The sequence below is a fragment of the Sminthopsis crassicaudata genome, chromosome 1, assembly GCF_048593235.1.
Source record: "Sminthopsis crassicaudata isolate SCR6 chromosome 1, ASM4859323v1, whole genome shotgun sequence".
NCBI lineage: Eukaryota > Metazoa > Chordata > Mammalia > Dasyuromorphia > Dasyuridae > Sminthopsis > Sminthopsis crassicaudata.
Genome location: NC_133617.1, coordinates 234,241,495 through 234,385,673, shown reverse-complemented (window position 1 = coordinate 234,385,673; position 144,179 = coordinate 234,241,495). Strand labels below are relative to the sequence as shown.

The 144,179-nt window shown below is 35.1% G+C and overlaps 3 long non-coding RNA genes across 3 annotated transcripts; 1 reads left to right on the top strand and 2 right to left on the bottom strand.

Annotated features, from left to right (window-relative positions):
• Positions 1-27,043: 27,043 nt before the first annotated feature.
• LOC141547866 (uncharacterized) lies at positions 27,044-111,210 on the bottom strand. Its single transcript, XR_012483652.1, has 3 exons — positions 110,756-111,210; positions 68,299-68,399; positions 27,044-27,354 (listed from the first exon to the last, which is right to left on the bottom strand). It is a non-coding gene; the product is annotated as an uncharacterized LOC141547866 (long non-coding RNA).
• On the top strand, positions 108,302-135,378 carry LOC141547858 (uncharacterized). Its single transcript, XR_012483650.1, has 3 exons — positions 108,302-108,495; positions 108,904-109,030; positions 134,884-135,378. It is a non-coding gene; the product is annotated as an uncharacterized LOC141547858 (long non-coding RNA).
• LOC141547850 (uncharacterized) lies at positions 120,868-140,453 on the bottom strand. The gene is made up of 5 exons (XR_012483646.1): positions 139,902-140,453; positions 139,258-139,432; positions 130,191-130,243; positions 129,347-129,437; positions 120,868-121,618 (listed from the first exon to the last, which is right to left on the bottom strand). It is a non-coding gene; the product is annotated as an uncharacterized LOC141547850 (long non-coding RNA).
• Positions 140,454-144,179: the final 3,726 nt, after the last annotated feature.

Below are 144,179 nucleotides of genomic sequence, written 5' to 3'. Positions count from 1 at the left end.
CCAATGAAAATAACCGCCCCCCAAAAAAATTAAGTTAAAAATAAAGAGAGAGGGAGAGAGAGAGAGAGAGAGAGAGAGAGAGAGAGAGAGAGAGAGAGAGAGAGAGAGAAATTGTTTCAATTTGTATTTAGACACAATCAGTTCCTTTTTTAGGTATGGATAAGATTTTTCATCAAATGTCCTTCAGAGTAATTGTAGATGATTGTATTACTAAGAATAACAAAGTCATTAATAGCTAGTCATCACAGAACATTGCTATTACTCTAGATATAGTATATTTCACTTTGCTCATGGAGGACTTTCCAGGATTTTTTTTTTCTGAGAGCATCCTGCTCATCATTTCTTAGAGAACAATAATATTCCATCAGAGAAACTTGCTTTGAAATTTTTTTTATAATTACTATTGCTAATTGTATTTCTCCCGATTTATTCTCTTTCCTTTCTCCCTGTCCCTCCTTAAAAGCGTTTTGCTACTGATACTCCCTCCTCCAATATGCCCTCTCTTTTATCACCCTATCCCCCTTCTCATATCCCATCTCCATCCTATTTTCCTGCAGGGTAAATAAATTTCTATATCCCTATTGAATATGTATATTATTTTCTATTTGAGCCAGTTTTGATGAAAGTTAAAGCTTATCTTCTTACCCTTTCCTCCCGCTCTTGCCCTCAACTGTAAAAGCTTTTTCTTGCCTCTTTTTTATGGCAAATAATGGGCACCATTCCACTTCTCCCTTTCCTTTTCTCCTAGTACATTTCCCTCTTACTCCTTAATCTCATCATAAAAAAAAAAAGAGAGAGACTATCCCTTTATATTCAACACATACACATGCCCTCTGTCTATATATATTCCTCCTAACTTCCATAATGAAGAGGACATTCTAAGGAGTTATAAATATCATCCTCCCATGTAGGAATGTAAACAGATAAACTTTATTAAGTCCCTTTTGATATCACTTTTCTGTTTGCCTTCTAAAGCTTCTCCAGAGTCTGCATTTGAAAATCATATTTTCTATTCAGCTCTGGATATTTTCATCATGAATGCTTGAAAATCTTCTGTTTCATTGAATGACTACCTTTTCCTCTGAATGATTATACTCAGTTTTGCTGAGTAGTTTTGCTTCGTTGCAATCCTAACTCCATTGCTCTCTAGAATATCATATTTCAAGCCCTCTGGTTCTTTAATGTAGAAGCTTCTAATAATTTATCTTTTTCTAATGACTTAGGGTCATGTCATTACCTTAAACCTCATCATCTTTTCTCTAGTCATTTGCTGCCAATACCTAGAAACTAGCCTGGAGGACTTAGTCTTTTCAACTTGCTTGCAGTACTCTACAGTAACTTTTGCTGTAGAAGTTGGGACGTCATGATCATTGAGTGTCGGTGATGTCGGTGACCTATTCTATCACACCTGCTTCAGCCATGCCTCTCTTTACTCCCTTCCATTCCCATCTTCTCACCAGATACCTTGCCACCCAGCAAAAACATGCTGCCCCTTCTCTGGTTCTGTCAATAGACAAATCAATATTGGAACTTGTATTTGAAAAGTCCTGTTTTTGTCCTGATATGTCCTGAACTTCATTCACCAGCCCTATAACTGGAAAACAAAGTGCCCCACTCTGTACTCCTATTAGAAAATAACAAAGAACTATCTCCAATTTTGTTTTTGTATTCTTAATGCTGATCAAAATATTTAGTACACAGTCATCTTTGAATAATGCTTTTGTTCATTTATTGGTGCTCTGCATAGGTTAGCAGGCACATAAGACTATTTGTCCATATTCTAAATGGACATCAAATTTGTGATTTTAGAATTCTTTTGTTTGCATTTTACAAGTTCCTCCCCCTGTTCCCTCCTCTATTGTTGGCAGGGTTTTTAGTTATTACCAATTGCTACTCTGTGTATCTATCTCAGCAGTGATTCTCCACACTTCTGATTGACTGCTTATTTGGAGAACTACTTATAAAGATTGTTTTAGAAGAATTCAAGCATGTGGAAGTAGATGAGATAAAATGACTTTTCAGGTACGTTCTGACTGGAAGAGTCTATGATTTCTATGGCTCTGTGTTTATATTCTTCAAATATTTGTAAAGCAATGGTCATATCTGAGATAAATCTTATTATCTATTTAATTACATGAATCTTCCAACTGGATTTATAAATCACTGGGAATCCAGAAGACCTAAACACTCAGAGAAGTTACTCGACCTCTGCTTGCCTCAGTTTCCTCAGTTGTAAAAATAAATACAGTAATGTTATCTAATGTGAGAATCAAGTGAATTAATATTTGCAAAGAGCTTAGCACAGTGCCAGACACATTGTAGGAATTATATAAATGTTATTCCCTTCCCCTAGTGTTTAGCACAGTGTCTAGAACATAGCAAGCATTTAATAAAAGGTTATTGGCTGACTGAGTGACCCAGGATTGTGTGTCTGAAGCTGGAAGGGACAGGTATCCATGAATGATAGAATCAACATTTATAAAAATCTTGACAGGCTAAAATATTGAAAATAAGATGAAATACAATAGAGATGAATATAAGTTGTATCAATCCATGAAGGTTGTTTTGAGGTCATTTTAGTCACGTCTGACTTTTTGTGACCTTATTAAGAGTCTTCTTGGCAGAGATACTAATGTGGTTTGCCATTTCCTTCCTGAAGCTAGATTTGATCTCATAAAAGTAAGTCTTCCTGATTTACAACCTAGTGCTACAACCGCTGTGCTGTCTACCATGTGCTAAAAGAATACAGGAAAAAAAGGATTGACAGACAGACGGGTAGAATGTAGCTAGAAGTCCTGAGTTCAAATCCAACCACACACATATCTATCTATACACATGCACACACACAACTCTCAAATATCAGATTTGAACTCAGTCTTCCTAACTCTAGGTCTGACTTTCTTTCCACTGCATCCCCCAGCTGCCCCATTGTACCACCCCGCTGCCCCACTGTACCATCTATCTCCAAAAGAAAGAAAAGATGAACTGAACAATTTCCTTGCAAAGGCTCCTCTGTGTGTGTGTGTGTGTGTGTGTGTGTGTGTGACTCACTTTCTATCCATTGCACCACCCAGCTGCTCCACTGTACCACCTAACTATCTCCAAAAGAAAGCTTTGGGTCTACAATAACCAGCTCCAGGTTCAATCTTGGGGGTATTTCCTAATACATATACATATGGCTAGTTTTGACTCTAAACAGAGGTTCCTCTGGTAATCTCAGACTCAAACTCATGTTTGGATCCCCAAATGTACAAAGGTGCAAGTGCATCCTAACTCCTACACAAGCTCTCAAGATAACAATGTTTATTGATACAAGACAAAAGCTTATTTTTTATGTCAACTGCCTTTAGGACAGAAAGACTTGGAGAAGAGGTAACTGAATAGAATGACCTTGGCTCCCAAAGTGCCTCCCCCTTCCACCTTTAGGATGTATAAAAGAGATATAAGAAGACATCAAAGACATGAAAGAAGAAAAAAGGAACTGAATAGTTGCTGAAAGACAAGCCCAAAGAAATATTTTTAAATATATATTGATCCTGTCTTGCCATACTTTAGGAGCAACAAAATAGGAAATCAGAGACTGGAGGGCATTGATTCAAAACAATGAGGTAGATCTAGGGATTCTCCCTATGTCCAATTAGCTGGATATACAAGCTTGTTAGTTCCTCTTCAGCTGTTTTTCATTTAGATCTCATTTACCTTCTTGAGGTGTTCAAGGACGAGCACTTCTGATATGAGGGCTGCTGAGTCCACCATTAATGTTTATCTGTCATCCAATGCTCTTTGTGGCTTCAAGAAGCTGTAATATGTTACAGGGATCACACCCCAATTAAACAAGGCTGATGGTAGCTAACAGGCCTCAAACTCATTGATGAGTTAGGGGAATGGCTACCCCAAGCATGTGAAAACTTCCCCTGGTGGAATGGGCAAATGAGAACAATTTGTTCCAATGGCCATGAAAATGACTGAAGGAGGAACTGTGGAAGGCTGAGAGCTTGGTCAGACATCAAAGATACCAAAGTCATTCATTGCCTAATAACTCATTGACTGTTGCCTTGAATTTTGTCTTGTCCCTGGACTTTGATGACTCTGGAAGAGAGAGTAAAAGGATGACTTTGTGCAACTCTGTCTCACTAAAAGCCAGTTCACTCATAAATCAAGATATCGCTTTGTGATATTACTGGTTCTCTTCAAAAATGAAGAATACAGATCTGTTGGGATAAACAGGTAGGTCATGCAGTGGATAGTCCTGAGCATGGAGTCAGGAAGATCTGAGGTCTAATATAATGTCAAATGCTTATTATCTATGGGAAATGGGCAAGTCACTGTTTGCCTCAGTTTCCTCAATTGTAAAATGGAGTAATACCAGCCTTTAACTTGAAGGTTTGTTGTGAGGAACAAATGAGATAATATTTACAAAGCACTTAGCATAGTGCCTGGCACTAGTGTCATAAATTTGCTTATTCCTTTCCCTTGTTGGCCAGAAAGAATGCTTAGTCACATGTATGTTTATTTAAAGCAGACAAATAGCATGAGCGTGCACTCCCTTTTCTACAACAGGGTTTCTTAACCTTTCTATTGTATTAAAAATATGTTCTGTATTACCACTAACCTGTGACTGCCTTTGGACTTTTCAAAATAATATTTATATAAAATAAAATATGGGAATAGCATTTATTAGAGAAAAGGAGGGCTAGTTATCCTTGATCTCAAAGTCAAACTTAAAGATTCAATCAACAGAGAAATCTATATTATATGTTAGCCATATTAACATTATTTTACATGCATGTCTATGGTGTGTAAAGATGAATTACATATGTGTGTACACATATGTGCATATAGGTGTGTGTATAAATAATATATTTATTCATTTAGCATGGGTGTGGGTGTGAATATATATAATACATATGTATATATAAAGATACCCATGCTTAATTGTAGTCTGCTTGAGGAAGGGGGAGAGAAAAAGGGGGAAAAGAATAAAATTAAAAAGTGTGCTACAGAGAACAAAAAAAAATAACTTAACAAGGAAGCAAAGAAAAGATGACAGTCATGAATATATAATCTATTCTATTATTATATATGCTTTCCTGAAATGGACATTTATTATTGCATATTTTGTATCTTCTCTGATGTTCTGCTGAGGACATGACAATATTTTGTTTTGTTTTATTTTCCTTTTCTTTCTTTCCTTCTCTTTTTTATTTTGTATTTAATGTTAAATAAATAAAAATTAAATATGTATATAATTATAAAAGAAATCATTTTATTGGAATCATTATTAATATCTTGAAAAAAGCAATCAGCTTTGAATATTCCTGATTAAGATCCCCTGTTTTAAAAAGATTAAAGGCTTGATCAGACACATAGAACTGATCCATCAGCTTGAAACAGTTAGGACAAATTGGAAAAGAATGATAGATTGTACAAGGATAACATATAAATTTGGAATTCAGATACTTTTAGAAATAAATCACCAGCATCTGAGACCAGTAGTATGTTAGTTAGTCAATAAATATTTATTAAAGTTCTAGTATGTGCCGAATATCATACCAAGTGCTGAGGGTACAAAGAAAGGAGAGAGTGGGGTTCCAAAAACCTGGGAGAAAGAGAGTGATAGCTTTAAAAAAAGGCTGCAGAGAAGTCAAAAAGGATGAATATCAAAAAAAAAATCATTACATTTGGCAATTAAGAAGTCACTGGTTGCTGTTTCAGGAAGGGGGGAAAGGAGGGAGGGATAGAATTTGAAACTCAAAATTTTAAAGAGAAGAAAGAAAAATAGAAGAGGAAGAAGAAGGAGGAGGAGGAGAAAAAGAAGAAGAAGGAGAAGGAGATAGAGGAGAGGTCATTGCTAAATTTGGAGAAAGAAAATTTTTGATTGAATGATGAGAAGTGAGTGAGAGTGTAAACAAAGACAGTTGAGGCATATATTGTTTAGGTTTAACCTCAAGTTTAGCTACAAAAGCAGAAGAGAAGGGGGCTAATAATTAGGAATGTCAGTTTGGGATTTTTTGAGAATGGAAGAAATATGAACAAATTTTCAGGCAGGAAGGATACATTGAAAATAGGTGAGATGGTATCATTGTGTGGATGCATTTACCTTGAAAAAAGAAAAGTCATCTCTCCATGTGAGATAGGAGTGGGGGATAGTAGCTGAAGACATGTGAGTGATGTGCAATAAGGAAGAGGGGAGAAAGGAGAGAAAGAGGGAGGAAGGAAGGAAGGAAGGGAAGGAGAGAAGAAAGAAAGAAGAAAAAGAAAAGAAAAGGAAGAAAGAAAATAAACATTTAAAAAGCATTTATAGAAAGAATGAGGAATTGAAGATGATACATAGGCTGTAAGCATAAGCCACTGGGAGGAGAATGTGTCCTTAATCGTAATAAAAAAAAATTTGGAAGAGAAAAAAGCTTGAAAGGAATGATAATGAGTTCAATTTGGAGCCATGTTGAATTTAAGATGTCACCAAGTCATCCAGTTTAAGATGACTTGATCAACTTTTAGGCAGTTGAAGATATGAGATTATAGGTCAGCCAAAAAGTTAGATTTGAGATTGAATTTATCTTATGGATGTCCAAGATTGTGTAACATAAATTTGCAGTGGACTCAAGTCAACTAAATTTGAAGATTTTCTCCAAGTTCATTCAATAGTATATAAATTGGATCAAATCTGTACCTAGGAGTTAATCTAGGGCTAAGGCTTGGCCAGGTAGAATCTGTAATAGGATAAGGAAGCAAAGAAAGAACTTGAAAGGAGAGAATGATGGAGATCAGACCTGGTTTGCCAAGGGTTCAAAATGAGAAAGAGAGGAGATGTAACCAGTATAAGGAGAAAGGCTTAGAAAAGAACTGAAGGCTGAAGGAAATAGTGGCTCCAGGGATTGCAAAGCAGATGGAGAAATGGAATGACAACAGATTGTGCTCAAATAAGATAATTTCAGAGTTCTCGAATATGGAAGTGGAACACGTGGGTTATGGTAATATCAAAGGTCATTTCTGAAGATGAGAGGGGAATATAAGTTGTGAGTGCTCTTAATGAACTGAAAAGTTTTAGTTATAGATGTGGCAATGTCCTATTTGTTGTCTGAGTATATGACAAACTTAGTTTGGAGAAGCTTATCATCACAGACTACCAAGTCACTGTTTTTTAACCAGAGCAGCTCATTTGACTGCCTGCTGTTGAATGGAGTAGCATTGCAAACGAAATCACAAATGCTTGAAATATCAACACATTTTTTTTGGAAAAAAAATTGAATTGAGTAGAAGCATACATGTGACAGGGGGCAGCTTAGTGGCACAATGTATAGAATGCCAGACCTGAAGTCAGGAAGACTCCTTTTCCTGAGTTCAATTTGGTCTCAGTTATTAGCTGAGCAAGTCACTAACTTTGTTTGCCTTGGTTTCCTCACCTGTAAAATGAGCTGGAGAGGGAAATAACAAACCATTCCAGGATCTTTGCCAGGAAAACCCCAAATGGGGTCACAGAGAATCAGACACAATTGAAACAACTCCACAACAATAAATATATGTGATGCAGTTAACTATACCCATGGGAAATTTAGCTGGTTGGAGCATACCACCATAGTTCAGGTACTTATTAGTGACTATTTAAATTTCATGCCAACTTTTAGAGAAAATATACACCTCCAATAGAGTGATATTCTTACAAAACCAGAGCTGAAATCTCCCTGGATCATTATGTAACAAACATAGCATTTGGAGGAAGGTCTTTGGACTTCTAAGTTGAGATTTGACTGTGATTAATACTGAAGCAATGATAAGAATATCATTAACACCATCTGGGGTTATGGACCAGATAATTAGCCAATATCTTGGCTTGATAAAAGCTGATGTTGTATGAAGAAGTGGCAGGTAGAGGAGACAAAACTATCTGGAAAAGATTTTAATTGTTTTCTTTAATTTTTTTTAAAAAATTTATTTTAATAATATATAATTTTTCCAATTACATGTAGAGATGAATTCATTTTTGTAAGATTTTGGGTTCCAAATTTTTTTTCTCTTCCCTAAGACAGCAAACAATCTGATATAGATTATACATGTACAATCATTTTTAACGTATTTTTGTATGAGTCATGTTGGGAAAGAAAAATCAGAACAAAAGGAGAAAACCATCAGAAAGCCAAAAAAAAAATGAAAACAATAAATCAGGCAGCCTTTAGGAGTCCTAGAAACAGACATTTTTATATTCTTCATCATTGTATCTCTAGCCCTCTAACAGAGGAGAAACTTAGGGCTATCAAATTTAAGTGATTTCCCCAATTTCTCAAGTACTAAGAGGAAAACTCAAATTATAGAATCATAGACTGTAAGGGATCACAGAGAGCAAATAGTCATTGAACTCAATGAAAATAAGTTGGAAGGAAATTTAGAGGTTGCCATGTTCAAATTCCTCATTTTACAATTCATTATTTCATTTTATTTCATTCGACAGCTCAAATAAGGTAATATTTTGATGCCCTTAGCATAGTGCCTGGCATGTAACAGATACATAATCAATGCTTATTCCCCTCTGTTTTCTAAATAGGGAAACTGAGGCACAGAAAGATTGACTTATTCATGGCCATACTAAATAGCAAGTAGAAGAGATAAGATTTGAGCCCAAGTTCTCTCACCTCAAACTCAGTACTCTCTTCCATTTTTTCTACTATATCAATGAAGATCTTGAGTCCTCTGACTCTAAGTCTTATCTACAATTTTTTGGGTCAAGATCAAATGTAAACCTGAACTTTAGTTTTTAAAAGTATTGGGGGAAGAGAGAGGAGGGAAGTCAGTTTGAATGAGTAAAAGAAAGTCAGATGGAGCTTTCTCAATCACTGGCGGAGAGGACATGTTTCCATTCTCCAAGTTCTACATGGGGTTTTACAAGTAGACTGACAAGTTCTTACCCTTTCCTTTTTTTATAAACTGCCTCTCTATTATTCTTGTTAAAGATGATATTTTAAAAATAGTTTAATGCCTCAATCATTCCTGAGTTGGTCATTTCCTTCCTTTCCTCATTTATTAATGGGCTTACTTTCTTTTTTACTCCCAAGTATTTCTCTGAGACACTTGTGAAAGCCCTGTTTATTGCCTTTGGCTGACATTAACTCTCTACTTTTTTTCTAATCTTATCTTTTCCCTGCAAGCTGTACCTAACCTTTATACTGTTGTTTCTTTCTGTTTCCCTTTTCCAATCTCCATTTTCATTAGCAGAGTCTTTCAGTTCTGAATTCTCTAAGCCAATGGATAGTTCTTATTCCTGGCAGGATTAGTAGTCAAAGGAAATGCTGACTGTTGCTTCTTGATTGGAATGCCTTCCAAGACCCTCCAACTTTTCATCTACACTCAGGATTTTACACATTCATGCTCTGTCTTAAAGATCCCCCTTGCTCACTAGGACCTTAGATTGGAGCCTTCAAGAGGAAGGGCAGGAATTATGTTACCATGAAGTCAGCATGTCTTCTGTGGTTCAATTTTTGAGGCAGGTGGTTCTTAAACATTTGTTTGTGTCATATGCTTCTGGAAACCTTATTAAATCTATGGACTACTTCTCAGAATAATATTTTAAATGCAGGATTACAAAGGAAGCAAATTATAGCAAAAAGAAAGATGTATATATTTTTCCCCATTCAAGGTCACAGACCTTTCAACATCCATTTACTGAGATGTGTGGACTCCAGGTTAAGAACTCAAACTCAAAACTCAGGTTTTGATATGATCAATCAATCAATCAAACAAACATTTACTAAGTATTTCCTATGTTCAAGGCACTATGGGAAGTAGCAGTGATTTAATTCCCTCATCTTTTGGAGAATTGACTTTATCATCCATAAAATGAAGATAAACATCTTCCTCAGTAGATTGTTTTATTATTGCTGCTTTTGCTGTACTTTCATTTGTGTAGAGAGGGCTCCAAGCAAGGATTTTTATCTATCAATGAAAATCATCTTTTCTGTAATAAATAAATAGATAGAGATGGATGGATGGATAGATAGATAGATAGATAGATAGATAGATAGATAGATAGATAGATAAGCAAGTGGATGTGGCAGTAAGGTAGTGCTGTGGATAGTGTGCTAGGCCTGGAGACAGAATAACTAAGACCTGGTCTCAGGTTGTTTGACTCTGGGCAAGTCACTTGACCCTGTTTGCTGCCTCAGTTACCTCATCTGTAAAATGAACTTGAGAAAGAAATGGCAAACCACTTCAATATCTTTGACAAGAAAACCAAAGTGGAATCATGAAGAGCTGGATGTGACTGATTGACTGAGATTAAGTAAATAGGTCAGGCAGATCAGATAGACACAAAAGATAGCTAGATGGATAGATCAGATAGATAAGTAGATAGAATAGACAGGCTGTTGACACTTTTCCCTTAATTTTCTCACATTTACCATTATCTATACACTGACAACAAAATAAATAAATAAATACTAATATATTTAAAGAATCTAGGTTTTTGTGGCTCTGGACATCAAAACAGTAAATGAGCTGTTCTCTGGTTGCTTAGTCTTAAAAAAAACCAAACAAATAAACAAAAAAAAAACCACAACAGGAATATGGGAAACACATAAAGGGAAGATTTTCAAATGTCAATAATGATCAATTGATAAATCACAGATTAAGTGCTTACTGTGTACTCCAAAAAATGGTAGGTACAAGGGTTAGATACAAAAGCATAAATGTAGCAGTCATTACCCTCAAAGAGTTTACATTCAATTAGAGGAGATAACATATATCTATATATTTATATATACTATATATACAATATCAATATAAGTTTATTATATAGGAGAGGGTGTGGAGCTGAGCTTTAAAGGAAAATGGGGGTTCCAAAGGTTGAAAATGAGCAAGTAGTGCACTCCAGGTGGAGGAGAGCTACACAGGAGAAAAAGCAAGGAAGTTAGTTTGGCCAGGCCATATGATGCACAAATTAGAGTAAGATACAATAATGTGGAGAGGTAGGCAAGAGCCAGATTATAAAGATTTTAAAATGTTAAACAGAAGGATTTATATTAAATCCTAGATATAACAAAGAGTCATTGGAATTTAGTAAGAATAGTAATGACATGGTTAAATCTGTTTTAGAATTGTCAAAGTGGCAGCTCACGAGAGATAAATTAAAAAGGGAATAGATTTGAGTCAAGGAGACCAATTGGAACATTATTGCAATAGTCTAGACTAGAGATTGATTGAATCCCAAGACTGAGTTTATTTACAACTTCCAGACCTTCAGAAGGAAAGTGACTGATCCAAGATGACTAAGAAATTGGAAACCTGAGTTATGACAAGGATGATGATCTTAACAGAAAAAGGATTTGGGAAGAGGAGTAGTTTGGAGGAAAAGACAGTGAGTTCAAGAGTTACAATATAGTGGATATATAATCATCCTGCCTCTTAAACACAACAGCTATGTAACCAGAGATGAATTATTTAATTTTGCAGTGCTTTGAGGTACTTGCTAAAAATCTAAATTGAAGAATAGGTCATAAGATCATAGATCTAATAATTATGAAAGCTAACAATTATAATTAAGGTTATACTTATTTAAATTATTAAATGTCCTGTTTGATCCACACAGCAATTCTGAGGGGTAGGTACTATTAATATTATTCCTACTAATACTAAGATAGAGAGATGGTTAATAATTTGCCCATGATCACAGAGCTAGTATCTGAAATCATATTTGAACTCATATCTTATTGACTCTAGGCTCTATCTGCTGTGTCCTCCAGTTGTAGAGAGGGTAATCTCAATTATGTCTTTTATCCTAATAACTAAGATGCCCACAAAAACCAATTAATACTTTAGAAACAGGGCACATATGCATCAGACAGGCCAGAATTAAGACAAAATGAAAAATTTTTTAAATGAAATAAAAACTTGGCCTTCTGGAAAATACTATAAACCTTTTCACAATTTAAAATATTCATAGAATAAAAAGATTTATGAAAATAAAAATATTAGTATTTTTCTTCAAGATTTTTAATTAGAACAGATATTTCTTTGGGATAATTATAGATAAAGCAAAGACTACAATTTTGCCTGAAATTTTTAGTTTAGAAAACAATTGGTATAATCAGTCATAATATAATTTTGACACACCTATTGTGTACCAGGCCTCAGACTGGGTTGCTTGCATTGGTTCTTCCCAAGGACAATAGTAAACTAATCAGCAGAAAGATCCAATCAGAATGGAAAGCAGGTTATAAAACACTACACATAAACAGATGATAATAGAGCTCATATTCAACTCTAGGGTGGGATTCAGAATTTATGTATGAGTCATAAACAACACAACAGTTTTAGGTCAGGAAGAATTATATACAGTTGATTGAGTCAAAGAAATAAGGGAAACTGAATTACCTCAACTGGATCTGACAGGAACAGGAATAAATATCCCTCTTCTTACAAAGGGAAAAAAGAAAGGCCCCAAGATCTTTGTAAACTACATAATTAGACAGAACCTCTGTTTAATAATTCACATGAAATACTATGGCTGCTGCCAACTCATTCACACCCACTTAGTAACAATTTCAGTTATTGGAGCTACTTGCAGCCAATTACCCTTTTAAGATCTTTCATTCCCAGAAGCTTCTTGGGTTTGCCAACTCAAGATTTGGTTCAGCCACTGATGAAAACTTTTGCAAACTATCTATGTCATTATATAATCATTTCAGTCATGTCCGACTCTTCATGACCCCATTTGGTGTTTTTTCGGCAGATACTAAAGTTGTTTGTTATTTTCTTCTCCAACTCATTTAACAGATGAGGAAATTGAGACAAAAAGGATTAAGTGACTTGCCCATCATCCCACAGCTTGTAAGTGTCTGGAGCCAGATTTGAACTTGGGAAGATGAATGTTCCTGACTCCAGGCCTGGTGCTCTATCCACTAAGCCATCTAAGCTGCCCCCACAAACTATCTATGCTTACTATATTGTTCTTTTCAGTGAACATTATATGTTACTCTCAGAGTTGTTAGATTTAGCCATCTAAAACCTGCCTTTTATAATTATCCACAACACCTCTATTCTGTAGCATAGATTGTGACTGCCTCAATTGATGTGGACATTATAATCAGTGTTCTCTCCCACCTGGTATTTGTAGGTTAATATATATCTTCTCAACAACAACAATCATTAGAGGGAACTTAAAGCTGTTCCTTTGCCTCCATAGTTACCCACAAGGGATTTCAAAATAAAACCTTTTGCATTTGTGTTTTGTATTTCACATTTGTGGGAAGAATGTACAATGGAGACAGTGCTGATCCTAAGGTCACAAGGCTAAGTTAGAATCTCACTTATTATTGGTGGAATTTGGGGCAAATCATTTAACCTTTCTGGGCTTCAGTTTCCCTATTTGTGAAATAGGAGTTTGGATGTGCCCAGGTCTAGATTTATGATGTTATGATCCCAAAATGATACTAATTAGCCCTCAAGCTAATAGTTTTAGACATCTGCAATAGTTTTTATTATTAATTATTATTAACCTAATGCCACGACCTGCCTGGAGGCCACTGCCAGCTGCCATTCATTTTAAGTGACTAAGTAATAGTAAAAACCCTCAGGTACAGTACCAGGTCCCAGTGAGGACAGAAGCCTAAGTTAATAGCTTTTTCATGCTCTCCCTACTAGCACACAAGGACAAGAACAATCACTCATTTGATTTGCTGTATCCCTAGAAGGGAACCCTGTCGGGCTCACTGTCCCACTGGGAGAACCATTCAGGGGCCACAACGGTCTCCTGGTTTGGGGAGGGCTCCTCGCCAGGCTTTCTCAAAAATATGTGTCACTCTGTGGTATCCCTGTTTTCCTCCCCAATAAAATAATAATTTGGCAGGGCTAGGGATGAAGATATTAAATCAATACCAGATTGCAGAAGTTGCAGAAATGTTCAACCTATTCATCATGGCTGTCCAATGGCCGTAAACTACAGGGGCTACCCGGGGAAAGGAGTCTTCCTAGACTCCAAACCTTTTAGTTTAGGAAATCACCCAAGATTTCTGACTTCTTTTGTAGGTAATAACAAACCCCACCCCCAACCCCCACCCCAGGAATGAGATGCAGATATTGTAGAAACAAGAATAAAATGGTCCATAAGAAGATGCTTTCCTAATCATTTTTGGTTAACTAGCAATAAATACAGTATAAGGAGATGAGTGTCTGTGTTTTTGAGCTCTATTCAAGAAAACTGGAGGGACTAGAATATTTTTACCCTATTAAATCCATTGAGTTCTTAGAAAACACATCACAAGAATTAGTTTGAACTAGCCATATTAATGAGCTTGATCCCCTATACCACATGTTGGTGCTGAATCAAAAAATTAAATGTTAATCATTAACGGAATTTGGTAAATGATGGCAGTTGAATAAAAGCCATGGTTATCCTCATGACTTGGTGGGTCCTGGTGACTATTATACTATTATATAGTTTATAACTATATATTATATGACACCAGGACATTATATAACTAACAATTATGTGGAAAAGAATACTATCATGAAGCCCCATATTCTTGATCATCAAGCATAGGTTGATGGGAATGAGACAATATGAAGTAAATATCATTTTGTCCAGGAGAAGCTACAAGGGAATGATATCTGGATGTTCTTAGTAATGGAAAGAGCATTAGATCTGGTTATATCTGGAAATAGCAAACTACTCTAGTACCTTTGCCAAGAAAATTCCAAATGAGGTCACAAAGAGTGACTTAAAAAACAATTGAACAATAACAGCAATTTAGGATCGGGGGCAAAGGACCACCTCTGATACTGACTACTTGTGTGATCTTTGGAAAGTCTATTAACCACTTTAGACCTCAGTTTGCTCACCTGTAAAATGGGAAGAGGGTGAGACAACTTCCAAGGTCTACTCCAGCACCATGATTCTATGATCCTATTTGAAAGAATGAATTTATTTTTTCCCCTCACTAAGCCTGGTGAGCTTCCCTTACCTTGGCAGCTAGCTGGCAAAGTTATAAGAACACTGAGCTTGGAGTCAGGAAAGAGTGAACCTTGCCTCAGATACTTACTTAGCTGAGTGACTCCAGGCAATTCATTTAACACCTTTCAGCTTTAATTTCCTCCTCTGTAAAATGGGGATGATAATAGCACCTACTTCTCATGTGAGAATCTAGTGAAATAAAATGCCCAGCACTTTGTAAGCCTTAAACTCCTATAAAACACTAATAATTACCAAGCTTCTTACTAAGGTGGGCCAGCATCATATTGGGCCACTTCAACAGATGAGCACATTTCTGTTTTTCAGGTGCAATAACCCTTTGGTGAGAAATAGTTGAGATATATTTAATTCTTTATGGTAAAGCAAGTAGTGTAAGTGATTATAAATTAAGTGGTCCTCAAGGAGTTCACATTGTAAAGAGAGAGAGAATTCAAGCAACTCAATGTGTACAAGATACATAGGAGCAAATGGGAAATGGGAAGGATGGGAAAACACTTTTTGCAGAAGATGGGATGAAGTAGAGTAGCTTGAGTGAGGGGAATAATATGCTGAGGAGGCCATTGGTGCAGATTTGCATAAGAAGCAATAATTTATTTCTATTTTTGCTCCCTGAGAAATGGTACTAAAATTTTCAAACAAAAATCTTGTTCCATAAGGATGTCCTTGAAACCTCAATGAAAGAAAACACTTTGAAAAGTACTGTATCTTATGCCTTCCAGCTGGGGAATGACTGAATAGGTTATGGTATATGAATGTAATGGAATACCATTGTTCTATAAGAAATGATCAGTTGGATGATTTCAGAAAAACCTGGAAAGACTTACATGAACTGATGCTGAATGAAGTGAGCAGAATCAAGAGAACATTGTACACAGAAACAAGATTTTGTGATGATCAACTGTGATGGACTTGGTTCTTGTCAAAAATAAGTGGACTCAAGGCAATTCCAATAGACCTGGGAGGAAAGTGCCATCTGCAATCAAAGAATTATAGACTAGATGTGGATCACAGCCTAGTATTTTTTGTTGTTGTATGTTTGTTTCTTTTCTTTCCCAAGTTTTTTTCCCTTTTGATCTAATTTTTCTTGCACATCATGACAAATATGATAATATGTTTAGAATATTTGCCTATGTTGGCTTGCTGACTAGGGGAGAGGGGAGAGAGGAGAGGAAAAAAATTTGGGATGCAAGATTTTGCAAAGGTGAATGTTGAAAACTATCTTTACATGTATTTGGAAAAATAAAATAGTACAGACATTTAATACTTCCTAGCTGTGTGACCCTGGGCAAGTCACTTAATCCTAATTGCCTCAGCCAAAAAAAAAATTAAAATAAAATAAATATTTTTAAAAAGAAAGAAACATACTGTCTTTCATACACACAGGTGATACCTCTACCCATCATCTGTCTCAGTTGTTTTCCTAGTAGTGGTGATAGGTTATTCTGAATCCAATATACTTAGTGATGACTAACTTATTGTTCACTTGTTCCAATCATGTCCAACTTTTTTGTGACACCATTTGGAGTTTTCTTGGCAAAGATACTGGAGTGGTTTGCCATTTCCTTCTTCAACTCAATTGACAAATGAGGAAACTGAGGCAAACAGCACTAAGTGACTTATCCAGGGCACACAGTTACTGTCAGAAAAAAGATTTGAACTCAAAACTTTTGTATTCTAGGCCTGCTACTTTATCTGTTGAACTACTTAGCTGCCAATTGGTGATTAAGAGCTTGTATCTATAAGACAATTGGCTGCTATGGTGGGGAGGGGGGAGAAATGGACAGATAGCAATTGTCACAGAATAGTTTTTCTCTATGTGAAATCCAGTTTATATTCAAGAAACTTAAAAAAAACTAATGGGGAAGCATAAAATTATTTTAGGGACACATAAAGTACACATATAGTAGTAATATAAAAAACAATGATGACAACAATAATCACCACAACAATTGATAACAGCATATAATTGACTTTAGATCTTACTTTTAGATTTGAAAAAAGAGATAAGATAAGTATAATAGATAGTTCAATGACCTCAGAGCAAGTTAACTCTGATTCAAATCCTGTCTCTGACACGTTGACTAAGCACCCCCATGTAATCTTTAATATGATAAGTGGCAGAGTAAATGGAAATTTGCCTTAGTAGTAATTTTCTCAGTGGAAGCTCCCTTTAACAAATGTAATCTCCATCCTAATGAATTTTTTAAAAATTTTGCAGTGAACTTTTTCTATATTTTCTCATTTGGCATCTATAACAACAAACATATGAAATGCATGCTGCTAATAATGTTAATTTTACAGATAAAGAAATTGAGGGCTGAGGGGTTAAGTGACTTGTATATATGGCCATAATAATGGAATTTTACTTCAGATCTTTCTTTACTCTTGGACTGTGCTTTTTTTCCTGCTAAATACCATATGATAATCTAGGACATCTTAAAATTTTCCAAAATGTGTACATAGAATATATTCCAAAATGCACATATACTGAAAAACAATATTTTTAAATTTTTCACATGCATCATATGTAAGCTACTCAACAGACCAGTCTTACATTTCACACTCATTCTTCATTACTTTACCAATCCATATCAATTCCACTGGGATCAGAATTTCTTCTGTTTTCATGCATCATATCATAATCTGTCTTTTGGAGAAAGATGGGATGGCAATATTTGCTTAATTAAAAACTAATTCTAGAACTGATACCAATAACCAAATGGTTGACTAAGTTTCCATTTCCTCTCAACACCATTCTTTACCAGATTGCTTAACAAAGCTCTGACAAGTCATGAATGAATTAAGTGACCTGAACTTTCAGGCTTGAGATTCATTTTGTGAGGAGTCCAGAAAATCAGGCCTATGAAATGATTCAACTCCATGGATTAAGTTAGAAAAAAGAATCCAGAGTGACTTCTTGTAAAAAAAAAAAATGCTGTCTTTAAAGGCATTCATATTCTCCAAAGCTAAAAGGTAAAATTCAAGGAGAATTCAATTCAAAAGCTAGTTATTAAGAATTTACTATGGGGGCAGTTACTTGGCACAGTGGATAGAACACCAACCCTGAAATCAAGAGGATCTGAGTTCAAATTTGGCCTCACACACTTAACACTCACTAGCTGTGTGACCCTGGGCAAGTCACTTAACCCCAATTTCCTTACCCCCCCCAAATTACAAGTTATTATATTTAAATAAATTATTCTCAAAATTTGGTGGAATCTTTTTTATGAGACATAGCCCTCATACCTAACCTAAGTAAGGACAAGACACAGAAGGAAAATTATAGGCAATATAATGAATGAATATTAAATAAAAAATTTTAAATAAAATCCAGACCATAGTGGTTTATTCAAGAAATCACTCATTATGATCAAGTGGAATACAAGGGATAAAAGAGTCCTTCAGCATTAGGAAAACAACATAATCATATAAAAAACCAGAACACGCAAAACAACAAATTCAAGAAAAGCATTTGACAAAGTACAAGCATCATTTTTGTTTTAAAAAAAAACTTAGACATTTAAAATAATAGGCATAGAGGGAATTTCTGAAATATCAAAAATCAGCATTATATGAAATGGCAATAGATTAAAGCCTTTTTTTCAAAAAATACAGGAGTAAAATAAGAATGCCTACTTTCCCCACTATTACTTATTTAGCTCCAAAAATACTAGCAATAGCAATAAATTAAAATGAAAGCATAAAAAACGTAAATAGGAAATAGGACATTATTCCCATATACTGATGAAATGATAACATACTTGAGAAATCTTAGAGAATCAACAAGTTTCTAATTGAGATAATTAATAACATTAGAAAAGTTGTAGGCTACAGAATAAATTCTCAAATCTCAGCTGCATTTCTATATGATAATTACAAAACCTAAGAAACAATAATAGAGAAATCCTATTCTATATCACTACCAAATGTCACACAGGTAATAAATTACAAAAGTAGGTTTTGAACCTTTCTAAAGACTTCCTTGAAGTCTTCTGAAGACTTTATCAAGTACTCCAATCACCTTATAGGCTTGTTTATGGTGATTATCTGTGGACATCATGTATTCAATGTACAATGTAAACCATAAAAAATCCTATGAATTTTAGCTATTATTTGAAAAATAGAAATTATGAAACTAGGGTCAAGGCTCATCCTACTGGACCATACTGGAATGGACTGAAACTCCTGAAAGGACTCTACATCAGGGCCAAAGTAAGCACATGCCTCACTTACTTTAGTGGCAGAAATCCATGATGGCTATTGTTGGACATCACTGTCTTGCCTCCCAGGGCCCCCGACTAACAACAGGGGATTCCCAACCACTTTGGGATATGATTAGTACATGCTGTCCTTTCCTCATCTAATCTTTCAACCTGTGTTCTAGGGAACTGGTGGAATCTGTAGATAGCTGCCAAGATTTAAATATCTTTTTTCCCTCCCTGTATCCTGCCCTCCCTACACTGCACTCCCCACTCCCACTCCCATACATATATACACACAAGAACTATAGAATTTTATAGCCAGAAAGGACTTTATACAGGGTAATTATGAATGTTTCCATTTTAATGACCTTTCATTCTTTTTAACTATTTTTCTTTCCAATGTGATCATGAAGTGACAAAACCCATTTAAAAATGGAGAGTGCTCTCCCAATTTATTTAAGCTTTTGATTTTATCAGACTTTGAACTGCTAATTTCATTTGCTTCTGATTCTTCCTCATTTAGTTAGTTCCACCGATCTATTTTTCTATTATTTTTATTGTTATTTAGTTGTTTCACTTGTGCACAACTCTCCATGACCTCATTAGGGGGTCTTCTCGGCAAGGATGTTGATTTGGTTTGTCATTTTCTTCTCCAGCTCACCTTACAGATGAGGAATTTGAGGTAAACAACATTAAGTGACTTGCCCAGGGTTACATAGCTAGTAAGTACTTGGAACTCTGGAAAAAGAATCTTCCTGAGTGTAAGCCCAGCACTCTCTACTGTGTTACCCAGCTGTTTTATTGTTTACCTTCAAAAAATTATTATGATTATTGTTTTATAATATGATGCAGAAGTTTGAAAGTACTCATTCCTTTATTCCTCATTTTCTCATCATGTCTCTTGTCCCTCTAAATGGATATTAAGCTCATTAAAAGATTCTCTTGTAATTTGCTTAATATATGCATTAATTCTGTAAATTAAGGAGTATAGTGTTTTTATTTTGTTTTAAGATATATTTATATATATGTGTAATATACATGTTTATATATAGATAGATTTAATTACAATAAAAATTCTCTTTCTGTGCTTGTGTTTTATAGTGGTTGTGTCATAAAGAAATATTTTATTTTGTCAAAAGCATTCTCTGCATCTATTGATATATGGTAATTGTTTTGTTCTTAATATACTTAATATTAATTATTTTATTCATGTTAAACTATCCCTGTATTCCTAGCATATATCCAACTTTGTCAAAGTAAATTATTTTTGATGGATTTCTATTATTATTTTTTCATGATTTTATTTAAAATATTTTCATCAATATTCAATAATTGTATCATCCAATACTCCTTTTTCTTTTCTTTATCTTTTTTTGGTTTAGGTATAAGAATGTTTTTCTCATAATGGAAATCTAGTAGAGTGCTTTCTTTCTCAATTTCTAAAGACAATTGAAATAGTATAGATTTTAATTGTTCTTAAACTTTTGATAAAATTTACCTATAAATCATCTTAACTTACCAAGGATTTTTTTCCCCCATTCTCCGTTTTTGGATTATTCAATTTCATTTCCTGACATTGGATTAATATCTATTTCATGTTCTATTAATTAATTTAATTACTTTGTTGATTTTGTTCATAATTCTTCATTTCTTTTAAATTCTCAACTTTATTGGCATAGAATTGTGTATAGTGGCTATTGGTAAATAATTGTATTTCTTTCTTTTATGACTGTAATGTTACTTATTTTGATCCTTTTCTCCTTTTTCATATTAAGTAAAAGGTAGTCAATTTAGTTAATTTTTCCCCAAAGAATTAGCTTTTAAATTTAATTCATTACTGTACCCTTTTTGTTTTTCTTCTTTTTATTCATCTAATTTTCAAATTTTCCTCTTTTGTGCCTTTTTGGGGCCAATTTTAAAATTATTAAAATTGCATGTTCAATTAAGTAATCCTCTTTTCCTATATATATTTTTCCAGAGATATAATTTTTCCTTTCAGGCTCACATTAATAGCACCTAAGGAATTTCAGGTTCATTTCACTGTTAGCATTTGCTTTCAAAAAACTATTCATTGTTTCTGTGGTTTGTTCTTTGATCAAATCATTATACTGGATATCATTATTAAGCTTCATTTATTTCTATAATCTTTTGCTTGTGTTTCCTTCATTAACTACTATTTCTATTGCCCTTTGGTCTACAAAGTATGTTTTTAGCATTTCCCCTTTTTGCATTAATTTGTTAAACTACTATGTTCAAATATACAGTTTATTTTTGTAAAAGTGCTTCATGGTGCTAAGAAAAAATATATACACATATATAATATACATATATAACCTATATTGTTTAATATTCTCATTAAAAACTTAAGTCTTTCAGCCCTACATTTTCCAGTAATTCATTCAATTCCATATTTACCTTTCTGTTAAATCTATCAAATTCTTTAAGTGGAATTAAAGCCTCTTGCAACAATTATATTTTTTCTCTGTCTTTTTTGGTAATCCAGCTATTTTTTAATAAATCAAAATTCTATGCTTTTTAGTGCACATATATATATATATATATATGTTTAGTTTTAATGTTTACTGATGATAATTTCTTAAGCATAACATGGCTTTTCTATTTGTTTCTGTTAACACTGAGAATTTTTATTTTTGCTTTTTCTGGTAGCATAAGTGTAACTCCTACTTTAAAAAAATATAATTTGATATGTTGTAAATTGTATTCCAGCCTCTCATTTTTATTCTTCATGTTTCTGTATTTTAGATATATTTCTTGTATGTATGACATTATTGGTTTTAACTTTATCATCTGTCTTTTTACTTTCATTGGATCAAATTGTTTAATCAATTCACATTTAAAGTGATTATTGTTAGGGTTGTGTTTTTCTCCCCTTAAAGTAATTATCTCCTTGCTTTGAGTCAGGATATTCATCTTATGATTACTTTGCCTGCCCTGTTTTGATGCTTACATTCTGATGGTTTCCCTACTTCCTCCCCATTCTCACTTGACTGTTTTTTGCCAAGCTCTTTACATTTACTTACACTGTTTAATATTCTTTCTTCTACAACTTGGGATTTGTCTCTGGGTCAACAGTCCAAGGGCCAGGTCTGTTCCATCTTATTGTCCCTTGCTCCCAATGTCTCTGTTACCCAGAAGAGGTTAGGCAAATTCTTCTGCTATCAGGATCAGCCCCAACTGATTGTGTTCTCATTTTAGAGGGCCAGAGACTAGTCCCCAGTTCCATTTAACAATTTAAGATCATGTTCCCTTTTACAAAGGACTATTTATTTTTAAAATATAGTAAAAAACAAATGGGTGAGCTCCTTCTATATATCTTCAAAACATAATCTCTACTTATGCCACCTCAGTTTCTGAGGAGAGGAAAGAATAATTACCTTTACAACTTAATTCCCATGTAGAACTCATCCTAACATATTCAAATCTACTGGTCTAAGATCCTTGCTTATCAAAACTTCCCTAAAGTCATAGTGCAAGATTCACCATGGATTCTTGGATTCCCAAGTCCTAAATAGCTCAAGCCAGTGGGTCAAAGATTTTTCTTCCTTCAAGTAAAACTTAAAAGAAAAAAGAAAATATGACAAAATCTCAAGTTTTATTTCTTGAGACCACATGGCCCAAGAATAGAGGAGAGGAAGGTCCTCTCCCCTTCACACAAGGTGTTGTTACTTGCCATGAATGAAAAGATACTTTGTCCTTAGACTCAAATACAGAAAAAAAAGGCAGATAATGCTTAATCGTGTAGTTTTAAAGAGGCAGACTATTCTAACAATGTAGCCAATATAAAGGGATTGCTTTTCCAACTACACAGTAGGCCAACAAAGGATGTCCACACATGCCAGTTTTCCTTTCAACTAGAAGCAGGTTCCCCATTATCTTTCCCAAGTACAACTCTGTCTTAGTTGATTTGGGCACTTGCCCATATCCATTATGCTTCCTTCCTCCTCCTTTTTCTTCTTCTTCTTCCTCTTACCTCTCTATTTCAATTCATCTGTCTATTTCTTCTAGGGTTTTTGCATTTTCTCTTTATATATTTAAGCAAATGACTGAAATTTTCTCCTGCTCTCCAAACCATATTTATAGTCATTTTATTTTTCTAAATCATTTCCCAAGAAGTCTTCTGTTGTATTCTTTTTATTATTTCTCTTCCTTTCCAGTCCAGACTACATTTTCTTTTCTGATTCTTTGGCAAAGGGATTTTTTTTATTCTCATGGTGACTATTAGAGACATAAAGCTTTTGAGTTTTGAGTTTTGCTTGGGTTTTGTCTCTTTTTTTCTGTCTAATGTCCATTTTTTTTTTTACCTTGCTAGACTTTAGCTTGCCTTCCCTTTTTTCTACTATGTTTTGCTCTTAGAAATATTGGATCAGGAGGTATGCAATGTCATGATGGAGCAGTATTGTGAGATAGAAGTCCCTTCGTTTTCCAAATTCTGAAAACCATTCCTTTTTCTCTAGCCCATGATCAGTCTCCAATACTAAGGCCAGATTATCAGCCAATGAGTCAATCAATAAGCATTTATTAAGCACCTACTGTGTTTCAGGTACTATATTAAATGCTAGGAATACAGAGACAAAAGCTAAATAGTTTCTTCCATCAAGAAGCTTAAAGATGTTCTCGGAGCAGATACAAACCTTTCTCAGAGAAAGTGGTTTCCTAATGTGTCAATTCTCCTAGACCCAATGCACTAAAAGGTCTTTGTCTACTCTTCTTTCCTCTCCCTGTTTACATTTCTACATTTCTACATGTCTACATTTCTCTCTGCATCTATGTCTTTGTCTCTTTTCCTATCTCTCTTTTCTCCATCCACCCCCCCATTTCTCTTCCTCCTTTCTGTCTATGTTTATCTCTGTCACATTTTGGGAGTTTCTTTCTATTGTTCCACAATCTCTCAACAGTCTAGGATTTTCTCTTTCATTAGGTAACACTGATTCGTTTTGCTTCATATAACAATGTTTGCTCAAAGTCATTTCCTTTTTGAAGTTTACATGTTCTTTCTATCATTATGATTCTCCCTCATGCTTTATCGACTTGTTAGCTATTGTTTTTTGATGGTGGAGGGGGAGAGTTTCCAGGTTCTCTCTCATCTTTGGGATCCTCTTCATTCTTAGGCCCCTCTCCTTTGCAGCAGTACTTTCCACTGCTGCATAGAATCCTAGGACTGGGCAATTGAGTGGGCCCAATTTCCTCATATTGGGGAATATGAAGGAGCCTGACGTGGCTAGTCAGGGTCCCTGCCTGGTTAAACTTGCTAAGAATAGAGGACTAAGCCTAACTGGTTTTTCAGTCTTCTTTCTCTCAGATCCAGTTCACATTCTTCACTAGCCTGTGGCTCTGAATATTCTACCTCTTTTTCCACCCTGACAGAAACTTTTCTTCTTTTTCCCTTCCAATTTCTATTCCTTTTCTTTTTTCCTTCATGTGTCAGGGTAGAATCAATATCTACCAACTCCCATAGGAATGGAAATAGAGCCTGGTTTGTTGTTGTTGTTTATTCAATAAGTCGTGTCCTATTCTTCATGACCCCATTTAAGATTTTCCTGGCAAAGAGGTTGGTTAATTGGGGTCATTGCCATGGGAGATGAATCCTTATAGCCAGACTTTCAGTCAGAAGTGTTAGCTTGCTTGTACTCACAGCCAAAACAGGAATGGTAATTGTGGGTAAGGATGCATAATAAGAGTTCTAAGTTCTCTCATTCTTGACATTTTTACTTCATAAGGGCATTTTGCCTTTTTATCTTGAGGATTCAGCTGTAATTACTCTATGTTTGGTACATAATTCCTTATCTTCCCCCAAGATTGTGGGGAGAGCCTCTTTTTTAGCCATCATGCTGGCCATGTTGCCATAAACTTTTGTGTTATAGTACAATTTTCCTGAATATGAATTCTTTTTCATTACATGGGCTGTAGATTTCTCATGGGAATAAATCACTTATAACTTCTTAAAATGGATGGTGCTTTTTAAAAATTCCCCACATCTTGGTGCTGGCCATACAATAGGTATTCACCAAGTGCTTGCTTTGCTAAATTAAATTAAACTGGCTGTTTGGCATCATATAGACAAAGCTCTTAATAACTAAGTAAACTAACCAGATGTTTTGGCATCTATCACATAGCTACAACCTTAGATAAATCCACCAAATTTTGACCTGATAAAGAACAGAAGCCTTTTCTGATCTGTAGCTTAATGAAAACTAGAGACAAGCTGAAAAACTGGAAAAATGAAACTCCAAACACGGCATAATTCTATCTGTATGACTAGTGAACTCCATTCAATATTTTCTCTTCTCAACTCAATAAAGTCACAATATTTATGTTAACACTAGTGTGTGATAAGTGTTTAGATATACCTAGAGAGTAATAAACCATGAGCTTAATATCTAAGCCAGATCTCAACAAGACCTGTTCATCAACATAATCATACATTAGCACATCTGAGGAAAGCTGTTGATATAATGCCATGACATAAATCATAATAATTATGGCTAATGCTGGGAATATAACATACATATTGTACCACATAGGTATTAAATGAATAATTAATAGAGTATAATACCAGAGTTGTTCAGTAGTGTCTCATTCTTCATGATTCCATTTGGGGTTTTCTTGGCCAAGATATTGGAGTGGTTTGCCATTTCCTTCTCCAGCTCATTTGACAGATGAGGAAACTGAGGCAAATGGAATTAAGTGTCTTGCTCAAGGCCACAGACCTAGAAAGTGTTTGAGGTTGGATTGGAACCAGACTCCAGGTCTGGCATGCTAATCACTGCACAACCCAGCTGCCCAGGTACTACCACACTTTACTGTAGTATAGCTTTAGGGGTAAAAGAACATATCTGGGACTGTTCACTGGACATGAAATCTGTAGTCTCCACCCTCACTGAGGTCTCATTAGAGAAAAGAGTATAGTTTATCACAATCCATGCTACAGTCAGTACCATTATTTATGTGTCAAGATGATCTACCTTTTGTGAGATTTAAGGAGCATTAGGAAAACTCCAGAGAGTTTTCAACAGCTCCACTGTGGGGATCTGGTATTCCATACCCTTTACCAGAAGTAGCCGGTGATAAGACCTTGAACCTGAAATCAGGAAAACCCAAATTCAAATTTGTCCTCAAACACTTACTAGCTATATGATCTTGGGCAGGTCACTTAGTCCCTGTTTATCTCTATTATTTTCCCAAGAATGCCTCCATAGGATTCTATGGTTAGGTTCTGTGCTCTTGGCAACTTAACCTTAAAGTAGATTAAAGAGGGGACTCTAAATGGTGATAATATATTCTGACCAATTGACCTAGAGCTGTATACATGATTTTCAATAATGAATATCCATTATCCCATCTCTCATCTTCAAGAAGAGGGTGTTATTTGGAGAGATATAGGTAAAGAGGTGTTTGGATTTATGATTTCATCAATGTGGCAAACTCTCAGTGTAGGAATTATTTTCATCATTACAAATCACCAACTATCTGTAATTTGCATTCCTAGGGAGCAGCCAGGGGGCACTATGAAGAACTGATCTCTGGTCATCCACCTATTATATAGTAGGTCTTTCTAGCTTCAAAATTAGACTTTTATCCATTAAAATTATCTTATGTTGCCTCTCATTCATATTCTGATAATATGAGTGAAAGAGGCCAGCTGCATATATACAGGCATATCTCAGAAATATTGCAATAAAGAAAATATGTCTAAACAAAGTCACATGAACTTTTTGGTTTCTCACTGCATGTAAAAGTTACTTTTATGCTACTCATAATCTATGAAGTGTGCAAACGTATTATATCTTAAAAAACAACAACATGTATTTTAATTTAAAATTATTTTATTGCTAAAAATGCTAACCAATATTTGAGGCTTCCGTGAATCATAATCTTTTTACTGGTGAAGGGTCTTGCCTCAGTGTTGATGGCTATTGACTGATCAGGGTGATAGTTACTGAAAATTGGGCTGTGGCAATTTCTTAAAATAAGATACAGTGAAATTTGCCATGCCAATTGACTTTCTTTTATGAAAGATTTTTTCTGTAGCGTATGACACTGTCTGATGACATTGTATCCATGGTAGAACTTCTTTTAAAATTGGAATCAATCCTCTCGAACCCTGCCACGGCTTTATCAACTAAGTTAATGTAAAGTTCTTCAATATAGTTGTAAATGAAGGAATAGGGAGGCCTGAGGAGAAGGAGAAAGATAAGGAACAGCTGGTCAGTCTGAGTAGTCAGAGAACATACCATTCATTAAGTTCATTCTATTATATAGGTGAGATTCATGGAATTGCAAACCAATTATAATAGTAACATCAAACAATAACTGATCACAGATCACTATAAAAAATATAATAATATTAATTAATGAAAAAGTTTCAAATATTGTGAGAATTATTAAACTATGACAGAGAGACAAGATGTGATCATGTACTGTTGAAAAAATAGCTCTGTCAAGCCCTGTCAACAAAGGGTTGCCATAAACCTTCAATTAAAAAAAAATATAAGAAAGAAAATGCAGTATCTGTGAAGCTCAATAAAACAAAGCACAACAAAACAAGATATACCTTTATCTGATTGAAACATGATAGAAATACACACTTTTAGCATATCATACCATTTAAGGACATTCATTACAAAACAGACTATGATAAGATGGCTAATGTTTAGTCAACATATAGCATTAATGTTACTTTATCCAAACTTTTTTGTGTGTGTGAAAAGTCCTTTACTTTCTATAGGTTTAGAACAGGAATTCTTAAACTTTTCCCCTTTTCATCCAAGAAATGTTTATATGACTCTGGGCAAATAGGTATACAAATCAAACATATCCTGATGTTTGCTTGTTTCATACACAGGTCCAAATTATTTTGATTACTGCAGTTTTCTCAGAAGTGTCCACAAATAGAAAAATAGTAAGGTTAATGGATATATTGACTAATCCATATGTAATATCTCTTTTCTACCATTACTCAACCCTTTCCCAGATAACTTTAGTCAGCTACCTAGGGAGGACCCTGGCATTGACATCTACCACACATTCTTAGAGACCTATTCTCTCCCTAATACATATGTATAATTCCCACTAACTTCATTAGTTATTCGGGTATCAATAAGAGTCTAGGCAGGCAAGATAGCAATGAATATGTGTTATTGTGCATGAGTAGTTCTTTCCATAATCGCTTCGGTCGTTATTTTCTTGATGAATTAATGCTGTGTCTTACTCATCTTTGGTTACTTCCAAAACAACTGTCAGAGACATGTGCTGACTAGTACCCATTTTTTGAGTTTAAAGAAATCTTCTCTCAGGAAGTGATTAGAAGAAGTCTTTCACTATCTACAAATAGGCACATTCAGCCAGGAGCATTTTTAAAATGCAAAAGGTGTCCTCAAGTTGCCAGAAAAACTCAAGTGAGTTAGTTTCCTCTGAGGAACAAAGCTTCTGGAACCATGAATCACTTCTGTTTTCTTGGCCAGAGGAATAGACTAGGCTCTATTTAGAACTCTACCCTGCCCCACCCTATTGCCCATCTACCCAGACCTCAGTGGAAATCAAAAGAAAAAGAAATGGACTTTTGTATGCCTGTTTTGTAGAAGCATCTTATCCACTATTGATTTATATTAATTGAGTTATTTCTAATAAAGATCTGTAACCACACTAGAACATTTGGAGGATTGGAGAAATTTTTGTTCCTCACTAAAAGTATTGCTAATCACTAATAAAAGTGCTGTATATAATCATTTATTCATAGAGAAATTTACTGAGGTAATTTTTACTAAGACCAGAGTAGAGAATTCAAAATAGAGTTTAAATGCTTCCTAGAAATGAAGGAGCACCAAATTTGGACATCAGAGAACTTGGCCTTAATATCCAGTATTATCAGGGCAGTTAGGTGGTACAGTAGATAGAATACAAGGCTTAGAATCACAAAGACCCAAGTTCAAATACTGTCTCAGTCACTTAACTAGCTGTGTGATCCTGAGCAAGTCATATAATCTTATTTGTCTCAGTTTCCTCATCTATAAAATGAGTTAGAGAAGGAAATGGCAAACCATTTCAGGATCTCTGCCAAGAAAATCAAAAATGGGGTCATTGAAATGAATGAACAACAGAATCTGCTCTATACTTCCTTTGTGACCTGAGGTAAATAATTAATCCTTTTGGGCTTTCATTTCCTCTTTTGTAAAATGAGAGATAAGACTATACAATCTCTAACATTCCTCCTGAGTCTAACTTTATAATCCTATGAATTCCAGTGGAGGAAAAAAAAAAAAAGATTTGTACCTTTATTTGAATCTCTTCAAGTATCAAAATAATCTTTTTTTTAAAAAAAGCTTTTTTAAAGCTTTTTATTTTCAAAACATATGTATGGATAATTTTTCAACACTGACCCTTGCAAAGCCTTGTGCCCCTAATTTTCCCCTCCTTCACTCTCACTCCTTCCCCTAGATGGCAAGTAATCCAATATGTGTTAAACATGTTAAAATATATGTTAAATCCAATGTATGTACGCATGTTTATACAATTATCTTGCTGTACAAGAAAAATCAGATCAAAAAGGAAACAAAATGAGAAAGAAAACAAAATGCAAGGAAACAACAACAAAAAGAGTGCAAATGCTACATTGTGATCCACACTCTGTTCCCAAAGTCTTCTCTCTGGGTATAGATGGCTCTCTTTATCATAAGGTCTTTGGAACTGGCCTCAATCATCTCATTGTTGGAAAGAGTCACATCCATCAGAATTGATCATCTTATGTTCACCATGTATAATGATCTCCTGGTTCTGCTTATTTCACTTAGCATCAGTTCATGTAAGTCTCTAAAGGCCTCTCTAAAATCATCCTGCTGATCATTTCTTATAAAACAATAATATTCCATAACATTCATATACCAAAACTTATTTTCCAACTGATGGGCATCCCTTCAGTTTCCAGTTTCAGAATAATCTTAATATTCACAAATAATTTAATATAATTGTCAAGATCACAAATCAGGGACATGCTGGTAAAAGTTTAACAAGTGGCTTTTTGAAAGACTAGAAGAATACATCTCAGTTTATTATTATTATTAATAATTTATCACTTTCTTAAGTCTAGACAGCCAACAAAATAAAAATAATAAATCACATCTTGATTTGTAGCTTTGGTCAGTTCTAGATTTATGCTGTCACTGAAATTTTAACAATCAGCTCTTACAAATGGTATGAGCCAGTTCCAGCACACAACTGCCACCAACCTTGCTCCCATTTTCTAACATTATGGAGATGAGGTTTCAAATAAGCAATCTAATGAATCTGGTAGATTGTATTTTCTCTGTATTTATATTCCCAAAATGGAGCCCAGTGCTGGGAATATTTTGTTGTTGTCCAAAATCACAAAGATGATTCTTCCTAACTCTAGACCTAGCACTCTATCCACTGTGCCACTTAGCTGCCCCATATCTGTAGCATTTGAAGATTAGCAAAAATATCTGCCTACAACAAATAACCCAATGAGGTAAAAAGAATGCCTTGTAAACAAAAAGGCTCTGTGAAAAATACTAAGAAAAAGAAGATAAATTTCCAACTCTGGAGTTTATAGATATTGAGTACTCCAAATTCTAGGTCTTTATCTGTCCTTAGATTTCCAGGACATGAGAAGCCATGCAGATGTTATTTTTGCCCTTAGGACCTCTAAGTGCTACATAGAAATACTCCTAGACTTAGTCTCCCAATTCCATGCTTGCAGGAGGCCATAAATATTCACTAGAGAGAAGGGGAATCGAGGAAACAAATTAGAATTCTGGTCCTCTGGCCAACTGGTGCTCCAGAGGGAAATTTTGCACCACACCCTAAAAACTCATCAGTGGGAAAGGAAATAAATGGATTCCTGGGTTCTCTAAAGCTTTGTCTTGGGTTCTTCAAAATCCAAAAGTGATTTTCACTGAAAAGAGCAGTGAGTATTGGGCACATGTCATAATGTCTGATGTTGGACAAATCCCTTTTCTTTCTTGCTGAAGCACTGCTAAAATATAACTGATGAATGGGGAGGAGATGGAGAAAGAGCTGCTCCATTGTTTTCTTCCTTAAGACTTGGCCAAAGGATTGTTTGTATTGCTCATTTATCTCTCCCTTTGGCCCACACAGAGCTCTGTCTAGCCTCCTAAGTTTCCTAAGTTCCTAGTGAAGCATTTAGCAGGGCCCATGCAGGAAGTGAGGCCATGCTTTTTTTGGCAATTGAGGTCAACGTTTCTCCTGGGGTAGCAGCCGAAGTTTATCAGTAGGTTTAGCCTTTGCTCTCTGAGACCAACCATTATCTCAACTCCTCTTTAAAAAATAATAAAAATGATTATGCTTGGAAAACGTGCTGGCAAGTAAGGATGGAAAACCGTGGTATGCCCTCCATTGCATGTGGGTTCACTCCTCAATCTGACAGCATAAACAGAAAGCCAGTGGTCGTAGTACGTCATAACATGCACTTTCCCTTCCTTCTGTGCATGAAACCCAAATGATTTCTTGGAGTAAATGAAGATGGCCGTAAGGGAAGAAGTTATATTTTACTAATGGAAGCTAACAAAATAAACTATTGGGACAAGAAATTCTTGAACTCTATTGACTTATACTGTACTGAAAATGCAAAAGCTCCATACTAGAACATAGGTCACACCTGGACAGAGCTATAAGTATTAGTCTTTAATCTAAAATCTTAGCATTCTATCCATTTTGGTGCTTGCTCTCTGGCACCAAGGAAACATGTCTATTCCTTATAAAGGGAATATGTAAAGACCATATCATTGCTAATTCTAATGCTTCCCTTTCCTAAGCTCTGCTTATCAAAGTTCTACCATAGATAGAGAGCTGAGAATTGGTCCAGATATTCTGGAAAATAAGTTGAAACTCTGCCCCCAAATTTACTAATCTCTACATATCATTGACTCAATTACAACACTAGGACTATTCTCCAAAGAAATCAAAGAAAAGAAATGGACCCACAGATACACATATTTATAGAGGCTCTTTTCTTAGTACCTTAAAACTAGACACTAAAGGGGTGCCTAACTTATTGGAGAATGATTGAACAAATTGTGACTAAGAAATGTAATGGAATATTATCATACCATAGAAAATTATGAAACGGCTAGTTTCACAGGAAACCAGGAAGATATCTGTGAACTGATGCTAAGTAAAGTGAACAAAATTAAAATACTATATGTAAGGATAACATTATAGACAAAAACAATTTTGAAAAAAGTTTAGAGATATGATTAATGCAATCATAGACCAGTCAGAAAAATTAAGTTGAATCAAGCCACCCACTTCCTAACAGAGAGGTAATGGACATACAGAATGAGATATGTATTTTAGACAAGATCAAATTTGTTTTGCTGGACCATGTTTGTTGTTCAGGTTTTTTAAAAATGTGCATTAGAGAAGGGGCAGGGAGAGATAAATATTTGTTTAAAAAGAAGGAGAAGAAAGAAAGAAAAGATACCTGTGCTACTGAAATCTGGAAAGTCAGAAGCAGCTGCACATGACTGAAAACAGCTGAACATCATCATCATTTATGTTGGGGCCCCTAATGGGGGTATGTTGTGGGTATATCTCACAGCTCAATCCTGGGTCCACTTTTCAACTCTTTCTGTACTTTCTCAAGAAGTTGATTTAACAAGAAGGAGAAGGAACAAGTATCTCCTATTTGCCAGATGCTCTATTTAGTGCTTTACAAATATTATTTTGATTCTCTCTACAATCTTGGGACATAGATGCAATTATTATCTTCATTTTATAGTTCAAAAAACTAGGCATACAGAAGTTAAATAACTAGCCATGGTCACAAAACTAGCAAATGTTTGAGGCAGAATTTGAATTTTCTGGTTCCAGGACTCATGCTCTATATGCTGTGTTGGCTATATCATCTCTATGTAGATGACTCTTAACCTCTGTGGGAAAAGAGACTCATAACTTCAGCCATTTTCAATGTCAACTACAGCACTGAGATAGGCAAGGCACCTTGAAAGCTGGCCTAGAGGTGGAATTTATCAAACTACCACCTCCACCTTGCCCATTGCCTCCCCTTGATCTCCAGTGGAGAAATCTAAGACTTTGCACAAAGATTAACAGTGACACCAATGACTCCAAGAACACTGGCCCTATCTAATGTGTATAGTTATTAGCATGGAAAATAACCCTTGAGAAATGTATGCTGGCACCTGCCTCCTCAGCAGCCACAGCTACTTGAAGAAAGCTTTTGCCAGTAAAATCATGGATGCTATAAAATGGATTAACATCAAAACCAGAGATGATGGTTTAATAAATGGAAACAATATTTTTAAAAAATGTTTAAAATATCATCTTATATATTTTAAATGTTTAAAAATATAATCTTATATGTCACTTACATTGTAAGGACCATGAGCCCTTTTCATCTAACTTGTAATTGAAACTTCCTATATGTTGTCTCCCTCTATTCAAATGTGAGTTCCTTGAGAGCAGGGTCTGTCTTGTTTTTTATTTGTAGCTACAGATTTAGCACTTGCTTTATATCCATCATGTGCTTAATAAATTGTTTTTTAACTCATTCATTTAGCTCTACTCTCTTCCTCAAGATTCAGTTACATATCACTAATCATATATTGAACATTTCAAACTAACCCTTGAGAAATGTATGCTGGCACCTGCCTCCTCAGCAGCCACAGCTACTTGAAGAAAGCTCTTGCCAGTAAAATCATGGATGCTATAAAATGGATTAACATCAAAACCAGAGATGATGGTTTAATAAATGGAAACAATATTTTTAAAAAATGTTTAAAATATCATCTTATATATTTTAAATGTTTAAAAATATAATCTTATATGTCACTTACATTGTAAGGACCATGAGCCCTTTTCATCTAACTTGTAATTGAAACTTCCTATATGTTGTCTCCCTCTGTTCAAATGTGAGTTCCTTGAGAGCAGGGTTTATCTTGTTTTTTATTTGTAGCTACAGATTTAGCACTTGCTTTATATCCATCATGTGCTTAATAAATTGTTTTTTTAACTCATTCATTTAGCTCTACTCTCTTCCTCAAGATTCAGTTACATATCACTAATCATATATTGAACATTTCAAACTATATGCTCCTCAAACTCAACATGTTGAAAAGAACATTCATTATCTCATCTTCAAACCAAATTTTCATTCAAACTTCCCTATTTTTGTCAAGAGCTTCATTCATTCAAAGGATATGAACAGACAATTTTCAGATGAAGAAATTAAAACCATTTCTAATCATGTGAAAAGGTGCTCTAAATCACTATTGATCAGAGAAATGCAAATTAAGACAATTCTGAGATACTTCTACACACCTGTCAGATTGACTAAGTTGACAGAAAAATATAAGACGAATGTTGGAAGGGACATGGGAAAACTGGGGCACTAATAATACATTGGTGGTGGAGTTGTGAATGGATCCCGCCATTCTGGAGAGCAATTTGGAACTATGCTCAAAAAGTTATCAAACTGTCCATACCCTTTGATCCAGCAGTGTCACTACTGGGCTTATATCCCAAAGAAATATTGAAGAAGGGAAAAGGACCCGTATGTGCAAAAATGTTTGTGGCAGCCCTTTTTTTAGTGGCTAGAAACTGGAAGCTGAATGGATGTACATCAATTGGAGAATGGCTGAATACATTATGGTACATGAATGTTATGAAATATTATTGTTCTGTAAGAAATGACCAGCAGGATGATTTTAGAAAGGCCTGGAGAGACATGCATGAACTGATGCTGAGTGAAATGAGCAGAACCAGGAGATCATTGTACACAGCAACATCAATATAATAGTCAATTCTGATGAATGTGACTCTTTCTAACAATTAGATGACTAATGCCAGTTCCAATGATCTTGTGATGACGAGAGCCATCTACATCCAGAGAGAGGACTATGGGAACTGAATGTGGATCACAACATAACATTCTCACTCTTTTTGTTGTTGTTCACTTACATTTTGCTTTCTTACTCATTTTCTTTCCTTTTTGAGATGATTTTTCTTGTGCAGCAAGAGAATTGTATACATATGTTTACATGTATTGGATTTAACACATATTTTAATGTGTATAACATATTGGATTGTTTGCTATCTAGGGGAGGAGGGGGAAGGAGGGAAAATCTAAACACAAGGCTATGCAAGGATCAATATAGAAAAAGTATCCATGCATATGTTTTGAAAATAAAAAGCTTTTAAAAAAACAGTACCATTCATCTTATCAGTCTACCCAAGTTTTTAACCTCAGTATGTTCTCCCCCCTACCAACTTCTTACTCTCATTCATCCTATATATCCGTAAGTTGTCATATCTTGTCATTTACTTCTACAACATCTCTTAAAACCATGCCCTTTTCTCCACTCACATAGTAGATCAGGTCCTCATCACCCTTTGCCTGAATAATTCAAATTGTTTCCTTATTGGTCTCCCTAGTTTAAATCTTTCCTCTCTCTACTCCATCTTCCAATATATTTCAAAATAATTTTCCTTTAAAATGAATCACCATATCAATTCCTTACTCAGTAAGATTCACTAGTTCCAAATTATCTTTAAGATAAAATAAAAATACATCTGGTTGAAATGTAAATCTCTTCATAACCTGCTCCTAACCTATCTTTCTAACTTTATTATATTTACTCCCTTTCATGTGTACTTGTATGTGTGTGTGCGCACGCACACATACACACACACACACACACACACACACAGAGCTAGCTAATTCATTTTATTATGTTCTTTACACAAAGCACACAATTAACAAAAGCAACATTGTTACTGTTTTGTATAACAATAAACCCAGAGGAGTCTTGTCCTCTCCCACTAAGAGACCCTTAGCTCAGAATTGGTACAAATATTACTTTCAGCATTGGGGGACCTGCTCTTCTGAAAAAAAAAAAAAGATACTGAACACATTTCTCATTGTCTGACTCTTTATAGTTTCATTCATAGGAGAAAATCACTTAAACAAAATTTAGGTTTGGTTCAGATTTAGGATCTATGCAAAGAAGAGCAGAAATACATTCAATTTACAATATAAATCAAATATAAGCAAGGTAATTTTTCCTTACAAATTAAATGCTTAAAACACAGAAGTCTCATAAACCCACTGAGGCAGTTAGCTGGCTTGTGAATAGAGTATCAGGCCTGCAGTCAGAAAAACTAGTCTTCCTGAGTTCAGATCTAGACTTAGATACTTACTAGCTATACAACTCTGGGCAAGACACTTAACCCTTTTTGCCTCCGTTTCCTCATCTATAAAATGAGCTAAAGAAAGAAATGGCAAACCACTCCAGTATTTCTGCTTAAAAAAATGGGATTTCACAAAGAGTTGAACATCATAGAACATAAAAATAAATTGACAAAGATTAAATACATGATATTGTATATATAATATATGATACAATAGTATCTACTATATATCCACTACTACAAATTGGGGGCATGAATATTTGTATCCACTTTATAGAGTTAGTGTAAGGAAATTACATTGTATATGTTTTAAAATACAATGTTTGGGGCAGCTAGATGGTGCAATAGAGAAAGCACTAGGCATAAAGCACCTGAGTTCAAATCCAGCCCTGGACAAATCACTTAACTTCAATTGCCTAAAAAAAGAGAGAGAGAGAAATGAATGCTGAAAGCTATCTTTACATGTAATTGAAAAAATAAAATATTTTTTAAAATACGTTAATGAAGAGTAGAGAGAAACTGACATTTTATAAAAAGCACAGATTTAATTCAATTCAGTGAGCTTTTATTAAGTACCTAAAATGTGGAAGGCTTTCTGTCAATGCTGGGGACAAAAAGAAACAATCCCTACCCTCAAAGAACAACTTGCACCCTGCCCTCTGCGAGCCATTTCACCCATGATGCCTGCCATCTCATTTACACTATGGCTTTTGTCTGCCTTTAAGGCAGTAAGCACACTGCTTTGATGTTACTTCCTGCTGACCTGTGTACCTGATACTCTGTTATACTCTGGCTGTCTCCTTCCTTATTGATGTATTACAAAGTAGTGATTGTGTGCCTGTTTCAGTTTTCAATATATGTGATCACTGTACCACCGAGTTATTTAAAGAGCCTGCAATGCAGAAAGAAGAAAGAAATATTAAGAGAGAGCAAGGCCATTCCCTTTTGCCAACTCCTTTTGTCCTTTGCCTCATTCCATGAGCTATGTGTACAATCTATACCAAATACAGAAAGACTCACCTTTTTTCCGTGGTTGAATGAAAAAGAAATAGGGCTAGAGACAAACCTGGTGGTCAAAATATCAAAGTGATGTAATATAACTTCTAGAGAAGACAGTGATGTAATGTGATTTTGGGGTCCCCTGAACTTGGGGCTTCTGTTCTAATGAGTCCTTGGCTTTGGAATCTGTCTCAAGAAACTGAAAAACCAATCTATCTGAAGACCACCGTTAATTCATCTGGAAATTACTTCGTAGCCTTACCCTTGGGTCATAGAATTAACATATCTCTGATTGAAAGCTGTATCTCCCTGCTGCAGTCTCTTTATTGGATTCTCTTAGAATTCAGTCCACTTGGTTATGGCATCACATTGCTTTTAATAAACTTGGCCCTTTGACTAGGAGATGAATTTAAGCCTGAAAATTCTTTTGAGACACCTCGAGGAACCTCTAAACACTGATCTGTGATTCCAAACTTTTGGGGTCCCTTTCCCAACCTCAATTAAAACTCATATCTCTCCCACTAGCATCCCACACCAAAGAACAGTGCCTGAACCAAGATGGTGTAATCAGGATTTAGTCTGTGAATTCTGAAATTAGAGGCCAACCATAGTTTTTGCCATCTTTAAGCAGCATTAAAAGCAGCAGAACTCAAACTACTTACTACCAGGTAGTGAATTAAATTCCTCTTATTCTATTTCCACATTACACTATCATATGAGCAGAGGGGCCTCCCCAGTAATTATCTGAAGATGATATATTGGGGTCTCCATTTCACACACACAAACACACACACTCAAATGACACTTTGTGTCATTTGCTCTAAGCATAATTTGTGATTTTTGTCCTGGATACAAAAAGTCCTACTTTCAGCTCTAGTAAATACCTTCTTACACTGGAACCAAACTTCATTCTTCCAGTAAGTCTTTATAGGGATCTGCAAGTTTAATGTACAGTAGCTTTTTTTTTTTTTTTTTTATCAATTATCCTGATGCCTCTATAGATCTTTATTTGCTTTCTGGGGCATCCAGAGCATCTGGTTAAAAATGGAATGTAATTCAAATAATGATCTCCTTGTTGGGTACTTGAATCATGGAGTTTTTTTTTTCCTTTCAGAAATATAGCAGGAACCACTGGGAAGCCCCCTGGTGTCCTGGTGGTTTGTGCCTTCAGTCCAAGTTCCCTTTATCATTACACGTGACTGTATTTATATATAATCCATTTCCACCATGTTACTGGAAAGGCATTTAACCAGCTGCCAACAAAACAGATTTCCCACCCTGCTCCATTACAATCCATGAAGTCAGTTGGCAGGGATTATACCTCAACCCAAAGAGCTGATCCCCATTGTACTCCCTCTGGCTCTTTCCTAAGTGACCCATTATTCACTATGTGTTAATTTGATGTTCTATGTTGAATCCCCTGTCTTATAGAATTATCATGATGCAGTCTTCACCTCTTCCCCACTCAAAAGCAAAGCCAGCCAAAACTTTCCAAATTAAAAATCACTATGATCCCCTCATTCAGGAAAAGGAAGGGACTGTGGGGATATGAATAAACATTCTCTGAATGCTTCACCAGGAACTCTGTTTGACTCTGAAAACAACATCATGATGCCATAGAGAAAAGCAGTCCAACCCAGAAGGAAAATCAATTTTCACTAATGATTTTGGATGTGTGATTAGCCTTGGGTTAATTATTCATTTTCATGAGAGTTTGGCTTTATCACACTGATATGTAGATATTGGACAGGGTCTTAGCACCTTTAACCTATATTCCACAAATATACTTAATGACAGTTTTCACTGCACATGCAAGACTTATCTATCCATTTCTTAATTGATCATTCAATAGCATTGAGTTTAACGAGAATCTGTTAACCAACTCCTACTTGCCAGGCATTGTGCTAAGCAAGGGAGATACAAAGACAAAAATAAAATAATCCTGTTTTCAAAAAGCTTTCACTTTACTGGGGATATACAACATGTTCATGAAAAAATAAATATAAAATATGTCTGATTTGCAGGGTGCTAATGAGGAATCAAGATAGGTAGTTTTTCTAAAATAGCTATTTGAAGGAAGTTAGACATTCTAAGACATGGTTGTAGTTTTATTGAAAAGAATCCATATTGAAATCCATAAAAGTCTATGCTAGAATCTTCTATGATGAGAGCTCTCAATGGTAGTAAAACAGAATCCATTCTAGTGCAGCTGAAAGGTCTTATCTGAATTTTATATTACCTCCAGCACATAGCACCATATTCTGTAAACAACTTTGTCCCACTGCCATCGATATCCAGCTCTTTGGGGTTTTCTTAGCAAAGATATTAGAGGGGGTTGTCATTTCCTTCTCCAGCTCATTTTGCAAATGAAGAACTAAGGCAAACAGAGTTAAATTACTTGCTCAGAATTGGAAGAAGAATCTTCCTGACTCCAGACCCAACATTCAATCAATCCACTGAGCTACCTAGCTATACACAATAAATATTTAGTAAATAATGAATGAATGAAGAAGAGAATGAAAGTTCTGGTTCTAACAAATGAACTCCATAAGCTTAATTTCTCTTCTTAATTTTAACCTCAAGATATCAATATCTTCCATGATTGCCTTATTTTGAGACTCAAGGAAAATAATGTATGAAAGAGAGCTCTGAAAACACTGTGATTTTTATGTTTATTCATTTAAATGGGAAGATGTTAAAGTTTCATCCCAGAACTATACTTGAAGGCCTGTATTATCTTAAAAGGGAGGAAATAAGGACTTTATTTGTATGGGATTCTTAACAGGAACAGAATAATGTTTGATCAGTGAAGGTGAATTAAGTGAACTTGTGTTTATCAATAAAATCTACGCCTATTCATTTCCAAAATATGTAGAGAATTGACTCTATAAGAAATCAAGCCATTCTCCAGTTGATAAATGGTGAAAGGATATGAACAGACAATTTTCAGATGATGAAATTGAAACTATTTCCAGTCATATGAAAGAGTGTTCCAAATCACTATTGATCAAAGAAATGGAAATTAAGACAACTCTAAGATATCACTACACAGCTGTCAGATTGGCTAAGATGACAGGAAAAAAATAATGATGAATGTTGGAGGGGATGCAGGAAAAGTGGGATACTGATGCATTGTTGGTTGAGTTGTGAAAGAATCCAACCATTCTGGAGATCAATTTGGAATTATGCCCAAAAAGTTATCAAACTGTGCATACCATTTGATCCAGCAGTGTTACTACTGAGCTTATATCCCAAAGAGATACTAAAGAAGGGAAAGGGACCTTCATGTGCTAAAATGTTTGTGGCAGCCCTTTTTGTAATGGCTAGAAACTGGAAAATGAATGGATGCCCATCAATTGGGTAAATTGTGGTATATGAATGTTATGGAATATTATTGTTCTGTAAGAAATGACCAATACAGGGACAGCTAGGTGGTGCAGTGGTTAGAGCACCAGCCTTGAAAGTCAAGAGGACCTGAGTTCAAATCTCATCTCAGACACTTAACACTTCCTAGCTGTGTGACCCTGGGCAAGTCACTTAATCCCAATTGCCTCAGCAAAAAAAAAAAAAAAAGAAAAAAGAAAAAGAAAGAAAGAAAGAAAGAAAGAAAGAAAGAAAGAAAGAAAGAAAGAAAGAAAGAAAGAAAGAAAGAAAGAAAGAAAGAAAGAAAGAAAGAAAGAAAGAAAGAAAGAAAGAAAGAAAGAAAGAAAGAAAGAAAGAAAGAAAGAAAGAAAGAAAGAAAGAAAGAAAGAAAGAAAGAAAGAAAAGAAATGACCAGATGCTCAGTAGGATGAATACAGATGATGAACTGATGCTGAGTGAAATGAGAAGAAAAGGAGATCTTTATATACTTCAACAAAAATACTGTATGAAGATGTATTCTGATGGAAGTAGATATCTTTGATAAAGAGAAGATCTAATTCAGTTCCAGTTAATCAATGATGGACAAAATCAGCTACCCAGAGAAGGAACACTGGGAAATGAGAGTAAACTGTTTGCATTTTTGTTTTTCTTCCCAGGTTATTTTTACCTTCTGAATCCAATTCTTCCTGTGCAACAAAAGAACTGTTCAGTTCTGCACACATATATTGTATCTAGGTTATACTATAACATATTTAACTGCCTGCCATCTAGGAGAGGGGATGGAGGGAGGAAAGAGAAAAGTCAGAACAGAAGTGAGTGCAAGGGATAATGCTGTAAAAAATTACCCATGCATATATACTGTAGATAAAAAAGTTATAATAAAAAATAAAAATAAAATCTAGGCCTAGAAAAAGTAGAATGTGCCACCTACTTCATTCTCTTGTTTTCAGTAAAGATCACACTTTCTGCCTATTAATAAATAGTAACTACATGGTGTAGTGGTTAGAAATCAGGGCCTGGAGTTAGGAATACTCACCTTCCTGTGTTGAAATTGAACATCAGACACTAACTAACAGTGTGATCTTGGACAAATAAATCACTTAACTCTGCTTGCCTCAGTTTCCTCATCTGTAAAATGAATTGGAGAAGGAAAAGGCAAACTCCTCCAGTATCTTTGCCAAGTAAACCCCAAATGGGGTCATGAAAAATATGACATGATTGAACAATTATTGAAAGAAGAAAGTCTACATGGCTGAAATCATAAGTGTCCCACTATCTGATCTGAATTCGTTCTGGTTTCTCAATTTAGCAGTGAGTGAGCCAATCATGATAACAATGGGCATTTATGCAGAAGTTGGTATTTATGTGATCCTGACCAAGTCATTTAACCTGACTCGGTTTCTTCAACTGTAAAATGGGAATCACAATAGTATTTACCACTCAAGATTGTTGTAAGCCTCAAATAAAGCAATAATTTTCTACTATTTTATTGTTTTCTTTTTCTGGTTATACATGTACATTAGTTTTTTTAAAAATATACATGTCTATATGTATCATATTGGGAAAGAAAAAACAGAACAAAAGTAAAAACCATGAGAGAAAAAAAAACAGAAGGGGGGAAAGTGAACATAGCATGTATTGATTTACATTCAGTCTCCATAGTTCTCACTCTGGATGCAAATGGCATTTTCTATCCAAAGTTTACTAGGATTGTCTTGGATCACTAAATCACCGAGAAGAATCAAGTCTTTCATAATTGATCATTGCCCAAACTTGTTATTATTGTGAATATTGTATTTCTAGTTCTACTTATTTTGCTCAATATCAGTTTGTGTAAATATTTTCAGCCTTTTAAAAATCAGCTAGTTCATCATTTTTATAGAATAATATTCTGTTACTTTCATATGCCATAACTTATTCAGCCATTCCCCAATTGATGGGCATCTTTGCCACCACAAAAAGAGCTACTACAAACATTTTTGCACATGTGGGTCCTTTTCCTTCTTTTATGATTTCCTTGTAGTAGCACTGCTGCATCAAAGGGTATGCACAGTTTTACAACCCTTTGGGCATAGTTCCAAATTGCTCTCCTGAATGGTTAGATCATTCCACAACCCCACCAATAATGCATTAATATCTCAGTTTTCTCACATCCCCTCCAACATTTATCATTACATTTTCTTGATTTCTTAGCCCATATGAAAGGTGTGAGATGGTACGTCAGAGTTGTTTTAATATGCATTTTCTAATCAATAGGATTTAGAGCATTTTTCCATATGACTATAGATGGCTTTAATTTCCTCTTCTGAAAATTTCTGTTCATATCCTTTCATCATTTATCAATTGGGGAATAACTTGTATTTTATAAATTTGATACAGTTCTTTATGTATTTTAGAAATGAGTCTTTACTGGAAATTGAGTGGATGCCCATCAGTTGGAGAATGGCTGAATAAGTTATGGTATATGAATGTTATGTAATATTATGGTTCTGTAAGAATTGATCAGCAAGATGATTTCAGAGAGGTCTGGAGAAATTTACATGAACTGATGCTAAGTGAAATGAGTGGAAACAGGAGATAATTATACATGGCATAAGCAAGATTAGATGATGATTAATTCTGATGGACTTGGCTCTTTTCAACAATGAGATGATTAGGACATTTCCAATTGTCTTGAGAGCCATCTGCACCCAGAGAGAGAGGACAGTGGGAACTGAATGTAAATCACAACATAGTTTTTTCACATTTTTGTTGTTGTTTGCTTGCATTTTGTTTTCTTCCTAATTTTTCCCTTTTTGATCTTATTTTTCTTGATAATTTCATCATGTTTTCATGACATTTGTGAAAATATGTATAGAGGAATTGAGCATGTTTAACATATATTGGATTACTTGTCATTTAAGGGAGGGGATGGGAAAAGGGAAGGCAAAAATTTGGGACATAAGGTTTTGTAAGGGTGCATGTTGAAAATTACCCATGTGTATATTTTGAAAATTAAAAAGCTTTAATTTAAAAATAAAGCAAAACCAAAAAATGAAAAAAAAAAGAAATTAAGTCTTTATCAGAAACATTGGCTACAAAATTTTTCCCAGCTTTGTATTTCCTTTTAATATTGTTTGTGTTGGCTTTGTGTGTGCAAAACCTTTTTAATTTTATATAATCAAAGTTGTCCATTTTGCATTTCATAAAGTTTTCTAGTTTTTTCTTTGGTCATAAATTCTTCCCTTCTCCAAATATCTTGCTTCCTTGCAAATTTTTTACTTTCCAAATCTGACAAAAGAGATTCATTACCTCTTCTTCATGACAACATTTCAAATACTTGAAGATAACCACTATATAACCACCTTCCAAGTTTTCTCCAATCCTAAATCATGATCTTCACAGGACTCGAATTTGAGGTCCTACAAAATCTGGGCTGACCTCCTCTGAAATACCTCCAGCTTATCAATCCCTTTCTAAAATGTAGACTTTGGAATTGAACTCACTATTCCAGATATAAAGTATGCCAATAAATGTTTGACAACCAGCTCTCTGAGAGGAAAAAAAAGTAAGTTTAATTTGCATTATCAACATTTTTACTATCACTTTCTTAAGTCTGAACAATCAGAAAAACAATAAATCAAGCCTTGATTTGCAAGTTTGTCATTTGCCAATTTAGATATATAAATGTTCACACTGAAAATTTCACAATGAGTTCTAACAAACTAGATCAAACTGGCTCCAGCATACTCCTGGCATCAACCATTTTAGCTGTTACACAACTTGAATTTCACTACACACCCTCTGCCCAGATATTTTTTAAAAGAGATGCTGTCTAACCATGTTTCATCCATCTTCTACTTTGGGGGTTGATTTTTTGCACTCCATGTAAAAGACTTTTCATTTATTTCATTTTTTAAAAAATCTGATTCAGTGTTCTAGCCAGTCAAGTGATCTTCCTGAATTCTAATTCAACAATAAGATATTCTTTTGCCTCCACTTAAAGCACCACTCCACAGTCAGAGATACACAGATTAGTTTAGTCTGTGATAAGTTTATCAGTTCTTTGTCGTTATCCTCTCATCAGTGATAAACTTAAGTTTTTCAATTCTTTTTCTGAAAGCAAGTTTTCATGAAGCAAAATTGAGCAGCTGAGAGGCAACTAGGCAAGAGTTATACGAGAGGCAAGAAAAAATTATTAAGTTTAATTGTGAAAAATAACAAACTTTGTCTTCTTCACAATTTTTAATTGGATTTATCCTAAAATTTCAAAGAAATAAGGGTTTAAAATTCTAATATTGGCTGAAAGTACCAGGAATTACTCAATGTACCAGCACTAATCAAGTTATATAAGAGGTAGGGATTTGTGGAGAAGTTTGCCATCTAAAGAAATCAGGTTGTGTCTCATTTTTCCCATCTGTAAAAGAGAGGAAAATAGTGATTACCAAAATGTAATATTTGTTGGGTACCAGTTTGAACTGATACTTTATTTAAAAAAAAAATAGTTAAAGCACTATGCAAGCCAATTCAGGTCCACTCCCAAGCTACTATAATAGCTTTCTAATTGCTCTATAATCTTTCTCTTACTCCCAGCCATTCTGCACACTGCTACTGGAATAACTCTGATCATGTTGCACCTCTGTTCCAAAACTTTCAATAACTAGAGAATAAATTTCAAATACTAATCTGACATTCATTGCTTTCTCTAATCTACCTCCAACTCATTTTTCAAGCTTTAACTATATCACTCACTTCCCTATTCAATATTTTGTAGCCAAACCAGACTAATCACTGCAGTCTGAATTCTTCCTGCCATTTCCTAACTCCATGCCTTTGCCCAAAGTCCCCATTCCCCCCTTACTCCCCATATTCTACCCCAAACCTTAGCCATTTATTGAAATCTTACCATTTTCCAATATTTTTCAGATGTTAACTCTTTCTCTCATCCCCACCATCAGAAGTGATTCCTCCATCTTTGGACCCCTAAATATACATTATTTGTAACACTCCTTGGTTACTCACCCTACTTTTAAGTTCTTCTGTGCTATACTCATGTCTCATAACTTTCACTACAGTGCGAGTTCCATGAATACAAATACTGTACCTCATTCATCCTTGTCTCCATAGAACTTAGTAGAGTGTCTTACACATGGCAGGCAATATTTGCTCAATTTGTTGTTGAAATTTGCAGAAAAAGAATACAAAGCTATTTTTCTTTAAGAACTAGGACTTTTCAGACAGCTCAGAGATAGCAAAAAAATAAAATAATAATAAATTTATGTAGCATTTTATAATTTGTAACATTTTCATATGATATCTCACTTGATCCTCACAACAATCCTGGGAAAGGAGTGACATTATTATCCCCATTTTATATTTGGTTAAACTGAAGTGGACAGAGGTTAATTAACTTGATCAAAGTCACATAGCTAGCAATTGTCTGAGGCAGGTTTTCCTGACTCTTAAGTCAGGAGTTCTATCCACTGTGCCACTTAGTTTCCTAGATTTTGATTAATTATTACTGATGATTTCTGTTTAACCATACATGATGAAGATGTCAAAATTACCATCTCTATAATCTAGCTTTGGATTTTTAGCTTCTTTTTTCTGAAATTTATACATTATAATTTTATTTAGGGAAAACTCATTCAGAGTAGATCTTCATTTACACCACACAGAATCTTTTCCAAGAGTCATTCACTGCCAACAGTTCAAATGAGAGAACTTGCCACTTTTAGTTAAGTCCATTGCCAAAAATCAATATGATAGAGCTATATTTTGTTCAGAGTACATTTTCAATTTTGCCTCCAGTCCACCATATGTGAACTAGGGAATATATTCACCTACTCTGCCAGGGTATTGAAAATTAATTGGTGAATGTTCAAAGGTGCCTTGAGTATGAACATGTTGTGTAAAGGTGTCATATTAGGGTTATTCCATTCTCCACTCACTTCCAATTATACTCCTTGTGTGTGGTATGGCCAAGACACCAGATCCCTTTGATTTCTAAAGGCCTTTGACTGCAAAACTAAGCTTGACATCATAACATACTGTATCATTAGGAGTCATTAAAGTGTCAACACCTTTCTAGGGATTTTACACATTATAATGACTATATAATAGAGCTCTGGCCCAGTCACTCTGAAGTCCACATTCCAGACTAAAACAGCAGAGCAAAATGGAGTCACCAGAGAGTAGCAGAAGTGCCCAGGAAGCCAAAGAGTTGCAAATCAGCATGGAGAGAGAAGGCAGGGAGCTCTTGGAGAAGTTTGGTTTTACTGACACTTCTTCCCCCATCATAGTAGTAGATCAATTGGACACTTCCCGGTTCTTATTTACTTCCATCTCTTTTTTATTTCACAGTATTTCTAATCATGTGGCTGCCAGGAAATCAAGCAATGGCATTCCCATATAGAAAAGGCTAGGCTACTTTGTTTAGGACTATACATTTCAGAAAAGAGAGCCATTGGGTCAGATCTTCTGCTGGCTTTGGAGCCGCCTGCAAAATAAAGGAGCAGGGGTCAGGCAACTCAAGCTGCCTTCCTGGCTTGACTCAAAATCCCTGGTTGCACCATTTCTCACTCTCCTGGGGTGATCCTATAGAATGTGCCCTTCTACTTGGTAAATGATGGTAAATGCTTACTGAAGAGCATTCATTATTAATGATGAGTAAGGGAACTCCTGCCTCCTGTGGCAGAAGTAGATACATTTGCTCTGTATAATTGCCCTGTAGAGTTAGCTATGTGGTCATTCAGAGAAAATAAATTGCCCCTCTTCCCATAAGAGTCTCTCTAAGTGTCATGGGAGAGCCAGAGAGAGGTTAGTTGCTGAAAGGAATCTCTTAAAGAAGCTGTCCGAGAAAGAAGTAGAGGAAGCCAGATGGCAGCAAGTTTGCAAGGAATACTGAGGCTTCAGGGTGCTTTGTGAATGTGTGTGTTTAATAGCTTAAAACTTTTCTGCTGGCAGACAGCTTTGCTGAATGAGTGTATGGCATGTTTTATTTATCAGCTGCTATCAATGTTAGTTCTTCAGAGAAAGTTTCTCCTTTTCACTTATAAAAAGGAAAAGGAAAATAAAAAACAAAAGTTTAAAGGATCAGAGCGAGATTTTGAAAGGTTATTGAATCCAAACTTCCCCATTTTACTGATAAGGAAACTGAGGCTCAGAAATTTTAAGTGTTTTGCACAACAGGATACAAATGAAGCTAGGTTTCCTTACATCTAAGATAGCATTGTTTCCACTGTACATACTGCCTCCTAATTAAATCTGCTGTATAAATACTATCTAGAAAAGTGTATCAATAAACATTTATTAAGCACCTACTATGTACTTGGTACTATGCTAAGTACTGGGGATGTAAAAGGAGGCAAAAAACTGTCTTTACCTTCAATGAATTTATAATTTAATAGGATCTAAATGTCTGAACAGGCAAGGAGCAAGGGAATCCAAAGGAAAATATCTACCAAAAAAAAAATAAATAAAATGGCATGTATTTTTTTTCCCAAGGGCAGTCATTTCACTTCACTCACTTAACCTTTAAGAAAGTAAATCATCTAAGTAAGGATTGAAATGACAAAAATTGAACAATGGGTTCCCAAATAGAGAAAACCCAAAGAGCTGAAGTAAAAGAGGAAAGCTTTGAATTTTTAGCTTCTTTTTTCTGAGATTTATGCATTATAATTTTATTTAGGGAAAACTCATTCAGACTAGATCTTCTTTTACACCACACAAAATCTTTTCCAAGAGTCAGCACTTGTATCAGCATTGCCAGCACTTCAAATGAGAGAACTCAAATGAGAGAATAAAAGATATTCCATGACAGGGCAATAACTAGTCATAAGTGAGATTGATGATTTATAAAAGAAGTGTCTCATGCAGCTCACAATGCTCCAAAAGCATTAAAATGTATACTGGGAAATATTTTTTAAAATAAATAAAAATACAACATAGATGATGTTAATTTGTGGTTTTCTAAGTCAACATGTGGCCCACAAGACTGGAATCTATTTCTATTTTGGTTGACAGTACTGGTTTAAAGAATACCTTCCAAGAAATAACCCTTCTAGCAGTATGAGTTAAAGACAAAATTACAATATTATATTCTATAAGGAAATAGACAATATAAAATGCAAACAATGTCTAAAGCATATTTTAATTACTTTTTTGTGAGGCAGTTGAAGTTAAGTGGCCTACCCAGGGTCATATAGCTAGTAAATGATAAGTATGTGAGACAAGATTTGAACTTAGATCCTTCTAACTTTAGGATGATTACTCTATAACTTGCACCATCTAGCTGTCTCCTTTAATAACTTTACTTTTCAAACATGTTTTTAAATTTTTAAAAGAAAATAGCACTATTCTGGAGAGCAATTTGGAACTATGCCCAAAAAGTTATCAAACTGTGCATACCCTTTGACCCAGCATTGCTGTTATTGGGATTATATCCCAAAGAAATACTAAAGAGGGGAAAGGGACCTGTATGTGCCAAAATGTTTGTGGCAGCTCTTTTTGTTGTAGCTAGAAACTGGAAGTTGAATGGATGTCCATCAATTGGAGAATGGTTGGGTAAATTGTGGTATATGAAGGTTATGGAATATTATTGTTCTTTAAGAAATGACCAGCAGGAGGAATACAGAGAGGCTTGGAGAGACTTAAATCAACTGTTGCTGAGTGAAATGAGCAGAACCAGAAGATCACTATACACTTCAACAACAATACTGTATGAGGATGTATTCTGATGGAAGTGGAAATCTTCAGCATAAAGAAGATCCAACTCACTTCCAGTTGATCAATGATGGACAGAAATAACTACACCCAGAGAAGGAACACTGGGAAGTGAATGTAAATTGTTAGCACTACTGTCTATCTACCCAGGTTACTTATACCTTCGGAAGCTAATAATTAATGTGCAACAAGAAAATGGTATTTACACACATATATTGTATCTAGGTTATATTGTAACACATGTAAAATGTATGGGATTGCCTGTCATCTAGGGGAGGGAGTGGAGGGAGGGAGGGGATAATTTGGAAAAATGAATAAAAAAAAGAAAATAGCACTGAAAAGAAGCAAATTTGGCCTTGTCAAGAATCTACTAGGATAGTTTCATTTATTCAAGAATTATTGAACACTTTCCATGCTGGACACTAAGATGAGATATAAAGATTAAAAAAGAAATAAGAATACCAACATGATCTAATTATAAGATTTCAGAGGAAGAAACAATTATTTCAACTTGGGATGAGCAAGAGAAAGGATCATTAACATTCTTTGCAAAATAAATTTTTACATTGATGCTGATTTTAAAATGTTGGTAGAATTGTGAACTGATCCAACCATTTTGGAGAGCAATCTGGAATTATGCCCAAATTATTAAACTAACTATACCCTTTGACCCAGCAATAACATTACTTAGTATATTTCAAAGAAGATTAATGGAAAAGAAAGAAGAACTTATATGTTCTAAAATATTAATAGTAGTAGCTCTCTTTGTTGCTAGAAGAGAACTGGAAACTGCAAGGATATCCATAAACTGGGGAATGGCTGAAAAAGTTATGGTATTGGATTGTAATAGAATATTATTGTGTTATAAGAAATTAACTCAATGGTTTCAGAAAAACATGGAAAGACTTGCATGAAATAATGAAGAATGAAATAGCAAGAGATTATATGGTAATAGTAATATTATTATTAGAGCAACCATGAGCAAATAAATTATTTTGACTTTTATATAAATACTCAAATTAACTATAAAGAGCACATGAAAAAAAGATGTTATATGCATCCAGAGAAAGAACTGATAAATAGAAGTATGTATAGAATAATTTAACATGCCACATACACATATATACACTTTTTTAGATTCAGTGATAGCCATCTCTAAGGCAAGGAAGAAAGGAGAGAAGAAAAACAAAGGGAAAGAAAATTTGCTCGATAATTTTGTTGTATATTTGAAAGGAATAGCAATGTGTAGCATTGTAGATTTACAGTTTTACCTGCAATCAACTTTTTTACTGTTATAGAAATACATGTCTATAAATTAAAAATAAAATATTTTTTAAAAGTTACTTTCAAAGTCCTATGACCACCAACTGCAAGGGTTTTTCAATTTCTGACACAAGAATAGCCAAAATAGAATAGAACAGATCAGATATTTGCAAAGATGCAGCTATCATGGGACTTGTTCTATTGAACAGTCTTTCCTACACAAGTTTTTTAAGTATTCCATGTTTAAGACTTCAAATGGCTTAAAATTTAGGTCAATATATAAGGCTTTGCCCAGTGAAGACATATAATATAAGAGAAACATAAATACTGACAAAAACCTGCTTTGTCACAAGGAAATATCATTTAGTTCTCTTACTCTATAAGAGAACTAAAGAACCAAGTCCACAATCACAGCATAAAGGCCAAATTAGGGAAGATCAGCATTATAGGGCTGTTTCATTTTTAATATCAATTTTTTAAAAGTTTTGCTAATTCCTAATTATTTTAACATCAGATACTGCCCCTCCCTTTCTCTCCTCCCAGTAAGCCTTCTCTTTACCAATGGGGAAAAAGGGGATTAAGCAAAGCAATGAACAAGTTACCAGCATCTGACATCATATATAGATATAACTTCACACTCATATTCTCACACTTCTCTAGTGAAAAAAAGGAAGCCAAGGTCAAGATGTAGCTTATAATTACACTGCCTTCATCTTCAATTCATTGTTCTTGTACAGTTATGTTATCGTAATCATTGTATATGTTGTTTTCCTGGTTCTCCTCATTTCACTCCATATCATATCACACAAATCTTCACATGTTTCTTTGAATTCTTCATAGTCAACATTTCTTATGGTGTAATAATACCCCATTGGGTCCATATACCAGAGTTTATTTAGCCATTGTCCAATTTATTTCCCTTCTGGACTGTGTCTATTTTTATATTCACCTACTAGACTCCTAAGAGTGGGAAAGAAGTTGAGACTAGGCTGCCTCGTTAGGGATATTGGCAATATCTGCTACCTTATTATTGCTAACTCATTGTTCTTCCCCCTCTGCATTGTGGTGATAGCTGAAAATTATGAAGAAGGGTTGTTAGGGAAAAAAAAGCAATCTTCTCCTCTCAAGGAAGTCAAAAGATACACATAGCATATCCTGATCTTTGGTCTGTCTCTCTGTACGCATAATGAAAAGAAAAATATCCAGAAAGTTTTCTCTCTTCATTTAATATGAATGTAATATAATTAATGTTAAGTCAAAATTTCTCTTTAAAGCTCATTATCAGATGCCTCTATTACAGAATAGTGCCCCCATCCAGAGAGAAAAGGGGAAAAAAAGAGTAAAGGTCAAGATTGTAGAGAGAGTGCATTCATCCTGACTCCAAGAGAGCTCCCTTGTTCTTCCCTGGTTAAGGTAGGTAAAGTATTGCTCAAGGGAATCAAGCTCTGTTAAAGCTAGGATAAATTGCCCTTTCCAGAACACAACAGCCTAGAAACTCTAAACTTTCCTTGACCATATTTCATTTCAGCATGACACCTCTTAGTTTCTATGATTTTTGACCCAATTTATCAGCCATTTCTCTCTTTATTCCTCCTGTCAAACCGGACAGCAATCATTAGTCTCACTTCCAATCTTTTTACACACACACACACACACACACACACACACACACACACACACACACACACACACACAAAGTATCCATCTATTCTTGCTCCTTCTACTGAGGCAGCCAAAACTTCTGCGTCTTTAGTCACATTTCCATGTACCTGTTACCTATATTTGCTTTCCAGCAGGGACTCATCCCAGGGAGAGAGTCCCAGAAATCATTCTGCAAAGCTCAGGTGAACTGGATCCACTTTGTGTTGCTATTTTAGCAGAGTTATATTTGCTATCAATCAAAAAAAATTATATTAAGCATTCTACTGTGTACCAGGCACTGATCACAAACACAAAGAACAAAAAAAATCTCTACTTACAAGCAACTTACATTCTATTAGAGGAAGGAACAAGTGCATGTGTATGTGTGCAAACACATATAGAAATAAAGATTAAAATATGTAAACATAAATAAACAAAGTAATTAAATACCAAGCATTTGGGAAGCTTCAGGAGTTGGAGGAATCAGGGAAGGTTTCACATGTAAGTAAAAGTGATACAATGCTGGAGACTCAAAGAGATGAGAAAGCCTGGAGGGCAAAGAGTACAAAGGCAAGGAGGATGAAAAGTTGTGGGAGGAACAGACACAAGACCAATTTGGCTGTGTCATAGTGTTCATGAAGGGGAGTAATATATAAGCCTGAAAAGAGAGTTTGGGGTAGTTTTGCTTTTTTTTTTTAATAGAAACTGTATAATTGACTGGATTGTACTATAACTAATAATAATAATTTCTAAATAGTGTTTAAAATTTACAAAAAGTTTTACACACATTACCTCATTGGATCCTCACAAAAACCCTGTAATGTAGGTAATAATTATTATTGTTATCATACAAAATATATATTTTTATACTTGAGGAAACTGAGGCCGAGAGAGGGAAAATAGATTTGCCCAGTGTCACACTATTAATAAGGAAGTAAAATTGTGAGCTGCATTTCTTATTACTTTCCTCCATCATTGAAGCTAAATTAAGCTTAGCTTCTGGTTTCACCTATAAAGCCCCGTCTCCCTCTGTTCCTCTTACCTGCAGTCATCATTAGACATTACCTAATTTGTACTATAACTAGCAATTTATGTATTCAGGTAAGTGGTGCAAAAATGTGCCCAGGATAAGCAGCTCAAAATATGCCTTCAGATTTCCTTTGGAAAGAAAGAGGTTCCAGAAGACAAGGTCCAGTAGGGAAAAGAGCCAAGTAGCAATGAGTCAGGGATTCCAAAATGATGTAAAGGCTAATGAGGTGGGAACAGGGAAAAGGGTCTCAATAATGAACATGCTAGTACTTGGTCAAGATAGACTAAGGAAGAGGAAGAGGAGGAGGAAGAGGAGGAAAAGGAAGAAGAGGAGGAGGAGGAAGAGAAAGGGAAGGAGAAAATGAAGGGAAAGGAGAAGGGGAGGGGAAGGGGGAAAGGGAAGAAGAGAAAGAAATTTGCAATATTTCTGAAATGCATCATTTCTCTTCTGATACTGCTACCACTCTAGTGTAAGCTTTCATCACTTCAAAACCTTATTATTTTTTAAAAAATTATTTCATTCTGAACAATAAAACAAGTATTTCCATAACATAATGGAATAGGGGGAAAGATGATTGAATAGGAAACTGGATGAAAATCTATTAGGTACAACTTGCTATTCCTTTTAAGTATATAATAAAATATCCTGTAACTGTCTTTTTTATTACAATATCCTGCTGATAGGTCTGCCTATCTCTAGTCTCTTCCCATTCCAATCCATTTTTCATTCAGCCTGTAAAGTGATTTTCTTAAAACATAGGTCCAATAAAGTCGCCACTGCCACTACCATCCCACCAACCCAACTCGATAAATTCTAGTGGCTTCCTACTGCCAAGAACAAATACAAGTTGCTCTCATTGGCCTCTAAAACTTTTATGATCTAATCTCCTTTTCCAATATTCTCACATCTTACTTCCCAACATGTACTCTTCAACTCAATGACAATGACTCTTTGGTGTCAATGAATAAAAATGCTCCATCTCTCAATTCTTGCATTTCTCTGGCTGCCTCCTATGTCTGGAGCATTTTCCTTCTTCCACTCTAACTTCTGATCTCCCTAACATCATTTTTTAAGTCCTAACTAAAATTTCACCTTCCCCTGAAAGCTTTCCCTAGACCTTCTTCCTTCCAATGCTTTTCCTCTTTTAATTATTTCCTATTTTCTTGTATCTAGCTTGCTTTGTATATATTTGTTTGCACTTTTCAGTTTTTCATTCTAACCAGAGAAGTTCCCCAACATACCATCCTAGGTGATCTGAGCATGTGGCAAACCCTATTGCAACCTTTCCCTACCACCTTTGAAAATTTTTCTATCCTCTTACCCTACAAATAGAAAGGCAATATATATCCATCAAAAATTGTTGTGATGACAGATGATACCTTCTGATTAGATCATAGTGATCATGAGAACTGTCCTTTGATGCTTCCTGGATTTCTGGTTTCACTAATGGGGTTGTCCCCAAGATTAATTAGTAAATCTTATCTTGTAGGAGGATTTACTATTTTGCCTGAGTTAAGAAAGGGGAACTGATAGATTTCCATTGTCTTTTTCCCCATATTCTTTTTTGTCAGAAGGTTCCTACTCCCACTTTGGGAGGATGAAGAATTCTTTATCTTCCATCATCAAGAATTGTTGAAAGAGAAACAGGGCAAGTGTTTGGACAATGTTTTTCCTAGTTAGAGAAGGGAGAGGTTTCTGCTCAGCACTAGTCTCTGGAGTTGAATAACATTTGACCCTAACTTCTAGAATTGAAAAGATCTAACCATTTAGTCAAAGAGGGAGGGTTTCCTAGGCATCATCAGTCTTGAAGTTGGTAACACCAAATTTAAGAATTAAGGAACCTGGGTTTCTATTAAGAGAAGTAGATTTTTCTGAACAATATAATACATGGGGGAAAAAAAAGGATTGCCTCAGTACTGAGAGGAGCAGAATCAAGGGACTACAGTCACCATATAAAAAAAGCAAAAAACCTGGACATTGTGTTCCACTTTGACAGCAAGTTATTCATATAATGAAAGTGTGATGAAAATTTTTGGTATTATATATTATAACTTTTGTCCCAAGTGTGTTTCTCTTCGAAGAGAGTCTAAGACTTCATGTGGTCTCTACAGGATCAAATAGGGTTTTATCAAAATATCAGGGAGTTGCCAATAAAGCAAACCTAAAAATGAGTTTCTTTTTGGAAAGCATGTCCAAATCAAATAGTTACATGATATTGAGAGTTTGAAGATAGAAGAACCTATAAGAAAATAGAGGATTACCAAAATGCCAGGGCGGTTGCCCTAACAACAACAATTTAGTTCTCTTCTCAAAAGAGTCCAAACCAAGGAGTGGTCTTGAATAGGAGAAAAAATGGGTCCCATTAAAGAGTGAGGTTACATATTTTTGCAATTGTTAATAGATTCCCATAAGTCTTTTCTACTTTCTTTGGGCCAAAATAAAGGTTGTCCTGTACTTGATCCATGCAATTGTCCTAGAATGCTAATATAGAAGGTAGAACACCTATTTAAAAAGTGTTTAAAGACTGAGACCCAAGTCATATTCTGAGATTTCACAGAATAAACTAAATGTAGCAGGAAATATGGAACAAAGAGCTAATGATCTTTTGGGAAGGCTCCCAACACTGTACCTGATTTCTGTAAGCCCAGAAACTGGGAATCTTAGAACATAATTAGAGAAGCCAGGTGGTGCAGTGGCTAGAAGGTAGAGTCTGGAATCAGGACCAAGTTCAAATCTAGCCACACACTTATTAGATGTATGACCCTAGACAAGTCCCTTTAATCCTGCTTTCTTCAGTTTCTTCATCTGTAAAATGAGCTGGAAAAGGAAATGGCAAACCACTCCAATATCTTGCCAAGAAAATCCTACATGAGGTTACAAAGAGTTGAACAATATTGAAAACAACTGAACAACAAAAAACCACAGATTATATAGCATTCTTTGGTTCCACTCTTTCTATTCAACTACTTCCTGGAGTCCACTCCTGAAAATTCATTCAAGAACTCAAATTCATGAAAAAAGTCCTCAGATGGCAGATGACTCCTTCTCTCTTTATGGATCTAACAATAACTCTATGGAGCTGGGAGTTTTTAATATTATCACTTGTAAGTCTCTCTCTTTCTTCTCTCTTCTCTCTCCTCTCTCTTTCACACACACACATACAAAGACACACATGCATACTCTCTGTCACTTTCTCTTTCTTTGTTTCTAACTTTGTCTCTCTCTCTTTCTCTCTCTGTGTCTCTGTTTTTCTCTTCCTCCCCCTCCTCTTCCTCCTCCTCCTCTGTCTCTCTTTGTCTCAGTATCTCTCTATGTATCTCTCTGTCCTCCTCTTCTTTTCCTTCTCTCTGTCTCTCTCACTCTTCTTCTCTATGTGTCTCTCTGTCTCTGCCTCTTTTTCTCTCCGTGTCTCTCTCACTCTCCTCTCTGTGTCTGTCTCTGTCTCTCTCTCTGTCTCTGTGTCTCTGTCTCTCTGTCTCTCTGTCTCTCTCTGTCTCTCTCTCTCTCTCTCTCTCACACACACACAAAACACACACACCCCAATATTCTTACCATAATCAAGGCTAATCAGATTTAACAAGGTTTTCAAAAGGTGTTTCATTAAGAAAGAACAACAATGACAGTAAAAAACAAACAAACAAACAAACAAACAAACAAACAAAATTATCTCAAAGTGGGGCACATTCTCCTTTTATCCACCCAAAGTTTCTGAGCAGAATGGGTTCCAAAAGTCCAAAAGTTTTGAGATTGTACACATAGAGAATACATGTGGTCAAAGAACAAATTTGCAATTCCTAGGAGTACTAGGAGTCCTTCCCTCTCCCTTTCACCAAATCCTTATAAGATTGTCTTTAATTGTCTCTCCTAAGCTCTGAGAATCAGTGCTTTGGTAGAGTCCATAGACTGAACTTCTCAATACAAGTCCTGGGGTTTCTGTTTTTCCCACATAGGTCTGCAGGTGTTTAGTTTTTTTTCTATTGTTAGTAGTTGATGCTACTACCTGTGGTTGACAGAGAGATTTTTGATGCATCCTCTGAATCTTCTAAGAAGCATATAGTCATCTGGATGGCAGGAGGCTGGAGTGAGTAAGGAGGGAAGGAAGTGGGAAAGGGAATGAGGCAGGGGAGGGAGAGACAGAGACAGAAAGAGAGGGAGGAAGAAAGGAAGAAAGGGAGGAAAGGGGACAAGGATTCCCTGTCAAGTGATGACTTTTTAAGAGCTCCTTTTTGAAACTCCTCCACTGTTTAACTCACCTTAGGGAAGTGATTCTGCACTGCCTTGGTTTATACCTAGACCAGGAAGTAGGTCTGATTTTTTTCAGCCAATCATAGGATGATTCCTGTTTAGCGTCATCCATATCTGTCCAATGACCCTAAAGCATTTTACTCCTTTCAAATCTAGGATTTCTTCAAATCTAATTTACACTTTTGATTGGTTAGTTGATTCAGCTAAATTATTTGATATTCTCAATTTCCATTAAAGAACTGGAGAGACTAGACTTATTTTCTTGATACCAGAAGATAGAATCAGGAACATAAGAGTTCCTTGTAGGAAGTCACAAAGAAGTAAATTTGAGTTAAGAAAGATTTCATAAAATCTTGAGCTATTCAAAAGTGGAATAGGCTTCCTCATAAAGTGGTGGCTACCTCTCACCTCTAACCTATTTTAAAGGAAAGCTGGATGACAATTTAAGATTCCTGTTCTGGTATAGATGGGACTAAAATCTCTTCACATTCTGAATTGATAAATTTCTATTCAAAGGGAAACAAAGTTGTTCTTTGAAACCTCTCAAGGTCCTATAAATAAATAATAGAAGTCCACACATGGTACTTTTCTTTTTTGACAGAGTCCCAAAAGCAAGTATTTTCTCTTTTCCTTAATATTGATGTAATTTAAGATGTGACAAAAAACGGGGATGAAATATTTTGTTCTATATTTATTGAATGTCCTCAACATGCTAGCGTTATGTTGATTTCCCAACAGAACTCTTTCCCTGACATCTAGGAATCAACATTGCAGGAAGCATGACAACATATTCCATATACAATTATTTAAGCATATAAATAACACCAAAAAAAATTATGTTCATGCCCATGTAGGTTCTGATCACTTTTCAAGATTAATTATATATAATATATTTTTTTAAATGTTTTCTTTATGACTCTTAAAATCCTTCTTTATGTTGTGTCTTTCTTCTATCAGGGAACTATGTGAAGTAGGAAAGTAAGGTCATTACTGAAGTTCAAGTTGATCTTCCTTATATACACCAGGCTCAATTGTCTAGGTCTTTAAATCAAGAAGGAAAGTCTGATTTGTGTTGGTAATTGCTTCAGTCCCCTATATTCTATATAGTATAGTATGTATATGAGGGATATAATAGTGCTATTGACTTTGCTTCTCAGAAAATTCTGCAGAGGTTAGAATAATAATTCATATGAACATGGTACTTTGAAAGTGGCTAGGTGGCGCAGTGAATAGAGCATTAGACCTGGAGTCAGGAGGACTTCTTTTCTGAGTTCAAATCTGGCCTTAGTCACTTATTAGCTGAGTGATCCTGAGCAAGTCATTTAACACTTTTTACCTCAGTTCTTCATCTATAAAGTGAGCTGAAGAAGAAAATGGCAAACCATTCCAATATCTTTGCCAAGAAAATCCAAAGTGGGGCCATGCTTGAAACTGATTTAAACAACAAATATTTTAAAATAATAGTTCACATGTGTGTAATATTTTTACAGCTTGCAAAGCAATGTCTATACTATGGTTGAAAATATGAATGAGGATGAGAGGACAAATTCAGGAGTAGCACATCAAGTGAGATTTCATTCATATGGATGAAGCATTCAAGCTAAAAAGTTCTAAATAGAATTGACTTATCAACAAAATGCCTTTGATAATAAGCCTTGCAAATAACATTAAATTAACAATCATTACTAATACCAGCAAAAGTAGGAAATTGTTCCTGCTAATAAAATATAAATTGTATTAAGAAATTGCAATGGCAATGACAGCACTGATTTGAAACAGAGAGATTTTGTGAATGAAAAAAATCTTGGAAAGCAGTGTACACATACACACACACACAGACACACACACACCCTTCTCTAGAGTGATAGTAAATGAGAGATAGCAAATTAGATAAGAGGTGATATTATCTCTGAAGAAATGAAGTCAAAGTTATTTTTAGCCATCACTGAAGGAGCTCTGTGTCTGGAACAGGGAGGCCACAGTTTGTTTGTCATTTGCTCATTCTAGTAAGAGAGCCTGTCATGCTCTGTATTTAGTTTTAGGTCACTAAGAATAAGACAGAAGCAAAGGAGTTGGAAGGAATCCAGAAGCTGACAGCAAAAGTAGTGAAGGTAAATGGAGGAGACAAATCTAATTTGTTTGGATAAAATATTGTGAAGGGGAGAGGAAGGTGGGGAAAATGTATCAACAAATGCCAATATGAGAGCAGGAATCATATGATAAAGTGTAAAATATATTGGATTTGGGGTCAGAGGAGCTGGGTCCAAAACCCCTCCATCCCCTTAGACAGTTAGGTGGCACCACAGTGCATAAAGCATCAGGCCTGGAGCCAGTAAGACTCATCTTCCTGAGTTTAAATCCAGCCTAAGACACTCACTAAGCTGGGTTACCCTTGACAAGTTACTGCAACTTGCCTTAGTTTCCTCATCTGCCAAATAAACTGGAGAAGGAAATGACAAACGATTCAAGGACCTTTGCCAAGAAAATCCCAAATGGAGTTACAAAGAGTTGTAAACAACTTAAAAAATGACAACATATTCTATTCCATATACAGACTAAACAACCTTATCACTACAATCTGTGTGACCTTCTATAAATCATATAACGTCTCTAATTCTCAGTTTCCTTGTCTGTAAAATTAGTGAGTTAAACTAAATGAACTGTATTGCTTTTACATCTGAATGGGAGAATAATTGATAATTATCTGTGGCTTGGAAAATATTATAAAAGATACATCAGACAGTTTCCATTATAATTTTCTACATAAACATAATTATTATTGTTATAATAAGAAAAAAAGATATGGGAGGGAAACTTTCTCAGTCAACATCTCAGTTAAAAAACTAAAATCCAAAAATCTATAGGAAAGAAAAAATAAGCCTATAAAATTAAGAATGGTTCCCTAATAGGGGAAACCTATTCAAGGAAATGAACAAAAAGTGTTTCCCCCAAAATGCAAACTATCAGAATAAAGCAATCACTCAACAAACATTTGTTAAGTCCCACTGTGTGCCAAAACTTATGCCAGGTTATAAAAACAAAACTGTCTTTGTCTTATTGGAATCATTAATAATCAGAGAAATGCAAAGTAAAACATTATTGTGTTACTACACACCATCTATCAAACTGGAAAAGGTAGAAAAATTCAAATTAGAGGGAATGTAAAAAAAAGAAGTCTAATTGTTTGAGATGATGAAAGAAAAGCAACTAAATTGTTTGTACCCTTTCACCCAAAGATCTTGCTAATTAGTTTATACCCCCAAGGAAATTATTGATAGAAAGAAAGACTAAAATGTACAAAAATATTTGTTGAAACATTATTTGTAGAAACAAACTAAAATCAAATTAATTAGGAAATACTTGGATCTATGATCTCATCAATTATGCAAATCAAAAACCATCCATACCAGTCTTGGTCTGTGTTCTGTGAAAACTTCAGTTGGCCTGTGCATCTTCCTAGAGGCTTTCTTTACTCTCCTTAACTTAAGTGAACACTGGTGAAAAATCAGGATTGTCCCATTATTCTTTATTCTTACCACATGATCAGCCTATCTTCTTTGTGATCATACCTTGATATGTGCCTTTCTTCTAGTTCTTATTCATAACTCTTTATCCTCATTTGTTAATTGTTGCATCTGACTTGCATTTTGTTATACTAATTTTTAATTGTTTGGAGATTGATGTTCTTTGACATACCAGATACAATAACACTAGATAATAACTGATATTTTTAATGGTATATATATATATATATATATATATATATATATATATATATATATATATATATATATATATATATATATATATATATGTATATATATATATGTATTATATGAAGTTTGGCCATCATTTTAAGAGTTTTGTAATTTCTTAGAAGCAATTTGGCTTATTCTCCTCCTCTAGTTTAATTCCAATCTCAATTCATGATCCATTCACACTGTCTAACTAATATAGAAATATATTAATGTATAAGAATAACATGTTCATTTAACTCTATGTCATAAATGAAATATTAGGAATTCTTCATCCACTTGGTTTTTCCTTTGTGAATGGCTTAACCAAACTCTATTGAGTGGTATCTTCTATCTATAAATCAAAATAATACAAAATTTCTGAAAGATAGAATAACAAATATAACCATGTTTGATATTTCTCTGATCATTAACATCAGGTAAGTTATAAAACCAGAATAAAAGGTTCCAGCCAAAGGTATGTGTTTTAGTGCTAGAGGAGATCAATAGAGTCTAAATAAAACAGTGATGGGAGTGAACCCTGAAACTAAATTTGTCTCTCAGATTCAGAAGAGGGAAAGCATACTTCCCCAGATAAGCCTTTTCCAAGTTAAGCAGCGATCATTCAATTGGAGATCTTGGTCTAATAATCAGCTCAAACTGCCTCCAGCCCACCTCCACCCCCCAGATTTGCTCATAAAATAGGTTTCTGTTTACATACTCTTTGCAAATTTCATCATTAAGGGATTTGTCCCCTAAGAGAGAGCCTCTTAGTGAACAATAAAACTTCCTTTGGCCACAGATTTTGGGGTTTGTAAATTCTTTTGCATTTGGACCTGAATCCCCAAGCAGAGGGATCTCTTCCCCTTATTCCCACACCTCATCAATAGGAATTAATATTTGATCTTCAAAGTCAATTAACTTTATTGAGTATATAATTATATGGTCAGATCTGTGTTAAAGGAAAGTCACTTTAGTAGTAGTGTGATGTATTAACTCAAATGGTGAAAGACTTGAGGCAGAAAATAAGGATGTTGTAATAATCTAAATTAGGACCTATACTAAGAGGAAGTTTCATGAGTAAAAAGAAGGATCCAAATGTAAAAGATTTTGTAGAACTAAAAATAGCAAGAGTTAGCAATTGAGTCAACTGAAGTTGCAAGTTGGGCAAGTAGAAGGACCATAGTAATCTCAACTGTAATAGGCAAGTGGGAGGAAAGTGAGGATTTATGGAAAAGATAATGTCAACATTTCAGACATGCTGAATTTGAGAAATCTATGGGATATTCAGTTTGAAACAATCAATACACAATCAGTGATGTATGACTGAAGTTGATGGGAGAGACTGGAAGAAATTCAATATCTAGATGTATGACTCATTTCTATATAGAGATGATAGTTAGATCCATGGGAACCAAAGAAGTTACCCAAAGAGCATAAAAGAGAAAAAGGTCTAGGACAGAACCTTGGAGGATACCCAGTTCTAGAATTCAGAGAATTTCTAGTAGATTGCAAGGGAGAGAGGGAAAGAAAGAGAAAAGATAAGAAAGAAGGAGGATAAAAATTATTTATTATTCATTTTCATACATGGAACAAAACTGCACATGGTAGGCACATAATAAAAGCTGGGAGTAGCTAGATGGCTCGATAAATAGAGCACTGTTCGAGGAATTAGCAAGACCTGAGTTCATCACTATAAGCTATAATCAGGGAGTTAGGAAGACTCATCTTAAGTTTGTTAGATTTCAGACACACCTCTAGCTGTGTGACTTTGACAAGTTACTTGTTTGTCTCAGTTTCCTCGTCTGTCAAATGAACTAGAGTAGGAAATGGCAAAAACACTCCAGTATCTTTGCCAAGGAAACCCCAAACGGGATCATAAAGAGTCAGGCATTACTGAAACCATTGAACAACAACAAATAAACAATGATCACATACACATATTCTCAACTACAATTACAAAGTTTAAGAAATTAGATTCCTATTGAAAATATTTCCTGTCTTAAAAACTAAAATGCCTATAAAAACAATGCTAAAAGAGAAAATCTTTCAAAAATCATAGGATCATATATCTACAGCTAGGGGAAGCTATCTGAGGTCGTCTTTCTTAACTATCTCATTTTACAGATAAGGAAACTGAGGTCTAGGGAAGCTAAAGCAAGTCCATAGAGGTGGTAATTAAACACAGGTTCTTTAACTCAAGGGGTACATTGTTCACTACTCACTGTTCCCAAATCACTATTGCTTTTCTTTCTTAATCTTTAAACCAGACACGCAGACTATACTTTTTACCATAGGCAGATATTGCATTAAATGTGTTGAATATCAGATGATTTTTTCAGTGTTTCCTTCACCAAGAAGTTGTTAATTAATTTGGGAGTGGGGGGGGTGGGAAGCAGGAAACATTGAAGTCAGTCATTTAATTTCCTTACATATTCAGAGTTGCCTGAAGCAATTTCCTGCAAGGAATTCCAAATCTTCCCATTGAACTTCTTTAGCAGCTGGTAACTAAGTTATCAACTCCTGTGAGAGATACTTTAGCCTCTAAGGACAATTTAAGTGTTTCTAAATTCATGATAGAGTCACCTCAACTTTAGAAAATTGAGTGAAATAATTTCTAGGTTGCTGCTTTAATTTAAGAAAACAGTGTGGCTAAGGTAGAGGAGATTTGAGATGGAAATTTAAAATATCTGATTTCTTAGTCTGGCTCTACTGCTAATTGTGTGACCCTGGATAAATTACCTCATTTTTCTGTTCTTCTATTTAAATATATATATATATTTAAAACTTAAAAACAACATAAGAAAAAATAGAAAAAAAAAAAAAAAAGACAGAAAAAGGAAAAAACAAACATTGTCATGTGACCAGCAGAACATTAGGGAGGATCAAAATATGTAAGAATAAATTTCCATTTCAAGAAAGCATATATAATAATAGAAGACATTATATTCACAGCTGTCTATCTTTGTTTTCTTGAAGGTTTTCTTTTGTTCTCTTTTGTGTAGTTTTTACTTCATTCTTTTCCCCCTTTCATTCCTTCTATTTCCCCCAAGCAGGCCATAGTTAAACTTGAATACATATATATGTGTGTGTGTGTCTGTACATATATGTAAACACATATATTTCTATTATATATACATATATATAAGCACATAAACACATAGACATGTATCTAAAACAATATTAATGACTGACATATAATGTAGATATATTTCTCTCTTGAATCTTTATGTTTAATTTTGACAATCTTAATTGTCTGAGATCAATAATTAGTACCTCTACTTTTTTTCTAATAAATTCTATTTCTGATCATTGTATTTGAGTATATTTCTTATTTCCTATCCCTGCTAACTTTTCTTCTTTAGTTCTGCTCCTTAGCTTGCCTTGCTATTACTTAACTTCTTCCCTCCCCACCCTCCTTCCTTCCCTCCTTTTACCTACCTCCTTATGCCATTCCCATTAATCTATACACCCCTCTAAACCCCTCCTTATACTGTTCCTTTTTTCCTTATTTCCTTAGAGATATTGGGGGATACTATACCCTTCTTGATGTGTGTGTGTGTGTGTGTGTGTATTGTTCCTTATTTAACCTATTCCCAGTATCAGTAGGTTTTCAGAATTACCAGTCTTCCTCCCCATCTAAAGTATCTTTACCATTTCTTCCTCTGCACCTCATTTATATAGCATAATTACTATTTCTACTTTTTCATTTTGCTTTTTTTTTAAGTTTCAAGTCATAATCAATCCTGCCCCAAATTTTCTTTTGAACTACTAAATTACTAATGTCAATCTTAGACATATCATTTACATACCATATATAAAACAATTTGTCCTTATTGAGTCCCTTGAAATTGCCCTTTGATGCTGGTTCTTATATGTTAAATTTTTTATTGAGTTCAGGTTTGACTGAGACAATGTCCCTAAAATCTGTGAGTTTATTGAATATTATTTTTTTTTTGTTTAATATTATGGTTACTTTTTCTGGGCATGATATTTTTGGCTGCAGGCCTAGTTCTTTTGATTGGTAATACTTAATAATCCAGACCATAGGTCTTTTATTGTAGCTGCTGATAAATCCTGTACAATAGTAATTGTAGCTCTAGCATATTTGAATTGTTTTTGTTTGCTTCTTTGTTTCTTATAGACATTTTCACTTCGATCTGCTGGTTTCAAAATTTAGCAATAATGTTCCTATGTGTTTTTCTTATAGAATCTTTTTGAAATGGTGATTGGTGGATTTTTTTTCTATTTCTACTTTCCCCTCTTGTTCTATCACCTCAGGACAATTTTCTTTGATTATTTCTTGCATTATTGTGTCAAGGTTCTTTTTTTTTGTTTTTTTGGCCATAACTTTCAGGTAGTCTAATTATTATTATATTTTCATGTTGTTTTTCTTATGTTTCACATTCTCTTCTAGTTTGTCATTCTTTATATTGTATTTTGTTATTTCTTGGTCTTTTATAGCTTCACTGGGCTTTCTCTTGCCCAATTCTAATTTCCAAAAAATCATTCTCTTCCTTAAATCTTTGGATCTCCTTTTGTAGTTGGTTGTCTTCCTTTTTTATAATCTTCTTGGGGGTTTTGTTTTTGGTTTTGTTTTTTAGCTTTTCTTCAATCTCTTTGAGTTGATTTTTTAAAGTTTTTGTTGAGTTCTTCTATAAATTCTTTCTGAGCAGATAGCCAGTTAATGTTACTCTTGGGGTAAGAGAGGTTTTGTTTGTTTCATTTTGTTTTGGTTTTTTTTTAGGGGGTTACTTAATTGTCTTCCTCTGAAGATGAATCCTGGTCTTTTCTAGTCCCATAGTAACTTTCAATGATTGGGTTCTTTCTCCTTTACCTGCTCATTTTTTAAAAAAATGAGAACTTATTAGAGTTATCACCTAATCCTGGGGTTAAGGGATGGTGCCTCCTCCTGCAAGAGCCTGTGGCCAGCACTGTCCCTACCCTATTGCTTTTTTTTTTTGGGGGGGGAGTAGAATTTTTTTTATTAATTTTTATAATTATAACATTTTTGACAGTACATATGCATAGGTAATTTTTTTTTACAGCATTGTCTCTTGTATTCCTTTCTGTTCCGAATTTTTCCCTTCCTTCCCTCCACCTCCTCCCCTAGATGTCAGGCATTCCCATACATATTAAATATCTTATAGTATATCCTAGGTACAATATATATGTACAGAACCAAATTTTGTTGTTGTTGTTGTTGCAAAGGAAGAATTGTATTCAGAAGATAAAAATAATCTGGGGGAAAAACAAAACAAAACAAAAAAAAATGCTCACAGTTTACACTCATTTCCCAGTATTCCTTTTCTGGATGTAGCTGATTCTGTCCATCATTGATCAATTGGAATTGGATTAGCTCTTCTCTATGTTGAAGATACCCACTTCCATCAGAATACATCCTCATACAGTATCATTGTTGAAGTGTATAATGATCTCCTAGTTCTGCTCGTTTCACTCAGCATCAGTTGATGTAAGTCTCTCCAAGCCTCTCTGTATTCCTCCTGTTGGTCATTTCTTACAGAACAATAATATTCCATAATATTCATATACCATAATTTACCCAACCATTCTCCAATTTATGGACATCCATTCATTTTCCAGTTTCTAGCCACTACAAAAAGGGCTGCCACAAACATTTTGGCATGGGAAACCTCACCCAGCCCAGACACAGAAAGGATTGACAGATTGATAGCTCTTTCTCGATTCTCCCTTCTTTAGTATTTCCTTGGGATATAAGCCCAGTAGTAGCACTGCTGGGTCAAAGAGTATGCACATTTTGATAACTTTTTGGGCATAATTCCAGATTGCTCTCCAGAATGGTTGGATTCTTTCACAACTCCACCAACAATGCATCAGTGTCCAAGTTTTCCCACAGCCCCTCCAACATTCATTGTTACCTGCCCTACTGCTTCTGCACTTACTGGCATGCTGGTTCCTTCTTGCTAGGGGGAGCATCTCATCAATATAGCTGAGTCTGGAGTTCCTAATCCCTTAATCTTCCTAATTCAAACCCCTGGCTCCCTACACTGTTCAGGAGAGGAAAGTTCCTGTGGTTATCGCTGAGACTCTCTGTAAACCCATCCAGCCCTAGAGCTACCCACTTGCTGTTTCTATACAAAGTGTAGTCTGGAAGTGTTTACACTTCAAACTGGGTAAACACCATCCTGAGATCTTTCTTCAGGTCTTTTCAAGTTGTGTAGGAGGACCAAATTCTGCCACAAGTCCTATTTGTTTTTTCAATTTTCCTTATAGAGTCTTCCAAATTTTTTCCCAAAAAGGAGATGCTATTAAAATCACTAAGAGAATTCCTTAGAGCAAAGAATAATGTATTAATAAAGTAAAAATATTAGTAAATTCAAATAAGTGAACTCATTTTTTCCTTATGTCTCAAGAGTATTATGGATTGCATTTTTTTAAACTGTTCCATTTACCCTTTTTTGTTTGTGTTTGTGGGGAAATCTGGAAAGCTTGGAATTTTCTTACCTACTCCATCTTCCCAGAATTCTCCTATTTTATCATCTATAAAAATCATAGCATTTTAGAGCTGGAATAAAGAGACTTTGACAATTATTTGGTCCATTCTCTATGCTTTCCAAAAAAGAAAATCAGAGGCCAGAAAGATTGCAATTTGTTCACAGCTCCTATAGACTGAAACTTGAACATGTTTCACTATTCAGATGATTATTATTATCATCTTCATTGTCAGCTTCTTCTTTATCATCATCACTATGATCTTCATTATCATATTCATCACCATCATCAATTGGCACTATCATTAATGTATTGCTTTATTAAAAATAATAGGAATTTTTAAAAAATTTTAGTCATGTCCTACTTTGTGACCCCTTTTGGGGGGAAGGGGTCTTGGCAGAGATACTAGAATGATTTGACATTTCCTTCTCTAGCCCATTTGACAGATAAAAAAGTTTAAGCAAACAGGGTTAAGTAACTTACCCAGGATCACACAGCTATTAAGTGTCTGAGGCCAGGTTTGAATTCAGAAAGATGACTCTTCCTCATTCCAGGTCCAGCACTTTCTCCATTGTACCATCTAGCTGCCCCAGAGGAAAAATGGCATTTTCAATGTGTGATTTATAATATTAATAATAATAATATTTAATATTTATATATCACTTTAAATTTACAAAGTTGTTTTAATAAATATTAGCTCACTTGATCCTCACAATAACCCTGAGAAGTAGGTACTGTTATTATCTTCTTTACACATGAGAAAACAAACAGAAAGGTTAGCTAGTAAATGTCCCAGGAAGGATTTGAAGTTGGGTCTACCTCTCTCTACTAAACCAAGGTTCCATCCCAAAACTAACAAAGTTGTAAGTTTCATAGTACGTGATTTTATATTTGTTGGACATGAAAGATCTGCATAGGTTTCCTGGCAACACACTTGGCTATTAATTTCTGGGGAGAAGAAATGGATAAGCAAATCATCCTTTTGTTCTCCCTATTATTATGGCAGAGAATTTATCACTTGCCCAGATATATTCTAAAATTATCCTTTCTAAATTTATGTAGTGACTACTCTTATCATTAAAATAAATTTTGCCCCCCACACATACACAAACACCTTTTCATAAAACAATCTACACAAATAATTTAGTGTATATTTTAATAAAATAAAAATGAGAATTTATGACGATTTTAACATAAAATAAAAATGACATTAAAATGCAAGGTATTTCTAAAATATTTATTCAAATCCTTTTAAATGTTTATGTTCTTCTTAATTATCAAAACATAAATTGTGAATGAAATTTATTTTTCTCATCTTTATTATTATCACCAAGAAAAAAAAATGGCAATTTCTTCTTTAAGTTCACTCTTGAAGGTGCTTGCTATTATGAAAATGCCAGAATGAAAATATTAAAATGGGTGTGCTTTGGTTTTGACACAAAGTTTTTCAAATGTGCTGTTACTAATGATATTAATATTCACTATTTTTCAATCACTAATAAAGATTGATATTTTAGCTTTATAATAGCTCTAGCAGAAAACCCAGTTTCATATATATAAGGTTTTGTTGAAGATGTAACATTTATATTGCTTTGTTTAAATAAGGCAGAGATTTCTTTAGGTACCATAATCAAAATATAAGATTTTTCTAATTCAAAAGCTCATTACAAGATAAGTCTATTAGCTTATTTTAGGGGAATGAAGTTGGAGGTATCTTATTTGTCCACAGCAAATAAGTTTTTTATCAATTAATATCTGAAATAACTAAGTCTTTAAGATAAAATAATTGTTTTTGTAGACTAGTCAAGCAATTAAGTTTCAAGTGAAGTGTTTTCAATATTAGGAAAAGTGAAATTTTATTCTATACATTTCAAAATCATTAACTTTTTAATACATAGTCAATTTTTCTGAATCACAAGATAAATTTGAAGTCATTTCATATACATTGATTGTATATTTTATGATGAATTTATGATTGATGTGTGACTTCATCATAACATACAATGTAAGTAAAAAAATCAATGGAGTTTTTGCTATAGTTCTCATGTATTTAGAATCAATTTGGGTCAGCAAGCATTTATTAAGCACCCATTTTGTGCCATGCTCTCTACTAATCACGGGGGGAAAACAAGAAAAGCAAAAGCAGTCACTCCCCTTAAGAAGTTCACAATCTGATGGAAAAGACAACATGCAGAACGACTAGGTATAAACAAATTTTAGGCACAATAATTTGGAGATAATCTCAAAAGTTATGAATTGATATTTAAATCTGAAAAAAATTGACCTGAGATTTGAAAGAAGCCAGGAGTCAGAGACAGGAGAAAGAGCATTCCAATTCTGGTAAATGGCCAGTAAAAATACCTTCAATTAGGAGATGGAGGCTAAGTATGGAGGCCTGTCTCTCTGGCAAAGTACATAGAAGGGAGTAAAGTATTAAAAGACTAGAAAAATAAGAAGAAACCAGGGTACAAAGGGCTTTAAAAGCCAAATGAGATGATTATAATTGATTCTGGAGGCAATAAAAAGCCATTAGGATTTACTGACTAGAAGAGTAACATTATCAGACTCTAGCTTTAGGAAGAATATTTTAATAGTCGAGTGGAAGATGTAGTAGAGTATGGAATGACTTGCGGCAAGGATACCAATCAGAAAGCTATAACAATATCTTAAGCATGAGACGATGAGGAACTCACCAGGATGGTGATGTCAATAGATAAGAGGCTTTTGAGAGAGATGTTAAAGTGAAGTTGACAGAACTTGGCAGCAGATTGACTAGAAAGGGAGGTAGAACAGGGGCATTTATACCTAAGTTGTCAGCCTAGGTAACTGAAAAGATGATGGTAAAGAAAGGAGAATTTGGGGCAAAAGATAAAGAATTCAGATTTGGATATGCTGAGTTTAAGACATCTACAAAGAATTTAGATTAAGATGTCTAAAAAGCAGAATGCTCATTTTTTTTCAAAGATATCTATCAAATATAACAGAAGGAAATTTTGTATGAAATTCCTATTTCTCGGGGGCAGCTAGGTGGCTCAATGGATAGAACACCAGCCTTGAATTCAGGAGAACCCGAGTTCAAATCTGGTCTCAGACACTTAACACTTCCTAGCTGTGTGACCCTGGGCAAGTCACTTAACCCCAGCCTCAGGACAAAAAAAGAAAAGAAAAGAAATTCATATTTCTCATCTTTATTATTATTGTTAAAATGGCAATTTCTTCTTTAAATTCACTCTCTGAAATGCTTTGTCATGAAAAAATTCATGTTTTGCTACCATGTAGAAAGTATCCTATACTTTGCCATTATATGATCACACAATTTTTTAGTCTTCCTCAATTCATGGTTTTAAAAATAAAGTTGATTACTGTTTTAACAATTTTTAAAACTGTATGTTGCTTCTAACTCACAAGTTTCAGTCCAAGTGATTGTGTTGAAAGTATACAGTAGCTCCAAATGGCAGAAATGGCTTCATTTTTCACTAGAACTACAGATCTGGCATTTTGTTTTGACATTGACTGAGTTCTATCAGTGCAGAATCCAATATAATTTCCCCCCACTTTATTGTTTTCCCACATAATTTCATTTTCATCTAAAAATATGTCAAATATATTAAAATTTTCTCTTGATGTGGTATTAACATCCAAAGATCTTCAGAATAACAAATCTTCCCTCATATCAGTTTCAATAATATATTATAAATATTTAATCAAATGAGCATCTTTCAGTTGCATTAACTGCCACCTGGTGTTAATTTTCCACATCAGTCTCATTTCTGTTGACTTTCATTTGACCTATGTTTTCATTGAAAAAAGGGAACCTATTGATGTGGGAATTATACTAAAAATACATGCAATAGTTTGTGTCATTGTTTTGCAATCCCCCAAGAATTTCTCTCAAATCCCCACACCCCACAGTTTGGAAAATCCTGTCCTAGGCAATCAAGTTGTTCTGAAACTTGAAATAGATCCTGATTATTACTCAAGAGATCTCTTGATTGGATGAAACAGTCAAAAGAACAAGGAGGAAACTTGGGAAAGAAATGGTTGCATTTTACAGTGAGTTCAGTTTTTTGATAGTACAAAGGAACTAGTATCTCCCAAATGATGTGAAAAAGTCTTAACTTAGTAAACAAATATCTTTCAAATGACCAAGAAGCTCACACTATTATTGCTAAATAACTTAGCTTCAAGGCAAAGCTGTAACGATTAGCAGAGTACTAACATTTGGGACAGAGAGATGTTCAAATCTCATACTGCAGAAACTGATTTGGGGGCAGCATGTAGCACATCTCTTTAGTTCCTGCTAGTAGGATTTGGGGACAAAGGCTGCTGGAGTGCTTGAGCTCAGGAGTTTTTTAGTTGCTTTAACAAAATCTGTTTCTGATGAAACAAAATTGGTCAACTAACCATTATCAAAGATGTGTAGATAATATCAAAACAAGGATATTATTGCTTCCAAACAATGCAAACAGTAAACTGTGTATAACCCAGCAAGCTAATAAAGAATATATTGTAAATATGCTACAAAAAGTGAAAGCAATATACCACAAGTCATTACTACAGGCAGGGCATTATGTTTAATGCCATGGATACAAGAAATTATAAGACATGGTCCCTGACATCAAAAGGTTTGTCATCAAGTTGAATAGAGTGTTAATATAAGAAGGTAAGTAATGTTGCATTATATGGTATACTAAGGGTCAAATGAGTTGGAAAGATAGTTCAACAGTAGACACTTCAATCAAAAAAGGATTATGAAATATGATGATTTAAGAAGGCATGCATTAGATGAAAGAGTAACATTGATATATACATAGAGAGAAATTTCTTGCCTTTCAAATGGAGAAAATGTTATGAGCAAGACACAGAAGTGGGAAAATGTTTAAGTGTATAGATAAAGGATAAGTTAGGCATATATGAAGAAGGAAAAAGACAATCTTCTAGACAAAGTATAAATTTTCTGGACATAGTGTAAATTCTCCTTATTAAAAATCATCTTGTCGAACTAATCTTCCTTCTGGTTTAAAAATTCACATATTCGTCTTTGTATAATTCAATTCATACAGCTGCAAGAGGTGTTAGATGGAGACAGAAAGGCAGAAATACATACTCTACACTGCTATTGGAGAGAAGATAATATTCCTACCAAAGGGTCTTGCACCAGATGGAGATTTAGGGATTTGAAACATTTATGCAAGAAGATAAAGACATCAAGGCTTATTTGCACAGGCTGCTCTGTTTATAAGATCTAAAGATTAAGAAGAATGGGTGCAGTAGGGAATCATGTTCACCAAGGAGTAACCTAAATCTGTCCCTTCATTGGTGATGTGATTCAAGTGTGGTATGTAGATAATAAAGGAAAATAGACTCATTAGAATAGATATTTGCTTAATATCTTCCAAAAGAAAAAGAAGTAATGTAATACTACTTACTCTGGGAGACAGTATCACAAATGAAATCATAAAAAAAATTCAGATTAGTTTTAGAAGATAAGAGGTCATTTGCATAGGCAGAATCTCAATCTTTGTAGTTGTAGAGACTGGACAGGATGACATTCATTTTTTATCCATTCTCTTTCTCTCCAAAGTAGATAGTTGGAACAGTCTCTTTTTAAGATACTATGGATTTCACTGAAGAGGTTTAGGATACTAGAACTTAATACAGTTAGTTTAATGTCATTGAGAAAGATTAACTCATCTTTTTCATCAATTGGGAAACTTTACTTTGTTACTCTTACAAAGATGTCTTCCCTTGCCCTTCAATTCATAATACAGTGAAAGAGATTATATTCCTTTTTTTGATGTTGATAATTAGCAAATCATTAAGTAAATTTACCTCCCTAGTCAAATCTTATCTACAGCAATTATGATTAGGGATTTTTTTGTCTCAGAAGAACCTTCAAAGGTAATATTTTCTTCTACTGAATTAATTTTTTAAAGATCACTAAAAAATAGATATCGTCAGATCCTACATTTTTTTCTATAATTCAACAAAGACTGATTGTTGATGTTCAAAGAAAGACCAACATATTTGAGAATAGTGAAATTTATCAACAGAAGATTATCTTTCAAGTGACAAATGTTTCTTTGGTTATAGTGACTTATTAAAATATATAAAAGTATAAAATGGCCCTCAATTCAATCAGTCAACAAACATTTATAAAGCATCTACTATGTGTAAGGCTTTGTCCTAAGTACTGCAGATATAATGAAAGGGTAAAAGATGGCTACCAACTCTCAAGGAGCTCACAGTCTAATACACAAACAAGAGATGGTAGGTAGGTAGATAGATAGATAGATAGATAGATAGATAGATAGATAGATGATACAGTTTTATGCATATACCCATGTGTATGTATATTATATATAAACTATATAATCTCCATATATATAAAATCAATATAATCTACATTTTATATATGTACATATAAAACATGTCTCATGAAAATTGGGTATTAAAAGATACATAAAATGTATAATCCCCTTACTATCAAATTGGAGAATATAAACAAAAAGCCTAGAGTTAGTGGACACTGGGATAATTGAATACATTATACCACACATATGACTATACTCCTGGAACTGAATGTACAAGAAGAATGATCAGTTGCATTCCCAAAACTGATTGCTTTTTTCCCTTAGGTCCTTAACTAAAGTCAGCACAGACCTATTTCCAGAAGAAGGATCTAATACTTCATCAACAACAGACTGGATAAATATTACTCCTACCAACAATATTTCATTTTGAAAAGGAACTCACAGAAAAAAATTCTAAAGGAATTAATTTCTAAAAGCTATGTTTTAGAAACTTTGACCCCCTAGGAATTTTTTAGGAAGTGAGACTTTTGGTTCACTTAAAGAATACTGCTGAGATAATCACTTTTTCTTCTACTTTTATAAGGCTCTCTCAAGGATAATCTCGGATTGATATATTCCTAGGGTTATATAGTTATGAAATTTGTTGTGGGCTATGACTAATGATGTAGGAGATTCAATTCTGTCTTAATATTACAGAGAAGGATCAGTTGAGAAGTTTTGATTTTGTTTTTGTTTTTCACTTTTTATCCTATTTTGGTTTTGGTTAAAAAAAAATTAGTATTCTGAGACATAAGGAAAAAATGAGTTCACTTATTTGAATTTACTAATATTTTCTACTTTACTAATACATTATTCTTTGCCCTAAGGAATTCTCTTAGTGATTTTGATAGTGTCTCCCCTCTGGGAAAAATTTGGAAGACTCTATAAGGAACAAGCTGCCATGTCTCTTGCTCTCCTAGTAAAAAGTTAGATAGTTATTAAACTGTCCCTGGAGCTACTGTGATTTACATTCATTTTTTAACAATTTCCTTTCTAGGGCATTACCTTCAACTGTGGCATAGCTTAGACTACTTCTTGGTTGCACTTAAAATAAAATTGTATTCTCAGCTTCCTGCTTCTCCTCTGCTACCACAACCAAATACAAAGTACAAAGAGAGGAATTTCTGACTTCCTATTCTTTCCCTTCACCTTAATCAATAGCAGCGAGAACATCAACAATAAATATTCATAAAACTCTGTATTACTTGTAGAGATTCCGAGGAAAGAAATTAAAGATACGATCTCAAGAAGTAGACAGTGTGCTGGATTAGGGGTCCAGTAGATCAGGATTCCCATACTGCTCTTATACTTCATGATCACTTAATGGATCAAGTCAATTAGCCTTCCTGAACCTTAGTTTCCTAATCTGTTTAATGGGTGAAATATTCATTTTACAAAGTTGTTATGAAATTTAAGTGAGATTATGCAGTTTTACATATATGTGCATTATATGTGTATATATACATATGTATAATTTTAAAGCTACCATATAAACATATGTGTATATATAGTGGCTTTAAAATATACAAAGCCACATAATATATAAATCAATGGTTCTTAACCAACAGCCCCTCCCCCAATAGGGTGATAAGAGAGATTTTTAAAGTGAGTCCATGAACTCACTTCCATGATAAGGAAAAAAATGCATTTTCATGTTCACTAATTACTAATTTCCTTTAATTATAAACACAGGCAAAAAAACATTATTCTGAAATGAGAGTCCATAGACTTTATACCATGTTGTCAATGGGATGCATGAAGTCAAAAAAGTTAAGAACCCCTGATATAGAAAGAGTACCTCTATACAGTGTCGTTAAAGCTAATTTAGTATTTTCAAGCCATTAAAACATAATATTTCAATAAGATTTGTGGGAATTTATTTATTATATCTATATAATGTATGGAAATATATATATTTATATACATATATACATATATCCACATCTATATGTTTAGATATAGATATAGATATAAATAGATATGAGCATAAAATCATAGATTAAATATATATTAGTTATGTTGGCATCATTGGAAAGTGGGAGGGGGACAGTGATTAGTTTGGGGCATTTAATCATTTATTAATCCCAGAACTTGAGCAAACATTTGCTATATAAGAAGCAAATTTTGTTTACTTATTTTGCTAAGGCAATTGGGGTTAAGTGACTTGTCCAGGGCCATATAGCTAGGAAGTGGAAGCATCTGAGGTCACATTTGAACTCAGGTCCTCCTGACTGGATAGGCTGATGCTCTATCCACTGCGCCACCTAGCTGCCCCTTAAGAAGCAAATTTTAATGAAGAAATAAAAGGTGATATTTATCTTCACATTTTCTGGAAGCAGCTAGGTGGTACAATGAATAGAACACTGGGCCTGGAGTCAGGAAGACCTAAATTGAAATTCAGCCTCAGACACTTACTAGCTATGTAATTCTGGGCAAATCATTTAACCTCTACTGGCCTTAGTTTCAGTAAATATAAAGTGAAAGTCATAATAGCATTTAACTGGTAGAGTTATTGAGAGAATCAGCTAGTCAATAAACATTTGTTTAGCATCTACTGTGTTCCAGGCACTGTGCTAAGAACTAGAAATATAAATATATATTTTTTAAAAACTCTGCCCTAAAGGAGTTTACAATCTATTTTATGAAGATGACATATCAAAAGAAGTTAAAAAGTATAGTGTAGGGAAGGTACCTAACAGAGAGCAGAGAAATCAGAAAAATCTCAAACTCTAAAAGGCTGTGCATCCAAGCTTTCTATTTACTGAAAAAAATCAATAAGGGACTTTATAGAATCTGTATTCCTTCTGCAGAATGCAGTTATAACACAATCCCATTACTGGTCTTTCTAGTTAACCAACTGGAGAAGGTTCAAGTGTGATATCTTGGCTGATTTTCTTTATTACTATAAGGTACTCTGAAATATTTTATGAGGAAAGATGCCAAAGATGTTTTAGAGTAAATGTGGTGAGATCAACTTCAAAAGAATAATTTGTTATTCCTGGTCACTTCACCAGTGGGTATCAGCTTCATCTGCTTCTTTATCTCTGCTATAGCTTGCTTGGTTCAAAATCAAAATAATTAAGTTCCCATTTCCTTTCTTAATAAAAACAATATTAGGTACGCTGACTTAGATTTTTTTAAAAACCCAATTTTGCAACCTCCATCTGAGCATGCTTGAAGATACTTTTCTTTTGTAGCTCTAGCTAACCTGAGTTACTATTCTGGTTTTAGTTCAATACGAAAAGATATCAAAAGCCTTGGAGATGAAAAACTACATGAAGTAAGAGATGATTTGCAAGTACATAGAAAAGAAAGGAGTGACCACCAAAAGTTAATATGGGTCCATTAAAAGAATTTGTTAGACTATTCTAATTTATTTTTAGACAGTTACTAGACTAGAATATTAGGAGAATGCTATTGGCACAGTTTAATTAAATTTAGTTAAATTTAATTAAACTCTAGAAGCATATTTGACAGTTTCTGAACACTTCTTTGTGGGTAAAATGGAGATATGAACAATGGATGATTATAATGTTAGTTGAATTCACTGGTTGACTGATCAGGCCCAAAGAATGATAATGAATCATTACCCATTTGGGGAGATTTCTATAGGGGAATGATATAGAGATGTATCATTGTCCCTATTTGGTTCAACTTTTTTATCAGTGACTTGGATGAAGGAATAGATGCCATGCTGATCAAATTTGCATATGTAGTGGACAGATAGAGATGGTTTATATGCCAGTCTGATGACAGAATGGGGATCCAAAAAGACTGACTCACTAGATTTGGCAGGTTGAAAGTAAAGGAAATAAAACTGAAAAAATAAATAGAAGGTCCTTTACTTGGCTTCAAAAAACAATTGTTTAAATACAAGGGGAATGTGATTTAAAAGTTTTTAATGTGAAAAAGCATTTTAATGGAATTTAAACTTAATATGAATCATCAACATGATGAGGCCATCAAAAGAACCAATTAATACAACTGTAGAACAGAGAATAGAGGAGGAAATGATGCTGCCCTGCTCAGACTACATTGGGGTTATTCTAAGAATCATCTTTAGGAAGGAATATTTTAAATGGTCTTCACAAATGCTCAAAAGGTTGAAGTAGATAGAATCCTTGACTTGAAGTCAGAAAGGAGTCAATATTATCTCAAATATCTTCTAACTAGTGTTACTTTGTGAAACTAATCAAGTCATTTAACTTTCTCAGTCTCAGTTTCTTAAAGCCTATCTTACAAGGTTACTGTAAGGATCAAATAAAATGACATATTTGATTATAAACTCCTTAAGGGCAGAAAACACCTTTTTCTCTTTTTGTCTTTTTAGCACTTATTTATTGATTGGTATGAAAAATACTTTGCAAACCTTAAAGAAGTATATAAACATCATCTGTCACTGTTATTCAGAAGAAGACAATAAAAATGGTCTGCTTGACTAAAAATCATGCTATATGAATATCAATGAAAGGAATTAAAAATATTTAGGCTGAAGAAGAGAATAACCCCCATGGGATATAATTGGAATCTTGGATTTAGTCAGAGAGGGAGGAAAGGATTAGGATATAGAAGAAATGTTATAAGATTTCACAGGATTTAGAGGCTCAAATATGGAAATTATTTATATAAGGTCACACAGTTAGTATATAACTATAAAAATTTTAATCCATGTCTTCCAAATCTACTCAGGATAGAACTAAGACCAATCTTTATTTTACCCCCCAAAATATATATACCTTCTTGACATAAGTGCACAAAGAATCTATGATTTTTGTCAGTAGTAAGAAGACTAAGTGAGTAACCTTCCTTTACCAATAGAGTCTGCTACCTCCCTAGTTCTTAGCATATAAATCTTAAACAAAATGTCCCAAAAATCTTGATGCACTTTCTGCACCAAGACTTTGGGGACATGTTTTAAAGCTGTTCCAAGACTCTTAGGACACTATTAAACTATCAGAGTTTAAAATTGCACTAAGAACTTTGGGATACTTTGTGAAAGGAATTACCTGAAAACTATTTGAGATTAAATGATTTGCCCAAAGTTAAACAGCTAGCAAGTATTGTTGTCTGAATTTGAATCCACATTTTCCTGACTCCAAGCTGAGTGTTCTGTTTATTAGAGCATGCTACTTTTTGGGCTTTTTTTTCTTTACATAGTAAAAATATCACATCTGTAACTTTGCTGGCCCCATTATCTTACCTACAGATTGCTACCAGTCATATCAAATTGTGTGATTCTTCTAGTCCCTATTTGCTAAGTAAAAAGGAATTGCTTCCTAGGAGAACATATATTCACGCCAATGAAATCATTCAATCTTAAGAGCAGAACTATAGATGTGGGAGAAGGTGCCTTTGTCTGTGTTTTATTTTCTCAGAACTTTATCCCCAGTGAATGTTATCTTGATTCAGTAGAAACCAGACATTCTCTGAAGGTGAAACCTAAGCCCAGACTAAATGTATATCATTGCTAACTGCTTCCCTCTTTCAGCACCAAACATTTATCAATGTTTCCTTTTCAAGATTTCCAAAGAAATATAAGCTGTCCCAAATGAAAAAAGAATTGTCCATTTGGATAATAGAATCTTAGGACTTCAGAGAAATAAGGTACTAAAGATGCATATAGTCCAATCCATAGTAGAACAGGAACCTTCTATAATATGCCAACAATTGGTCATATGCAATGACCCTTCTTTAGACGCACCTTACCTTGAGGATCATTGACTTAAAAGCTGTTCCTCTATGTTAGAATCCAAGTACACTTCCTTTTGTGCTAGATAATTCTGGAGCAGTGATTCTCAAAGTATGATCTGTAGACATACTTAAGAAGTCCCTAAGACCTTTTCAGAGATCTTCAAGGTCAAAACTATTTTCATAATAATACCATTAAGATATTTATTTCTTATTACTCTTCTTTTCCAACTATTATGTGTTAGCCCAGATTTTCTTTGTGAAGACTGACCAAAACACATATCACAACAAATTAAGTATAGAAGCATATGTGAAAATCTATTTTTCTTCTATTAAGTAAGACTTCAAAGAGATTTATAATAATATATAAAAACAATGTCACTTGTCTCACTTATCTTTTTTTGGTTTTTTGGAAATATAATTATTTTTCATAAGATATGCAATTTATGTTAACATGTATTAGGTTTATTATTTTAAATAACAAATGTCTTAATAGTTTATCAGTTTTCATTTCTAATGCAGTTAATCTAGATAGATATAACAAGCAAAAGCTTTTGGAGTCTTCAATAATTTTTAAGAGTACAAGGAGGTCCTTAAAAGTTTAAGAAGCTACTTTTTTAGAGTATTTTCTCTGAAGATACTTCATCTCTAATTGGCAGTCTTTCCAGATCTCTGTTTCTGGAAATCTCATCTTCTTTACATCATAACAAGACTTATTGCTACCATAAGTCAAGTACTAATCTATAGTTGCATCACAACATTGAGAATTCTAAGGGACCTCAGCAGGCATCCAGTCCAATTCATACCTGAAAAGAAATTCTTATCATAACTGGTTATCTAACCTTTATGTAAGTACTTAAGTGAGAAGCTCGTTGACTGATAAGATATCCCATTAATTGATAATATTTGTAAAGCACTTAGCACAATGCCTAACTCAAAAATGGCACTTAAATGCATATTCCCTTTCCACTTCAACTCTACCCTATGAGTTTACCTCCTTGATGTAAATTTCAGATGGGCTAACTTGGGAGTAATGGGATTCTATCACTGAAGGACTTGAGACAAAGACTGAGTGTGCTATTTGGCAATATATTTGGTTAAGGATGGCTTGGGCTAAACTTGTTCCACTTGTGACCCTCTTTGCCCAATAAATACATGACTCCAAGTATATAAGTATGTAAAATAGATGCACAAATCAAAGATTTACTGATAATAAATCATAATTTCATGATCTTCACATTCAGTTACATGACCCCATATGTTTAAGAAGCTTTGGACTACATGAGGTTTCTTCCCAATGAGAAATTTCAAGATTCCTATGTTAAAATAACTAAATTAGCAAAGTAGATGTATTCCCAGAACTTGTCTTTATCAGAAACTTAATATCTAGAAGTAGAGATAATATAGGAGGTATAAGGAATACATTCCAGGACATAAGATAAGGAAGGCTAGAGTATAATACCAAAAAATGTCATTAAATATTAACTAAAATAACATCAAATGTGCCAGGAAACATACTATATGTATTTGGGATTCTGGCACATAGTGGAGAAGAGGACAGGGGTAATGTTGAGGTTAGGGGAAGTAAGGAAAACATCAATCTTTTCAAGGAAGAGATTGGGCTTTGAAGGGAGGAAAGATGGAGGCTTCTAGCAGAGTCCTCATAAAACAGAACAGACTTCAGGTCCTGGAAGAAGTTGGTAAGCTAATGTCATAGGATACTCTATCCATTAAAATTTCCCAACTTGGACCTCTTGAAAATTTAACCATGTCATGTCTTTCCTCCATTTTCTCAGGTAACTATTGAAGGAACAAAAACCATGGGTTATCAATCCTGATTTTGCCTACAAACCACTCCTAAGTCACTCTAAAAGAACCCAATCAGGATTACTTTTAGGGTGAGTGGAATAGGACTAGTTTGATTTCAGAGCCTTTGGATACCAAATATATCTCCTCAGCTACCAGTTTATTTGAACAGTTTAGTAACTCTTCTTGCAAAATATCAAGTTGACCTCCAGAACAATAGATCTAATTTACAATTCCACCAGCAGTGTATGAGTGTATATGATTTTTCAAAGATCCTCCAACACTGATTATTCCCATCTTTTACCACTTTGATAAGGGTTGCTTTCATTTGAATTTCTTTTATTAGTAGTGATTTAAAGTATTTTTCTTAGTTAATAGCTAATATTCTTTCATTTTTATCTATGGTGCAATAATGGTTTGATATCTAAATTTATATATATATATATAATATGTGTATATTATATATATATATATATGTGTGTCTTCAGTAAGTTGCTAGGCACATATAGGCATTAAGATGCCTATTCTTGTTCTCAAAATTATTTGACATAAATGTTTTACCCATTCAGTTGTTTCTCTTTTTATTTTAATTGCACTGAATTTGTTTGAACAAAAACTTTAAAATTTTATATAATTGAAATTTCCTGTCTTAACCATTGTGATCATCTCTATCTCTTGTTTAGTTACAAATTTTCCCCTAGCCATACTTGTAAAGGGTAAGTGCTTCCACTCTGTTCCAATTTTTTATGATATTACCTTTTATATTTAGATTTTATTCATTATTATGACCTGTGTTATAAGATACTAGTTTGGGGGGTTTGAGTATTGTTTTATTTTGTTTTGCCAAATTGTTTTCACCTATCAATAAAGGAGAGAGCATACAGAGTAGAATACATAGAGTAGAAAAGTATGAATCTGGGGACTTATCTGAACCCCTTTCAAACTCGGTACCCTCCCCCAAGTATTAGCTGCATTCAGAAAGCAGAATTAGCAAATTCCCAAGATGTCAAACCTCTTGACAGAGATCTAGAGTCACTATAACCTTTCATTTTTTTCTTCTATAGAGTGAAGTGCACAGATTTGTGCTAGATGATGGTGGCCTTTTGTCATAGTTTTATATTGTCCTACTTTGTGCTATCCCTGGCACTGTTTGGTCATAGAGGTGATTAGTGAGCACCATTTACCATTGCCACTGGCCACCATTCCTCTGTGGAATTAAACAGAAGTATGGTTAGCCTTTGCAAAATCCAAACACACCTTATTACATCTCATGTTGACTTAGTTCTACAATCTGATGAATAATCAGAGAGGGGGAAAGACAAAAACACTTAGTAAGTTAGCTAAATATGCCCAATTTCGATGGGGCTTTGTGAAAAGGTAAGGAAGAAATAGTAAAAAGCCAGCAAGCCTATTTTTCTTATTGCCTCCAGACTCAAAATAAGAACCCCAATAAAACTGACCCTCTGAGAGTTGTGACTCAGTGTCAGAAAGGAATTCAGGATCCCAAACATTAAGCAAAGTATTTTGCCAAAGCCACAAACATGTGGCTCTTTTAGGCCCAGGACAGTTGGCTTGGAAATGTTTGTTCACTCTATGTCACTTAGAGAACTACCCATAAGCTTTGAGAAATAAATATTGTTGTCAACACCTCTGGAGTTTCTTGTATATTTGATAGAAATAATTTCTTACAGATTGTGAAGAATTATTAATGTTCAGGACAAATCTCTGGCTAAACTTTAAATCTGTACTACTTAAATTGGTTGGGACTGATATTACTTCTAAAACTTCTATGCATTTAAATGAAGAAACCATGTTTTCAGGTGTGTCAGATGCTTTGGGACCCCATTTGGGATTTTCTTGGCAAAGATACCGAGATGGTCTGCTATTTCCTTCTCCAACTCATTTTATAGATGAAGAAACTGAGGCAAATAGGGTTAAGAGACTTGCCCAAGATTACACAGCTAGAAAGTGTTAAGTGTCTGAGGCCAGATTTGAACTCAGGTCCTCCATTGTACTACTTAGTTGCCCATTCTATGTTTGTTTGTTTTTTTTTTTTTCAGATTTAGAATGTGCTTTCCTCTCTATAACTCTGTAATATAGATGGTACAATTACTGTCATCTCCATTTTTCATATAAGGATTGTGAAGTTTAGAGATGCTAGGGGACTTGCCCATGAGTGTTAGATCAAACCCAAACCTCCTGATCTCAAATCTAGTGATCATGCTACTTATCTAAGTGTATTAGTTCCCTGAATTATCTCATTGAATAACTTAAGACAGGTGAATTGTGAGAGACCTTTGAATGAATTACCCATTTTACCTCTGTTTCCTGGAATGTTAGCTTCCAATGTTGAACAAAGATGTCACCTCCTATGGAAACCCACTGATGTAACAAGGTGGGTTTGTGTTTTGCATGAGCTGATCAGGCTTCTGTTGGATTCCAAAGAGGAGCAATAATCAATAGAAATAGTAAGTGATACTTATTAATCAGCCAAACAATGTCAAGAATAATATTGAGCTATGACAATGAGACCATCAGGCTCTCACTTAACCCCAATTGCCTCAGGGAAAAAAACTATAGAAAAGTGAATTGTTGTTATGTTAGTAATTTCCTTAAGACAGAATTAATTTTGTTTTTGTCATTGTCGTTGTTTTCTTCACACAGTAATTAAACAATGCTTCTTAAATTGAACTGAATATTTAACTCAGTGATTCACGACTCTTTTGGAGTAGGGGATCCTAATTTATTTTATGTTTTAATGACAAACTTTTTTACTTTGAGCATATGGTATTTTTAGAAATAATAAAGTTAATTTTAAATAATTTTAAACTAAAAATATGAAATGCTGTGAAAGCTCCTAAGATAATTGGCAGCTCATAAGGATTTTGTGAAATTTGAGATTAGGAAAGGAGCTAGTAATACTCTGATTTTTTCAGTATGTATTAAAAAGTGTGTCATGTGTACATTTTTTTTTCAAAAAGATGAAGGTTAAAAAGTTACCAGCATGCCACTGTATTAGTTCTATCAAATTATAGAGAATATTTGTATGCATATACATGTAAATATATGCATATATCTATGAGATACCAATATATGTATGGCATATAAGATAATAGCAAGGAAGAAATTTTGGTTTTAAAAGTATACCCATACATATAGTGTGTGTGTGTGTATATATATATATACACACACACACACATACTTGGTGACTTGGCAGCAGGACAAGAAGGAGAGAAGCTGGTGACTCAGGACTCCAGAATCAAAGAGACATCTTTGACAAGCCACATGGCAGTTTACCTGCCTCTTTCATTTCTCCCCCTAAAGACCAAGGACTTTAATTTGTTTGACTCTGGCTGACTCTGAAGCCCTCCAGGGAGCTAGCCCATACTCTCTCTCTCTCTCTCTCTCTCTCTCTCTCTCTCTCTCTATATATATATATATATATATATATATATATATATATATATATATATATATATATATATATATATATATATATATATATATAACACACTACATATATACTCTGTGTATATATGCATGTGTGTATGTGCATATACAAACACATGCATTCTGTCTCTGTCTCTGTGTCTCTGATTTTTCTAATTTTCTCTCTCTCCTTCTCTCTCTCTCTCTCTCTCTCACACACACACACACACACACACACACACACACACACACACACACATAGCAGAATTTCCTATTTGCTAAGATTGTCTCACACTCAGCATTCACACATTCATTTAATTCCTCATGTGTCTCTTCTCCATCACATACCAGTTGAACATCCCAAAACTTTTGATTAATTCTTATCACTTGTCTGTGAATGATAGTATAAATCACAAGACTTGGTTTGCCTCAGCGGGCAGACTTCAGGAAAGACAAAAAGAAGTATAGAGAGTATACAGGTTTTTTTTTTTAACTGTAATAAATTCATCAATAGTACTTCATGGATTTCCTGGAATAAGAATTCAAAAAACCTTAAGAAAATGTGGAATTCAGCCCTCTAAACATGCTTTATGAGTTAACAGCTGGTTAATGTTTGACTGAAAAGAATTCCAACTCTATTTTAATACTCATTAATCATAACTCAAATCAAAACAATTCCCATTTCTATAGCTTTTTCAGGTTTAGAAGGTGATTTCCTCTCTATAGTTCTTATGATGTAGGCAGTACAATTATCATTATCACCATCTCCATTTTATATAAGGACGATGAAACTCAGAAGGGCTAAGGAGGTTTCCCAGGATTACTGCCTTAAACCCAGACCTCTTGATTCCAAATTTAGCATTTGTGTTTCCTATTTAAGTTCATTGGTTCCCCAAATAACCACATTGCATATTTGAAGAGAAGTAAATGTGAATGTCAGAACCCTAGAATTATAGGAGATCTCAGAGGTCATCTGGTCCAGCCTGAACCTGAATCCTGATAGTTGCCATAGTTTCCTTTTGATCTCTTCTTTTCTCTGCTAAAACATGTTCAATTCCTTCAACTTTTCTACCTCAGATTTATTTTCTAGACTTTTCATCATCCTAGTAACCCTTCTCTGGATACTTTCTAATTTCACCAGTATTCCTCTTAAACTGTGGTACCCAATGATGAATGTTATATGCCAGTTGTGGGTCAAACCAGAACAAAAGAGAATGTGATCTTTATATCTGCTGTTTGGACATATCTTCATTTGCCTGATTTCTCTCACAAGAATCAGCTGATGAGAGGGGTGACAGAATAGACAGAGGATGTTAAAGGACAATGTGAGTCCTCAAAGGTGAAAGGGATTCAGTACCCAAGATCATGATTGTAACACTGCAGTGGTGAATACCAGACTGATGACCCCACATAATACAACATAGGCATAATCTCTGGGATATTTTATCAATGCCCCATTGTGGTGCTGGGGTTGCCAACTTAGTGTAGTCTTAGATCCTAAGCAGCAGCAAGTTGCTACCCTATTTGCCTATATATAACTATGACTACATTTTAATGATCACAGATTTGTACTCCGGCTTCTATAATACCTTCCAAACTAGTCTTCAATTAACAGCATATCTCAGCTTCAATTTTACTTGGAGTTGTAGTATTTATGACACTCTGCTTATCATCACTTGCCTCCAATTTGAATTAAGGAGAGTATGTTTAGGGGTGTCAGCTGGATAGAGTCAGTCTCTAACCTATGGATACCTAGATACTTTAGTGTGGACATATCTCAATACTTATACCAATGACTACATACTGAACTATAGCCCTGACAGTGAGGGATAATAGCATAATGTGACAAGTTTATTCATAGCAGGGCTTCATGACTGACACTTGTCTGAACTTGTTCAGTGCTTGTCCAAATTCATAGAATACCTAGTACTGGTCAAATCAATACAATAATTATATGATTTTGCCAGAGGGGGAGATCATGAAGAAGGTAATTGCAAAGGATTGTTGTTATGCCAGATTCTGGGCAGAGCTTGCATGCTAGGCTTTCAGAAAACAAAATGTCTCCTAATAGTATCTTGACAGGGGGCAGGTTAACAAATACTAACGTCAATAGGCTTTTTTAAAAAGCATAATGGAAAAATGAACTGAATGAACATCATAAGCACAGATGAGATATTGATAGTAATCATTTATTTTATATTTTCTCAGTTTGATTAAATATAGCAGTTAAGTGCAAAAGATTATACAGAAGTGGATAGAAATTAGATGGAGGCTAAATTCAAATTATTTGGTTGATCAAACTTCTGCACCTAAATGCAACATTGGAACTTGGCATGACTCACAGAGTAGAAAGAGAGTTGTTGTTGTACTTAAATAGTATAAGACTGCTCTGGTTTTTGCAGCAACCATTAAAATTCTGGTCAATTAAAACATCAATTTTTAAAGGAACTGCTGTCAAACCAGCTTTTCTATTTCTTATAATTGAGAAATTGACTTCTGAGCCTACACAAATCATATGAAGTATTAATTTGAAGAATGAAGATTCTTTTCTTGTTCAGTTATATATGACTCTTTGGGATTTTTTTTGGCAAAGTTACTGGAATGATTTGCCATTTCCTTCTTTAGCTCATTTTATAAATGAAGAAACTAGACAAACAGGATTAAGTGATTTACCTAGGGTCACACAGTTAGAAAGTTGTCTGAGGCTAGATTTGAAATTAGAAAAATGATCTTCCTGACTCTAGAAATGATGTTCTATTCACTTTGCCATCTAGGTGCCCCTGAATTTTCTTTGTAGGAGTTAAAATCCAAAAAAATTTGTTTTTTAATTAAATTCAAAGGTAGTTGAATTAATGAGGGGATTTGCTACTTTATGCCAAACTGTGACCCCAAATGAAAAATTAATGACCTTGGAATAATTGGAATCTTGAGGAAAAGTGAATGTGTCATCTTAGTGTACTCATTAACAAGTATGGAGAGACTTTGCATAGGCAAATGTGTCATAAGTACACATTTTAAGAAATTTCCAAAGTTTCCAGAGAAGATAGGGATGGTTGGTATCCCTGATTCTTTTTAAAAAGCGGGAGAGGGAGCTAGTTGAGGAGTAGGAGGCTCTCAGACAGGAATTTATGACAATTCAATCAATCAAACAGACAACAAGCATCAATTAAGCACCAGAAACTACACTAAATTCCAGAAACTGTATTAAGTGTTGGGGTTACAAATGCAAAGAAAGAAACAAAACATTCACTTTGAAGGAGTGAGCGGTTTAATAACAAAATCCTGTTTAAATTGAAAAGAGAAATACAAGACTAAAGATGATGTACAAGTTGTTAACTCTCAAAAGGATATGTATCAAAAGAGAAGGAAGGAAAAATAACCAAGAAAGAACAAAAGAATGTCATAAAAGCTAATAAGCTAAGTCTTCTGAAAAATGCCTAGGAGGCCAAAATGGTCATTCTGCATGTATTTGGGATGAGGAGGTCAGAATGAGTCTTTTCCTCGAAAAATTAATATGCTAATGTCTTATCACAATATAGATTTAAGCCTGGGCTCTTCAAAGCTATGCAAGAAAGTATGCTATGTTCTCAAAAACCAAAAATGCTTAATAATGGAAGTATGTATTTGCCATCTAAGGAGCAACTTAAATGGTAATGATCTTCTCTTTCTATTTCCCTAATCTGTTGCTGAGATAGCATCACTTAAGGATGTCTAAACAACATCTCTTATTTTGACACACAATTGCAGAGATTGAACTATATTCAATGAAAATTTCACTAATAAATCAAACCAAAAGCAAAAAAAAAAAAAGAAAGTTATTTATTTATCGATAAGAATGGCTCCAAGTTTCTCTTCAAAGAGGAGAAATAAAAGAATGATGGAATTAGTTTCATCATTTACATAAAGCAACAAATAAACAATATTTCATGGAATATTTAGTCATTTCACCTTGTGATATGTGTATTGAATGGGGACAAAAAGAAGATAAATAAAAACTTATATACTTGCATCCAATTATAGAGAGTAAAAGAGTAGAGAAATTCTATGAAAGTTATAAGAAGATCATTCAAACTAAATTAACAAATACCTTGATACTTGATGACTTCAATGTGAGAATAAACACAAGGAAGATGGTAAAAAACTATGTTAGAAAAGATGACTCTGGGTGAAGAAATGAAACATTCAGAAGCTTTATCACTATGTATTAAAAACATTTTACTTAAGATGAAATTTAGAAGATACTGATGTGAGGGATTATATAGCACCCTTTAAAAAAAATAAAAAGAAATTGACTATATTTTAGCAAGCAGGAAATAACTGGAAATTAATTAATCAACAAACATATATTAAGCTTTTGCTAAGTGCATAAATATAGCCATAATTTCAGAATCAACTATCTGTGTGCCTGCAGATCATGATGGGTTAGAGAAAAGGTAAAGAAAAAAACAAATAAAAAAATATATAAAGATGATATGACATCACATACAATTGTAGTAGTTGCAACTTAGCCCATTTAAATTAATAATTCATTCCAAAAGGGAAAATGGACAGATTTTTGAAATGTTGATTTTAACTAATCCCCTAGATGCCAATATTTTACCCCTTCTTAAATTGCATTTATTTACCTTTATATATGTTACATAGCCTTCCTTAGAATTTATCTTTGTATTGCACCATCTATCACAATGTATTTGCACATATAGTCCCTCAATAAATGTTGATTGGATTGGATAAGATTTTTTCCCATATTTTGGAGGATTTCAATGCACATAAAATAGTTGCCAAAAAGGAAAAGACAGAAAAAGACACCAAATGCTTTAACTCAGCAAATATTTATTATTAATATTTAATTATTCTTAATTAATTCTTAATATTTATTCTTCTTAATATTTTAATGTCCTTAAAATTTAATTAATTTTAGTACAATACAAGGTTACATTATTGAGGAAGTTGATGGACAGAGTATAGTTACCATCATCTCTAATAAAATGAAAAAAAAAAAAAATGAAGAGAAAAGAAGCCTAAAGAGAGTTTAGTGTGAGATCTAGCTAAGGGGGAATCAGGTAAAGACTACTTGTAAATGAAATTGGAGAATAATAAATGCAAAATGGAATAGATCCATTGTTATCGTCATGAAAATAATATTCCTTTCGACAACAGTCATAGAACCAAAACATTTGGGCTTTACCATCCCAGTAAACAATATATTCATGAGAAAGTGGTAATGATATTAAAAACATGAGATGAGAAAGAATGACTAGAATTGACCAAACTCATGATTTATAATTAAAGGACTGTAGTTCATGTCCCAGTTTTGTCAATTATTATCATTCTGACTTTGGGTGAATAATTTAATCTCTTTGGATCTCAGTTTCCTTACAAAAACATCATGATTCTTAAGGTTCTTCCAGCTATAAATCTATGATCTTTGATCTCCTGAACTTAAATTTGCATAGAGAAGAAAACTTTATCACAATTTTAAAGGCATCAACGGACTGATTCTCAAGATATTTGTAAGAGAGAAAAGAGATTTAAAAAAAGGGGGGGGTTGGGGAGTGAGGCAGTAATCAAAGATGGTGTTCTTACCAAAACAAAAAGATCAGAATGGCATCAACAACAATCAATCTAGATGCCTGCTTTTTAAGCTATAAAAGCTTTATGAATATTATTTCTATGTTCGCCAGAGGTGTTTCTAATGAAAATATCAATAGGAAATAGATTGGTTTTTATAGATGATTTTCTATAGAAGAGCGGGTCCCCAAAAAATGAGAGGTACGAAAACATAAGATGCCACTGTGTTTATTTCATATTGATTTTTTAAAAGCATTTTGCTCAATAGAACAAGATACATCTTTGAAGCCTTCCTAAAATGAAGTGTCTTCCATGAACGCATTTAAATTTTATGATTATCTATGTTATATGCCCAGATATTACAAGAAACACTATTTCATGGGACATTTAGTCATCATATAATGCAGTACTAATGATATGTTTTTGCAAAAAGGCAACCATGAAAATAATTGCAGCTTTTGCATCCAGGTAGTAGATACTAGATGTGAAATACTAGAGAAATGTTATAAAGAACTTGATCAGACCCTAAAAATCAAGAGAACCTACACTGACCCTTAGAGACTTCAGTAAAAAAAAAAAAAGTGAGAAAAATAAACATGGGTAAAAACACAAGGGCTCATGAGAAAGAAATGGCAACAACCAAAGAGATACTGGCTATACAGATGCTTCTTGCCTCTATATTATAGACACTTTATTCAAAAGAAGTGGCAGGCAACATAAATAGTGGAGTACCAAATGGTACCCCCAAAGTAAAACTGCCTATTCCTGAACAGACAGGAAAAAACTTTGTTATTGGTGTGAGAGCTAAGCCTGTTAACTGATTGATAGGGGGAGGGAAGAGGAAAGAACACTGTGGGGGGAGATAAGGAAAGAGGGAAAGAGAAGGCATACATTTAATTATTTAAGCCTAAATAATTTAAATAAGTCACTAAAAGACCAAAGAAGGAAATGGTCAATGGAAATGACATTGACAAGAACTAAAACAATTTTACCCTATTTAAATTAATTGCAACAAGAGGACCAAAAAAGCACAGAAAGTATCCTTGTCCTCAAACTTGCCTAATAGAAAGAGAAGGCCACCAAAGGGAACTAGCATATAAGCTGGCATATAAATTTATCTGTAATATCTTCCCAAAAAAGGACAATAGGAAATTATGGACAGTGTTGCCTAACAAAACCAAGAGAAGTAATAAAGAGTGAAACCAATTTAAAGAAAGCTTAGCAAGAGTTCCAGCTAAGAAGAGTCATCCCAAGAACAATTAAGGACAAAAATAGAAGAATTACAAACTAAAGAAAAATGAAAACAATTTTGGGGGGAAAATATTTCAAACTATTTTTGCCATCAAGGATAATGGAATTACTACATTCATCTAACTATGTGCTTATGGAAAAGAGAAATGTTGCTAGAGAACAAAAGTGGGAAAAGTAGATGGCCTGGGCCAAGTATCTCCAAGAAGGAAATCCACGCTGAAGAGGATAAAAATTATAAGAATTTTGATAGACCAGGACACCAGGTATTTGTTATTTGGGAAAAGCATTAAGATGATTTTATGTGAATAAATGGAGAGAAGTTTTAAGGTCGAAAATTTAGTATAAATGAATATTCAATATACATGAGCTTATAATTAAAATTCTAAAAATAACATGTACTGCCTCAGTAAGTAGCTCAATAGACTATAAGATAGTAGCTGTAGAGCTAGAACAGACTTTAGAGGCATCTAGTCTTATCCCCCCAATAGGATGGTTAGATGGTACAGTGGACCAGGCTGAAAACCAGGAAGACTCATCTTCCTTAGATCAAATCTGGCCTCAGATACTTATTAACTATGTGATCCTAGGCAAGTCACTTAACCTTTTTTGCCTCACTTCTTTATAGAATGAGCTGGAGAAAGAAAATATTAAACCTCTCCACTAACCTTCATCAAGAAAACCCTAAGGGGGGCCTCAGAGAGTTAGACCTAACTGAAATAACTCAACAGCAAAAATCTAACCCCTTAATTTTACAGATGAGGAAACTGAGGCCCAACAACTTGCTGAAAACCCTATAGATAAATAAGTAAACAGTGAACTAAAGTTTGAAGGCAGAGTTTCTTATTCCAAAACCAGTGACTTTGAATCTAGAGATTCTAAAACCAGAAACACCAAATTCATGGTATAGTGAAAAAGAGGCTGAATTTGAAATTAGAAGAATAGTTTGAATCTTGACCTTGGTCAAGTCATTTACTTGGGAGGATGGGGTTCGGAGTAGATTCTATGATGCCATGTTCTAGTAATTAGTGGTATTGATAAAGTAGATGAATGATATATATGGAAAGTTGCAGAAGGTATCTTGTGGATTTTTTGAAGGAAAATAAAATATTATAATATATGGACTCTAAGATCTCTTACAATTCTAAGATTCTGATTCTATAAATGGGTTAAAAGAGTCCATTTTAGCCTGAATGCAAAAGTATATGGGTGCAACCCACAGCTGGAAATTTCTGCCAAAAATCTGTATGTATCCAAATATCCAGATGTTTGTAATCGTGTAGATACAAGCCTAGATGATGCACATTTGAACCTAAGTGTAAGGCTGTGCATCAATATGCTCAGTGTATTTCAAAAAAAAAAAAAGAGTGTAAAGCTGGATTTAATATAATATAAATGAAAACAAAACACACATACCAAAAAAAAAAAAAAAAAAAAAAAGCCAGACAATAATTTCATCCGGAAAAAGAAAAGAAAACACTCTTGTTCCATTTGGCTGACACTTCTTTTAGGTCATGAGAGTTGAGTTATATTAATTGTTACCAAGTGGTTTTCTCATTTATCAATAAAACCACAAAGTGACACTTCCGGGGCTTGGCTTTCAGTTTGGGTACCAGGATCTCCACTGAACTCTGCCAAAATCCTACTGGAATTCTACAGCCTTTGGGTTTCACTTAGGCTCCCCTAGAACTAGACTTGGACACATCCAGAGTACAACCAAGCTCCCCCTTCTATTTTATGTTGCCTCCTAGGAAGTGTTGATAGAAACTGTGTTAATTCCAACAATTACCAAGCTGTGCACACTCAATGAGTGACACAATCAGTATTTTCACACTAGGGTGGGTCTCTGTCTTGAGAAATTTTTCTGGTTTTTCAGAAATATTCATCACTGAAACAATGGATAAAATAAATACACACCACTTGAGGGAGAGGGGGGAAGAGACCCAGTATTTACTGATTTATAAAAATCTGATGCTTTTGGAAGTCATCTCATTTTCAGACAGAAACTGACTGTTTTCATATAAAAGACTGGTTTTGTAGCACTACATGGAAAAAAATGTAAGAAACATTGATTTCCAAAAATCGAATCATTGAAAGGCTATCTTTATTAAGGAATACTGAAATGATAGTGGTGATAGTGAAGCCATCTTCACCTGAGAAACCCTTTATCTGTGTTACATATAGGGGGCCAGGAAAAAAGACATTTTGGTGGGGATATCATCTGAGGAATTATAATAATAATTAGCATCCATGTAAAGCTTTACAATTTGTAAATCACTTTGTATGTTATTTTATTTAACCTTTATGATGTGTGATGTACTACTATTATTCTCTATATCAAGGTAGCTAGGCTTTCCTTCTTGGAAATATTTGGCCCAATTCATCTGCTTTCCCCACTTTTGTTTTCTAGCGACATTTCTCTCTTTTCTATAAGCACATGGTTAGATGAGTGTGCCTAATGTCATATCAATAACAAAAGGAATGAGGAAACTGAGACTGAGAAAGTTAAGAGCCTTGCCCAGCATAACACAACCAGTAAATGTCAGAGGCAAGATTTGAACTCAAGTCTTCCTAATTCCAAGCCCAGCACTTGATCCACTGCACCATCTCAATATCTATCTGATATCAACATTGGAGGAAGAGAAGACTTTTAAGAGAAAGAGAAGAAGGTATTTATTCCAGGTATAAGAATTGGTCTTACAAAATTGGAATAAGATTGCTTAATAGAAGCTCAAACAAAGTAGACACTACTATTCACTAATAAAATAATACTAGAAAAATAGGTTGGACCTAGACAGGAATATATCGGTTGTTTTTTGTTTTTTGTTTTTGTTTTTGTTTTTTTATTATTTAACAACCATCTCTCCAGGGGAGAAATATTCAAACAACATACTTTTTAAAAGTTTAATCTGTTTTAACAACATTTTCTTTAGCATTCTCTCGTCTAAATAATCAACAAAATGAAAAACCAATCCCTGATTTGGTAATCTATTGATTCCCAAGGATTAATGCTCGCAATTGCAATTTTGCAATAGGACCTGCAAGCCCATTGGAGCTACTTGGACCCAGACAAAGAGGAGAGTTTTAAATACTAGGTTAAGGAACTTAATTTCCATAGGCAATAGAACCACTAAAAATCTCTGAGCAACAATAATGACATGGTTTTACCTACAGATTAAAATTATGTGGTGTTCTAATGTGGCCTCAGGTACTTGACACTTATTAGTTGTGTGACTCTGGCAAGTCACATAACCCCAAATTGCCTTGGGAGGAAAAGATCATTCAATAGCTAAGTGAAAAATGAATGTAATGATAAAAATAATAATAACAATAATAATAACACTGCTAGACGCACTCTGCTAAGCATTTTATAAGTATTATTTCATTTAACCTTCACAGCAACCCTGTGAGGTAGGTGCTATATAATTATACCCATTTTATAGATGAGGTAAACAGAGGAGGAGAGTGGGATTGAACTTAGGTCTGCCTGACTCCAGAACAAAAGCTTCATCCACCATACCGCTTAGTGGATATGTTTTCATGACTTAAGCTAAAATTCCCTCTTAGTTAATGCCTTCTTTCTGAGATAATCTCCTATTTATCTAGAATATCACCTTTTTCTATATAATTGTTTACAAGCTGCCTCTCCCTTTACATTGTAAGATCTCTGAAGATAAGGGTTGGTTTTTGTTATTATTGTTGTTATTTTATCTTTCTTTAAGTCCTCAGAATTTATCAGTGCCAGGCACATAATAAGTTTTTAATGTTGCTGTTGTTTGTCCTTCATTCTAGAAGAGGACCATGACATCAGGGAGGTGATGCTATGACATGCAAGTGAACTCATGAAGTTCTATTTTTCTTCTCCAATGTTTTGTACTGGTTGTGCCCAGAAGTATAATCCTAGAATTTCTGCTTCTTAGAATTCTTAGTTTTCCTTAAAGCTCAGTTCAAATACCATGTGAAGCCTTTTCAGATCATCCCAACTGATAATGCCTCTCAACAGTCTCCCTTTCCCCCTAAATTTCCATGTATTTATATAATCACTAATAAAATGTAAGCTCCTTGAGGGCAAGTACTTATTCATTTTTGTTTTTGAATTGCTAGAGTCTAATAGAATCCCTGATATAAATGAGGAACTCATTAAATATTTAGTAATTAACTTGGAGTTGAAACCCAAGGTAAATGAAATGTTAAGATAATATCTAGATATTTTCACAGCCCATCCTTTCTTTCATTGCCAAACAAACCATTTCGTAAGGTATTGAAAAAGTAAATGTCATTTCTGAGCTACTGTTAAAAATCCTTGAAAAATGGTGAACAAAGGAGGTGGTTTTTTCAAACTCTAGACTAGTGAACTTGAGTTTATTTTCTAGAAAGATTCTATATCATAAAGGGAATCATTTGTAAGCATCAAGAAATTGGTCATCAATGAGAGGCACAGATAAGAGAAGTGTAGATAGAGAGCTAGTTTGGAAGTCAAGAAAACTTGGATTCAAGTCCTAATAGCTATGAGCAAATTACCATGAGCAAGTCACTGAAATTCTTAGTGCAAGAGGAAATTCTCTAAGATACTTAATTACAAACTGGTAATCTGCTCCAATTAAAGGAATTTCCATATTGATGATTCCCTAGACCAATGGAATCTTTCAAGTCATCTTTATGAACAGGATGGAAAAAATATGAACTAGATTGAAGAAAAAGTGAGTGAAGTCATAAGAAATTGAATGACCAGACTCAATGGGTTCCTCTAGTGGAATGTTCCTTGGATGAGAGGAATTTGCTTATACGAATTTACTTAAACTGAGGCAAACAGAAAAGATTTGAAATAAAGTCTTTTTGATTGGAGGCCCAAAGTTCTATCTATAGAACTAGCTATCTTGAGTGGGGTATGATGGGAGAAAGATAGAAGGAAGCCATTCTTAACCTTTCACTATCTTGAAGCACATCTTTAGCCATATTCTATCCCACATTTAGATGTAGATACAGAAATGCTTATCAAATTTATAATTTAAAAACTGAGGGCAATAGTCAATTCAATGAATGATAGAATTAGGATTTTTTTTTTAATCTCAACAGACCAGAATAATAGAACTAATCTAAGAAGATATAAATAGTGAGTCCTATATTTGGGTTCAAAAATTCAACTGGAGAAGTTCAGAATGGAAGAAATGTACTAAATAAAAGTTCACATGAAAATGACTTGTTGATTTAAGTTTAATATGAATAACAGCCCCAAAAAGCTAGGGAAATTTCAAGCTGCTTTAATGGAAGCATAGTACTTGGAATGAGGAATGTGTTAGTCATATTATACACTACCTGTCTAGGATTGTGTTAGATTCTGAGTGCCCCCCCATACTTTTTTTTCCCCAAAAAAACATTGAGAAATTGGAATGTGTTGGACAGGAGAAAGGAAGAGGCTACACCCAAATTATGAAGACTAGAAACCATATCATATCAGTTGAAGATTCTAAGAATGTTTAGAACAAAAAAGAAAAGATTTAGGGGTGTGTGACAACTGTCATTAGATGTTAGAGAGAGTGTCATGTGGAAGAATGATTAGACTTTTTTCAGCTTGTTACAGGAGGCAAATGGAAGTTTCAGAGAGGCATAGTTTGCTTTTAAATAAGGAAAAACTTTCCGACAGTTACAGCAGCATAAAAGTGGAAAGGTAGTGAGTTATTTGCCATTTGTTGTCCAATCATGTCCAGCTCTTTATTTATTTGGGGTTTTCTTGACAAACGTGGTCCTGCCATTTTCTTTCCCAACTTATTTTACAGATAAGAAAACTGAGGCAAACCAGGTTAAGTAACTTGCCCAGGGACACACAGAGCTACCAAATATCTTTGAACCTCAATCTTCCTGATCATAAGGTCAATGCTCTATCCTCTGAACTACCTTGTTACCACTTGAGGTCTTCAAGCCTTTATCGGATCCTTTATTAAGAATGTTGTAGAAGGGATTTATGTTCAGGCACAGGTAGACTTGATTAGAGATTAGATAAAGCACTTATTAATCTCTTTCTATGTGGCAAGCATTGCACCAAATGTTGGATATACTAAGTACAATCAAGAAGGCATTCCCTGCCCTCAAGGAGCTTAATGCTAAAAAGGAAAGATAACATGCAAAAGGAGGTAAAAGGTTAAGTGAGAGAAATGGAAAACACCCAGGGTCCTTTGAGTGAATCCCTTCAGAAATGAATTTCTGAAGTCTTTTCCAATCCTGAAATTCTGTGATTATCACTCATTATTCTTTCACTCCATTGTCCATCCACTGGCCTTTTTGTACGACATTTCATCTCCCATCTTGGCATCTTGCACCTAGTACAAGCTAGGTTTGGGGGATGATGTTTGACTCTGGAAGAGTGATGTTGATGCCTTTATCTCACTTAACCCCAATTCAGTTAAGACATCACAGAGTGCTGCCTTGTTGGGACCTCCTTAGAGTCTCTAGCTTTCTTCCTTCAAAATCCAACTCCAACATAACTTTCTACATGAAGACTTTTTCTGATCCCTCAACTACTAATGTTTCCCCCAATAATTATCTTTTGTTCATCTTGTATATAGATTTTATAGCAATACTGTGACTCTGTGTGTGTGTGTGTGTGTGTGTGTGTGTGTGTGTGTGTGTGTGTGTTTCTCCTAAGATCATGAAATACAGATTAGGGATTTTTGTGTCATTATCTCTTATTCTAGTTTTTACTTTGTCTGCTCATACAATGAAGAAAGATGAATGTGCAGCAGTGAGACAAGGCTTTAACTGGGAGTCTTATGCCCTGATATTGAATCCTAGCTCTCTTGCTTACCACGTATATGACCTTGGCCTTTCTGGGATGAGAAGGTTATATTCTATGGCCTCTGAGATCCTTGTCGTCAATACTTCTGTGATCTTATGAATTCTCTATGTCTGTAGGCTACAGAATAATAGCCAACCTGATTTGGCAGAAGAAATATTATGATCAGGGAGCTCCCTACATAAAGAAAGTCATAGGTCCCAACTGGGGAGAGGAGGGAAATACCTATAACTAACAGTGCAGGGCAAAGAGTACATGCTTAATAAATACTCATGAACTAACTGATTGATGCGATCAGAAGCAATGACATCAAAACTAGTATGTTGTAGCAGAGAGTTATGCTAGGAATTAGGATCCCTAAGTGTTACACCCATCTCCATCACTAACCATCTCCATGACCTTTGATAGGTTTATTAACATTTTTCTGAATTTCTATTTCTTGATCAGTAGACCTGAGGCCAATCATTAGAGAAAGTACAAGCTATTGTTAGTTATTTCTTTCCAGAACTGGCAGGAATGCAAGTTTGACTGACTTCCTCATATTGAGGAAATTCCTTTGTATGAACCTTTGTCCAAAGAATTTTTAAAGACACCCATCATCTCCCCATATTTGTGCTGGCTTTGCCAGAACAAAAGGGGCCTATAAATGGTTCTGATCTTTAACCGGTCTTGTGCCTACCAACAGGTTAATGTACATTCCTAAAGTACTGCTTTATGAAGTCACCAGTTCCGGTCCCCAGTTTGACAAAGCCAATAATACTCTGGGTTGGAATACCCCATAGTTATTAAGATAAACAAACTTTCCATGATGGATATCCTGTTTCTTTTTAGTGTCCTTGACAATCTTAGTCACCAACTAGTGACTATTTCCAAAGACAGGATAATATTATAGAAATAACAATTAACTTGAAACCAGAGACCTACTATTAGAATGCTGGCTTTGTGATTTATTAGCTATATGCCCTTGAGCAAATTACTTTTCCTGAGAAGCTAAATGGTATGATGGATAGAATGCTGGGCCTGGATTTCAAATCTGACCTCAGACACTATTGTGTGACCTCAGGCAAATCATTTAACTTGGGATTTAACTTGTCTGCCTCAATTTCTCCAATTGTAAAATGGGAAGAATGACAACATCTACCTCTCCAGATCGTCATGAAGATCAAATGAAAAAGTGCTTAGTATAGTGTCTGATAGTAAATTCTTATTTCTTTGTTTAACCTTATTATGTTCTTTATTTGTAAAATGCCTGTCCTGCAAGTAACATAGTTATTGAATCTAAAATGGCATAATGAGAAAATACTTGCAAGATATAAAGTGATATAGATTCTGCCCTCACTCATCCTTCCATAGTCATTCATTTGCCAAGACTAGTTGATTCTGTATTCTTAATGCCTCATGTCTATACCCTTCTTTCTATATTCATATCATAAATACCCAAAATAAGACCCTATCATCTCTCAACTGCCCAAATACAGTAACTTCCCATTTGGTCTCCCTGCCTCCATCCCTAATCTTTGCTCCACAAAGCCCCCAAATTGATATTTTTAAGGGAGTGATCTGATTTCATGTTCCTCCTCTACTCAAAAAGTGGGTTCCCATTAACTTTAGGTTAAACTGTAAATTTGTGGGGCATTGACTCTAGGCTATTTTTCTAAACTGATCATACAATACTCTTCCTTACACATTCAATGCTTCAGTCAAACGGGCCTGCTTGTCATTCCCCATTCACAACATTCCATTTTCCATTTGCCTTTGCAGTAGATATTCCCTATTCTTAGAATGTTCTTTCTCCTCACAGGCTTCTTGGAAGCACCTAAGCCCAGTTCAAATAATGTTTTCTTTAAGAAACCTTTTCCATATCTTCCCCTTAACCTATTCCTTATCCATTCATGAATGATCCTCTCAAATCACTGTATTTTTAATATATCCTATTTCTACTTATCCATAAACCTTGTTATCTTCCCCTAATAGAATATAAACACCTTGAAGGCAGAGACTGTTTCACTTTTTATTTGAATCCACATTGTGAATGTGGTGAGTGTTTAATAAATGCTTAATGATGAATTGGTATAACAAATATAAAATATGTAAATGTCAAAAAATGTTTTCTCTGAAGCCCCTGTTTTCCCTAAAAAAAAAAAAAAAAAAAAAATGAAAGCACCTTGAGATGTCAAAGATCTTTTCTTCAGACCTCCTATTTCTCCTTAATAAAAATGGAAGCATCTTGAGGTCAAGGATTGTGTTCTTGTCTGTTTCCCTAGAATTAGGTGTACAACTATCCACATACTCCTAATTATTAATTGTCAAATTGAATTAACCTAAATATCTTATTTTCCATTTTCTCCATTTGGATTTGATCATCACTTAAGACATAGGTCCTAGAAAGGTTTAGTTCATCAACATCACTGAAAATTCTCAGATTTTCCAATGTGATTTTAGAAGAGTAAAAGACATTTCTTGCACTGTAAGTACTGGTAGCCAGCACTAGCCCCTGGGCATGTTCCAGGCAGCCACTCAATCTATTGACTTACCCTCAAGAGTCCATATTTCATATGTAACTGTTTCCATTTCCACTTCCTATCTTCCACCTCACAACTCAATTCAGCATGTGGAATGCTGCTAGTCACTTTCTCTAGTCCTCAAGGACTTGAACAAGAGTAAAAGGAAATTAATTTATCTTGAGCTTCTGAAAGTCAGTGGGAAGTAGGCAGGAAAACTGATGAGCTGTGAGTCCTGAAAAGTTGAAGAAGTTAGACCTTCTGATACTGATGTCAAGTCTTATGCAGTCTGTCACATTGCATCATATGCCTGCTCACTCAGCTCCCAGTAATATCATTTTATGATGGTAGTAGACTAATGCTGCATTTTGCTTTCTTGTGTTCATAGGGTAAAATCATTTTTAAAATTTTTAACTTTTTTATTTAAGGTTTTGAGTTACAAATTCTTTTCCTCTCCCTTCCCTCAACCCTCCTTGAGACAGTAAGCAATTAGATATAGGTTATACATTGCAATTATGTAAAACATTTCCATATTAGTCATTTTGTACAAAAAGACAAATAAAAGAAAAACTGAAAGAAAAAATGTGAAAATAGTAAGTTTTATTTTATATTCAATCAATATCACTTCTTTCTCTGGAGGTAGTTAGTATTCTTCACCAGTAGTTCTTTGGGATTGTCTTAAATCATTGTATTGCTGAGGATAGCTAAGTCATCACAGTTCTTCATTGAACAATATTGCTGTTGCTGTGTACAATGTTCTCCTGGTTCTATTTGCTTCACAATGTACCAATTAATGTCTTTCCAAGTTTTTTTTCCCCTGAAATCATCCTGCTTGTCATTTCTTACAACACAATAATATTCCATCACAATCACATACCACATTTTGTCCAGCCATTCCTCAATTGATGAGCATCCCCCATGCTTTCCAATTCTTAACCACCACAAAAAGAAGCTCATGTCTTCTAACTTCATCACTATACTGTTGATTAAAGCCCTGATTGATGTAACCTCCCCCATCCTCCTCTTCCCACCGATTGAGGGATTAGGTGGTGAAGTACCAAACTCCTTCCAATGCCTTCTTTTATAGAGGACAGAAAATGGACTTCCAATTTAATCCACTTTGCATCTACTGGTCTACCAGGATTCAACTCCAGTGAACAAAGGGGCCCCTAGACCAGGTACTCCCTGGAGTCTCCTCCACATCTTTTATATTCTGTCTCTTCCCATCTTCTTGAGAGCTTCTTGAGAGAAAGGACTGTCTTTCCTCAATTATATCCCCAGCACTTAATGCAGTGCCTAGAACATAATAGACACTTAATAAATATTTAATGAATTGAACATTTAATTGCCCCAGAAACCTCTTGACCCTGGAAGATCACTTCTGCCCTAGAACTAACTTCTCAAAAGAACTTTCCTTCTGGAGCAACTCTTTCTGATTGCATGGAGAGTTGCCAGAACCTTCATTTAAAGAGGATGGCCGGGTCATTTTACCCACTAAGCAGCACTGAACTCATATTCTCCCAGAATTCTAGAATGCCTCCACCCCCAGTTTCCTTACATATACTATATTCCTAGATTAGATTGTAAGCTTTTTGAGGGCAGAGGCTTTCTTTCTTTTTTGCTTGTATTTTTATTCCTAGCATTTGACATAAAGCTTGGCATATAATAAGACTTAATGAATTCTTCTTGTTATGTAACTGATTCAATATCTCCAGGCTTCTCAAGGTTCTGGATGTCCTGCTCTCCATCTTAAATTTTCTTTACTTTCCCTTTTATTTAATAATCCTTCAAAAAGGATCTTTCATCTCACCTGTTTTATATAACCTTTGTTGTTTTGGGAGGTGGGGTCAGGTTTTTTTTTCACCAAGTATATTTATTTAAGAAGAAAACTATTCCACAACCTTTGAATTTAAGCAAGTCTGGAACCTTTCTAAATACTACAATCCACACTGTTCTCTTTTTCTGAGTTAACGAGCAAAACAAGAAACCCATTTGACCCAGGAAGAAAAACTTATGGTCTACTAGCATAATGACTTTCTAGATTCCTGGCTACTCAATTGTTCAATCCCATGCTTGAGTTTCCCAAATTTGTTTCCTTTTTCTGTATCATTTGAAACCAGTATAACCGAAATTAGCACCTCATTGTTCTCTCATTGTTTTGTATGTGTTAGCCTCCTCTACCCTTTGAGATTATAAAATGCAATAATAACAGGGATTACATTTTGCATGTTGCAGCTAGAAAAGAATTGAAGTTAATTTCTATAAATGATGCAAGCAAATAAATACCATTATTATGAATTTCTTCAGTTCTCCCACAGGACATACTAAATACATGACAGAATCTAGATCTCACCTTTTCATCAGTTGCATTAACCATAACTTTGTGATTATTTGCATACTCAATTCAACAAGTCTGCATTAAGTATCTGCTATGTGCCAGGCACCAGGAATACAAAGTTAAAACAAATACAGTCTCTCTCTTTTGGAATTCACATTCTGTTGATAGGAGGAGGGAAGAACCTGTACTAAAAAAGGGTTATGAAAAAACATATACAAAAAAAATACAAAAAATTGGGAGGGGTGAAGACAAGAAAATCACCAGCAATTGAGGAAATGAATCAAGTTATGGAAGTCATGAGAACCCTACAAAAAAATGCCAGAGTAGAGTATAATTGTCACTTCTCAAATTCCCTTATTTCTCATGTGTGCTGGAGAAAATTCATAGGCACAAAGAGGATCCATGAGATTAGACACCTAGATCAATAATACAAGTAAAACAGCAGTTGGAGTCCAAGACTCCAAGACTCTTAAAAATATCAGCCTGTCTCTTTCCTTGTTTCCCCCCCACACCCGAAGAACTATCAGCTGATAAGGACTGGCTATTAGGAAAATCCCACTGTTACTACAAGGTTCTGGTTCTAATAGCTCTCTGATGATGGATATTTTTTGTGATCATTAGTTGTTATGGTGGTTCAGTTGTGTTTGACTCTATGACCCCATTTAGAATTTTCTTAACAAGCATACTGAAGTAGTTTTCTTATCCCATTTTACAAATGAATAAACTGAGGCAAACAAGGTAAATGACTTGTCTAGGGTGACACAGTTAGTAATTTTTCTAAAGCTGGATTTGAACTCAGGTGTTCCTAACTTCTAGTACTCTATCTACTATATACCCTTGACCATTAGACAGATGAACATAAAAACATTATGATATTAGTCTAGAGAACAAGACAGGGCAAAGATTCACTGCTCCCTGGGCTCTGTTCTTGTCTCTCTATAATTCTTTCCTCACCAAGTATCATTATCACCCTGGAAGATCACTCTTTCCCAGCAACCCCTTTCTCTGATTGATTAGTTCCCATCCTCCAAGCTCCTTTTCAAGGAAAATGCCCTGGCACTTGTTTTTGTTTATTCTTTTTATTCCTTTCTGGACTTTGCTGCTGACTCTCTGCACTTCTTTCCCCATCATCTCCATTTAGTAAGCATTAAACATATACTTGTTAACTTCACTAACTTATCTTGAAATGAAGCACAGGTCCCTTCAACCTTCATTCTCAGAACTCAACCACCTTTTAAAAACAGGGTTCATCTGTAAAATGGAAATGTTCACTTATATCTGTTGAGTAGCTACACAAAGACATTGATTTAAGGATTTAATTTATATATATATTAGAGACTTGGAAATGAAAGGGGCCTTAGCACTTATACAAACCATGAAACCTGTCTATAATATCTCCAAGACTTTCAGTGGCAGTGTCCATTTATGGACAGTTCAAATTGGCAGGAAGTTTTTCTTTACACTGTGTAAAAATCTGCTTCATAGTAACATATATCCATTAGTTTTGCTTCTGCCAGTTGATATCAAATAACAATTCTATTACAGCTAGACAGCTCAGTGGATAGAGTGGTAAGGCTCAAGTCAGGAAATCACATCTTCATGAGTTCAAATTCAGCCTCAGATATTTAGCTATGTAACCCTGGGTAAATCACTTAACCCTATATTTGCCTCAGGTTCCTCAACTGTAAAATGTGATGGAGAAAAAAAAAAGCAAACTAGTCTAGTACTTTTGCCAAGAAAGCACTAAGTGGGGTCATAAAAAGTCAGACAACTGAAAAAATGATTGAACAACAACAACAACAACAACAACAACAACAAAAAAAAAATATATATATATATATGCATATTATCTTTTCCATATGAAAACTCTTCAAAAACCTAAAGAGAGTTTGGATATCCTCTCCTCTTGTTTGAACTAAACTTCCTCACTTCCTTAAATTGAATCTTATCTAGAATGGTTTCTCTAGCCTTTTTCTAGGTACATTCCAATTCCTCAAAGTCCCTCTAACATGTAATGTTTAGAACTGGGCAGAATGCCCCAGATGATTCAGAAATTCATCCAGCTAGCCTCTACTAAGTATCTTTTATGTATAATGCACATTTTTTGCCCTACTCATTCCAATAATGCAGATGGGCTCTGCAATTTATAGTTTTAGAGCGTTGCCGGAAGCACTTGCAGGGTCATACAACTAATATCTTTCAAGGACAGAACTTGAACCCAGGACTTCCAAATTTCAGGGCCAGATTTCTATTCTCTAATCCATCTCATAAAACACATTGTCAGCTATTATATATAATTACATTTATCTCATTTGTTTATAATTTTATGCATGTAATTTATATAATATATTGTATATAAAAATGCATAATATATTATATATATCATTAAATATACAGTTAGCTACAGTCCTATTACCTTAGAAATATTAGATGATACAATATAGTATATATTATTATATAATATATTATTTTATCTTATTTAGATATTATCTTGTTAATATATTATAATATTTAATATGTTCTATTACCTAATCTAATAGGTTGCTATTCATCCTTAATTTTCAAAGAGGGCATTATAGATGAAATCTTGGCTTGCACATGAAGTAGATTTGGGTGAGGCAGTGTTACACAAATTCATCAGTCTCACTCTCTCTTCCTGAGTCATGAAAACTTCAGTGACAGGACAAAACTCAAGACAGCCTGGTAAAGGCCCAGAATACATTGAGATGACTTTGGCCTCTTGGATGTCTGACCAAATTCTAAGCACTCCACAGAGCCTGCTTCAGGTGCCTTCATGGCCACTGGAACAAATTATTCTCATCTGCCATTCTGCAGGAGGGAGCTTTAACATGCTTGAAGTAAATATCTCCTTAATTGACTCAAAGATTTAAGGACTATCAGCCCATCTGCAGAGGCAGCTTTACTAGAGTGTGGGCCTCTGTACATATTCCAGCTTCTTAGAGCCACAAGTGAAAATTAGATGAAGGTGGACACCAAAGGTGGATGCGCAGCTCTTAAAAAGGTTCATAAACTCTCACACCAGAGGTGCTAATCCTCCCTGGACATCATTCATAAAAAAAAAAAAAAAAATTTCTCAATTTGTCCGAGATTTCTTCCTCCTCAGATTTCTCAAAGCATTTTGTCTATACTTCTCCCTTTGTATTTACCACATTCTTCCTTGCATCACAGTCATTTCTGTGTATGTGCATCTCTTACTGGAATGTGAGAACTTGGGATGCTTTTTATGTCTCCAAAGATAGTACTTGGCAGACCACAGGCATTTAGTGCATGTTTGTTGAATTAAATTGAATTGAATCAGAGAAATACATGGACCTTCCCTCTGAAGAACTCAATCACCCTCAGAAAATATAAAATGGGCAACTTCTCATAATGTATGTATGACATTATAGTATCTTTCTTACTCTTCATCAAAGCAAAGCTAATATAAAGTTTGATACAGTACCCTTTGTGCCCTTCAAAAAACATGGTTTGTGTTAATAAATCTGTTGTAATTTACCATTACATATGAAGAAAAGTAACTGTTAAACATAAAGATGAAAGCATTGTTATGATTATTTTATCACAGAGACCTGCTTATCATTACACCATGATGCAATCTTTATTGCTGACCATATTTATTCAGCTATCATAATGTCCTTAAATTTTCTTGTTTGTCCATAACAAACTCAACTCTCCTTCCATTGGGGCTCCATGAGTCGTAATGCACAGTATAATCTATTCTTATAGAGAACACCACTCAAAGGTAAACAGTTGCACTGCTGAAGGACTGAACAGAACATCACAGTGCTCCCATCAGTCAGCCCAATGTTTAAGTTTGCAAATACCCAACAAGTCGTTCTATCTATCTCTGGTTTATGTGTAGGGGGAATGGATGAACAGAATGTTCTGACACCAGCTTGTTTTAAAGTTTCTACAAGGGAACCAACTAGAGAGATCTAGCAGGAGGAACAGTGGGCGTGTTATTGCAGTCATGCAATAGGAACTTGGAAAACAGGGAATCTAAAAATGAGGAGCAAGGTTACTGCAAAAAATAACTTGGCAGTAACTGAACTAACAAAACTTTTCATGCAAAAAGGGGATGGGGGAAGGCGGGAATGATGGGATATACTGGCAATTTTAACAATATTGCAACTGGAAATCTAGAAAATTGTTCTGATCTTACTCCATTGAGTGGTAAGCCTTCCTTGGACTGGGGGAATTATTTGTTTTATTCATTAACATACCATACATTTAAAAATCTTAATAGCCTTGAGGGCTACAGTTTTAATTCCTGTATCTTATGTGGATCTAGCACACATAAACCAAGTAAATCCTAAAATCACCATAAGTCTCTTCAGCTCATTGGTAACTCATAGAGAAAGAATTAATATGACATAAGGAGAACTGGAGAGTTGTAAGAGTTATGAGACAGTTCAATTACACAAGCAATCATTAAGCACCTACTATATAGCAGATATTAAGCTAAGTACAGGGGATAAAAACTCCCCATCCCAATGTAGATGGACATCTTCTCTATAACTTACTGTTTTACAACTCCAAGATACCACTACACACCTCTCAGATTGGCTAAGATGACAGAAAAAAATAAAGATAAATGTTGGAGGGAATATGGGTCAACTGGGACACTAACACTTAATTGGTGAAGTTGTGAACTGATCCAACCAATCTGGAGAGCAATTTGGAATTATGCTCAAAGGCCTATCAAACCATGCATACCATTGGGATGATTTCAGAAAGGCCTGAAGAAACTTACATGATGATGCTAAATGAAGTGAGTAGAACCAAGAGAACATTGTACACAGCAAGGACAAGATTATGTTATGATCAACTGTGATGGACTTGGCTCTTTTCAACAAAGTCCAACACACTTGTGATGAAGAAAGATATCTGTACCCAAAAAGAAGATTGTGGGGACTGAATGTGAATCATAACCAAGTTAGTATTTTCACTTTTTATTGTTGTTTGCTTGGATTTTTCCCCCTTTCTCACTTTTTTCCCTTCTGATCTGATGTTTCTGATGCAGCATGATAAATGTGGAAATATGTTTAGAAGAATGTATGTTTAACCTATACTGGATTATTTGCTATCTAGAAAAAGGAGAGGGGGGAGGGAGAGAGAAAAATTTGGAACACATGGTTTTGCAAGGGTGAATGTTGAAAACTATCTTTGCATGTATTTTGAAAATAAAAAACAATCATAATTGTTTTAGAAAACTAAAATAACAGACATTTTAAAGTGATTGCAATGTACCAGGCACTGTGCTAAATTCTGGGGATGTAAAAAAAAAAATGAAAAAGGCAAAACCCAATCTGTGACTTCAAATTCTGTTGTTTGTCCACTTAGCAAGTAGGTGTCATATTTGGGACCTGAACCCAGGGCTTTCAGGCTCAGATGCCAGATCTCCATCTAATATGCCTCATTTCTCCATTGGTAGTAACAACAACATCATCATCATCATCATCTAATAATTGTAAGTATATATGTTATCTCATTCCCACACCAACATATCTTAGATGTAGGTACTATTTTTATCCCTATTTCACAGATAAGTAAATTAAGAATGAGAAGGGTCAAAATAGTCATAAAATTGTTAAGTATCTAAAGCAGCATTTAAACTCAGGTTTTCTTAACTCTGAGATCAGCCACTAGCTTTATACTGGTTAGTCTATAAACACAGAATAAACACAAAGTAACTGGGGAACTGAAAAGTAAGACAAGAACAAGATGGAGATCACTAAAAATCACAAGGATAAAGACAGGTTTCCTGAAAGAGGTGACATCTGACCTCTTAAGGAAGCTAGGTATTCTTTCAGGAAGAGCCAAAACATTCAAGGTATGGGGGCTGAGCAAATGAATAATGGTATAAGGTAGAATCTCATGTACAAAGAATGTTAATTTAAAGGAGAAACTGAAGAAAGACTGAGAATAACTTTGCTCTTCTAATGATGAGTCGGTTTGGGAAACAACAAAATAATAAATAACAGGTGTTTCTAGAAGATATAGCCTGGAAACAGTTAAGAAAAGACAAGGAATTTCCTAAGGAGGTTCTTTATGAAAAGATTCAAAGTCAGTCAGCTGGCATTTATTAAGCTCCTAGTGTATGCCCTGCATTATGTTAAGAACTAAGGATACAAAGAAAGGCAAAAAGAAAAGAAAAAACAATTTTGTCCCCAAGAAATTCATGATCTAATAAGGAAGACAACATGCAAACCATTATGTAAAAACAAGAGATATATACAAGATAAATTGGGGATAGTTTCAGAGGAAAGTCACAATCTAATTAAGGCTCTGCAGTCCTAGAAAAATATTGAAGGCATAAGATAACTATCAACACCAATGAGTGTCAGGAGAAACAGCAAAACTTGTGAAGACAAAATAATGAAAGAAGTTTCATTCCTCTGCTCAGAAATGAGAACATTCTCTTTCTCAGGATTAGTAGAGGAGAGACAAAGAGAGAGACAGAGAAAGAGAGACAGAAGAGATAGAGAAAGAGGGAGAGAGAGAAAGAAGTAGAGAAAGAGGGAGAGAGAGACAGAGAGAGAGAGAGAGAGAGAGAAGTAGAGAAAGAGGGAGAGAGAGAAAGAAGTAGAGAAAGAGGGAGAGAGAAGTAGAGAAAGAGGGAGAGAGAGAAAGACAGAGAGAGAGAGAGAGAGAGAGAGAGAGAAGTAGAGAAAGAGGGAGAGAGAGACAGAGAAAGAGAGACAGAAGAGATAGAGAAAGAGGGAGAGAAAGAAAGAAGTAGAGAAAGAGGGAGAGAGAAGTAGAGAAAGAGGGAGAGAGAGAAAGACAGAGAGAGAGAGAGAGAGAGAAGTAGAGAAAGAGGGAGAGAGAGACAGAGAAAGAGAGACAGAAGAGATAGAGAAAGAGGGAGAGAAAGAAAGAAGTAGAGAAAGAGGGAGAGAGAAGTAGAGAAAGAGGGAGAGAGAGAAAGACAGAGAGAGAGAGAGAGAGAGAGAGAGAGAGAGAGAGAGAAGTAGAGAAAGAGGGGGAGACAGAGAGAGAGAGAGAGGGAGAGAGAAACAGAGAAAGAGAGACAGAAGAGATAGAGAAAGAGGGAGAGAGAGAAAGAAGTAGAGAAAGAGGGAGAGAGAAGTAGAGAAAGAGGGGGAGAGAGAGAGAGAAAGGGGGGGAGAGGGAGAAACTCTTTAGTCTTTTGCCATTCCATCAGTAAAATAAGAGTGTTGGACTCCTTTACCTCTTTTTGTAGTTGTTAATAGTTGTTATTCAATAATTTTAGTTTAGTTGTCCAACTCTTCATGACTCCATTTGCAGTTTTCTTTACAGAGATAATAGAATAATTTGCCATTTCTTCTCAAGTTTATTTTGCAGAAGAGGAAACTGAGGTCAAGAGGCTGCCCAGTTTCACACAACTAATAAGTGTTGGAAGGCACATTTCAACTCAGGGCTTCCTGACTCTAGACCCAGCACCCTATGTACTGTGTCACCTAGCTACCCCCCTTCCTGTGATTTCTAAGGTCCCTTCTAATTCTAAATCTATGATTGTATAATATGAGGAGTATCTTGAATCAAAATACTCACCACACTCAGCCTATATGACTAAACTAGCAAACTACTTACAAATGAATAGAGGGAAAAAAGCAGGGAAGAAAGGGCCCTGGAAATAATCTTGTCTTTCTCCTTTAGCAGTATCACAAATAGTAAAAAAAAAAAAAAATACATTTAGAGTAAGAAGGCCTGGATTCACAACCTATTTCTACTACTTGATACTGGTTGATTTGGGAAGAAAATCACTCTATCTTCTGTACTTAATCTATAAAATGTGTAGATCAGAGTTTGTTAAACATGCAACATTCCCAAATTCACAACAGAAACAGATTAAAATATAACTGAGAAATATTTAATAAGATAAATAAAAATACAATGCACAGAGATAATGTTAATATATAGTTTTCTAAGTCAATATATAGCATCCACTGTATGACAAGCCAAGCAGTTAATACATGACTCAGTGGTGTATCATTCCATAAACTTCAAACTAAGAATGACAAAACTCTTTTTGTAATTTATTATTTGCTAATTTTACTACACTATATGTGTACATGGGGAGGTCATAGGAATTACAAATTCAATTTGAGTAAAGTTTAAAAACCATATTTTTATGATAAAGGTTCTTTTTATTGAAGATAGTCAAAGCCTTTATAGTATATACTTACTGTAAAGAGAATTATAAGCATTTTACTTTTCTGATATTAAAAGTTACTTAATAAAGACTTGTTTCTAGTTTAAAAAAAAAAGCAATTTATGGTCTTATGTATGTTTTAGTAACCGGGTTTCTATGTGAGCTTGATAGGGCCACTTTAGATGACCCCTAAGGTCGATACATGCTCTGATCCTATGATCCCTACTCTCAGCCACGTTAGAGATCAAAGGCAGTGAGGAAAAAACAAATCACCATCTTTTCCACAAACATGATCTGGTCTAATACACAAGGTATTTTTTAATTGTGAAAGAGAGGCAATTTCTAAGGAAAAATGAAATTCTACAGTATGTCAGCTTTTAGAGCCTAATGATGTTTATACAGACATACCACACTGATGGAATAGTCTCAAAATTCCCTTCAATGCAAAAAAAAAAAAAAAAAAAAAAAAAAAAAAAGTGGGGAGAGGAGTGACCCAGCCCTCCTTCCCCGCCCCCCCCATCTCCTTCCTGCTCAGCAACCTGTACTTGACCCTCCCGAGCCTGGCTGTGCTCTGCCTCCATCCCGCCCCGCTGGAGCCAGCTCACTGATACCAGGCAGCTGATGCTTGCCCTCATCCAAAACACACTTCTTGAAAACACCCACCCATCACATACTTGGGAGGTGGGAGTGGTGCCGGACTAGCAGAACGGCCAGTGGGGGAGGGTTCAGGGAAGAGAGAGCGACCCACCTTTTGGATCGCAAACTCGGTGGATTTTCTTCTGCTCCGTGGTGTAAACTGGGCTGGACTGGGCGTTCGGGATGCTTCTGCTGCTGAAGCTGCCACTGTTTCTGTTTGCCAAGTACTACAAGTGTGGAGAGAAGCTGGTCCACTTCAAGGATGGAAATATTTCAAATGCCTGGACTTTGTGCTTGATTTTTAGGAGGAGGGAGAGAGATTTTTTTTTGGACTCTTGTGCTGTAACAAGAATATAGCCCAGCTCTACAGAAAAGAAGGGGGACTGGAGAAATGAGCTGGGATGAGAGAAATGCTTGTTTTCACTATTTAGTGGAATGAATGAATGATGAGCCCCCCCAAGGAAGCAAGGATGAGCTTAATGGGAAGGTCCCCTAAAATGCTAGGAGAACTTTATTTTTAATCTAGTTCTGAGGGGGAAAGAACCTGTGAAACATTTTATCCCAAAGCTGAAAAGCCTGTGAACCAAAGCTGTCCTCGTATAGGAGAACTATGGCTAAAAGAGCAGGATTGGAGCTAATACTTGAATGTCCTCTGATCTTTTCCTTTAAAAAAAAAATGCTATTCTCTTGTTCTGTGTTACAAAAAATAAAGATTTCCTAGGGTTCTAAAAATAGTCTTAGAAATAATTTCTCATCCTCTCTGCTTCCTTTAATTCCATGGGTCTTGTCACCTGAAATCAGTAGTCTCAAGCCATGTTACTAAATTAAAAAATATATATATATATGTATATGTATATATATGTATATGTATATATATATATAGCCAATGCAGAAGGAATATGTTTTGTGCCTTGAATGAGAGAGACAGAGACAGAGATCCAGAGAGACAGAGACAAGCACAAAGACATACACAGAAATAAAGACAGAGACAGAAAGGGAGAGACAGAGACACAGAAACAGAGGGATAGAGAGACAGACAGAGGGAAGTAGGGAAGCAAAAACAGAGACAGAGAAAAAGAAGCAGAGAGTAAGAAACAGAAATAATGATATAGACATACACAGAGACTGACTAAAGATCTTATCTTATTTTATATTTATATTCTTAAATATCATGTTTTCTTTAAGTGGCAGTATCTGAATGGTTTAATTGCTAATTAATCTCCATTTTCCCAACCCTTAAAATGGGTTAAATTTCACTTAAGATGTTCATAGCTTTAAAAATGAAGTGAGGAGTTGGGGGTAAAGGAGGAGGGATTGATTTAGACATTTAGATAGTCATTTGAAAACCATTTCAAAGTTTTCAAAGTCCTTAAGTATTCACATTGCAAAACTCCAAACTGAAATAACATGCCTCTGAAGTCATTCCTTCCCAAACAACTCTTCAACCTCATTCCCCATTCTTGCCATTGCCTTCCCCTCCCTATAGTTCCTGCCCCATTCTTTCATCACCAGAAGTCCCCTCTTCAGTCAGTGGGAGCTCCAAGTTGGCCATGGGCCTGGAGAATGTCAAGAGAGAAAGAAGGTCCACCCAGAGTTTTCTTAGTGTGCCTTCTCACAGTTGGGTGCATTTGTGATGACCCCAGGAAGGCTCCCCAGAGAAGGACACTGTGTGCGGTCACTGAATTTTCCTGCCTTCATTTGTCAGTGTGATGTCTGAGTGAGGTGGCTCCAGGAAGGAGAGAGAGGAAATGGGGGAGGGTGATGAGAAGGGCAGGCAATAGAAGGAACTGCAGCTGCTTCTGTGACAAAGAATCATTAGGATGGAGTCCCCCATAAGGAATGTTTTCAAAACACCCAAGTTTTGTCCAGCATTCAAGGCCTGTCAATTGTTCCTCACTGAAAAGTTCCTGCCTCCTAATTCACACCTTTCCAGTCTTCCCTCTGAATATTACTTCCCAAAATAATCCTTCTTTTTCAGCAAAGCAAATCAATTCACTTTTCTTTTTGCATAAAACTTACTCATGTTTGTGCCTAAATCACATCTTTTATCTGTAATGCCCTTCCTGCTTTCTGCCAATCCATACTCATTTCTTTAAAATAACCGGAAATTCACCTCCCTAAAGTCTTTCCAGATTAACTCACCTCATTCTGATCTGTGCTTTGCTCCAGTATTCTTTTTTTTTTTTTTTTTTTTTTTTTTGCTAAGTCAATGGGGTTAAGTGACTTGCCCAGGGTTACAAAGCTAGGAAGTGTTAAGTGTCTGAGGCCAGATTTGAACTCAGGTCCATCAGACTTTAGGGCTGGTGCTCCCTAGCTGCCCCTTGCTCTAATATTCTTTAGGATTATGTATATATTCAATCTACAATATAATCTTTTAAATTTATTATTATGATGCTCTGTAATTGCTTTCTTGTAGTTTCATGTATTTGTTTGTTCTTCCCAAGTAAATTATAAATATCTCATGGGCAGAGTGTGTTTCCTACTGCTCAACATGTATTCAAGATTCTACAGGCAAATAATCATCAAATGAAAATGGAGCAAATACTGTATTATAGGGTCATAACAGTCATTGCCCATAATGACTGAGGCAAAGAAATTATCCTTCTCTGAAAGAATACTCACGATGTCGGGATACCACCAGCCAGCTGGCTGCATGTTGGAATTGTATCAAGAGCAAGGGCCAGAGCAAACAGAAAGAAGAGGGGCCATGTCCTTGAATCAAGCAGCAGCATTCCCACACCCAAGAGTTCCAGCTAAATTCTGATGACAATGAAACATGAAATAAGGCAACTAACCAGATGGCATAACTAATAGAGCTCTGGATCTGGAGTAGGGAAGACCTAGTTCAAATCTGGCCATGTGATCATATACTATTATTCCATCTCCATCTATCCCCATTTCCTGATCCAGAAAATAAAATAATAAGAATATCCACCTCCCTAAGGTTGTGAGGATAAAATGAGATATATGCAAAAAATGTTGCTGTACAAGAGACTCTCAGAAAAACCTGGAGAGTCCTCCATGAACTCAAGTAAAATGAAATGTACTATGTACAAAATAATAGCAATGTTGTGGAATGATCAGCTGTGAAAGACTGCTGTTCTCAGCAATACAATGATCCATGACTACTCTGAAGAACTTATGACAAAAAATGCTATTCATCCCCAGAGAAAGACATGATGTGTTTGATAAAGAATGAAGTATATTTTTTAAATTTTATTTTTCTTGAGGGTTTTATTTTTTGGGGGGAAGATCTATGTTTTCTTTCCCAACATGACTTTTAGGGAAATGTTTTGTGTAAATTCATATGTGCCTTTTTAATGGGGGGAAGAATGGGGAGAAAGGGAGAGAATTTAAAGCTCAAAGATTTAAAAACAAATATAAAAAATTATTTTATGAGTAATTGGGGAAAATAAAAATATTGAATAAATAAATACACAAGTGGGGGAGGAAAGAATGTTGCTATAGAATTGCTGGCTAATACTATTGTCTACCTGTAAGAGACACCTATCACTCATGCTACCTGCTACAGCAGAGATAACAAGCAGTAACTCTTCCCTTGCTTTCCCCTGCCCAGTCCCACACAGGATGCATCATTTTTTAATTCCAAGATGAATTTCCCAGACTATTGTTTTCCCCACTAGTACCTAGAGGGTGGGAGACTGCATCTATCTTGTGTATCTAGAGAATTGAGATTGATTCTATTGACCCTTAATTTCTTATGTGTTATATTAAATGCTTCCTATTTGATTTGTGGCCTCTTTGTGGAATATAAATAGATAATGGACCTTCTATTGGAAGCTCTAATCATAATTTCATGATAAATTGCTGATATTTATATAGTACTTTAAGGTTTGGAAAGCTTTTAAATATATATGTATATATATTGATGATGATAATAATAATAATAATAGCAAGCATTTCTATAGCATCTACTATGTTCCCTGTACTGTGGCAGGTGCTTTGCAAATATTTTCTCATTTGTAACATCACAACCAAGCCTGGGAGATAGGGATATATGTGTGTGTGTGTGTATATATATATATCTTTGTATGCATATAAATATATATTTATATATGCATATATAAACTATATGAAAATATTCACACATGTGTATGGATATAATTAGATCCTCATAGTCCTATGAAATAATGAGATTATTTCTCTTTTACAGATGAGAAAGTTGAGCTTAAATAGCTTACATAAGTCAATTTTTAAAAGTCTGAGGCAGGATGCAAACGTCCTAATTTGGAGTCCACACTCTATCCATATACTATTTAGCTATCTAAACCCGGACAAAAACCCTCTCCAGAACCCAAGATAATCATGGGAACTAGAGTAAAGAAGGAGAAGAGTCTGGGGTACAATATAATAAATCTACCTTAGTGATTAAAAAAAAAAGGTATACTTACATTGAACTATAAAGAAAGTGGAAGCCTATAAGCTATGATTTCATTAGTAAAGGGGATTCCCAGAGGTAGAAACTCCTTTTTCCAATGCAGGCTGACACTTCTTGCTTGGAATATTGCCTGGAGCCTTGACTGGTTAAATAACTTGTTCAGGGTCACATAGCCATTCTGTGTCAGAGACATGACTTGAGTTCAAACCTTCCTAGAGGGTCAGCTATCTAAAACACCAAGATGCCTTCCTAGACAGAGCCATACTTATATAAAATGTGACATTGAAGTAATTTGTCCCCATTTATCCCTATAAACCTGCTTTTCCATATTTTTCACCTACAAGGATCCTTATATAATTAATCACATTGGCAGGATGACCTTTTCTGACCATTTGCAAAGTTTTCTCCAAAAGTTGTAGAAAGTACTCATTGGTGAATTTCCATTGAGCCATAGCTGAAGAGAGCTTGCCCTCTTAGTATATGTCTCCTGATCTGAATAAGCCCAGAGAGAATCCTTTGAGCAGACTGAGAAAAGAAACTCTGGGAATGGCACCATCCAGGGGAGGCAGAGAGCATCACACAAGAGTTCAAGAGAAAACAAATTCAGAAGCAGCCCCACTGACCTTCCTGCTGGACCCAGATTCTATTGTTCATATTTTTCTCTTCTGTTCTCCAAAGTGTTCGTTTCATATTTTTGCTTTTGCTGGTTGAAAATGAAAGAATTCAGGTTTTTCCCTATTCACTAGAAGGACTTGTGAATAATTTAAAGCTCAGGATAAATATTTGCTTCTAACAAATTTGATTCTTTAGTCCCCAAAACTGTATTGAAAAGTGAAAAATAAATATTTTGTCAGCAAGGCAAATGGTTCAGGGTAAATGAATTCCCTTTGAAATTATGAATGCAATGAGATGTTAAGTATTTCCGGTCATTCTAATTATTTAGTTTTAAACTTAAGTACACTGATTACTCAAGCACTAGAAGCATGTTATAAACAATGGTATCAGGAAGCAAGACTAGCACCCAATATAGGTTTGCTCCATTTTTAGGTTTTCATTTTATTTTTCCCACCTATTTCTAAAAATGATTTTAAGTTTAGACTATCTTTTTCTGTGAAAATTGTGCAAGATAACATGTGCAGGGAAGTTGTGATTTGATCCAAAGGGCAATCAAATCTACATAATACATAAAATGCTTCACAACAGAGTTGGGTTGTATTTTTCTAATGATGAAATGGGTTGTGAGGTCCTTAGAAAAGGCTGAATGGTGATTTATCAGGGAAACATGTCAGTTGCAAGTTAGATTCAGTGCTTCTATGTGTTCCAGTTTTGATAAGACACTCATGAAAATCGGTACAAATCCAAGGCTCACAAAGACAACCCAAAGAAAATTTAATCTCATGGATTACAAATAGTTCATGCTTTACTATTATGAAAATTCAACTTGAGGGAAAGAATTCTGAAAGAAATCTGCTTTGTGAAAAAAAAAATGTAAACTTTATTGTACAGTACTGTTCTCTTCTGTCTCGCTGAGTCTGTGTGAATCTGTCTCCATTTTTGTCTTTTTCTCCCATCTTTCTCCAATTCTGTATCTGTGCGTCTGTCTCTCCATCTATCTTTCCATCTGTCTCTCCAAATCTGCCTGTCTCTCGTCTTTGTATCTCTATCCATTTGTTTATCTCTGTCAATGTCCCCATTTGTGTGTCTGTCTCTCTTCCTGCCCCTTGCTAGGTACTCTGCATCCTCCTTCCCTTCCCCCACCCTCCCCCCAAAAAAACTTCCAAGTAAAAGCAAAGGAACAGTTGCTAAGAGAGACTCTGCTCTGCCACTGGATGGAAACTTGAGATTGAGACCTCCAGATAGGCAGGTCTGCCTTTCCTCAGTACTAGGGTTCAGAGTCTGTCCCTAGCCATTGCCTTTATCTGTGCGGTATCCTTGCCTCCAATTGTCTATCCCCCTCTCCCCTCCTGCTGTTTCTTCCTAACCAATTGTCCTTCAATTGTGTATTACCCCTTCTCTTCACAGGCCTTCAAACTCCTTCATGCCTCACTCACTTCCCCATGTCAGTGGGCAAATCACATTACATAAAAATTACATAAAAATCACTACATAGAGCTCTGCAGAATGGTTCACTTCCATAAAGTGAAGCAGGTTTTCTCTGCTCCTTAAGACCGATGAATTTCATGAAGTTCTTTTTCTAACAATCTATAGTATTTTCAAAGTGATTTTAATTCTAAGAAATGCTATAGAGATGTATTTTCAAGAGTGTGTTCAATGATTTGGGCACAAAGGAGTAGTAATTAGTCCTGACCTTATAGGGGTTTTAGAATTATTTACAAGAATCTTCTCTTCCTTTCTTCCCCCTATCCCCAATGAAATAGAAAAACTCATAATTCACTAAAAAAATTCTCACATTGCTCATGCCCAAAGATATAGGTCAGATTCTATATTGGAACTCCCATCAGCTCTCTGGCAGGACTTGAGTATCAGGCTTCGTCTTCAGTCCTCTGGAATTATGGTTGGTTATCATGTTAATCAGAATCCTAAGGCCTTTCAAAAGTTTAATATGTTTGATTACATATTCTCCCAGTTCTATTTCCTGATCCTATGATTTCATCCATGTAATTTCTAGTGTGGAAGCTCCCTCCCTTTATGCAACTCTGCAATTTGTCTACAACTTAGGTGCCTGGGCCATACAGGGGAAGGGACATACCCAGGATCACACAGCTAGTCTGTTTAAAAAGCAAGATTTGAACTCAGGTTTTCTTGACTCCAACTCTTCTTACGATGCTAGCCATTGGTAGTAGTAGCAATAATAGAAACAATAGACCTATTTTACAGGAATTCAAAAAGAGTTTTAAGTTCCAAGAACAAAAAGTTTGTATATAGAACAAGAACTAATCATTTACTAGAGTTGGGTATGCAATAGTAGCCAGAATCACTTGAGTTCAAATCCTATTTCTGATATAAAATTGTGGGACTCTTGAGTCACTTCACTTATCAATGCCCTAAGTATCTGTCAAATTCTATAACTACTGAGCAGGTGCCAGTCTTCATTGACTGGAAGGAATCGTTCCTCTTGCCATTGAAATCAAAGGCCAAATCCAAAAAGATAAAGAAAAAAAAATTCAAAGAAGCAAATAATGGAAGCCCTCCCCCAAAATCAGGAACATTGGTGATCCAACCACATGAGTGATTAAGAGCTACTTTGAGGTCACTATGAAACCTTGGGCAGTGATGGAAGTGAGGAGGAGGAGCTTCCAAGGGAATTCCAAGGCTTCATAGTCCCACCTAATGCAAACAACTGGCCAGTGTACAATACTCAAGGTTCCCATAAGTTACTCATTTCTATTACTATGTGTAATTCGATGTTTAAAAAATCAATTTACCCTTGGAGCAGAAAGCACAGATTTTTCAGGGCAATCTTATTGGCTCAATAGCTAAGAGTGACTCTGTTGAATCAGAAAATAAATCAAACAGAAGCTCCAGTTATTACAATTCAAACTAAAGCAGTAAAAACAAGCCACATTTTCATGGTTAGCATTGACAATTGTGATAGCTTAGAAAATTCAAAATAATCATGTTGCTGATTGGCAAAGACCCAGTCTGCAATCATTTCTCAGCCCTTCTATTGCAGGGCTTCTTTACCTCTGTTTGGAAGGTATTATTCCTCAATTTGAGAGTCCTCTTCCATATGCTTATATTTTAAAGGTAATTTGCTATTATAGTTACTTTTATGGCCTCTGTTAGAATTTTAGTTCGGCCCTTTCACCAATCAAGAAAAAATGTCCTCCAGTAAATTATAGAGATGACCTTTCATATTCAATCTATTCCCCTCTATCTTCTGATATGCTTTCTTTTTTGTTCTTCAGTTGCATCTAACTCTTTAGGACCCCATTTTGAGATTTTCTTGGCAAAAAATCTGAAATAGTTTTCCATTTTCTTCTCTAGATCATTTTGCACATGAAGAACTGAGGCAAATAGAATAAAATGACTTGTCCAGGATCACGCAGCTAGTGAGTTTATGAGGCTAAATTTGAATTCAGGTCTTTTTGGTTCTGGTTCTAATGCTCTATCCATAGCTGACCCCTCTCTCTCAATACCCTCAATTCAACATCAATGGCTAATTTATCTATTGCTGAGGATAATTTTTATTTTTTACAAGAATGTCTCTTCTCTCCTTCCCTTCCCGACATCCCCATTGTAAAGGAAAAATAAAACTCTTAATAATATGCATAGTTCACACACACAAAAAAATCTCACATTGGCCATGCCCAAAGATATGAGTTAGATTGTACACTGGAATGAAATACCATCAGCAAGTCTTAGAAGCACCTATGGGGGCTGCCGCCATGCTTAAAACACATCTAGAAAGGTTTAAAGACAGGACATGGCTTTCTTCTTTCTTTCCCCAAAGAGATAAGTACAGTGTGTCACATATCTAGGTAGTAAAAAAGATGTGAGAATTTACTAGATCCTTGTCCTCTTTCTCCAGAGCCACTTTTTAAAGTGTTAATATACAGATTTGAGAATCCAGATTCAAATCTCTTCTTACCACCCAGAAAAGTAACTTCTCTAGATCCCATTTTCTTCTTTTTCAAATGGACCCCAAAGGCCAACCATCAGATGGCCTCCAGAGTCTCTTCCAACCCCAAATCTATAATTTTGTGATTGTATGGGTGACATTCACCCAGGTAAATTGTTTCATAGCATATTCGGTATGTCAGCAGATCTTCCTTCTGAAATATGGAGAGGAATGCTTTCCTTTGAACTGTTACAAGGCTAGATGGAAGTCATCCACAACTAAGTCATAACATCTTAGATTATCCAAAATTTCTTCTGTTCTTTAAACAATCTACTCAAATATCAATGGTACAGTGATACTCCTGTAAAGAGAAAAAAAAAAAAAAAATACTAGGTGAGACCTGACAGAGGGCCAAAAGCAAGCAAAAATGTCAAATTATTTTTTTAATTATCAGCAAATTCTGGACCAAGGGAAAGGAGAGATAAAGGGAAATATAGATAATATCAAAATGAAAGATACATTTTTATTGAAAATAAACAGTACATTCAAAATAAAATGGAGTGTCAAAAGGGGGGGGAAGCAACCAATGTCATTGCTTGCAAATCTGATACTTTGGTGCTTCCTTTAAGAGAAACAGAAAAAACAACCAGTCAGAATATCATCTTTCCCTTAGATCCTAGGAATTTGTTGTTGTTTTAATGCAAAGAGTTTGAAGGACTAGATTTTGTGTTGGCAGTTTCTTCTATTTCTGAGCCAAAAAAAAACCCCAAAAAACAAAAACGGTTCCTTTTAACCTAAGCAATGAATTTGGGAGCTATAGAAAAGTTATAGAATAGCAGAGGGTCACAGTAAGTCAACAATAAAAAGCAATCTTCCTACAACAGATATTCTGTCATACTTTCAATCTAGCTATGTAGACATAGAGAACTTTTCATCAAAACCAGAGTTATGATAAATAATTCTTTGACTTAATAAGGGAAACAAGTAGAAGGAAATACTTTTGTCACTTTTAATTATTGTTTTACCGTCAGCAGAAATCTCTAAGTCACCCCACGAAAAGAAATTAATTTAATTCTGAATGAGCATCACTATCATGTCATGATTGCTCTTGCTCAAGTAAAACATCTTGTGTCTGGACTTAACATTTCAAGGAGCAGTCAGTTCTGCATGTCATGTGATTCAATCTTAAGAATATTGCCAAATTGCAAAATATATTTGAAAGTATTAAAAAAATGTTTAGAATGGGTTCGTATATATGAAGGAAAAAAACTGTTGTAAAAAAAGTTGTAAAAGGTCATCAATAAAAATGTTATCTTTCAAATATTTTCAATGAAAGAATTTTTTAAAGTTTATATATAAAGAAGAAAAGTAATAATTTTGTAATACAACATCATATTGACTGGCTATGCCCCAGGGCTTCTTCCTCCTTTTACGCCTTAGCTTTATCAAATGAGGGGGTTGGATTGGAAAAACTTTCCCTCACTAATCTAATATTTCACCAATTTATTTCAAATTATTAGTTCTATGAATTTATAGACAAATTATTTTGCTATTTTATGAACCCTGCTTTATTTTTAACTATTTTAAATTATATTTGTTTAAAACACAAATCGGAAACAATTATTAAAGTTGTATTAAGATTAATTTTAAGTAAGTCTTTTAATAAAATGTTTTATTTTGATTTAGTGACAAAGATATATTTGAATAACGGCCTTTCATTTGATGATCTAGCTTTTTTCATCTCTCTCATCTCCATAAGATCTACCTAAGAATGATATATATATATATATATATATATATATATATATATATATATATATATATATATATATATATACATATACAAGTGATTACACTAGATGAAAATACTAGAAGAAGAATGGGTAAACTTCTGTGGGTTATTTTCTGCAGCAAAATAAATCTTTTATAGTCATGCCATTTATTGAGAAGTATAAGGAACTCAAAGTCCCACTGTACCCAATTGATTTCTTTAAATTGTAAATGACCCAAAACTCTAGGGAAAGAAGCATGTTAATCAAGGTTACAACATTTTACCAATAATTGATTTGCACAAACAATGACATCGAAAGCAAGAACAAATGGAAAATTAGATGGATTAGTTATGTACCAAGAACAAGGGAAAATAGATAAATAGTCCTTGTTTTCTAAGCTGAATTCCATGAAATGTTAAAGAAATATAAAAAACATTGAGTGGATTAGGAAGCTACCTTATAGAGGATGTGTTGAAAACATAGGCCAGAATAATAACATGTAGCACTATAAGATTTGCAGAACACTTTAATATGAATTATCTCATTTTCACCACACAATTCTGTGAAGAGGGTGCTGTTATTATTGCTATTTTACAGATAAAATAAATGGGACTTATTGAAGTTAAGTAATTAGCCCAGGATTACAAAGCTAAAGGATTCGATCAGATCTTATTTTATGCTGTATATTGTGCATCTTACTGCCTAAAAATCACAAAGATGGTTCTGATGGCAAAAGTGTTCACATTGAACTAATTATGAATTCATTTAAATTAACTTATGGGAAATTTTTTAAATGATTGCTGCCCAGAATTGGCATGCCCATCCTGGGATGGTTTGGACTATGGTAGATGCTGATTTCCTTTCAGGTTCTGAGAACTTTTCAATTAAATTAAAACATATAAATTAGAAAAAAAATCCAAGTTGATTGGAATAATTGGGGAAAAAAACATTCATGGAAGAAGAGATTCTTAAAAATTTGGGTAGAGAGAAAAAATAACATTCCAAGCAAAAGAAACAAATGAAATTTGAATACAAACAATTGAGATCAATAAGCATTAAGTAACTGCCTACTCTGTACTAAAGCACCATACTAGGAATGAAGGCACATGGTATAATGGAAGCACAGTGAGAATTACCTTATTTGTACCAATTGTAGAGCAGTGGAAGGGAGGATTAAGATGCTTGGCCAATAGAAGGCTTTTTTCTTTCTTATTTGCACATTACTTTGTTCTTTCACAAGAAATATTTTACACAGGTGAATGTACTCTCCTTATCAGGAATCTAGAAAGCCATTTAGAAGCTCTCTGAGGCAGCAAGCTCTCATGAGAAGGTGGAAGAATAAAGTGCTTTCCATAGCTCAGGCATTGTCTTTCTGCATCATGATGGACAAAATACAGAACCTACATCATCAGCTGTCAATTCAGCACAAAGGTTTTGTGACTAGCAGAACAATGAGAAAATGATGAATATATTGGTTTAATGTGGTACCTTAGTACTTCAACTAACTTCTTTATATAGACATATAAATTCTCTATAAACATATAAAAAAAGTTCAAAGAAACAGTATGGTATGACGAAGTTGGAAGGGCCCAGGTTCAAATCTTATTGCTTTTCTATATTGGTTGTGAGCCTGGACAAATCATTAATTTCTCAGTATTTTAGATAATATAATAAAATATCAACTTTCATTGGTAAAGAAAATTCCCTCATACAGGAGTCCCCTATAAAAATGAAATTCCAGGTCTAATCCCTATTCCTATGCAAAAACTCAAATCAGTTTAAAAGCACACAAGGGGCCCCCAAATATTTATAAGGCAAAGTAAAAACCAAAACTTTTACATGCATCCTATATAATTCAGTTCAGAAATCCCCATGCAGCTCTAGTTGGGACCAACCTCAAGCCTTCAGCTCCATCTTTATCTGTCTAGTGTTCACAGGTCTCCCTGGTGCACCATGCAATTTATAATGGCCAATGAGATAACATATGTAAATACTTTCATCTCCTTGGTCCTAAGGTGATCTCATGCAATTACTTGAATAGTGTAATATGCACACACAGGCCAAGCATGCACCAGCACAGGCGCAATTACCTCTAATAATCAACATCATTTCCATTTGGGTGTCTGGCTTTTGTCTCTTTTTTGTCAGCACTTTGAAACATTGCTTAGCATGACCAGGATACAGATTCTATTTCAAATCAAGAGTCAGGAATGCCTTGCCATGGACCTACTGTACCAAAGCCACCTCTAGAACCTAGGGCTTTCTTAATTGACTCTTCTCTCAAAGCTGAGGAAACTCAGCTTTCCATCCATAGTTTGTTGCAAGCCCAGTCTAATTTCCATAGCTCTCTGGGATGAAATAAATTGCTTTTTTTCTCCAACTCTTCTCCCTTACTCAGCCATTCCTTCCTCTTTATTCCTGGCCCAGCGCTAACCCTTAGCAGAAAGCTCCTCTTATTACTTCTTGCTTTAAGTAACTTGCTACTATCATGCCAGGAAAACCTGAAAGAAGAGATAATTTCTTTTTCAAAGACTCTGCCTGGAGTTTCCTATGTTTCCCTCATTTTGTCTTCTCCATTGGTGTCTTCCTCCTTTGTATGCACTGTTAGGATTACTAAGTGAGAACTGAGGTTGTCTGGACAGTGACAAGGTGAGAATTCAGGTTGTCTGGACAATTACAAGGTGAGAACTCAGGTTGACTTGATAGAGGGGGCAAGCTCATTGGCTGGGGTGGTTCTTCCCAGAAGCCCTTGCATTATCCCACGCCCATTCTCTGGGAGAATAAAAGAGAGGACTCTCAGAGAAAGAGAAAGACTCTCTGAATTGCATCAGGCTTGACGGGGCTCTCTGCAGGAAGGGAAGTCACTTCTTTGGACAAGAGTTAACAGCAACTGCCTGGAGACAACGGTTCGTTACAGGAAGAAGAATCTGTCGGAGAGATTTGAGTAGAAGACACAGCAGATCTCTTCCCAGAGAGCGCGATCCAGCAGCTTCTAGAGACGACAGCTCACTACAATGCACCCCTACTATTTCCACTGCAGAGGCTATTAAAGTACAGAACTAGATCTGTAAACAGTGTAAGGAAACTACAGGTATAAACTATAAACAGCTGAGGTGAATCACTAGCACATAGGGACATGTTGCCCAATTATTTTGGCATGGGTTAAAAGCATTAAACAGAGCCTTCCAGTAGCTCCCTGATGTCCCTCCCCTTCCAGTAAGGAGATCTTTCTTCTAGCTCCATCTCTTGGATCATGACTAATTTACACACACACACACACACACACACACACACACACACACACACACACACACACACACTTACATACACACTCATACACACACTGCCACCACCGTCACCAGACCTAAGCAATCTAGTTCTCTGGAGAGAAAGGGTCCCTTTCCCAGCTGGGTTCAAGTTCACTCCCTTTGACTTCAGGGGAAAACTAGTATCTTCATAATAACCCATTATTGCTTTGGTGGATGTGCCCTGAGTTCTCTTCGTAGGAAATGTGACTGTTTTTTTGTTTGTTTGTTTGTTTGTTTTTGCTGGACAACATTTTCCCTGAGTTAAGCTTCCTATCTTCATCAGCCCCTCCTGAGTTTTCTTTCCCTTCTCTGGTCCAATAGCCCCACTGAATAGATTTCATACATTTTACCAGATGCATCCCCAGCCATAAGAATAGCATGCTAAGGAAATCCCAATCAAACACATCTGGATTTAACCACAGTTCAACTTTTCTGGTTCTAATCAGTATTGATATCCCCAAATTCATCATTACTTTGGAGGAGAGGTACTTATCCTTACATAAGCAGCACCTTTAAAATAAAATAAGCTTCATAAATCACTAAATATCTACTAAGCTTTTATTAGGTATACCAGATGTTAGACATACAAAGAAATAAATGAAATAGTCCTGCCCTTAAGAAGTTTACATTCTATGTTAAAAAGAACTGAAATACTCACTTTGGAGTACAAATTCTCTTTCTTCCCTCTCAGAATCACATTTCCTGAAATTTTGACCAAATGCTGGCACATAGTAGGTTTAATAAGTCCTTATTGATTGACCAATTCTATTCTATTTGAATTTGTCACTCAAAATCTTAAGAAAATGAACTTTATAAGACATTGAAACATTATTTTGTTCTCTCCCATTTATTATTTTCCAAGTTCAGTTATTTAGTGAGTAGGAGTAGGTGGGTGGTAAAGTTGATAAAGCACATGGGGCTAGAATCAAGAAGATTCATCTTCTTGAGTTCAAATATAGCATAAGACACCTACTAGTTGTGTGATTCTGGGCAAATAATTTAACTCTTTTTGCCTCAGTTTCCTCATCTATAAAATGAGCTGGAGAACAAAAGACAAATCCTCCCAGTATCTTTGCCAAGAAAACCACAAAGAGGGTCACAAAGAGCCAAAAAGCTGAAATGACTCAAAAACAATTTGAAGAAAAATTATTCATGTTGGTAGCCGTATGCCAATGATGACTAGCAAGCTCTCCTCCCTGGATTCAATGATCTATTCATTGATCTTAATCGTTGGCCATTACACTCATCACTTCCTATAAGATGAAACACCAGAGCAAAGAGAAACCTTGGCTTCCTGGAAAGACACAAGGCTGACTAAATTAGAAAGCTCACTGATAATCTTATAATATGCTTCAGTAACTTTAAATTCTATTATCATCCTCATTGTTTCCAAGGAGTACTCAGGATATCCAAATCCTTATAAACTGCTGCCATCAGTTTCCCATGGCAATGACACCTTGAGCCCATGGGTCATATGTTTTGCTCCTCTCTTCCTGCTTGAGGATTCTTATCAACAGATATAGTTAAGAGTTATAAATGGTCTGATTTTTTTTTTCCTTTCTGTTTTGGCTTGTTAATGTTTAGGGCCTTGGACAGCTGGAGATTTTTGCTGGCTCCCTGACCTTGATTACTTTGAATTGCTTCCCAGATATAAAAGAACACATTCTCACAATCTGATTCATCTAGGCTTAATAAACCATCTTACTGGCTACCTTCTTAATACAGTCCCTAATTGCTTCTATCCTCAATCAATATACTCAAGACTCAGGGCAGAAAAGAAATGGGGTCAAAATAACCTTTCCCTTTCAATATATCATTAAATAATTATAAAAACAATGCATGCCAGTATTGAGGAGGACTTATTTTGGAGTCTAGTTCTTTCCTGAATTAGTTAGCATACTTGATATCACCCATCCACGTACAACATACCACCACATGAGGTCACAGCAATGTACATGAGTGTTATTTCTGAGCCTGCGTATTGGTCACTCTGCACAGGAAATAATCATGACAAAAATCCTACTATGATGGAGTATATACATCTACTTGCCCATTCTTGCATGTTTGCTTCCTGTAATAAGGCCAAAATGATTTCTCTACTCTCTGTGTCCCTGATGGGATATCATTTCCTGACTCCTTTTGGTTTCTTCACCTTATCATCAGCATCTTCTCCTTCCAACTCTTTTGCCTCAGCTGTCTTTGTAATGTTTAGTTCAGACCAAGAGGAATTCAGCAGCTCACAGGACAAAATAATTGTCTTTGAAGTATGTTGGCTCTGGGCTACTCTTTGGCAGGAGGAACAACTTACTGGAATTACTTGGAAGTGTGTTTTCCTTTTCTTCTTTTACGTATGGGATTAGGATCACACATACACACATGCATGCACACACACACAATAACAATAACAACAACCAGGGAAACAGAGTAGAGAGAAGCCACCTACTCCAACCTACATCTGGTAAAGTCTTTCTATAAAATCTCCATATTAATCTAAATTCTATCTAAGTATTTATTAAAAATGCTGGGTGACACAGGGCCAACAGTTCCCTGAACAACTCCACTGAATAAGGATATTCAGACAAATTTAAATCAAATTCATTAATACTACTAATTGAGTCTGGACATCAAAGAGAAAAGAAAGAAAAGGAAGGAAGGAAGGAAGGAAGGAAGGAAGGAAGGAAGGAAGGAAGGAAGGAAGGAAGGAAGGAAGGAAGGAAGGAAGGAAGGAAGGAAGGAAGGAAGGAAGGAAGGAAGGAAGGAAGGAAGGAAGGAAGGAAGGAAGGAAGGAAGGAAGGAAGGAAGGAGGGAAAATTAAAGAAAGCAAGAAAAAGAAAAAAGGGAGGGAGGAAGGAAAGAAAGAAAAAGAAAAGAAAGCAAGAAAAAGAAAAAATATTAGTTTGGCATTACTTGTTCTTAATGATACTGGCTTTTAATGATCACTGCTTCTCTTTCTAAGTGCTTAGAAACTGTCTGTTCTAAAATGTTTCTAGAAATAGAAGATAAACTCACTGGCATATAGTTTTCAGACTCGATCCTCTTTTCAGTTTTCAAAATGGGAACAAGATTTTCCTTTCTCCAGCTACATAACCTTTACTGTTCTCTGAAATCAATCAAAGATTATCATCACTGGCTCAGCAATACATCTGCAAGTTTTTGTTTACCTGTACCTGCTTACCTAATCCTGATGACTTAAATTTATTGAGGACCAACAAATGATATGTAGCTATTTTCTCACTAGTCTTTGGTTTCCACTCCCAATTAACCATTCTTGTTCTATAATTCCCAGTCCAAACATCATTCCCCTTGGAAAAGAAAACAAAAGCAGGGGGCAGCTAGGTGGCGCAGTGGATAGAGCACCAGCCTTGAATTCAGGGGGACCTGAGTTCAAATGTGTCTCATTAGACACTTAATACTTCCTAGCTGTGTGACCCTGGGCAGGTCATTTAAACCCAGCCTCAGAAAAAAAAAAAAAAAAAAAAAAAAAAAAAAAAAAAAGAAAGAAAGAAAGAAAGAAAACAAAAGCAAATTAAAAGTTGTGCAGTTTAGCCTTTGACCATCACCCATTAGTGATTACTATGATGATACTATAAGCAGCTTTTCTATTTTTTCTCTAATTTTGCTTTTGGTCCTAAGATGCAAAGTAATAAGAAAGAAAATACTGGATTTTTCTTTTAGCTTATCAAAAAAATACAATTTCCCAACTTTTCCTACATAAGAAAGTACGATCTCGTGTGCTCCTGTGAAATTTGCTCAAATGCTTCCCACTCTCTTCCACTTCAGTCTTTAATGTTCTCATGTGAGATTAAGTATTAATCAAAACTTATTCAACTAGCAGAGAAAAGTCACTACTTACATCTCCAAATTTCCCTTCAGAGTTCTTTTTTCCCTATAGTCGGCTTGGATACTCTAGATAATAAGAAAGATTGGTTTAAACATTGCAGTATTATAATTTATATTCTGGAGACCTTGAAACAGAGGCTAAATTGACATACACATACACCAAGGGTTAAGTCTTTGTTTATATTGGTTTTCAAAGGGAAGTTAGCTAATTGCATAAATGGACTTTTCTAGATAGTTAAATGATCTTATATGACCCAATATATGGATTTGGTTAAGACAAATAATGCTTCAAACACCCTTTGAAATATCTGTTAATGCTCATGGCAGATATTCCATTATTTCTTTGACCACTCATACGCTTTACCTCTTTATCTTAAGCACCTGTATGAGAATGTTTGAAATAGGGGCAGATGGGATCCTAGAAGATCAGATATAGTCCTGACAGTCATTTTTTTCAAGAAGAAGATTCCCTAAGTAGCATTGTCTTCAAAACTGGTTTCAAAACTGACGTAGAATTTAGAGGTAATCTAATCCAGCCTTTCTGTTTTACAGATGAAGAGAATTGAATTCAAGAAAATTGGCTTCACTTTCTCAAGGTCACCTCTTAGTAAATAGAGCTAGGATTCAAACTCAGATCTTCTTACACCAAATCTAGTTCTCTTTTCATTCATACCACTTAAACAGGTGCTTGACTGGAATTGTGATCACATCAAATCAAAAGATACAAGAGGCAAAGAAGAGTTAGACTATACATATCAAGCAAACTTCATTGATAGGCTAAGGAATTGCCTCAGAAAGTGGGATTTGAGATACTCACAACTTGCCTGTGACACCAGTTTTTATATTGGGTTTTGCACTGACCACCCACCTAATATTCTTAACATGTAGAAGACATTTGATCTTCATAACTTCATAGAATCATAGGCATAAAAGGAAGAATCTTAGAGGGAGGACATACCTACCTTCCACCGTCATCATCTTACAGATGAGAAACTGAAATCTATAGAACCCAGAGGACTTGACTAAGGTCATATTGGTAGTTAGGATTTGAATCTAGGTCCTTTTACTCAAAAGCCTGCATAGCTTTTACAATTTTGGCAATATGAAGTCTAGACGTCCTTTTGCCTTTAGTCACAAAAACAAATCTTGAAACAATTACCATCTCAGCATTCCCAAATGCACAGAAACGATGTTATCATATTTATTCTATTGCAGAGTTACTATTGACAATCAAAGCAATCGTCAGCACTAGCAGACTCTTGGAACTACCTTTATTTTGTTGCCGGGAATTAACTTCTGGATCCAGCCCCAATCTAGAAGTATGTTTCCATGCACCTGTATACTTGTTTCTTATTACTGACAGGTCCTACTCAAGAGATAGGATATATAACTTATGTTAACCTGCAAAAAGTCATGTTAATAAATTTCCAAGTTGATAGATCTATTCTGGAAATGTTCAAAATCAGGATAAAAAAATCTCACCAACTATATATGTGTATGTGTGTGTATGTATGTACATATGCATATATACAAATGGAGAAAGAGAGACAAAGACAGAGGTACAGAAGTACAGAGACAGAGAGGTAGAGACAAAGAGAGACAGAAACAGAGGCAAAGACAGAGAGGAATTTTGCTGGAAAGATACATACAAACATACCTAGATGCATGTGTACATATGTGTGTGTATCCATGTCTATATATAAATGGTGAAGTTTTCAATGCTGTGTTCACTTACCTTGGCAATATACTTTCTAGGGATGTCCACATTGATAATGAGATTGACTCATGCATTGTCCGGGCTAGCTTAGAGTTTGGGAGACATCAAAGTGTGGGAGAAGAAAGGTATTTGTCTATCAAACTGAAGGTCTATAGGATCCATTGTGCTAACCTCATTGTTGTATATGCTTGTGAAACCTGAACAGTATATCAATGCCATGCCAATAAATTGCATGACTTCCATTTTAATTCTCTGAGGAAGATTCTGAAGGTCACCTGGCAAGATATCAGACATTGAGGTCCCTTCTTGCACTAAACTGCCACGCATTCAAACTCTGCTGTAACTCCATGGGGCTAGCCACACTGTTCAAATGCCAAATGTACACTTGCCAAAAATTTTATTTTATGGAGAACTTACACAGGGCAAGCACAAGGTGGTCAGAAAAAGTGATACAAGGACACTCTCAAGGTAACTTTATAATCTATTGTATGACATGGGAGACACTGGCACAGGGCCACCCAGCATGGTATGTTCTCCACAGAGAAGATGCTGTGCTCTATGAGCAAAGTTGAATTGAATTAGCTCAAAGGAAACAAGAAATATGCAGTTAAGAGAAGCTACCCCAAATGTTCATAGGGACTATTTGTGTCTGACCTGTGGCTGAGCATTCCTGAGCTCATATTAGTCTGATCAGTCACAGTAGGATACATATAACTCTATTCTAACAGTGATGCAATTTTGGCCCTCGTCAAAAAAATTATATATATATATATATATACATATATATATATATATATGTGTGTGTGTGTGTGTCTGTCTATGTATATATGTGTACACATGTGTACATGTAATTGTAGGTGTCTGAATATAACAATGCATAAAAATATACATACATATGCATATGTGTAAGATTGTTATTTGTGATACTTGCTAGAAGCCAGTGGAGGTTTATACAATAGCTCATTTATAACCACATTTCTTTTTTCAAAGGATTATTAGGATGTTATCTGGGGAAGGGGGTCCCACAGTGTTATTTGAATCTAGTTATTCAATTTCTAATCTTTTTTTTTGGACATATTCTTCTACACATGCCTTGTCATCCAGCCAAGTTAGATTTTTCACAATTTCCCAAACACAGCTCATCTTTTCCCATCTCTATACATGTATTTGTTTATGCACTTTACACTATCTGGAATATTCTCTTACGCATCTGCATCTATTAATTGTTTAAAATTGTTTAAATCCAATTCAAATATCCTTTCTACTATGAAGCTTTCATTGACTTCCATTGTAAGGGAAAAAAATCTTGCCTTCCATTTATTCCTATAGTACTATGTTCTCTCTCTTAGGGCATTACATATACCCCTTCTGAGCTTTATAGTTATTTCTGTAGAGAATCTTAGAAGTTGAAGTTGTAAAGATTGTATGTTTCAAAAAATAAACACAAATAAGAATAAGTTTTGGAGGTAATCGGGGTTAAGCAACTTGGCCAGAGTCTCACAGTTAGTATCAAAGGTCAAACTTTAACTCAGGTCCTCTTGACTCCACTGCTAATGTTCTATATATTGTGCCACCTGGCTGCTCCCAGTTTACTTAATTCTGATATATGAAGCTAAGGTAAGGCAATGTCATTTACGGAATGGTCAGGAAAAAGGGCTAGTACAAAAGTCATCTCTCAGTCTTTCCACTACCATTGTTGCCTACTAGATTTTAAACTGCTTGAGGACAGAATCATTAATTTTTGTATTACCAAAAAACTATATTACCTTACTTCATTCATGGTAGTAGACACTTCATAAAGATGAATTATAAGATGAAAATGAAAACCAGTGTTGCATTTGATTACAATTACAATGGAATGGAGCACAGAAGAGAAATAGAATAAAAAAATTGACTAATCACTAGTGGAAATGATTTTTGAGAAACTAATCATCTTTCAATGGCCATAGAAAATGACAGGAATGTGGAAAAGAGTAAAAGTCTGAATTTTTATTTTGTTTAAAAAAAAGACAGAATAGAAAAAGAGAAAAACAGAAAAGGAAAACATAACATTGTCAAGTGCCCAGCAGAATATCAGAAAGAATTCAAAATATGTAACAATAAATTACCAATTCAAGAAAGGATATATAATAGTAGAAGAAATTAAGTTCATGTGTCCACTTTTTTTTCTTTGCTTTCTTGTAGATTTTGTTCTCTGCTACATAAGTTTTTTCCACTTTCATCCCTCCCCACATCTCCCAAGCAAGCTATAGTTAAGCACAGAAATATGCTATACACATACATATGCCCACATCTCCACATACATACATACACTGTGTGTATATATATATATATAAAATCATGCCCATCCATACATAGACTGCCTCACATTTACATACATCTCTATATACACATAGAGCAATTTGCATACTCATCATATATGCAAACATATTCACATGCACTTACCCATATGTAAAAATGCATCTAATATAAGTATAGTTGACATGAGATTTCTCTTTTCTTTCCTATCCCTGTTAACTCTTCTGCTATAATTCTTAACTAGCCTTGCTCTTAAACCCTTTCCCCACCCATGGATCCCTTTTTTTCCCCCTACCTCTTTGCTTCCCCCTCCATTCCTCCCCCCTTATTTCTTTACATATTTTGGATATTGCTATACCCTTCATGGTATTTATGTAGTGTTGCCTATTTAACCCATTCCCTATTACGAATAGCTTTTCAGAACTATAAGCCTTCCTCCCCCCTCTAATGCCTCTGCATCTATTCTTCCTCTACACCTCATTTGTAGAATATAATTGCCAGTTTTACTTTTTCCTGGGTGTTTTCCCTTTTAAGGCTCAGGTCATACTTGCTCTGCCCCAAACTTTCTTTTTGAGCTACCCAATTGCTGGTGTCAATATTAAACATATGGTATACATTTCCATGTAAAAAATTTGTCCATGTTACTTGAAATTGATCTTTGATACTGACTCTTGTTAAATTTTCTATTGAGTTCAAGTTTGGTTTAAAGAAAGTCCTGAGACACATCAACTGATGCTGAGTGAAATGAATAGAACCAGAAGATCGCTGTATACTTCAGTGCTGTATGAAGATGTATTCTGAGGGAAGCGGATATCTTCAACATAAAGAAGATCCTACTCACTTCCAGTTGATCAATGATGGACAGAAATAACTACACCCAGAGAAAGAACACTGGGAAGTGAATGTAAATTGTTAGCACTACTGTCTATCTACCCAGGTTACTTAGACCTTCGGAATCTAATACTTAACGTGCAACAAGAAAATGGTATTTACACACATATATTGTATCTAGGTTATATTGTAACACATGTAAAATGTATGGGATTGCCTGTCATTGGAGGGAGGAAATGGAGGGAGGGGATAATTTGGAAAAATGAATACAAGGGATAATGTTATTAAAAAAAATTACTCATGCATATATACTGTGGAAAAAAAAATTCTAAATAAAAAAAAGAAAGTCCTGAAATCTAAGAGTTCATTGAATGTCCGTTTTTTTATTCAATATAATTTTTCTGTATATTTTTGGCCACAGGCCTAGTTCTTTGATTGCCAGTATATATGATTCCAGGACCTGCAGTCTTTCATTATGGCTGCTGATAATCCTGTACAATTCTAATTGTAGCTCCAGCATATTTGTTTTCTCTTGTTTCTTGCAGAATTTTTTTGAACTGAGTGTTTCAAAATTTGGCAATAATATTCCTATGTGTTTTTCACAAAGGATCTCTTTGATGTGGTGACTTCTGTAATTTTTTTCTATTTAGACTTTTCCCTTATATTTTATCCCACCAGGATGATTTTCTTGGATTGTTTCTTGCATTGTTGTATCAAAGTTTTTTTTTTGGTCACAGCTTTCAGCTAGTCCAATTCTTATATCTTCTCTTTTTGATCTGTTCTCCAGATATTTATGTTTCACATTATATTCTATATTTTTTTAGTTTTTGTTATTTCTTGGTTTCTTATAAATTCACTGGCTTCCCCTTGCCTAATTCTAATTTTCAAAATTATTTTTATATTTGAATCTGTATTTCCTTTTCTAGTTGGTTAACTTTTTTCATAATCTTGTTTTTCTTGGATTGTATTTTAAAATTTTTCTTCAATGTGTCTCATTTGGTTTTTGAGGTTTTTTTCTTTTATAAATCCTCTGAGCAGGAAACTAAAAATTACTCATTAAGGTAGAAAAAATTTTACTTCAGTGTCCTCCTCTGAAGATGAACCCCAGTCTGGTCTTCCCTAATTCCCATAGTAAGTTTCTATAGTTGTGTTCTTTATAGGTTCATTTTTTTTTAAATGAGATGTTATTACTGTAAGCACTTCTAATGGTGGGTAGGGGGAATGGTGCTCTAGCTTCCCTTCAGCTCTCCCCTCTAAGTTGGAAACCCAAAATCAAGAGCTCCATCCTCCTGCCAAGTGCTAGAAGCAAGCAGCATCCCTGCCCCACTGCCTTCTGTACTGGTTCCTTCTCACTGTGGGCCACATCAATGCAGCCTGGCTGGCCCTGGCATTTTTAATCAGCTGAAATTCCCTCAAGTCTTCTCAGACTCAGAATCCAACTCTTCACTCAGTCTGGAAGGTGCAAGTTTCCCCAGCTAGCCCCAGAGGAACCCACTTGGTATTCCTCGAAGCTAGTCCGAAGTGTTTACACTTTATACTGGTGAATCCCCCATCTTTTCTTCTGATCATCTTGGGTTGTATTTGGAGGATCCCTGTTCTGCTCCAAGTCTTCTTTGTGTTTCACCCAGCTATGTTTTCCCTGAGGCATAAATTTGTTCTTTTTTGTGGAGGAAATCTGGAGAGTTTGAAATTTACTGACCTACTCTGCCATCTTCCCAAAATCTTCTCTAAATGTCCGAATTTTCAAAAAAGGAGGGAAGACTACAAATCTAGATCCCTAGGCTTGACTTCATTTCCTGTAGCACATTATTAAAGGGCTTTGAGAATTTAAAATTTTAGAATAGTAATCACTGAAAGCCAGTATGTTTTTAACCAAGGACAGGTCATGACAGACTAATTATCCCTTTTTTGACAGACATATTTGACTGGTGATAGAAGTAACTACCTCTATTATACTTTACCTAACCTTTAACCAAACATTTGATAAATAAGACACCTTGTGGGCAAGATAAAAAGGTACAGACTAGATCAGGGCTTCTTAAACTTTTCCACTCATAACCCTTTTTCACCTGAGAAACATGTCCCCAGGCATACAGGTATATAAAATAGGTATACAAATCAAATATTTACTGATAATAAATCACCATTTCATGACCCCCACATTCAGTTATAAGACCCTGTTTAGGGTTGCAAACCACAGTTTAAAAAGCTGAGGCCTAGCAAATAGTAAGTTAAATGAATTCAGAACTGGTTGAATGATAGGACCCAATGAGTCTATCAAGAGTCAGTTGATTATTAATTTCAAGGTTCATCTGCAGGAGGAGTGCCCCAAAGATCAGTCCTTGGTCCTATTCTATTCAAAATATTATCAATGAGTGAAGCCATAAGTGATATGGCTTGACAAATTATCAGATGATAAAAGGCCTGGGGGATACAGTAAGCATCCAAAAGGTTCTCAAAAACCTGGAACAACAGGTCAAATGGAACAATTAAGATAATAGGGAAAATGTTAAACTCTACAATTCAGTTAAAAAATCAATCTGACAAGTACAAAGTAAGGATATTTCAGACATAATAACTGTCTTCAATATTGACTGTGTAAAATAGATTATAATCATTCTCCTTGGCCTCAGAAGGCAGAACTAAGAACAAGAGGTGGTTGTTGCAAAGAGGCAGATTTTCATCTGATAAGCATGGAAGGTAAAGAGGCAGCATTTCACCATGCAAAGAACCCTGGTTGTAGCATCAGAGGAGCCAGGTTCAAATCATGGTCTGCTACTACTTAAACCCTGTGACACCTTGGACAATAATTAGCGTCTCTGGCCCTCAGTTTCCTTATCTGAAAAATGAGGAGGGGTTAGTAAAGTTTTTTCCAACTCTAAATCCTAGGATCATATAAGGGGAACTGGATTTCCCAGAAAGTCATAGGTTGCCCCTAATTTTGTCTCTATCAAAAGTAAGGACTCTTTGTTTATGAAGCAATATCCCTTCACCCGAAAAAGGGTAATTCATCAAGGAGGTACAGTTTACTTGGACACCATCACCCAAGGCATCAGTCCATCAGGCATTCCCCCTTCCCCCTTTCCCCTCCCAAAGTTTCCCTTGTTAAACCCTTCTAGCTTTTCTTCTTCCTTAGCTCAGAAGCTTAGTTGTAAGCCATGTTGACATTAAGCGTGTGCCAAGTTTTGGTATTTAAACGTTCAGTCAGCTCAAATTTCATTCGTTTCCCTTGTGTATTCTGTCCCTTTTTATCTTGATTCTTATTCACTGGATTGTCCAGTGACAATGTTTGTTGGAAGAGATCCAGGAGGGCAGAGACAACCCGTGGCTTCTCCCGGTGGTTGAGTTGTTGACTGCGCACAGCCAAGGTCTTCTTTCTCAGAGCGAGGACAGAGCTCAACCGCAGGGTGGAAAGGAGGACTCTGAGAGCTAAACAGTTTGTTTTCTTCCTATCACCGTCATTCTCCATTTCCGATAACTCAAATTCATAGAGGCAGAACTGGAAAGGACCTTTGAGTTATTTAGTCCACCTCCTTTCCCCCATTACTGGTTATAGTACGGTCCCTTCCCCATTACCCGTTACAGTCCAGCCCCTTCCCCCATTACCGGTTACAGTGAAAGGAATAGGATTTGAATACAGGTCATCTAATTTCAAATAAAGTTCTTAATTCTATTGCACCAGGATGTCAGTTAATTCCTTCCTTGGCATAAGAAAGCTCTTTAAAGGAGCCACCATAGATCATATATTTTATTTTCCAATGGGAAGGGAGGGAGTGGAATTTTGAATTGAAAATATCTAATTTTTTAAAATTAAGAACAAAATGTAGACAGCTAGGTGGTGTAATGGCACTGATGGGGCCAGGAACAGGCCCTGGATCAGGAAAATCTGAGTTCAAATTAACAAAAAGGGGGAGGGGGGGAAGAGATGGAGAGGGGTGGGGAAGAACCATCACCATAATCTCCTTTCCTATGGGATCTAAAATTTTATATATCCACACAGCAACCCTGCATCATAAGCAATACACACATAAATATCACTAATTTTTGGACGAAAGAACTGAGACCCAGAGAAATGAAACATCTTATTTCAGTTATTAAAAGACTTAAACCAGACTTTAAGAGGCAAAGCTGCCAATAGGTAGAGAATAGAGTCTAGTTGGTACCCCAAACAGAATGGGGGGCACTAGAATTGGAGTCCAGAGGGTGGGGTTCAAATTCTGCCTCAGACACTTACTGATTGTCTGATACTGGACAAGCCATTTCAAGTCCCTGTGCAAAATGGGGGACCGAGGGTAGATTTGATAGCTTCCCAAGTTTCTTTTAATTCTAAATTGATGAGTTTGTGATCTTGGTCTTCTAAATCCAGAGCTCTTTCCACTGACCACAGTTTTCTCCCTGTGCTTATTCACCTAAATAGAGCATTTGAAGATTTACAAAGTACTTTTCTCACAAGCAGCTTGAAACTATACAACTCACTTTAGGTTTACTGGCACTACATTAAGCAGAAGGCAAGATGCTTTCTCTGCCTGTACCCCATACCCATCTTCACCCCTGAGGCAGCTAGCTAGTGTAGCAGGTAAAGCTTCAGGCCTAGAATCAGGAGGAACTGAATTCAAATTTAGCTTTAGACACTTTCTAGCTTTGTGACCCTGAAACTCTTTGCCTCAGTTTCTTTATCTAGAAAAGGAACTGACAAAACTAGTATCTTAGCCAAGAAAACCTTAAATGGGGAAATGACTGAACAATAACAACCTCATCTATTATTTTATCTCCCTGTAGTCAATCTTGTGACTCTCTATGGGAAGTTCTTAGCTTTCCCTTCCCATCCTTGTTCCTGACTTTCTGAATTTCAAAATCATCCTTCTACTGCTGTCTCACCTTGGGACTTCCCTCAGCATCTGGGGCCCCCTTACTCTAAAATATTCTACCAGCTCTTAAGGCTTTATCACCATCAGCCCCACTCCTCTTCTCTCACTTATAAATTCTGTTAATAATGGAACTTTCATTTTGTGAAGCATCCATGCCAGCCTGCATTTATTGGACTTCTTATACCTTTATATTCTCACTCCCTTTCTGGCTCCCTTTTGTCTACCATCTTCTTCCATTAGAATATAAGCTCCTTGAGGGCAAGAGCTATATCTTTCTTTATGCTTATCTTTATATCCCAGCACTTGTCACAGAAACACTGTGATGTGAAACTGTGTTTAATTACACTTAATAATTGTTTTTCCTCCTTTTTTCTTTCTTTCCTTCCTTCCTTCCCTCCTCCCTCAACTATCAAATATCTCTGTTACCAATATTTGGAACCTCTATTACTTTCTCTACACTCTACTAACTACTTTTTACTGCCTCTGCCATAGCCACTGCTATGAACTATTTTGAGAAAAATTAAACAGTGAAATTTTCAGAGAATCTATAGAAAAAGGAGAAGCTAGGCGAAACAGAAAGGATGTAGGGGAACTGTACCTGTGAAGAGATTCTCAAGCAGAGCCAATCTATGGTATGTTTTGGAAACAACATTGGATTTGATGTTAGGAGTTGTAATCCTAAAACCTTAGGATCTTCTAATGACCAACTACATAACATTAACAAACAAATCACGTCATTTCCCTGGATCTCAGTTTCTTCATCTGTAAAACTGGAATGCAGCATATATTCTGTGTATTCTATATAGGATTAGAGATTGCTATAAGCATCAAATAAAATAACAAAAATTAAAAGCTCTTTGAAGACTCCAAAATGTCCTGCAAATATGATGGAATGCAATTTTTATCAGATAACAACCCAAATACCCTTGGCCTGGTTATTTTGTCTCTTTTGTTAACCTATTCAGATTGCCATATAATTTACCTAATACATTTGATGTGACTATAGAACAAATTACTTGATATCTTTGGGTCTGCTAAATAAGAAGATTGAATAAAGTCTCTTGCATCTCTGAACTTCTATGATTCTTAAGAATCCTTAATATGTCTAAGAATGTACATAGAAATAGCTGGTGCTGTAATGGATAAAGCACAGAGTCTGAGATAAAATCCAAGAGTCAGGAATATCTTACTTCAAATGCCTCCTTGGATTATTATTAGTTGTGTGACCCTGGGCAAGACATTTAATCTATATCTGATTCAGTTTCATTAACTGTAAAATGGGATAATAATAGCATCTACTTCCCAGGATTGTTGTGAAGATCAAAGTTGAAAACTACTTAGCACAGCATCTGGTAAAGAATATTCACTAAATAAATTCTTGTCCCCTTTTCCTTTCCTCCTCTCCACCACACTATATATATAGTATAGTAGCATATAGCCACATAGTAGTATGCAGCCACAACATTGGTAAAAAGTGAAAAGCTTTTTTTTTTAAGGCAATTTTGCTTTAATTTTAAATTTAAGCTTTAAATTTACAAAGTACTTCCTCACTACAACCCAGTAAGATAAATCAAATAATGATGATAGTCAACATTTTTATAGTGCTTACTATGTGCCAGATACTATGCTAAGCACTTTATAAAAATTGGTGTTATTAATTATTACCTTATATGGGTGTTATTAATTATCCCCATTTCATAGATGAGGGAAACAAAGCAGAGGTTAAATGACTTGCCCAATAACTAGTAATTGTCACAGACCATGGATACTTTAACCAAGTTGCCTAAGGTAATGGGGAATATTATAATATAATCTATTATATGCTCTGATTATAAAATCTGGCTCTTCCAACCTTTGAAATTCCCAAGGTTGAGAGACTCCAGTCCCTTCACTTAGAAAGAAAAAGAACAAAGATGAAGGCTTATTTCTCAGAGTCACATGGCCTTCATGGTAGAGGAGGCTCTAAGAACTTTCCCCTTAAAGCATAGTCTTTAACCAGATGCTATAAGAGAAAGTCACCACATGAAACAAAGTTGACTTGAACCTTTTTGAAGACATTGATGACAATTCCTGTTTCACAACCAATAGAAAGAAATTCTTCTCAATTAGTGATTGGCCAATAAGAAACAGTTACAGTATGTCTATACATATTCCACAGCTTCTCCATGGTACTTCTGTTCATCACCATCACAATTCTTCTGGAAGCAACTCTTCTATGCTCTTCAGGTAGAATAGTTTTATCAGCTCAGAAATCCAATGAGGTTTACATGTACACAGATCCTTATTACTCAAGTATTAATAACTCTTCCATTTTACAGATGATGAAACTAAAATGATAGATTTGCTCAAGTTCACAAATCAATAAATATTAGATCTTCAGTCTTTTGACTCTAAAACCAATGGTCTTTCCATTATATTACCCCCCCCCAAAAAAAAACAACACCTTCAATAGGCACATTAGTAGCATAATCAGCATCTAGTAAGCCCTCTTTATACTACCATGCTGCTCTAGAAAGTACCATGTATGAGAATCTTATTAGGAGAGAAAAGAAATCATGTATGGACAAAGTCGGCCTTCATTTCTACTCCAACCTTTTTTTGTGTGCTTCCTTATACTTTCTGCTCCTCCTCATCCCACATCCAGCACCTAGAAGGCAGCATTTATCAGGGATTATCTCGACTATTGTTTTCAATTCTAGGCACCACAGTTTAAGAAGAATTGTGATAAGCTAGACAAGTGTCCAAATGGAAGCAGTCAAGATAGTGAAGAGATTTGAGTCCATGTCACATAAGAATCAATTGAAGAAACTGGGTATATTTATCCTGGAGAAGCTGAGACTCAGAAGGATGTAATTACTGTTTTCAAGAATTTTAAGAGTTGTTATGTGGAAGAAAGATTTAACATGTTCTGTTTGACTTCAGAAAATAGAACCAGCAGCAATGGGTAGAAATCAACAAGAGACAAATTAAAGTTTGATAAAAGGTAAAGTATCCTAATAATTAGAGCAGTCCAAAAGCAGAATGGACAATTTCAAGAGGTGATGAGTTTTTCCCTTCTTGGATGTCTTCAAGTATAGTCTTGGATGACCCATTATCTGATATGTTACAATGGGGAATTCTTTGTGGTAGGGGTTGGATTAGATGGCAAATGAGATTCTTTTCAATTATCAGATTTTATAGATGAAAACACTGAAGTCCAGTGTACCAATGTTCACACAGCTAGTAAGGGTTCAAAGCAGGGCAAGATTAAAATTCAATTCTTTAGCTTGAAGTCTAGCAGTCTTTTCATTATTTCACTTCCCATTTTCTAATTTGTATTAGAATTATTTCTGTGCCTATTTCTCTTCCCTTACTAATTTGTAAGGTCCCTGACGAGAAGACTTCCTTATTTTTCTATCTCATTGGGGGCTTGGCACAATGTAATATATTTAACAAGCACAATAATGATTATTGCATGCTGAAAAAATTGAACTCAAAATTCATTCTCAAAAAATGTGTACTGCTGGAACAGCATAGGGTGTGTGTGTGTGTGTGTGTGTGTGTGTGTGTGTGTGTGTGTGTGTGTGTGTGTTTAAACACTAGCCTTTCCACATCCTTCAAATCACTCTACTAATCATCCATTTACTTTGCTTACTAGCAGGCCAATCCTTGAGAAGGGCACATAAAACTTCAATCCACTGAAAATTATTCAAAGGCTTGATGGGATTATTTCATAAAGATTGATCTTTAGAAATACAATAATAGCCAGCAGAAGGCAAAGATTTCTTGTGACTGCTGATCAAGGATCAGTGATCTCATGCTAAGTATACCAAGGCAAGAGTCCGGGGTTAAGAGTTTCATTCTCTCTGATCATTCATGAACTTGCTGTGAGAGGACTGAAAGTCATTCTAGCTTCCTGTCCCCAATTACCTTGGTCAGCAAAACTGGAGATTATGTGCAATCCTCTAGATTTCTTAAGAATCTTCTGTCTGCTGCTTCATTTTTCATTTCAGGCTTAACGTTTTAAGGTTGATCCAATCCTCATTATGGAATAATAATTTTAGAACCAGAAAGGCCTCTAAATATGCTAATTTTATTCCTAGAAAGTTTAAAATGCAACCATAGTCTTTCCTTCAATTTACCTTTTCAATGGATTGATCATCATCAAAGACTTCTCCTCTGTAGCTCTTTCTCATTCTGTCTTCATTGCATGCTGGAATTCTACAAACTCAGTAAGACATACTTTTATTAAGAAAAGAATTTGTCTTATATAAGCATACACACATAACTAATTTTAAAACAATTTCCA